The following is a 109,464-nucleotide window of genomic DNA, read 5'->3' on the forward strand; positions in this document are numbered from 1 at the left end:
TAAATTTACTGCCATCTGTCGACACACTTTAAAACTAAAAATGAAGATTTATAAAAATACGATAAAATGTATTTAAATATAGAAAATGATTTTTTTTATTTGCATTAATTATTTTTATGATTTTGACCCATGTTCTTTCACTGATATGCGTTAAAATTGTTAAATAACAAACGAAACCGTCAACGCCATCTATACGACAGTAGGCCAAAGCTAGTAGCGCCCTCTTAACGAGAATCAAATTTTCTTGATTTTCGAGGCACGTTTTTTCCTTAGACTGTATCCATCTATTACGGAGTTATATCTATCTTTGGTCATAATAAGGGACGAATTATGTAAAGGAGATTTGTATCCAATCACTTGCAAGTAGGTAAGACAAGTAGCTATCGTCGTTTCAAAACCTTTATAACTTGACTATTTGGATTTTAACCCTGCGGTGGCAGCATGGTCGCATTTTTATCGCCTGTCACTACACCTGTCACTTTCGCACTTACATACTTGTTAGAGAGCGACAGGTATGGTGATAGGCGATAAAAATGCGACCGTGCTCAGCCCGCTGGGATAGAGGACCTACAAATAGCTTGCGTATGGGAATTATGAGCTTTTGTCCATGATATACTTGTATACCTAATCACGAAAGTGTAGACTAGCCTCTAGTTAATATTTGTTAAATACCAATGTTCTCACAGACACGGAGGATCAATCGGGTTTACTGTATAATAATTACGTCAAAATCGGATTCATAATATTAAAAAAAAAACAATTATTTAGATCCTGACTTCGATAACTCCTAGTTTCATCATTTGTATTGTCATTTTCTTTTAGGACCACCAATCTAAATTATCACACTTTCAATCCGAATAAACTATCAAAAACTACGACCAATCTAGAGCCCTGTTTAGACGGATCAAGAACTTGCATGCAATATTCGATACACTGCTAACTACAGAGTACAATGAATTCAGTCGATCGACCAAATACTGCAATGTAATGAAAACCACATTCTTCTGGGGCTTAATACCCGTGCTTAATACGACCGCACTTTAAAATGTAAAGACCAGGCATGTGCACAACCAATTGCAAAAAAGTTTTCATTGTGGGCAACATTCGATGACATAAGAATAATAAATTACCTACAGATTATTAAAACTAGAGGCAAGAAGGTATAACCTGTATAACGGACAGTGACGGGTACAAGTACAAAATGCCACTGCTCCTGCCTTGTTTAAATAAAACGAATTCTGAACATAATTTTGATAAAATCTGATGGATCTTTTATATAAAAAACAAAATCAAACCAATAAAAAATCTAACCTGAGATCATTTCTTCAACTAGCCATTCTCACGAAAAGCTCACTGCTCACTTCAACGACAACCCAGCATCCTTTTGGATAATATCAATATATTCAACGACTCGGCAATCTCACTAAAGTTAGACCAAGAAAAGTTTGTAACGATTTTGATAGCATACGCAGTGCAACTATTATTCATACGTAAAAATTTCATAGAAGTTTGACGTTTAAAATAACACTTGCACTGCGTGTTCTATCAAAATCGTTACAGACTTTTCTTGGTATAACTAGTAACATGTGGATAAAAGTAACAAAACGATAATGACTTGATTTTGATGTTTTAACATTTAAGTGACAATTACATAATGACAAACTGCGTCAAATTATGTGTGAAAGCTGCTTATTTACGTAAAAGTCACGTAAGCGTGAAGCTTTTTTCAATATTTTCAGCGGTTTTTTTTAATGTATGAAACACAGCATGTAACGCTACGTAGCCTATAGGTACTAGACGTTTGTTGCATACGCCCTTTGGCTCAAATCAAAGAGGATATAATAGGATAGAGCGGCACTGTCATAGTAAATTTCGTAACCACAGTAAATTCAATGCCATCTATCGACACACTTTAAAACTAAAAATGAAGATTAAAAAAATACGATAAAATGTATTTAAATATGGATAAATGTTTTTTTTTTAATTGCATTAATTATTTTTATATGATTTTCACCCATGTTCTTTCACTGATATGCGTAAAAATTGTTAAATAACAAACGAAACCGTCAACGCCATCCATACGAGATTAGGCCAAAGGTAGTGGCGCCATCTGATCGAGAATCAAATTTTACATTACATTTAATCAAGTTTAAAAACGGAGTTATATTCTTAAAGTAATAATCTAAATGGATTTTTAACCTTCGTGTTTTTTTGACCCAGAGTCCCAGACAATAAAAAGTAGCACTCAAAAATATGAAATGTTGTCAATTCGAAGTATAGACTTTATATACTTATACATAGGTATATTTAAAGGCAAAAAACTAGTTACTGCGAACAACTGGCGTTATCCTAGGTAGGTAATAATATTTTAAGAGGATAATTATACATATTAGCTGAGCCCGTTCTCAGATTTGATAATTTTAGGTAAATATCTCCGTCGCGCTGACGGGGACGACTCCTAAAGTTAGTGCGATAAGGACAACTGCAGCTTGGGCGGAAAGTCATGCGTAAAAATCTCAGAAATAGAGGTTTCGTTCTCGACATCTTTCTCCTCCAAAACTGAACAAATCGTAACGAAATTTTGGGAACGGAATTAGAAATAAATTATCTGTGTCTGACCGTTTTGATTTTTGCGTTTATTGTTGCCGATTTTGTATGCTGGGCGTCTGTTTACGGCGCATTTAATTGGTAGTTTTTAGCGCTGTTTGAAGTAACCTAGTTCTTATAAAAACAAGAATATCAAAAAAAGGAAAATGTACAAAGGTAACTCATATAAAAAAATACTTTCCTCTGGCCGAAATCCAGAGGAAAATGTCGAGAACATTTATAAGAAAAAATGACAACGAATGTATCCTCTTAATCGTGAAAGCTTCTATATGAGGGTATTTCGATGTTGGTTCCTCTACGCAAAAACGTCTGAACGGATTTCCATGAAATTTGGCAAACACGTAATTTATAACTTACATAAGAATATAACATACTTTTAATCCCCTGAAATTTATCCCCTGTGGAGATACGTGCAATGGATAATGCCAATGATAGATATAACTCCGTAATAGATGGATTTATAAACAGTATTAAATCAGCTAGCAACAAAATAAAACCAATCCGGAAAAATAACAATAAACTAACAAAGGACACGTTGCAGTTGATAGAGGACCGAGAACACTACAAACATAACAGGGAACAATATAATACCATAGATAGACAGGTAAAAAGAAGTATCAGGCGCGATATACGGAATTTCAACACGAAACTCGTTGAAATAGCATTAACCACACATTCATCTCTTAGAACAGCCAAGCAAGGTATAAATAAAGTTAAACCCTGGATAACCAGCCTTCGAGATGAAAACGGGAAAAAATGCAGCAGTAGGGACCAAATTACAGACATATGCACTAAATATTATAAAAATCTTTATTCCTCTGACCCTTTATTATCACCATCCAATAATAGTAATTCCTGTCCAGATAATATACCCCCTATAACCGGTGGTGAAGTCAATGCTGCTCTCAAGAGCATGAAGTACCAGAAGAGCCCTGGGGACGACGGTGTCACAACCGAAGCACTTAAAACAGGAAAAACGACCTTGTTACCATATTTAACAAATTTTTTCAACTCAATTTTGTATAGCGGTAAAATACCTCCTAAATTATGCCACTCAAATATAGTACTTCTGCACAAGAAAGGCGATAAGTCTGATATAAACAATTATAGGCCCATTAGTCTTACCTCCCATATCTACAAACTGTTTATAAAGGTCATAGAAAATAGAATTGCCCCACTGCTAGATAAACATCAGCCACCCGAGCAAGCCGGTTTCCGGCCTAGTTTCTCCACAACCGACCACCTCCATACTTTAAATCAATTAATAGAAAAGTCCAACGAGTTCAGCGTGCCTCTATACCTTGGTTTTGTAGATTATAGCAAAGCATTCGACAGCGTCAAACACTCCGCTATATTTTCCGCCATGCAGAATCAGGGTGTAGACCCGACATACGTTGGACTCGTTGGAACAATTTATAATAACAGCACAGCCAACATTAAATTACACGCACCTGGTCCTATATTTAAAATAGAGAAAGGCGTTAAACAGGGCGACCCGCTGTCTCCTAAACTGTTCACCAGTTGCCTAGAGGAGATATTCAAAAAGCTGGCGGTCTCGTGGGAAGGATTGGGCATTGTCGTCGGTAATAAACGGTTAACTAACCTGCGTTTTGCCGACGACATCGTCCTTTTCTCCCACACGGCATCTCAACTACAACACATGCTACAAGATCTCAGCACAGCGAGCCTTGAGGTTGGACTCACAATGAACAGAGCGAAAACTCAGTTGATGACCAATGGAGCAAAACACAGGGTCACGGTAGATGGGCAGGATATACAGTATGTTGATGAGTACATTTATTTGGGCCAGATAGCCTCCTTCGAAAACAGGCAAACCATAGAGGTCAATAGACGTATTGACAACGCCTGGAAGAGCTTCTGGTCCATGAAGGCGCTATTGAAGGGCGACCTTCCCCTGTGTCTCAAGCGCAAACTCATCGACATGTGTATCCTGCCTATCCTAACCTACGGTGCTCAAACATGGTCATTAACTGAGGCGTTAAAGTCCAAACTCAAGGTTTGCCAGCGAGCGATGGAGCGCAGTATACTAGGTGTTCGCAGAACTGATAGAATCAGAAACACGGAACTGCGCTCCAGAACTCGAGTTGTAGATGTAGGTATCCAGACCGCTAAGCTTAAGTGGGACTGGGCTGGGCATGTCTGCCGCATGCACCCTGAAAGGTGGGCCAAAATGGTTACCGAGTGGGACCCACGGAACACCATAGATGGTGCTGGCCGGGGTGCAGGCAGGCCGAAAAGGAGATGGCGGGACGACTTAGACGCATTTTATCCAAATTGGCGGGACACTACAAACGACAGGGTCGAGTGGAGGAAACGAGGGGAGGCCTTTGCCCAGCAGTGGGACACTAAATTAGGCTAGTAAAAAAAAAAAAAAAAAAATAGATGGATACAGTCTAAGGAAAAAACGTGCCTCGAAAATCAAGAAAATTTTATTCTCGTTCAGAGGGCGCTACTAGTTTTGGCCTACAGTCGTATAGATGGCGTTGACGGTTTCGTTTGTTATTTAACAATTTTAACGCATATCAGTGAAAGAACATGGGTCAAAATCATCAAAATAATTAATGCAAATAAAAAAATCATTTATCTATATTTAAATACATTTTATCGTATTTTTACAAATCTTCAATTTTAGTTTTAAAGTGTGTCGACAGATGGCAGTGAATTTACTGGGGTTACAAAATTTACTATGACAGTACCGCTCTAGTATAAGTTACTCTATGAAAATGCATATTAGTGCGAGAATACTAAGAGGGAGGGGGCGAGATCAGTTTAACGACTTCTAGGCGGACAAAAACGTAAACAGTAAGAATTTAATATTTTAGGAAGTATTAACAGCCTTCAGATATAACACGAAGATAATACATTAACACCAGATATTATACGAGTAACGAAATCCGTTCCCACGCATTCGATAATGTCGCCTACTGCCACCTTCACAACTTAGTGTAATTCCAGCAATTAGGTACTTGCACTGCGACCTTACACAAATTTCATGCAAACAATACTACAAGAGGTAACCAAGAAAATAAACCGCAGAGTCAATTAGAAGGGACACTATAATGTGTGAAGACGTCAGTTATTCTCACGGGTACACTGGTAACCGAGTAAATGAGCAGTCTGTGCGAAGGGGAAACGAACTTTATTCGCTAACAAGGGTAACACATACCAACTAATACTACAAATTGATAATTAAAAGAACTACTTAAATATTAGTGATAGTGTATATATATATATGTAGTTTTAGTTTATAAATGAACAGGTATAGCATTTTAGAAAAAAATATTATATTGTGTACCTAAGCAAATTGAGTTATATTAAGGGTATTTGAAAATCGTTATTTAATAGAATAGAATAGAACATTTTTATTCAACATCATTTTTTGATTTTAAGTGCCATAGATAGAGCTAACAAAGTACAGATGTAGTGCATAATTGTTTTCCATCGTATTTTCTCGAAAACGTTCATATTTGTCAAGATACTTCAGTCAACGTCAGTACTTTTTGTACCGAGACTGACTGAAATAGCAAGACACGTTCGTACATTTCCGTAAAAATACGATGAAAAATAATTACGCACTACATCTGTACCTATACTTAAATCACTAAATTTTTCCATAGTCCTAAAGTGACATCAATAAAGAATGTTATATTTATGAAAACCAAAAATTCATGTTTTTGTTACCGTAAAATGGGGTGAGTAGGAACAAAACTGACATTCAAACCTCGATAACATTTTATTTTTACTTTATGCAAACTGAATGGTGTATATAATAAGTGTTCCGGACGTTTGTATTTTAGTTTTTTTTTTTTTTGGTAGTTTCATTTCATAACTTTGACGATAAACAGGAAATCCTACCTCACCCCGTAGTCCCTCGTAATTGGGGTGAGATTGGATTTCATACAAAGGTGATTTTGGAAGATTGTTGAATCGATTTTTTTTTATTATGAGTATTAAATTTAAATTGGTATACATTATTTTTGTAGCAGTAGCCTTAAAATCTCATCTCACCCCCCTTTCATCCCTTCTCTCCCCATTCATAGCCCAACTCTCCCCGCGAACCCTACTCACCATATTTTACGGTATCTAAACAACTAATATTATCGGTGTCCTAATCGGCCACTATATACCGCATCACAGTTATATTTTGATTGCAAACCTATGATAAAATAATAACAAATTCTAATATAATCCCGAAATCATTGCAAATCTATGTGTGTCCATACATATCTAGTAATTAAGGTGAAATCTATTATTTAAGAGTATATTCGATTATCATTAATTATCAGGTAATATCTGTTTAAGTGGCGCTTAATCATAGATACCGTCAGCCAGCAGCTCATTCATCGCTCGTTCCTCGCTGACACTACCGTCAGATATAACCGAGTGCTGTAAAAGTGCACAACCGTCAAATACCTATAACAGAGTGCTGTAAAAGTGTTTGTTTTCATGTTCGTGAGTGTGATAATGATACTTAAAATCTTCTGACAATGGTACGTTTTTAACCACATTGATAAAATCCTAAATTTATATAAAATATATTTTAAGGCATTCGTAGACTATGCCCGCATATTGTTATGATAAGGACACCTATGCAAACAAAACATGTTATTTATCTGTGTTTCTTGTTGTTACGCTTTGTAACATGAATATATGGTGTGTAGTACATAATATCATATTTATCATAATTTAACCAAAGAGCCAATTTCAATTTGTTATGTAAGTGTTTAGTGTTTTTTTTTTATTTCTAAATAATAGAAAACAACCCAAACCTTGAAACAACAAGTTATAATATGTTTAACCACTAAATAAAAAATAATATATTTGTCAAAATAATTATCATAAACTTTCTTCCTCACTTATCACGATAAAATAAAACTATGGTACACAGCCAGTTTAGTAATTATAATTAGGTATATCGATTTATTACAATGTTTTCTTTTCTTTCGTTGACTAGTAGACTTTGATATTAAAATACATTCATTCACAAAACGGAATCTAACGAGTTTTCGCTAGATCCGATTGTTTAATCGGCTTACAACTGATTTCTGATTAGATATGTGTTTATTCCCTTTTAACCGTCTACGGTTGTTAACCGTAACTTTAAACGCCAGAAATTTTTACTGTATCTAATTACAACCTGTAAGTAATTAAAATTAATAGTTACTAATTTAAATTACATTTTTATATTAAACCTTAAAATCTCTAAAGTGAAATGGGGCTGTTGAAATCCCGATATAAAAACTTTTTACAAAAAAAAGAAAACTGACTTCAAACGGATTAAATAAAATAGGTATCCTATTTAAGTATATGCGTAACATGTTGGCTCGCAGGTTTACACGTTGTACGGGGTGTGTCAAAATAACTCTTTTTAAGGCATTTTGTCAGTCTTTTTATGCGTGCAGCCTGTGGGTCAAGTGTACGCAGAGATCCCTCAATGCCTTACGCATTCAGTATAATAACGGTTTCAGGGTGTTGTTGGGGTTGCCTCAATTTTACAGTGCGTCGGGGATGTTTGCCGAAGCTCGCGTGGATGGCTTCCAAGGCATAATGCGCAAGAGAGTGGCCTCCCTGATGCGCCGTGTTAGGGACAACCCCAGCAGCCTTCTGAATACTGTTATGGTCAGTTTAGATTGTCCAATAGTTAAAAAGTGGAACGCCATGCACATGGACAGCAGGAGTGCTATTGGGCTGAGTTAGTTATTTAAGTAGTAGTTTTAGTTTAATTTAAGTTATTGTAATATACCTATACCTTATGATGTAATGTGTAAGTTATTGTAATATACCTATAACTGATGTTAGCAACGGATATGTATGACAACTCCCACACCTACCCCCTCAGTTGTCAGTCCGGTTAGTCGTTTCCACTACTACCTACATTCAAATACGTATGTGGGTACATATGTAAGGGAAGTTCCACATATAATCTGTGGTCTTCATCACCAGGTCCACTCCATCAAATTGTTAGTTTCGAGAGGAAATGATTGTCGCTTAAGAATACACTGAAAGAACTACATGTGCCTTTAAAAATTGAGGAACTCCCTCAATTCCTTTATTTTAAAGGTAGTGAAAAAACATACTTTTTTAACAGATTTAAGGTAGATAGTAATAGTACTAGATCTAATAGGGTCTGTAGTTTGCGTCGACGTACCTTGTGACGTGCGGGGGGTATCAACAATCAATCTCATCAGTAGATACCTACTTTTAGAAGAGTGCCAGAACATAACTAAGCCTAAAATAAAAATACGGAAGGTCAAGTGGAAAAAATAAATATCGAAAAAAAAAACATGTGATTACGGAACCCATGCTGCGCAGGTACTCGAACTTGGCCGTTTTTTTTTTGTGTAATCGAAACTCAACACTCTATAGTTACATTTGTATTTGCTACACCCTATTCAGGGTCCATGTGATACCATAAGAAATATGTAAATAAGTACTACTAATTTATATGAATTTCATGTTAACAATTTTTGTTTTGTACAATAAAGTGATTTACTACTACTACTACTACTACTCAAAAATTTACCATGAAAGCAAGAAATAAATGAATACTGAATAATAAATCAAGATCTTCCCGAATAAATAATTCCATACAAAAAAAAATTTCAAAACCTGTTTAATACATTGCATGGTTATTTACAATTTTGTAGTTTTTTGAGCATGGTCACAATAAATAAATAAATAAATATCATAGGGACATTCTTACAGAAATTGACTAAGTCCCACGGTAAGCTCAATAAGGCTTGTGATGTGGGTACCCAGACAACGATATATATAATATACAAATACTTAAATACATAGAAAACATCCATGACTAAGGAACAAACGTCTGTGCTCATCGCACAAACAAATGCTCTTACCGGTATTCCCAGGACCATCGGCTTCATAGGCAGGGTCACTACCGGTCGACCGAACAATAATCTTGTTCCCAGGGTGAAAGTTCCATGTCGCGGACCACAGGCTCCGTGGTGCTACAAGTGGGGGCACTCGAGCTGCTAGCCAGATATTCTATGAACAATGGACGAGCGACGAGCGTGCTGTCCTCGCTGCACGAGTTCAGAGTACAAGAGGCCGAGCAGGTTGGCGGCAAGCAGTGGAATTGGAAGTACTTGAGGGTAAGTTGAATTACCCACTTGATTGATTGATTTTGTTGAATTCATTGATTGAAAGCTGAAACTAAGCTTTCTTAGAAGAGATCTTTCTTTACAGGTAACACCTTGAATCTTAATTCAGTGAAAAATAATATCGTAAGAAGTGATTAAAATACACTCAATACTCTAGCGTAGGATTATTATTATTATACGGTGATAATGTAATGTAATGTACAACAATTTACAAACAGAATTAAAAATAAATAATAAATCACAAAATTCATAAAACAGCACATACCAAGTCAAATACATAGTCATAATGCGGGCATATAAGAAATTATTTAAAAATATCCCAGAAAGGAATAGGTATATTCAATAATATAAGCAGTTGAGCCTTTGGTAGCAGTAAAAACGTATTTTTCGAAAATCATTTTTATGTCACTAGCAGATACCTATACATAATAATAACACTAGATATAATAGGTAGTCGTCTTAATTAATATTACTCTATCAAAAATGTATTGAAATTGGAAAGTTCATAAGCAGGAATTGCCTTCTTATGTTTCTTATCGGACGACGATTATGAGTACTAACAAAGATGAAGTGCTTTAATAGTTTCATTGTCTTTGCACGTGCCATTCATGTTTAAGACATTTTTTCTCTGTAGGTACGTACTTGTTGTAAAAGAATAGCACAGAGGAAAAAATATAAGAAACTGTAAATGGACTCCTGTGCAAAACAGTGTAATAGAAAATTACACTAAGTTATACTTACCTATAAGTAATGAAAACGTAAGAAAGAATCAGACTTGGGCAATATGGTTGTGAACTATTTTGCCTCTTGCTAAAAGCCTCACAGACGCAACAGGACGTGAGGGTAATAATCAGGGACATGATCATTATTATCGATAAAAAATTTGATAAAGCAGCATTGATATCGATTATTTTAGAGCAGCTACAACAACTTAAAAAGATGGATGACTCACTTACCTATTCATGAAGCAGCTGGTTACTTAACAATACAATGCAATTCAATTTGTGTATACGAATATACATCGACTACTGGAGGCTCAAAGGGTTTAAGGGACAAAATGGCGAAAATGAGTTATGAATGCGGTCATACTCAGTTATTTTCTCTCTATCGAATGATGTCATCTACGTCGCGATAGATTGAAAATATTGTCCGTTAAGCCCTATGAAAAAAACTATGCTTGAACACATTTTTCCAACGCATTTTGCCGTATCCACCAATTAAAAAACACTATTGTGAGATATTTACGCGTAACTCCCAGCTTCGTGTACGATACGCCCTTATGCATCAGAAATTCCATTAAATCTGTACTACATATTTTGATGCCCGTTACGTCTATTTGCTGAAGATTTTCCTGTCCGAAATGTACGTTACGACCACAACTAGTAGCTATTTATACGACTGTCAGAGAATTCAATGTAAGAGATACGCCAGCCAATACGTATAATTTCGAGTTTTAGTTGTTGATATCTGTGTTTATGTGGGATGACCTTGTATTTTCCTTTTCAAACTTTCTATTAAGTACTTGCATAGGATTATAAAAATATTGGGATTTAGATTGAACTAATGGGTACTTTATAGTTTAAACTCCTAAAAATCACTGTCTAAACTAAACTAAATACAATTAATACAAAAAGGTTACCTAACTTACTAAAACCTGGACTTTTAAAGAATTACCCTCCACTTAAAATGAACACGCAATGCTTGATAATCTTGATATCTATTTTTTTTTCTATATACGTTGTGCTTCCCTCACATATTACATATCCATCATATATCCATATATGCTTCCATACATGCTATGCTTCTCATGATCTTTAGAATCTCACTAGTGATGACAACTACACACACAAACACACACATACATCACACACACACACACACACACACACACACACGCGCACGCACACGCACACACACACACACACACACACACACACACACACACACACACACACACACACACACACACACACATACATACATACACTCACACGCGCGCACATACACAAACACTTATTTCCAATGCTATTTGCTTTGTTTTTTTTTTCTTGTTGCAGCCTTTTTATTTAATTCTTTTTTTTTTTCATTTTCTTGTCATCTTTATACAATATTACATATATATATGTATATATATCTAGTACTGCGCAAATACATGTATACCTACTGCTAGATAAGATTAAATGTGATCCGGGAGAGGTGGTGCTTCCTGCCGTCATACAGTTTTTACTAGTACGGAGGAATCGTTTCCTGCTCTTATAAACAACATGATGTAAATTAAAATTGTACTTAAAGGAAATAAATAAATTGAAAAATTGAATTGAAATTGAAAAATTGAATTCTATAAAAATAACAAAATACCCAATATTAAAACAACGTAACAGATAAATCACCAAAATCTAATATAAAGGACTAACCTTATGTAAGTCATTTGCCTATTATGTTCGGATTTAAATGCAGAAATAAGTAGGCCCGAACGTACGCTTTTTTTACTACTCTGTTATGTCATAAATAATCTATGAAATAACAAGACTACTATTATTTATAAAAGTAACATTTATTACCTTATATGATATGATAAGAAATTCAAACATAAAAAAACGCTTAAATGCTTTATATTTTTATACTTACTAAAAGCAATGGTCATTTTATCAATAGATTACATTTTATTGGTATGGTTACCAACAATTACAAAAGTTTCAGTATCTAAACTAAATTTGGTTATCGATTTTTACATAGTGATGTACTTTTGATTGATTGATGAGATGAGATATATAAATTAATATAGACGGTAGGATAGCACTGATAGCAGTGATTTTGTTGAAGCAAAATAAAGGAATAAAAAATGCATTACTATACTAAAAATTATACTAAATAGTCATTAGATTTGTGACTAAACGACGATATTTTCCACAGTTTACAAAATAACAGAAATAAGAAAAAAAACTGAACAATTAATACATCTCTATAAGTTTATGGAAAAAAATACGTTCGTAGATCATAGTTAGTACCCAAAAAAAGTGTTTCTTAAATGCAAGTTACCAATATTGTAAGGAAATTGTTGGACTTACGCCCAATGGTACTGAAAATGTTTTATTTTATGTACATTGCTAATAAGGTATACATTTCAAATGGGGCGCAAGACACGCCTCACTTTAAAACACTCATGTGTTTTGGCGTAACGGACATCCTATTTTCGTAAATAAGCGTTGTTGTTGTTGTAAGTTCAACCAATCAGTTTTAAAAGATCTCAGAAAGCTATGAACAAGCTATCAACAGGCATCATTTTATTCAAAGAAATATGTTATCGACACACGATTAAAACTAAAAAAAATGTATAAAAATATCATAAAATGTCACAAATGGATTAATGATTTTTTCATTAAGTATTTATTATTTTTATATGATTTTGACCAATGTTCTTTCACTGATATGTGTTAAAATACTTAAATAACAAGCGAAACCGTCAATGCCATTTAGCCGAGAATAGGCCAAAGGTGTAGGCGCCATCTGTCCGAGAATTATTTTTTCTTGATTTCCGATGCACGTTTTTTCCTTAGACTATATTCATCATATACGGAGTTATATAGGTCTTTGGTACGAGTAATAACATCCTTATTATGAAGTTATAATTATAGGGACTTGTAAAGGCGGTATCAATATTTTCTCCACTGTTCTTCTAAGTACCCGCACTTTCTAATTATTTGTTAACATAAAAAAATGGCACTCTTTTTCTTGTTTCAGGATCAATTCGACCAAAAAGACTTAGAAGGTCTATATAGAAAATATGACGACAAATTAAGGGAATCGCTCATCTATATTTATATATCGTTGTTAGTGTTTTTTTCAACGACCCACATTGGTTTAGTAATTATTAGTACGTACTCAGAGGTAAGTGAATACTTGCAGTTCTTTAAAATAGGCCGAAGGAACATTCCGACGCAAGTACTAGAGAGAATCTGAAGTGGCTATTTAAAAGCGGTACAGTGTCATTAAAGAGAATTCTTATAATAATATGTAGATATGATTTTAATATCTTCACAGTATGATAACAGTTATGTTATTGCGTTAAAAACTTTAACAATATTATATTGATATTACATAACATTTTTTTTATGTTACAATTTATTTATTTTTAACAAATACACTAACTACCTTAAAAAACTAAAATCCGTTCTGAGCCATGCCGGGTCCAAAGGTCCCCAACACACTAGCAGCATTAGCCCGCTGTATGGCGATGGAGACCTGTTGGACAAGCCATGACTCAGAACGGGGGTCATTCCCTTTCTCCCCGAGTCGCTTGCCAAGCTTTCGGCAAAGCTCACGCGCCTCCCGCCCCCAGGGCCCGGCTGTCTCGACGACGACGGGCACAAAGTCGTAGGTAGCTTCCAAGGCAGAGTATTTCAGGCGGTTGCTTTTGGCGGCAGTCAGCACTAATATTTGTAATTTGTAACAAGAAATATTACCTAAATCAAAGCAAATAAAAAATGTTCAAACCCAACTGTGCCAGATTTCATTCGACTCTTCGTAATTTAGGTGTATTAATGTGTTAAGTAGAGACATACTCCTATGCGTTTTGTCACGTTATCATCACAATATAAGATGTCTATTAACAAGACAAGGGCCAAATGTTTCAACAACAGACATTCCTATACATGTTAATGATCAAACTTTGTTCGTTTGTTTAGCAGGTGTTATGGAAATCAACGTATTTATCTTTTGCAATGTACATATTACGGATTGCGGTGCCAATGCTGTTTTTGTGCAAATGCTTCTACAACCCGTTGAAGCAAAGGTGTTTCTGGATACCCATTTTTGTAACGTTTGTCATCACGCTTGACCTCGTGTTCACCGGTAAGGAATGTGATTAATTGTGGTCATTATAAGACATTTTAAGACTACATAGATGAAAGCAGAAATCAATCGTGAATCAGTTATCATTACGTTGTTTTATTCACCGATAACACCGAGTGTTTCACGATAAGCATAATATCAGGAAGTGTGAAAATTACTTTCATATCGCTTGGATGTGAGAAAAGAGCTCGTCTGAAAATTCATTTTATCTCCGAACGCGGCGGTTGTGAGAAAAACTAAAGATGGTGCTTATTTGTGGCGTTTCCAATAACGCTAAACCATTAATCAAAGAGACGCACCCTTCTTAGGTCTCATATATTCTGCAGAAATACAAAAACTCTTTTGTTTTTCTTTCTGCGCTTAAGGTAAAACTGTTTATCTGGCCTTGTTGTTTTATCGCTTTCATTGTGCAAAAAAAAGGTATTTTTGCTTTCTTAGTTAACGTTATGGTTAACAACACGACTTAAGTGGAAAAAAAAGTTTCCGTTTTAAAACACGAATTAACTAATCCTCTAAGTCACATGAAAATTTACCGATTGTGGAATTTAACTGTACCAGTACCGTTGTTTTGATTTCACAGACATTGCAGTACCAATATTTAGTTACTATGAGGGAATGACGCTACGACCTGCCTACTCCACGATGGCACTCCTCTCGATATACATCTTTCTCCCCATGAGGAACAACTTCCTCGCCATCCTCCTCGGTGTTCTAGTCAGCGTCATATACGTATTTATCTTCACCTTTATCACCTATATTGAGGATCCACGGATACAGGTAGTGGTAAGTTCATTTTCATTAAAAGTCATTATTTTATAAGTAATAAGTATAAGTACAAGCAATATACCTATTCTCAGCGACCATGACCCAGGATTTAATTAATCTTGCTGGTTTTATAAATTACCACGCCATGCGTACCTCAGGTTCGGTAAATAGGATATAATAGGATAGAGCGGTACTGTCATAGTAAATTTTGTATCCACAGTAAATTCACTGCCATCTATCGACACACGATTAAAACTAAAAATAAAAATATCAAAAAATGTATTTATATATGAATAAATGATTTTTTTTATTTGCAATATTTACAATATTTGCATTTAATATTTTTATATTATTTTGACCCATGTTCTTTCACTGATATGCGTTTAAATTGTTAAATAACAAACGAAACCGTCAACGCCATCTATAGGAGAGTAGGCCAAAGGTAGGGGCCCCATCTGATCGAGAATCAAATTTTCTTGATTTTCGAGGCACGTTTTTTCCTTAGACTGTATCCATCTATTACGGAGTTATATCTATCTTTAGGTTCGTTAAGGTACATTATTTATAGATTTATAGGTGAGCCGACCTTTTTGTGCTATTGTTTTTTACGTGAAAATGCCTATTAACGGCATTAAGAAATGATACAGACACATGACGCTAACTTAAACAAAATAAAGAAAATCTTTTATTTTCATATTTTGTATTCTAAACGGAACTCGTCAAACAATCTTTTCTAGATGCACATTCGTGGAGACTTTGCTAAAGTAGCAGCATGCTTGGGACATCTTGTAAGTTTATGTTTTAACATTGAGTGTGGCTGTTGATCTTTGTCACAAATATTTTGGCGAACATATATAACAATCACAGATTTACTTAATTTGTTTATTAATCCGATAAAAAATTATATACAAAGTTTTTTATAAACCACGATCAATCAAGAATCGATAACAACCAATGAAACATAATATTTATTATTATTTTATTTATATAATCCACTGGAATTTGAAACGACCGTAGAGTTTGCTGATTATTCATGACTTGCATATTTGTTAATAATATTTTGATAGTCTCTGTAAATAGTATCACATTAAAACCAGGTATCCCACTGTCAGACCGGAGACCATCATCGAGTACCTATTGATAAGCGAGTTTTAGTTTTCGCGGGCAAGTGATTTCTCTTAGAAAGTTTGCTCGCCAGCAGTGTAAACAGTAAACGATCCCAGATTAACTACCTATATCTTTATTGAAATCTACACCTTGCGCGAGAATAAAGTATTTTGCAAACAAATCTCTCTAACTCGAACAAACATTTGAGTAGAAAGTAGGAAAGGAAACAATAAGTTTTTGCTTAGAATAAATTTAAAAGTGGAAAAATTACTGCCTTGGGTGAGACTTGAACTCACGGCCTCTGGATAGATACTCCAGCGCTCTGCCCACTGAGCCACCAAGACCTCATGAATAGTCAGCAAATCTTCCCACTATATGGGTCTAGGGGACCCTAGCGACATCTACCGTAAGAGTGTTACACTTCTTAAACGGCCACCGGAGTTCCAAGTCATATTGGAAATTCACCAGTTACGATGTGCTACCCATTCTAAATTAATTTTTAACAAGCAGAAACGTCTGCGATCGATGCTATTAAGCTTAGAATAGAACTTGAACTCACGGCCTCTGGATCCAGAGGCCGTGAGTTCAAGTCTCACCCAAGGCAGTAATTTTTCCACTTTTAAATTTATTCTAAGCTTAATAGCATCGATCGCAGACGTTTCTGCTTGTTAAAAATTAATTTAAATAAGTTTTTGTCAAAAAAAACATACAAAATAAAATATTAAAATTATGAAAACGTCAGTTAATAAGTTTTATCTAATACAATCAAAACACAAAGCATTTGCGGACGAAACGGAATAAATTTGTAATTATTCACTTTCTGGTCATATCTCACTCTACAGCTTTCAACTACAGCTCACGGTGGGTCAAGTAGAAACTTTACACTCTCTTTGTTGATTAATTTGTTTGATACAAATCAATCGATCGATTAAATTGTACTCCGGTAATCAATACCTAATAGATATTAGATAGCCTATTAATAATGGGATTCCCCACGTTTTAGGTGGCTTCAGATACACTGTACCTTATCGGCGTGAACCTGATGGGCGTATACTTCAGGCTTATGAACGAGATAGTGACGAGGCGGTCGTTCCTCGACCGTCGGGCTTGCGTTGAGAGTACGCTACGGTTGAAATTCGTCAAAGATCAGGAAGTAAGTGCGAAATTAGTCTAGTAGAAATGAGCATGGAAAATCTTATATTAAATCTCTCATCCGCATTGAGCTAGTGCGAAACTCTCTCTCTGTAATCGCTCCCTCATGGCTGAGGATCGTGGTCATCGGTGGATGTGGATGCTCCACACTTTGTTTTTGTGATCTGCCTCCATCGGTGTCTGTTCATCGCGTCTCTGACGATCGAGCAAAAGTTGGTTGAGGATGGGGTCCCTTTTGCTTCATCTAGTTGAAGACCGTCCCCGCCTCGTTTGCACTCCAAGTTTCCAAAAATGATCAGCTTTTCAAGGCTTTCATCTCCCCTCCTCATTATGTGGCCGAAGTATGACAATAAGCGCTGCTGACAGACTGTGGATAGGCGAGTTCGGACACGAAGCTGTGAGAGGATCGATACATTGGTGCGCATGGCGGATCAGGGTAACCTCAACATACACCTCCAGCAACACATCTCAAATACATCGACCTTTTTCGGCCTAGTATCGTCCATGTTTCCACGCCATAAATATGGTGAATACTAGAGCGCGTACTAGCCGGGTCTTGGTGGTGATGGTTATACTCTCTTCTTCCAGATAACATTCAGTCGGGTCATCGCGTCCTTAACCATACCAATACGCGTTTTTATCTCCGGTACGCAGTCGCCATCATCGTAGATCAGTGCGCCCAAATAAACATAGTGGTCCACGATATCAACCCCTGGAATGATGTTAATTGCAAAACTATATATAACTTAAACCCATACAATAAACGTACAATAATACAAGGAGGTCTGTACCGAGCAATACCTACTACCTATGGAGGCTGGTGGATGTGGTGAAAAGGGAGCAAATACATGATGAGATCAAGCACTATGGACTTATACTTAAATGATACCTCAAGGGGCCCGCTGACTATCAGTCCGCCGGAAGATATAGGCCTGTCCGTTGTTCGGAACTGTCAAATTTTTGTTCTAACTGACAGGTCGATATCGTTCGGCGGACTGATAGTCAGTGGGCCCCTTTAGATTAGATTTGGGAATAATGTTTTTGAATACGCATTCCGAAATATCGTATAGTTATTATTTATTTTTAAACTATTACAATGTAGTGTTTGCCCAGGTATTGGCTGACGTATTTATAAATGGTGCTATGTATTTTCATGTCACTGTAAATGTTGTATTGACGTGTAAAAGATCCCTTGAGGATTAATTACAGAATACATGTTTGAATTTTGAAATATGAAGTTGAAATAACAAAAAAGTAGATAAGTTTGTCACAGTAGTTAGGCGATTGCGACTATAATATGGGTTCGATTTCGTAACGTTATGCGTTAGTTTCCAATACTTAACAATTTGCTTTCAAATATTTCAGGAGCGCCTCATGTTGAGCATCATTCCGGAGCACATAGTATCGAGAGTTCGTCAAGATATTCGTACCATGTTTCTTGGTATACAGTCTCATACTGTATGCTACACTATGAGATCATTCAAGTATGTTTTTTTATGTAGTACCTAAATTTGTATTGTAGTAACATCATGTCAACATTTAAAATTTAACAATCACAAATAAACTTTAAAAGAGACATAGGACAGCCATATGAATGCAAACGAAGTAGGTAACAAAATGGAGCATGACGCGATGACGCAGCCACGATCAGATAACTAGCTAACGACTATTAGCTTGATATCATATAAATAAATATTAAGTAAAAAAAAGGGCCAAGTGCGAGTCGGACTCGCGTTTCAAGGGTTCCGTACATTACACAATTTAAACAATGTATTTTTTATGTGAAATGTCTTTATAAAAAACCCTAAGTAATTAAGTCCGACTCACGCTTGACTGCACATTTCTAATAGGTTTTCCGGTGATGTAATAGGTAAAGATCTAGTTTGTGTATTTTTTTCAAAAATTTTGACCCAGTAGTTTTAGAGATAAATGGTCATTTTTTGGATATTTTCTTGAATAACTTCTAAACTGTTTATCTTAAAATTATAAAAAAAAAATATTTGAGATTTTCACAATGAGCTCTTTCATTTGATACGAGTATGTAACGCGATATAGTTTGACAAACTTTATTTTTTAATTTTCTCATTTACCACCCAAAAGTGGCCCCGTGTTTAAAATTAATTTGTTGACGTTACATGTCCATCTTTGGGTCACAAACTTACATATGTGTACCAAATTTCAACTTAATTGGTCCAGTAGTTTCGGAGAAAATAGGCTGTGACAGATGGACAGAAAGACAGACAGACAGACGCACGAGTGATCCTACAAGGGTTCCGTTTTTTCCTTTTGAGGTACGGAACCCTAAAAAAGCAGATTCTTCAGTAAAACAAATCTTATCAAAATTTAACCTGCAAGAAACTAATAAGTCAATACCGGAATTCCCCTCAATTACTTTCTAAATACGCCCTTCCTATAATCCGAGGTGAAAGATAACTAAATCATTCGCAAACAAACTGTAAATACATACATCGCCGATAAGTCCAATATTAGATTATCCATAAATTAAATTGATTCACTGACTTACATTATGAATAAGTAGTTACGATTTTTCTGGTACTTACATTAACTTTATCTTTTTACATTTATACGACCAATTGGTCGTTATTCGTACCTAAACCAAGCATTTGTAATCCCGTTTCTAGAAATAATTTAAATCAACAAAAATAAACTTTTTTATGATTTTTAAGATTGAATTAATTAATGATTGGTCACCGATAAGTCAAATCTCTATATTACCTTAAAGTGGCTTAAAGTGACTCACTACTGATCTATATGTGGTAACTAAAGAACATGTACCGTCAACTGGGGTGAATACGGATAACTGTGTACAATATTTGTATTGTATTATCGCGCTTCTGAAAGGTTTTATTATTTAAATGATATTACCAATAAGATGCCGCTAATGGCAAGAAACAAAAAAAAATGGACAAAGGAAGTCCATATGGTATTTTTTAAGCATTTTTATAACATTGCTCGTTATTTTATTCAGTACCGTATATAAAATCCTCACCCAGAAGAAATACATGTTATTTATACTCACAGCACCTGTTCCGCCCCGAGCTTGCTCGTCCGCCCAGAGTTATACCATTAATTGTTTTAAAATTTCAGCCAATTGTACGTGGAAGAGCACGATAACGTGAGCATTCTTTATGCGGATGTCGTAAATTACACCATGATATCGACCACGCTATCGCCAATGCGGATGGTGGAGCTTCTGAATGAGTTATTCGGCAGATTTGATGAAGCATCTGAGGTAAAATATTGTTTTTGGATATTGCCAATTCATCGTCGGATTTCAATAATAGTTACTTATCAATACCTACACCTAGTGCATAATTATTTTCCATCGTATTTTCTCGGAATAATACGAACGTGTCTTGCTGTTTCAGTCAGTCTCGGTACAAAAAATACTGAAGTACCATGACAAATAAGTACGAACGTTTCCGAGAAAGTACGATGGAAAACAATTATGCATTACATTTGTAACATAGACTGCATAGGTGCACCTAAATATCAAGCGACTTGAATACAATGTTGTTGTTAAGGTATATTTTGCACCATTCCATTTCAAGATAAAAATGTTATCGCATGATTGACGTTCCCTAAGTATAATGTAAAAATCAATTTTGAAAAATAAAGTATTATGATTTTATTATTCCCTAACTTATTCTAGGTTTCATGAAATAAAACTATGTAAACGGATTATATCGCGTATATTGAATTTATAATACATCCTATTCATTTATTCATTTATTTATTCTATAGCGGTAACCGAAGACAATTCTTTGACATTATCGACATCTAAAAGTATTAGACACGTTCGCTGATTAGATAGTATAGTGGCCTGGCCTTTTCTCGAAAAGTCTTCTAGAAATCGATTTTTGCTCATGGGCCATTTCACGCCAAGCGGGCAGCGAAAAAAGTGTCAGGTCATCATATAATTTGCTGATATTTGGAATAATTATACTACTCGATGTCCTGAATTTGTGTATATTTTTATTTTATTTTTATTCGGCACCATTTCCGGTTTAGAAACATTTAAAAAATGGAAGAAATCAGAGAAGAGTATTTTCAAAAGCTGATGCAGATGCAGATTTTTTTTATTTTTACTTCAAAATGTAGCTTGTAGTTCATAAAAAATACCTGAAAGGTAGGTTAGAAAGAAGTAGAAAGTTAAATTTACAAAAGATATTTAATATTAGATAAAATTAAAATAAGTTCATCAAGACCGTGGGTCCTTTTTAACTGAGCCGACACAGATTAGATTAGATTAGATTAGACAAAAATCGCGAAACAAATCCTTAGTAAAGGATCACTTCCCTTAGTGGCAGCAAGCAGCACTGGTAGTGGCCAGCTTCAGTGTTCCGGATCCGTGTCGGACTTCACTGTTCTGGATCTGGGCCCAGTGGGCCCGCACATGGGAAGGTCCGGAGTGCGCTGCAGCGTGCGTCGCGGGATTGGAGAGTCCCAATTTCAATCCCACACTTGGTCCCTAGGATATTGGAGATTTTAGAATATGCACTCAACAGTGACTGCGACTAGCGACCCTTATGCATGATTTTAGTGTTCACGGATGCGGCAGTCACAAAGATAAATATTAGTTTACAATATAAAATAAATTAAAGTAAAATTATTCCTATTAGTAACTTAAATTAAATATTCACAACACTTACCCGATCCGGGGAAACGCAGTAGACGCACAGTCACGTCACGTCAAGGTAGATACGAGTATTAGCGATATATAAATAGCGATAAAAAAATTAAGGATATTTAAAAGATTATTTGCAACAATCTCTCACAGAATATATATATATTCTTTCCTGGCAGATTACCGAACGAACACAAATATATGAGATGACAAGCGCGATAAAGTCGGCAGTACAATTTTTTACTTTTTTCTTTTAAACATACCACGTGGGGTACCAAATGAAAGGGCTTTGTTATTAGATCATTAATATATAACATACTGTAACATTTTTACTATTTGGTCTAACAAATTATTAGAAAACGTTCAAAAATTTCACAACCCAGAGTTGACTTTGAACTGCTCTAAATAGAAAATGACTGAATGGATTATTCCAAATTTTATACCAAATGACTCTAAATATCCTCTATATAATGTCTAAAAATAATTAACCGGATATATTGAAAAATAAATAAGTACATCAAGTTAAAAAGCAGTATAATTTTCTGTCACATTAAACTGCATCTAAGGGAAATTAAGGGTTTTGTGACATTACGAGGAAGATGTAAGTAGAATCTAATTTATTACTTTTCAGGAGTTTGATGTTCTTCGCATAAAGTTCTTAGGCGACTGCTACTACTGTGTTAGTGGCATCCCGAAGCCCACAACCCAACACGCCAAAAACTGCGTAGATTTAGGCCTCGATATGATTCACATCATTAAGGACGTTAGGTAAGTACTACCTACTACTACCTACCTACTAAATAACAGTTCATATATTATAGATTTCATTTTAACAGTTAGGGATTCTTTACTACATATTAATAAACTTTGAAGTTTAATTTATGTAGACCTACACCTGGGCATATTTTAATGTGAGAATGTAGTACATACTTTTTATAATCGGAGACACAATTTTGGTAGATTTCGATTTTGAAGATCGTTTCTGAGCGTGTATGTTATACAAGCAAGTGGTTTTCCTTTTTTCTAGATTTTGATTGGCGTTAACAATTATCGATCGTCACCTTGACTATAATGACTGCATTTTGAAATTTACTTATCACTTTGTAACTTTTTCTCGTTATTCAACTAATATTTCTAATAACAAAAGTAAGCTTATCTTATCTTATTGAAAATTATTTTTATACAAATATTTAAGTTCATTATCATTATATTATGATGTCAAATGACTAGTTATTTTTTAATAATTTGTTGCAACTCCTATATATCAACAATATTTGCAAATAAATAACATTTATTGAAATAATAAATTTCAGAGAGAAGCGATCATTGAACATCGACATGAGAATCGGGGTTCACTCTGGACGGATCCTAAGTGGATTAATAGGCATGAGAAAGTGGCAATTCGATATATGGTCCAAAGATGCTACTATAGCTAATAAGATGGAGTCTACGGGGAAAGCAGGGTAAGAAAATAACTACTTGTAGCTAGTAGAACACAATAGTCATGCCTCCCTTTTGTTTTAAAGCATAGTTCATATAGAATTGGTACGCACTAGAAAATTGATATTTTCTTAAGCAAACAATATAACAAAGTTATGAATGGTGAATTTCAAATAGTAATGTATTTATTTAGCTTTTAAATATGTATAAATAAAATCTCTGTTATGTAAATAATCACGAACTTTTTTCGTAATGGACCCCATCATGTTCTGCACAACACTTTTGTCGACATTCTTGGCGTATTGATCCCATGTAGATCGCAGCGAATTGATATCCTGGACAATTTGACTAGTCATGTTTAATTTTTTTTTATGATTGCCCAGTAGTTTTCGATAGATCGAAATTGGGGACAATTCGGAGGATTCATCTCGCGGGGTATGTAATCACCCTGATTATAAGTATACCATGCCAAAACTTTTTTTTTAGTAGTGGCAGCTGGCTAAATCAGGCCAAAATTTCACGGGACTGTTATCGATTTCTAATAAATGGCAAAACTCATTTCTCTAAGCACTCTTTAATATAGACTTCATTGTTGACGATGTAATAAAACTTTTCGTCTTAAGGCCGCAACTTCAAATTCCTTGTCATGTCATATATTTTTGCGAACTTGTCAAGTTTCACGAACTTATATTTTTCGGAAAGATCTCCTCTACTATCAGCCATATAAGACCGAACCAAGTAGTTGATTAATATCGACTTTTACATACGTCTCGTCGTCCAACAACAAGTAACCTTCGAATTTTGTCAAAACTCGGTCGCACAATAGTCGAGCTCGTGTTTTAACGTGTTGGTTCTATTTAACGGTCCAATTTGAATGTTTAATTGCTCGATAACTCTTAATAGCCACCTCTGAGGCGAATCATCTTTACAGTACTACAACGACATTCTATGAATTTTCGTGATAAATCGTAATCAGGCAGTCCTGGATTTAGTTTGACTGACCTTAGGACTTTTTTCCAAAAATCTTATTACTTGTATTATACCTCCGATTAGTTTGTATCTTCCTGTTGGCGGATAGAGTCTCCTTGCAACGTTTTATGACCCTACAACAAACACTAGTTTTTCGCATCTTAAGCGACTTTGCTGTCTTCGTCCCGGACCGATAAGAATTCGCGAGGTATTTGTGCACGATCAATCTCTTTTTCTCAAGTTCCACGGTCGAAAACTTTAAAATGCATAAAGCCAGCAAAATAATATTTACACCATGAATACTTTGAAGGTTGGTGATTGAACTGTAATTGTCAATTTTTTCCCGCCATGAAAAAAATAAAATAAATCCAACTAATTATGTGCCAATTCTATATGAACTAGGCTTTATAATATATCGTCAGGTGACAACCAAAACTCACTATTTACAAAAATAAACCTTATTTACGTATTAATATGGTTCACTATGGCTATTAACTTGTGGTAGCAATTAGTGAGTTTTGGTTGTCACCTGACGATATATTATGTACTTATTACCGTAAAACCCGTTGTTAATGAAAAACCTAGCTAGTTTTCTCTTAAAACGAGTTTTTACGAAAACATATATGTGTTAATTAAAATTACTTAAATATTTTGTCAAAAATATCACGGAGGAAGTCACTACTAATAACTAATGTACTAGGCAAGTGCCTATATCGTTTAACGTAAGGTTCGTAAGTATCGTTTTAACGGAAGGTTTTTACATTTCAGAAAAGTTCACGTGACTAAACAAACCCTGGAATTATTGATAGACTACGCTAGAGAATACATAATAGAACCTAACTTTGAATCTCAAAATGATCAGTTTATTATAGAAAATAAATTAGAAACATTTTTACTCTCGAGGCCAGACAGAGTAAGTTCTTCACTTCTTCATACTCGTCAACTAAATCTCAAAATCTATTTTACGACCTATGTAATTTTACTATATAGAATACAAGTATAGACGCCACGAGACCAGAAGGCTGGCCAGTATTTTGATCAACGCATTAGCATTGCCATTCAACGTGGCATTTCGGCCACAGCCTTCTGGGCACACTGCGCATCGGCAGTGACTTGGAGGACATGTTTTATTTATAGGGCCTTTATTTTAAGTTTATTTACTCGTATAGTTTGTATTATTATTTTGAAGCTTATTTATAGTTTATTGTTACTGTTTATTTAATTTTAATTAATTAATGTTATAATTGAATTAAGAAGGTATATATTTATTATACAACAAAATACAAGTTGTATTCACTGCCAGGGGGCGTGGCCTAGGAACAAACTTGTATGACGGTGAACGCACATGTGTGTTGGTGGCAGTGAATGTGTTAAAGTTATTTGTCATGTAAAATCATGAATTTTATTTTACTTTCATTATAAGCAATTAAGTAATTTGATGTTAAATAAATAGTACAACTACCTTGATGTATTTTTGAAACTAACTTATTTGCAGACTATTACAGAATACAAGCCGTACCGTAGAGCATCAGTTGGATTCAGCAAAATGATTAAAAAGAGAGTAAGTCAACATCTATTAATAAATAACCTAGTTTTAATTGCGTACCTACCTACTCGGCTGAAACTAAAATACATCTTGAATTTGTTTGTGTTTAAAGTGTTTAAACTGTTGTGTGGTACAGTGAAATAACTCGAAGGTAACTCGACGCTGTATTTCCAGTAGCGGTCGGAAAATAAAAACCAATCCAATTATCGGAGAACCACAACTTTTATGGATGAAAATTTGGTAGAATATCAACAGATGTTAAAAGCAGCCGACGCACAAATGGCAAAGGAAATCGAAGATATGACCAGTGGCAAGTAAGTAAAAAGAACACAGTATACCCTGTGATTACCTATGTGAAATTTATCTGCATTCTATAAACATACAGTACCGGTCAAAAGTTTAAGTTCACCCTTTGTTTTCGGTACAAATGAGCTAAATATATTTTTTTCCAGTTCGGATGTCGAAATTAGTTTCCAACTGATCCGTTATTGTTTCCAGTGATGTTTTTGATTAGTCAGACACAATTTACGTACATTTCTAAACAGCTCATTCCCTAAAATCTTATAGGCATGACGGGCTACAATTAGAACCACATCGAATTGCGTCGGTAGGGACACCCGACGTGTCCGAAGTGTGTGTGTATGAATTCATATTATCTGACTAAAAGAGTGTTTCAGTTTCTCAGTCTAAGGTAACCGACATAGCTCTTAGGATTGTACGTTTAAAGTGGCGAGGGAACATGGCTTAGCTCAGCATTTGCCGTCATGCCTATAAGATTTTAGGGAATGAGCTGTTTATAAAGGTACGTAAATTGTGTCCGACTAATCAAAAACATCTCTGGAAACAATAACGGATCAGTTGGAAACAAATTTCGACATCCGAACTGCAAAAATCTATCGCACACAAGTACTCATTTGTACCGAAAACAAGGGGTGAACTTAAACTTTTGACCGGTACAGTACATACAAAAATTACATTTTAGGGAGCATTTCAAAAAAGAATCAAAACTGAACAGATTTACGTTGATGTTCGAAAACTACAAACTTGAGAAGACATTTTTATTACTACCGGACCCACTTTTCAAGTATTACATCACATGCTGTCTCGTCATATCTTTACTGATAGCATTCGTAAATGCATTGACTACCGACTGGTATGTATACTTGATGTAGTGACGATTAACTATTAAGATGGTTACTGAAATAAATACTAGTCAATATAATTATGTTTCAGGTATTGCTGTTTTCTCTGGTACACATTTGTCGCCATCCTTTTTCTCATAGGGGGCCTTATAATCATGCAGCCGCTAACTTGGTTTCAATTTTTCTGGAACAAATATAAAGGACTGGAACAACCTCGGAATCGCTTCCTACGTAGGATATACGATATATCGGAGAGTATTACCAGATCAGCAAAACTAAGGACAGCAATATATTTGCTTATCAGTTTCTCGTTAGCTGCAACTTCTATGGTCAGTGTGATCGAATGCATAGAAGTTAAAACCGACGACCCTGATGTTCAAGCAGTCACCGTTTTGTCGAACTGTTATTCTTCGTGGGTAATATTTGTTATTATTTTCGATAATCGGTTCTTATTTGCGTATTGCAATAAAATGTTCTAAATGTAATGTTTGTCTTTCAGCACGTGACACAATGTTGGGGTTTAGCTTTACTACTAAACTTTTTGTTTAGCAGAGTATTTTTCATTTTTAAATGGATCGTGGCTGGTGGAATGACCATGTTTTACCTGTGGGTAGTGTGGGAAATGAAAACCTCATTTTTCGCAGAAGATGCTACATTTAATGTGGGATTGGATCCCCGGGTATCTCACACACTATCCGTCGTTTTTATAACCATCACATTATATTTCATAGATAGAACCACTGAGTATAGGAACAGACTAGATCACTTGTGGCAGTTGCAGCTTACAGAGGAACAACACGAAGCTGAGACTATGCTAAAGGTTAACAATATGCTTCTAGAAAACATATTGCCGGCACACGTAGGTTTGTATTAGACTAGATGTTAATACAATACGGTACCTGCATATAGTCGATATCAAATTCATTAATTCATATACTAATTAAATTTTCAGTTCAAGTATACTTGGATTTAAATAGATCTATAGACGAACTTTACTACGAAAAATATGATAACGTGGCGGTAATGTTTGCGTCTCTGACAGACTACAAACTGGGCATTGAAGAAAACTCAGACGATAAACTAATGTTAAGTATATTGGATGAAGTGATATCAGATTTCGATAGACTCCTTCTGACGGGCACATCAGTGTACAAAGTGGAAAAGATTAAAATGGCTGGATGGACGTACATGGCCGCCTGCGGTTTGGATCCTAACAGGAGAGAATCAATAGACGACTCTTATCATGACCGCCAACAGAATACTCCTTACAGCCGTGCGATAGTTATCACCATGGTCGAGTTTGCTGCTGCAATGATGATGCAATTACAAAATTTTAACCGTGGATCGTTCCAGTGTTTCGAAGGACTGAATCTGCGCATTGGTAAACATTTCATTGTGTGCATTTTCACTTTAACGTGTACTTCCCCCCCCCTCCCCCCCGTGTGTGTGTTGATGGTGTCCCTCGCGTTCAAAAATATATTACTGTGATAGGTACCTACGTATTTTTCATAATTTGAACAATATAGACATATAAAACGTATATATTAAGTTAATGATTGCGATAATAATTTAGTGCGTTAATACGCACAATGTAATTATTTTACATTTTTAAAGCAGCGCGGGTAGCAGTTTTTGAGGTGTCCCTCGGTATAGTATCGACATTTTACATGTGGCGACATTGATATTTTTACAATGAAACGTCCATAAAGAAAGATGACGTCCCTAATCTACAGGGTAGGGCAGATTAAGTGTCCTACTTAGTTTGTTATGCCATTTTACTTAAATATAGCGGAACGTTTTTTAACTATATTTTATTTTTTATTAATCGAGGATTTATGCGTGCTAAAACATATAGATATTAATGTAAGGTTCATATTTCGGAACATTAAGCGATTTAAAAAACAGGATTTTCAATAATCAGGCCCGAACCTGGTCGAAATCATCTGCTCGTGTCAAAAATAGCGTTCGTGAGCGTATTCGGCGAAATCTAGCCCAAGGTGCAAGTAAACTCGCTAAAGATATGAAAATACCCCGACGATCAATGAGACATGATCTTGGATTGAAGGCCTACAAAAAACAAAAAAATCACGGATGAACAGATACCCAGAAAAAAGCTAGAGTGAAAAAATGTAGGGGCTTGCTAGCTTGGCATGAGGGCGACGAAATTATTTTTTCCGACAAAGATATTTCAATTGCAAGATAGCCACAATCAACAAAATGATCGTGTTTACGGTGCCTCATGGGGGGATATTCCAGTACTCGTAGACAAATTAGCCGTAGAGCGGTTTCAAAGGCCGTCATGGTATGGGGTGCCATATCACCTAGGGGTAAACTACCACTGCTCTTCATTGATCAGGGAGTAAAAATTAACCAAGACTATTATATTCAGAACGCGTTGCAGTCATATGCTAGAAAATATCCGAAAGTTGTATGGGGATGACTATTATTGCTTTCAACAAGACAGTGGCCCCGTCTCACAAAGCTACACAAGACTGGTGTCGAACAAATTTGACAGATTTTATACCGTGGCAAGAATGGCCTACCAGACTTGAATCCGTTGGATTTTTCTATATGGGGATACATGCTCAGCAGGATAGGGAGCACACAGGGAATGAATTTAAATTCATTCTATCATCGGTTGGTCAATATATGGGACAATATACTAGATGAGGTAGTGCTAGCCGCGTGCAACTCATTCTATGGTAGAATGCGTAAATTTCTACAGGTTAAAGGAGAGCAATTTGAGCTAATGAATTAATTTTGTAAATATAGAGTATGCTTAAAATAAAAACAAGTTTAATATTAAAATTTGAAGTTTTGTTTTAATTTTATGGCTATTTTAAACTAGGACACTTAATCTGCCCAACCCTGTAGATTAAATTTTTTAATATTTTTTGTATTACAAATTTATAAAAAAAGAAAACCCTAGTTTTTCATTGTGTCAATAACATACTAAAAATCATAGAGAATGGAAAATATTTAGAGGTGGAAAAACATTTTCTTTTTTTGTTTGGACGAGTACGAGCTACTAAGAGAAGGGTTTTATAGGTGTTATGGTTTTAACTCGCTAGAGGAAGCAATGGCATATTCATTTCAGATGTATTTTAAATAAAATATAGAGTTTGCTGCTCTAATTCTGTAACTTCAGATTAATTTCGTATATATGAAATCGTATTGTTATCATCAAATTCTAACCTTTTATGCCGTTTTTATAGGTATCTCTAACGGAGAAGTTGCAGCTGGCGTAGTTGGTTCTAATAAACCATTGTACGATATTTGGGGACATGCAGTCAACATGGCTTCGCGGATGGATTCCACGGGTTTAACTGGCAAAATCCAAGTAAGAAATAAAGAATAAAGATTTCAAAAATATTGTATTATTACCTACAAATATATAAATTCTAATAATCAAACACTATTTTGTTCAACAGGTGACAGAAGAAACAGCAATTATTCTGGAAGAGTGTGGAATTGTAACGATGGTTCGCGGTGAGACATTTGTCAAGGGAGCTGGCTACATCAAAACGTTTTTCGTTCCACTTGACGAAAATTACGACTTAGTTAAAAGGGACTTGTGTACAGGTTACCGAAATCGACACTACAGTGCGCGCAATATCACCTCGTCAGAATCCGACTATGATCCTGATTTACCTGTTAATAATACTAGACAGCTGTCTGGTAATAGCGGTAGGCAGCTGTCAGTTAATAGCGAAAAACAGAATTCAGTCAATAGCGATGGTAACTTTGAAGTATCGTCGATCATCGAAGATATAGAAGACGAAAACGACACCGAAATTCTTACTAGCGTAACATCAAGTAATTCTATTAGTGATGATATCATATCAATGTACAGTGATACATATTCAGACTCCGAAAATGAAGTTATGGAAACTCGTTGTTGATATTTTGTAGTAATCTCGTGAAAAAACGTACTGTCTTACTTAATGTCTAAAGTCTATGATCCGAAAGGATCTACCACATGGAAAAAACGGGTCTTCGATTAGAAAACTAGAATGTCTCATGTCCCAACCAGTGATGGTGCCTTTTTTATATGATTAGTTGTAGACTAGCGCATAAGTAACAATAATGAAATTGTAAAAATAAAGTATTTATTATTAAGTTATAGATTTATTTTCTAATAATCAATATGCTTTAATAAGCTCTATTCTAGCGTATTATCCTAACTTTTAGTAAGTCTTTTTTAATAAAAAATACAAAATAAACATAAGTATTACACGATTTAAACGTAAAACTTAGATTCTCACGCGTATATTGCTATCATCTCTCAAACACTTGGAAACATTGTACAATACATCAATGCGATCCTTTCCTGGTTTCTTGTTGCATTCTTCTAGAGCCTTCCTGAGAACTGCTTGATGTTGTTTCGGTACAAACTTCAGGGCTTCATCCTCAATAAAGTATCCATTTTTCTTCACAACTTTAAGATCTTCAAGGGTGCAGTATAAAAACTTCAAGAATTTTTCATCTTTCGTTCTATCTTTACTTCTTAATCTTTCTAGTATATCTAAATTGAGTCCATGCTTGCTAGTACATTTGATAGCACTTTCAATTGCTTTTGCCGCCTTCTCTGATTCTAGTTGTATTACCTAAGAATAAAATTATATCAAAATTATTCAGGTAGTGCGATCAGTCTACTTATATAGTCTGTCAAGCATGTAAAAGAATCGATTTCTGGTTATAAACTTGACAAAACATCATGTAAATTAAACTAAACTAATTCTTGCCATCTAACTGCTTGACCGATTTCGATGCGGTTTTCAGTTTTTAATGTAAAATTTATGAAACTTAAATATTATATACATACTTGTATATAATATTAAATATAATGTAGTGTATTGTAATAGTATATTGTGTATTAAGGGCGGTAAACAAGAATTCACAAAGGAGTGTGAATTGAAGCCCGAAGCCGAAGGCAATGTTTTTCATTACACTTGCGAAAAAAAAACTGCCTCATTTCAGACGTAGGTCGAAATTTAGGATTTACGGACCGCATCGCCTAGCAAGTGTGATGAAAAAATACATTACAGCCCTAGGTCGAAATTAAGGATTTAGAGACCGCATTGCCTACGTGATTAAGTACGCCTAACACCCTTTACGGGCAAGTGTAATGAAAACACCTTTAGTTTCAATTTTTTTTCTGAGAGGTTACATTCAAAAGAAGAATTCAGCATTTTATTTTTTACTGGTTAGTTTTCTTAGAAAATATTTTATTTATATATTTTTTTGAGTTCACAGCAATGAGGATGGCCGCTTCTCTATACAAACGTAGTCCCCATTTTCCTTTTTGGATATTAACATTTTATGGAAAATACTTTTACATAATTTGATGTATATTAACTATAGCTATGCCCCGATTTTTTGATTATAGTAAAAAAAATTAGGTGCGAAAAACAGATTTCATGCAATTTTTTTAATGCTCTTAACTCTTATAATATAACTACGCCCCGGACTCGCACGGGTTACATAAAACCTTCCTCAAGAATTACTCTATTGACAGGTGAAAACCGCATCAAAATCCGTTGCGTAGTTTTAACGATCTAAGCATACATAGCGACAGACAGACAGCGGAAAGCAACTGTTTTATACTATGTAGTGATAATTAAAAATTCGAAAAAAATTGAGGTGCTTTTGAAAAAATCATATGTGCAGCTTATTTTTTTTTCATAATGAGTATGATTAAGTACTACCTCTTACTACACGTAATTTGAGGTGACATACATGCCATGGCATGGTACTATGCTTTTATCCGGATGAGTATTATTTTCAAGCTAAGGCGGCATACTAACTCACGAAAAACTTATTTTCCGAATTGTAAATAGAGAAAATTTACTTACCACTTCACAAGTACACTCCAAGGCAATAATCAAGCACAAGGCGGTTATGTAACGCATTTTAGATAGGTACACTGGTCGTAGATGGAAATGCAAGGTTGGTTGATGCAGCGACCTTTGAAACCTAAGTGAGGTCTAATCTATTCAAATCCTTTTTATATAGCCTACATGGGTTGAGGATAATTTAGTCAAGCTGTTCGTTAGGTTATATAAAAAGTTAGTAGAAGTTAAGTTAGGAAACTGATGTCATTCATAATTATAAATTTTTCCTTATTTTTTCCATTCAAGTACAGTAACTGCTTATTTTACGTTTCTGATTACGTCAGCCAAGCGTAACCTTCTTAGCATCTTAATTTGACTAACGAATATTAGATTAGGTTATACAATACCTGCTGAAGTCAAATACATGTATGTACGTGATGTATGTCTGTTTGTATGTATACTCGTAGCTTAATATTTATCTATATAGGTACTGTCTTAGTTACAATTTTATTTACATAAAAGACCCTGCACCCACTTAATAAATATATCTGGTTTAGCCCATTGCATTGGTTGTCTGATAGAGAATGCCTTAATAAGATTAAGTCCGCCATTTGTACTTTAATGTACTGTCATATTGTGCAATAAAGATTAAACAAATAAATAATCAATTTTATATTCTAACTTAATTAATTCGCACAATTCAGTTAGAGTGTGTATAGGAGGACTGAGATTTAAGAGGATAGTTGACGGCCGTTTCTCCATACAAACGTAGTTCCCATTTTCCTCCTTGGATATTGATATTTTGTAAATATTTTTAAGTACCCAATTTATTGTATATGAACCATAGCTATGCCCTTTTTACTTTCTAGTTTTTTATTATTTTTGTAAGTTACAAACGATTTACAAATTACATGCAAATTTTTAAAAGCTCTTAATTCATGTAATGAATAAAAAAATCGAAAAAAAAACACATGAAGGGTTATAGCTTTGGTTATTATACATCAAGTTGCGTAAAAATATTTTCTATCATGTTAATATTCAGAGAGAAAAACGGGGACTACGTTTGTATGGAAAAACGGTCACAGGACTTCGTCCCCTTTCAGTTTAATAAAGAAAACTTAAGCTTGAATTAAATTATTTATTTAAAAACAATCGATAAATAGCAACAAATAATGCATACAACAAAAAGAAATCCTATTAGATTGTGATAAATTACAATTAAATACAACAAGATGCTCTATCAGATATGAGATGATGAAATTATTAATAAGTCCTATGTTTTAAATTATATACCTACTTATAGGTACGTACGATGTAAATATGATCATTATTTTTGTTAAAACACAACATGAGTGGGAGTAGCGCGATGATAACACTTGAAAACTTCAAAAGCAGTGTCAGCGGAGTCTCTGCCTTTCTTTGCTCTACATTCTTCCAGAGCCTTCTTAACTCCCGTTTTATCCGCGCCCTGGGGCAACTTCGATAGAGCCACGTCGACGTTCAATCGTCCATCGCGGTCCAAAATCCCGGACTTTTGGAAGAAGCAAAGCATGAACTTCTTCAACGCCTCGTCATCCTTGAAATTCTGCTTCTTCGCTTCGGCCAGTACTTCGGGTTTGACCCCGGATTGTTTCATGCATTCTACGGTGTACTGTTGAACCTTGTCCTTTTGTGATTGTGATAGATGCACGTTCTGACAACATAAAAAATGGAATTTAGACAAAATAAAAACAGAGCTCTTCTAAAGTACCTATACATATTTTAATTAAATCTTAGTAAATAAATATGCCATGGTATTTGTCACTGTAAAAACCCGTTTTTGTGGAAACTCGTTTCCGATAGTCCTTGGTAAAGTATCAACTTCGATTTTTTACATCGACACTAGTTTTTGAAGTGTCTTTCTTGGTAAAAACTAGTTTTGTCTGAAAATTACCCGTTAGTTTTCACAAAGGCGTTTCGGAAAACCAGTTTTAACTAGAGCAAAGGTGTTTAAACCAAGACGTTACGGAAAACTAGTTTTAACAAGGGAACACAGGTTTTCGTTTAAAACGAGTTTATACGGTATTTTTGTTTTATACAAACTGTTGTTATTCCAAAAGCTTTATGCGACATTAATTTATGTGAAACGCTACAATTTATTAGGTGATGATCTTAATGTTACTCTGGCAACTGATAAGCCATAGAGCTATTTAAGACATGAATCCCAGAGACATATAGACAAAGATAACTTACATTAGCATAAGTCATCGCAGCAATCGCAGCTAATACCAGCAGGGTCTTCATCTTGGCGGAGTAGTGATGTTCCTAAGCAGCTGAACCAGTTACTGAATGAACTTACCACACAATAACCTCTTTTATATAGATCACGAAGGAAATCGAGTCGGGGTCTGTACATAGGTGCGAGGAAATACATATTATGGAAATCATTAATCCGCTATGTCAGGGTTGACATCTTTCCGGAGGTTCAATAAAATTATTTCTATTATCTACCAGTACAGTAGGTACTTAGGTACATTTATTTAGGTCACGTCCACTACAAGTATTGATCGATATAGTCAATCATATTTTTCCATTTTCTTTTTCTCACATATGTAATGGGATGGTATGGGAACAAAGATCAGATCTATTCCTGCTATTGAGAGTCGGACTTCTTAAAATTTTGCGACAGATATTTTTCTTTGTATTTTATTCTGGGAAATGGACCTGCTTGAGTTTTGTCCACAACCAGGTCTATGTCGGGCGGCCTCGGCTCCTGTTTCGTAACGGCAGGTTTTACGATATATATGCATAGTTTTTGTTACGCCTTACTTCAGCTCCGACCATTTTAGTATTGACTTCATATGATCACTATTAACGAACGATTACATTTTTGAATCGGGACAACTGTTTTGAGATCAACATAATATTATGTAGGTACCTAATCCCGCACATGAACGGAGAGTAGTCGGGATCACATCATTTATTTTACATAAACACGTCTTTAATTCTCAACATAATAAATGGATCAAAAGCGCCCCCTATAATCGACCTACGTGAATTGATCCAGTTAATAAAATATGTAACAGGTTCGTATATAAATTAACAATTTCTTGCAACGGAAGGTGGCCGGTTGGCAGTGACACGTCAAGAGTCAAGTTCTAGACTAAGTACATCGTAACCGGACAACTAGGTCACAGCGATTAGACTGTTTTTTACGCATAAATAATTTGAATGTGTTTTGCACGAAACTGCATTATCCTTCAAGAAAAGCTTACACAGTTAAATCAAATAAGACTTAATTACTGACACAATTTTCATGTAAAAATCGGCGCTTAGTCGTAGATTAAAATAACAATTCAGTGGAACGATGAAACCTTATAAAGGGCAGGGTGAAATAACTGTTGGTTCGATTCCATTGTTGTACTATTCAAAGGCATTCGCATACTCAAACATTACATATTAGCATAATTAGTTTTTAAAAACTGGCACTAATACTCAGTTATTTGCATGCAATCGGTCTAACCTTACTTTAAAATTTTAATACCTTCCTTTGTCATTTCGAATGACAAATTGCCATCATGATCGAGTTTACAGACTATCGTTAAGTAATAATGGGTACTGTAATATAACCATACATACTACAAAAACTATTTTTGTAAGTACCTAGGTAGGTACATACCTAAAATAGTTCCCTTGTACTGCTTAATTATAGAACTACTAGCGACCCGCCCCGGCTTCGCACGGGTGCAATGCTGATTTATATTATACCTATAAACCTTCCTCTTGAATCACTCTATCTATAAAAAAAACGCATCAAAATCCGTTGCGTAGTTTTAATAGGTCTAAGCATACATAGGAACAGACATACATCCAGACAGCAGGAAGCGACTTTGTTTTATACTATGTAGTGATACCATGGGGTCTCTATTGTTTGACATAATTATTGAAAGTCATAATGTAATAATTGTCATATTATCATTAGTCATAATTTGGTTTTTCTCAGAAACGCGTAACTTTTCAGGATTGCCATAAAACAAACCTAACCTATCTATAGGATAACCCGAAGGAAATCCTGAAAAGTTAACGGTTTCAGAATTATGACTAATGATAATATGACAATCATTACATTATGACTTTCAATAATTATGTCAAACAAAGGGACCCCGATACCATGATGTTGATAAATTCGTAACCAGTACCGATTGCAAAATGAAATGGCATCGATTCGACTAGGTTTTTGCCAATCGGGCGTCTCGAATGGTTGAAAGCAGGTTGATAGTATCATTAACATTTTCCGTGTCAATAAGGTTTCTTCACGGTCTCTACAATCAATCGGAATTAACTGTTATACAACGGAATAGCTTTCTAGGAAACTAACTAGACAAAAATGTTTTTAAACCTACTTAGTTGGCGTGATGCTTTCATCGCAATTCGCTACCCATGTGGGTTTATACCTATTAGGTCATATTGAGTCGAATATTTTGTATAACGCCGCGAGGAAAACAAATGAAGTAATTCTATTGGTTAAAAAAAAACACATCCCTCGCTACGCAATGCCCTCGCACATCCCTGGTAGAAATGCTGCCTGTTTGAGAGGACTGAAACATTAAATTAAATAAACCGGCCAACAGCATGTCGGGTCATGCTCAGTGTAGGGTTCCATAGTTACCCTTCCGTCACAATGTCACAATAGGCTAAACTGGAGCTTATAGTATAGAATAGAATTGTTGCTATTTATCGATTGTTTGTAAATAAAAACATGGCAAAACTATAAGGTTTCCTAGTTGACTACGGAACCCTAAAAATGTGTCTAAATATACCTAAGGTTAACTAATACTAGATTTTTTGCAACTAAGCGAAAATGATCGAAAAACATTGCGACTTTCAGCAGAAAGCGGATAAAAAAGGTTTTCCCTCACTGGCACAAAACCCTGCAGATTAAGTTCTACGGCTTCGGTAGCATGAGTGTCAGAGGCAGTAGGTACTGGCAGTGTCCGCCCACAGCGATAATAGGCCTACGACGTCAAAACGGCCAAGGAAGTCAGTGTTAGGTAACGGCGAATCAGCTGAAGACGGATTGCTTGCAAGAATTCAGGAAATTTAGTAGGTAAGTTTGTGTGTAATATAGCAAGTAAAGGAGTGCGAAAATAAAAATGAAATGAAAATATTTATTGATAACAATTGTTACGTCGTTTTTTTTTATTGGTTACATAAATCAAATTAATTATTAAAATTATCAATATTCAAATTAGTAACAAAATTATAATTATCAGTATATTAGTTATTATTAACATCTAACAGCTCTAGCCTGTATTAGTTATTAAAGCACTAGTGGCATGTCGAAAAAGTCACTATACTCATAAAACATCTTCTTAAGAAGCCACTTTTTTAATTTAGATTTGAAGCCTACAGTGGAAGTTGCATTTCTAATGCAATCGAGTAATCGATTGTAGACTGAAGGTCCGAGGCAATAGACCGACTTAGACGACTTCGCTTATGTGTGTCGCTCTGCTACCAGCCGGCCTCCGTGCTTGTTACTACGCAGCGGATATTTAGAGTTCGTACCCTTGCGTTTGAACTGATCTCGATTGATGTGTGTGAACATCGCTACCTGCTGTATTAGTATACAGGGTAGGGGTAGGATTTGGAACTCGAGAAATAGCTCCCGGGCTGGGGCGTCGTTCGGTTTACCTGCCATACCGCGGAGTGCTCGCTTTTGCATTGAGAAAACGCGATACCAGTCCGCGGCTCGGGCCCAAAGCTCCTGCAATATGCAGCCCTAACATAGAAGTGTTTTCACATGGGAGGTTAATTTTATAATCAGCTGACTGTTTATAATTCGATTAGCTACTTTGTTATAATAACGACCTTGGTAATTAAAGAAAATTAGACATATATAGCAGGGTATTAGAAATAATTAGCCCTTAACATGTGAAGGATAGATATAGATATTATTAGATACAAAAATTTAATTTTGGTAGGTAGTGTTTACATTAAGTACTAACCGCTACTAATAAAACAAAAAACCAGGCAGCCCCATGTGCAGAGCGTGCGTGGAAGAAGAGGAAACAACAAAACACATTCTCCTAGACTGCAAACAGGTAGAAGTATACAGGAGTAAATACCTAGGAACTAAGTGCACACTAAAAGAGGCAGTTGGCAACCTGAAAACATTGCTAGGCTTATGGAGGAGCTGGGGTGGTTAGAGTAGCGCTACCTCGTTTCACGCAAAATAGGCTCAATAGTTGTCGAGTTGCGGAAAATGCCCAGAAGCACTAACACTTTTTTTTGACGCAGGGTAAATACGTTTACGTATCTTACCCCTGGGCTGCGAAAGCCCGTTGGGGATGGGGTGGTATGTGGGACTCGCTCCTCCCGTAACTGCCTCTGATAACGGGCAGAGGCAGGGGAGGAGAATACCCACTAACTTCCCCTGCGGCGTTACCCTCTCTGCCGTTTTAGGGGAGCATCATGAGATCAGTAATATTCTACCACGATGCTCCCCCAGAAGCACTAACACTAACTAACCGCTACCAACAAATTTTCGAGTTTGTCAAAGGCGCAACTTGGTCTCGTGAAGTCGTAAGCTACCTATATTAAACTAGCGAAGCATGTATCAAGGTCAGAATCAGAATCAAACTGTCAAATTTAAAGTCAGACCTTACATTTTACCAATGTAGAATTACGTTAGCTACCATCAGGGTGCCACGTAACCTTTCGTCAATATTTTGAGTCGAATTCGGTCCCTAGATTTAGCACTTTTTTTTAAAGAAGTGATTATTTGTGAAGATGACTCATTGGGCTCAGATATTTTCTAATTAAAACTACAATTTTTACTTAGATAATTCCACGTGGACGACGTCCAATCTAAATTTATAACATTATAACTTAGATAAGACGTACCTCCTGTCGCCATCAGATATCGCAATTCCGGAGTATCCCCGACTCACTGGGGACTGAATCGCAATCAAGCAACAGTGTTTCACTGATATATCGGAGTCATGAGTCATGTGTCAGAGTTCATGTTTAGATATTTTTGAGCACCTCGCCCGTTCCGACATATTTGATGGTGACAATATGAAATTGCGTAGGTACTACGTGTGGGCGCTATTAGATGAGATTGACGCCATTTTTTTATCTGCCAATCTCGTCTGGATGGGCCTTAAAAAGAAGGACTCTTAAAAACAATACCGTACTCTCGTGTCGTTCTAGACTCGACAATATGGCAGAAGACTCAGCTGAACCCTCCTGCCAGCTCCGTAGACGCCGCTCCGCGGGCAACCCAAACTTGCCCCTGCACCTCGAGGTGGGGTACCAGGTGAACGAAGGGGGGCCCAGCCACGGAACTCCGTCTCCGACACCTGGGTGCATCAAGTTTGCTGCGAGCTCGAGGTCGCCCACGGCTTCTTCAGCCCTTTTAGAGTTTAGGAAGAAGCAGCAATCTTTTGATATACAGGTAAGATTTTTAAACGACATGCTTATTTCTTAGGTAAGTACCTACGCACCTACATTGCTTACGCACGAATCGCACGATACATGTTCAAGTAATACTTTCCTAATTTCTTTGATTTATCTCATATCAAAACAAATAATATTTGTACATATTATGTAGTGTCTTAGGTATAAGTAGTTTGAACAATACAGATATTAATATTGTCTTCGGTTACCGCGATAGTTACTCATGAAATAAAACTATGAAAACGGATTATATCGCGTATATTGAATTTATAATACATCCCGACGTTTCGAACTCTTTACAGCGTTCGTGGTCAACGGGTGACTGAGGAAAAATTACAAAATGCAAAAATACCCACATACTAAAATAATGAACAATCATAGACTACAAACTTTAAGGCTGGTTGTACATGCAAAATCGGTTCATAAGGCTAGTTATACACTATAATTATTTTTCAAGTAAAGATATATATATATACGCGATAAAAAAAAAACACAGATATTCTGAAAATATTTTGTAATATAATTTTTATTTTTAAATTGCGGACATAAACTGGTTATTACTTATCAAATTTACCTATCTAGTTGTTTTGTTGATAGATCGAGGAGTGTGAAGAGGAAGAGATAGTAATAGAGAGTGACGAAGAAACCGAACCGGGCACCCCAGCTCTCATGATCAATCGTGCCGTGACGCCCACTCCTATACAGGACTTCGCTGCCAACGTCGTTTACACTGAAGGTTAACATTTTCATTGCCAGACCTAAATTAAAGCGCTTAACACACCTTACGTAATTATCTAATTACGACAGAGACGCAGCTTTGCGTTGACACTTCTAAGTATTACTACGTCCCTGACGTAAGTTACTGAATACAACAAGGTGTGTGAAGCCAAAGAGTATACAGGATGATCAATCCAAATGGGTCAGTAGGGAGAAGTCAGTAACTATGAGAGATAGCGAAATATGTTCTTAGGAACCATGGCGTCGATTTTAGATTTAATAATAATGACATTCAAACTTCTTTTTTAACTCTCATACATAACCGGGAATTGAACCTGGTCAAAATATTCTTTATTGTAATCGAGCGAGTATTTGTTTGTATTATTGATCCTGAAATTTTAATAAAAAATTTGAAAAAATTGAATGCCATCATCATCTACCTCGCGTTGTCCCGGCATTTTGCCACGGCTTATGGGAGCCTGGGGTCCGCTTGGCAACCAATCCCAAGAATTGTCGTGGGCACTAGTTTGTACGAAAGCGACTGCCATCGACTTCTATTAAGGCGACTTATTTTAAGATTTTTACCCATATAAGGTTTAAAAACTTACCGCTGTTTAACAGTTGGTTAGTCTTCAAAGACTATATAGACGGATTCCTACGGAGAGTACCTAACCACAGTAACTGGACGCACACGTGGAAACTTTCTCGATTGCTTTAGAACTTTTGACGTTTGATTCACAGCACTCATTGGATTATAACATTTTAGTCACTGATCGTTTATAATTTATAACACATCCATATGTTGACACTGACACATAATTAACAAGTTGACGCAGAACACGAAAACTGCCTGACATAAGAGCATGGCATTAAAACTTCTGTTAACTACGAAGGTTACATTTTTTTCACATTTTGGCTAAGCCACAGAATAAATAATAGTACTAGGTACAGAAGATTCACTCTATAATGGCTCCTGTACACAATGGCCCAGTGTAGGCCAGTCCAAGGGACGCATTTATGCGTTAGAGGCTTAATAATAATAGCTGCATCCCTTAGACTGGCCTACGCTGGGCCATGGTGTACAGGAGCCATAACAAAACGCGTCTATTGCGACAGATATGACCGATAGGTGGCGCAAGCGCGAGCAGGCGTCAGGGAACGGCCCGCTAACCCTTATCCGGGTTTTATAAGGGTATTGCATAAGTCACCATCAAGCCCTTTGCCAGACGAAACCCTTCATTTTGCTTTTAAAAACCCTTATATTTGTGTACACACATTTGTGTAATCGGTAGCCCAAATACCCTTACAAAATCCTTATCACCCGGTCACCAACACCTTGCATATTGCTTATAAGGGTTAGCCTTACAAAGGGCTTCCCTTTTAGCATATAAGCGTGCTAATTTAAGTCGTCTACCTTGTTCATAAAGCACACATTGCTTCGAATCCGAGCGATCGTCGGCGGCGACGGCGGCGTTCTTTGACTAGGCACGTATTTTCTTTCCTTTTCATACACTAGCGTAGATATATACTAATCCTGTCTCTTTCACGCAAAGGGAAACCTTTATAAAAAGCGCTTAAAGATAAGGGTAACCCTTATTAAGGGCTAGCCTTATCTTTGGTTAGCTTAGGTAGGGGTATGAATGGGATTGCAGATCAAAAGGGAAAGTCTTTCAATGTGTTAGCCGTGTTTAAGGGACGCCCATTGAAAGGGTTTTATCGCGGAAAGGGTTGTCCGGTCCCTGGCAGGCGTCCGTTCCGTAGCGGTGCGTGGCGACTACTATGGCTAGACACCAAAATTGGTGTAGGCCGCATGTACATGTAGCGACGCGACGAAATCGCGGAGTAAGCCACGCCTGGCTAAACTAATAATACACGCGATACAAACTTTCTAAAGTGCACACTTCCTCTATAACTGTCAAGGCAAAAAAACAATTCATTTTTATCTTTCACAGGACCTCAAATAACGGACTTCCTGAAGGTCAAAACTATAGAACAGGACTGCCTCACAGACGTCTCAGACGCGGACTCGGACGCCGAAGGCGACGGCGAGGAATAAACGTGAATCCTTACCAAATATGTATTATTCTTCGTGTATATGAATATTATAATAAAATTATGTATGTTGATCTTATCGCAATAAATATAATGAGTTGTTGATAATTTACATTTACTTAAACATTATTTTTAGAGCCACTGTACCTGCTTTTATTAGAATTGTAACAAATCGTTGTTCAAATTCGCACGTCTACGAAACTCAGCAAAAAATAAAAATGAAATAATAACTGACCAAATCTTATATTATTATACCATATGAGATAAATGAAGTAATGCATGAATTTTTAAAAGTATTTTATTGCACTTTATATATTTATATAGTGACTACACTGACTACACAATACAACCTTATTGAGAGATGTGTATTGACATATTTTGTCCTTAATTTTTACCAGTAAATTTTAATTCAGCAATTTGAAAGTTAAACACAATTAGTTTTATGTCATTAGTTGTGGTTTGTGATACAATGAATTTAACATAATCCTTAGAAATTCAAATAATTCTATCAAAATAAATTACAATATTTGGTCTAATCTTGCGTGATGGCAGGCGTATTTTAGTAAACAATAAACCCATTTCGCAATTTTGTTCAAGTAATTAAAAGTTCTAAGAAATACAACTAAACTTCTAGCATATAATAATAATAATGGGTTAGACCTCGTTTCAGATCGAAAATTGGATACAGGTATTATTAATAGGTATATTTCATTGTATTAATGCACCAATAAAAATGAATACATATCGAAAAAATAAGAAACTGAACAAGAGTTAAAATCGCGAGTCTTTAGAATAAAATAAACTTAAACGGCAAAAAGTACTGCAAAAAGTCTATACAAAGACATTACGCGCTCATATTTAATCCTTATGACCATTAAGTACCTACTCAGGGCACATTCAGTCATATACACTGGGCAAGAGTCTTGTTCAATACTCTGTCTATATCACAGAATTATTATATACGCTAGATGAGGCAAATATCACGATTTGTATTGAAACCAAGCGTGCCGACTTTTTCATACAAAATTTACGCATAATATAATTTTAATTTTAAAATTATGTACCTGTGATTGGAAATATGTTTTTGCCTTTGGGTGCTCGCAATTTTTGGGCTATTGCAGTTAATTATCACGCAACGAGGCATTATTTTAACCCTTAAATGCATGATTTTTTGTATAACTTTTTAATAAATTGAAATAGATGTGTCATGCTGTATAGATTGAGGGAATAATATTTTGGATAGCTGCATATTGAGCCACGGACCATCAAATATACGATGCATATATACATCATTATGCATTTAAGGGTTAAGTTATCACGGACGTCCGGCTGCAACAACTGACGCGCGTGGACTGTCAAGAGCGACAGTCAACCCCGAGGATTTCTCGGGGTTCGGACATGCGAAGTAGATGCATTTGCGTCATTTATGGTATATTTAAATCTGTGGTCTATATTATAAAGATTTATTTATTATACAAGTTTAATAATGGGAAAATGTCTATGTACAGTAAAGTCGAACTCTGGTGGCGTCGTCGAGTCCCGCTTGTGACCGCCGGCTAGCAGCTTTAATACTACGAAATTTGTTTTTGCTACTTTTAGAAGATCAGTTATCTGTAACAAATATTTATTTGGGAAATTTATCTAAAACACAAGCTAGAACTAGGTTCAGTTAAAACTAATGAATCTTAATCAAATCTGTCTACATACAATGAATAATAAGCAAAAAGAACTTACTGTAAAATAGATTAATGATTGTTTCACCTTATGACACAATTTATACTTTGTAATAATTGTAGGTAATTCAAGGTCTTTAAATCGCAATTTGAGAGAAAAATATTACAATCATTGCTATGATCATCCGACGATCAAATAAGGTGTACTCGGGTCATTCCGAATGTCGAAAACTGTCGGATAATTTCGAAAAGAGATATTATGATGGAATTTTGGATGGTTTACGGAATTATCCTACATACGAAATTACCCGAATCACAATACGTAGGTAACAAAAATACATTCAAGTCTACGAGTATTTCCTTTAAAGCAACGAGCTTAACTTTGGACTTAATAAGTTTTCATATGCCTGAATTAAACTTCATACATAATTTCAAAATAAAAATATATATATTTGCAATGAAATGAAAATCTGTACCTACGTGTCTCATTCGTACTATCCGTATACCGTCCGATCTCAAGACGCATGGACCATTAGTTCAATAGACTATTAGCAAACCAATAAAATACAATATCAAGCAAAATTAAACAAGCTTACCTCTTGGTCTGGAGTTGTGATAGTTTCTAAAAGCGATCTAGCTTGCTGAAAGTGTTTACATCCCCCTAAATATAGTATCACAGGATTTTCGTATCTGAAACAAACAAAACAACAAATGATTAATTAAATACAACCTTAAGAGGGAAGAATAGCTACTGACAATAGGCACTTTATTCATACAATTTCCATTTCGGGAGAAAACGGTTTACTACCTAAACCGGTCCACTAACTTAATCTTAACAAATCACTTTGATTTTGATATCGATCGCTTCAGCATAATATATTCTAGGTTTATAGGTTTCGCTTTTAATTTTTTTTTTGTATTGCAAATTTTGAAAAAAGGAAAACCTATAAAACCTAGTTTTTTATTGTGTCAATAACATACCTACTAAAAATCATGGTGAATGGAAAATGTTTAAAGGTGGAAAAAGTTTTCTATTTTTGTATGGACGAGTACGAGCTATACTTCCCTCTTAAGCACTTAAAAGAACTAATATTGACTACGAATTTTTCCTGCGCATGTACCTTTTATTGTTATTTTGTACGTCTATTACTGCGGGTGTGGGGGTGGAGAGGTATTTACACTGAGATTGCTTGTAACATCTTACTGAGCCGGCTGCGTCACCTCTGTGAACTCGTGGTAGTTCGACTTGTGGTGGCGTGAGTACGGATAACGGTGCGAAGCGGTGCTTGTAACATATAGATCTTTACACTGAGAAAACATGTTGTAACAACTTACTGGGCCGGCTGCGTCATCTCCGTGAACTCGTGGTAGCGGACTTGTGGTGGCGTGAGTAGTTGAGTACGGACAACGGTGCGAAGCGGTGCTTGTAACATATAGATCATTACACTGAGATAACATGTGACAACTTACTGGTCCGACTGTGTCACCTCCGTGAACTTGCGGTAGTGGACTTGTGGTGGCGTGAGTACTAGCGGAAGCCGCTCGACCCTAATTTCAAAGGAATGCCGCAAATCGATGCACAGGTTAGCCGTTTGGCACACACATACTAGAGGCCAAAAATTTTTTTTTAACCCGCAGTTCCTAAAAAAAATTCACTGCGGGGGGTGGTAAAACATTTTTTTTGTATGAAAAAAAAAATATTTTTTCCAAAACCTATCGAGTGTGGTATCATACGAAAGAGCTTTTTGAGCCGATTCTAAAAATATATCACATCATTACATTTCGGGCATTTTTTTTAAATTAAAACAAAAAGAATTTTCGAAACATACCAAGTTTGGGCTCCTCCAGACACGATATGGCAGATTTTTTTTTACAATATACCACAAATGATACGTGGTATCCTCATGTCTAACCCCAAGAAAGCAATTTTGAAAATAATATCATTAGCAATTTTTTTTAATTTTTCAATTTTACAAAGTGACACAGTTCTACTTCAATACCTATTTCACGAGAATTATGGAACTATACTGCAGATACGGTACATATTAATCATAAAATGATACGTAATATCCATATATCCAACGGGAAATACCTCTTTAACCCTTTAACTGCGCCTTTTCATCAGTTTGTATAATTTGTTTAGTTATTGACACAAAATGTCAAGGTTGTATCCTCCAGCTACGATATACCTTACTGTTTTTTTTTTGTACAATATACCACAAATGATACGTAATATCTTGATATCGAACCCCAAGAAAGCAATTTTGAAAATAATATCATTAACAATTTTTTTTTTTTTCAATTTTACAGTGACACAGTTCTACTTCAATACCTATTTCACTAGACTTATGGAACTGTACTGCAGATACGGTACATATTAATCATAAAATGATACGTAATATCCATATATCGAACGGGAAATACCTCTTTAACCCTTTAACTGCGCCTTTTCATCGGTTGGTACAGTTTGTTTTGTTTTTGACACAAAATATCAAGATTGTATCCTTCAGATACGATATATGTACCTTACTGTTTTTTTTTGTACAATATACCATAAATATCTTGATATCTAACCCCAAGACAGCAATTTTGAAAATAATTTCTTAAAGATTTTTTTTTTAATATTTTTCATGTGTATAATTTTTCAATATTACAATATTGAGGAATTTAAAAAAAAATCTAAATGAAATTATTTTCCAAATTGCTTTCTTGGGGTTAGATAATAAGATATTACGTATCATTTGTGGTATATTGTACAAAGAAAAATCGATAGAGTATATCGTATCTGAAGGATACAATCTTGATATTTTGTGTCAAAAACCAAACAAACTATACCAACTGATGTCGTATCTGCAGTATAGTTCCATAAGTCTCGTGAAATAGGTATTGAAGTAGAACTGTGTCACTTTGTAAAATTGAAAAATTAAAAAAAAATTGTTAATGATATTATTTTCAAAGTTGCTTTCTTGGAGTTAGACATGAGGATATCACGTATCATTTGTGGTATATTGTACAAAAAAAATCTGCCATATCGTGTCTGGAGGAGCCCAAACTTGGTATATTTCGAAAATTCTTTTTGTTTTAATTAAAAAAAATGCCCGAAATGTAATGATGTGATATATTTTTAGAATCGCCTCAAAAAGCCCTTTCTTATGATACCACATACCATAGGTTTTGGAAAAAAAATATTTTTTTGCATACAAAAAAAAATAATGTTTTACCACTCCCCCCGCAGCGAAATATTTTTTAGGAACTGCGGGTCAAAAATTTTGTTTTAGCCTCTAGTATGTGTGTGCCAAACGGCTAACCTGTACATCGAGTTGCGGTATTTTTATACGAACGGGTTAGACTATACGGACAACGGTGCGAAGCGGTGCTTGTAACATATAGATCATTACACTGAGATAACATGTGACAACTTACTGGTCCGACTGTGTCACCTCCGTGAACTCGCGGTAGTGGACTTGTGGTGGCGTGAGTACGGACAACGGTGCGAAGCGGTGCTTGTAACATATAGATCATTACACTGAGATAACATGTGACAACTTACTGGGCCGGCTGCGTCATCTCCGTGAACTCGTGGTAGTGGACTTGCGGTGGCGTGGTGGTGCGAAGCGGTGCTTGTAACATATAGATCATTACATTGAGATAACATGTGACAACTTACTGGGCCGGCTGAGTCATCTCCGTGAACTAATGGTAGTGGACTTGCGGTGGCGTGAGTACGGACAACGGTGCGAAGCGGTGCTTGTAACATATAGATCATTACATTAAGATAACATGTGACAACTTACTGGGCCGGCTGCGTCATCTCCGTGAACTCATGGTAGTGGACTTGCGGTGGCGTGAGTACGGACAACGGTGCGAAGCGGTGCTTGTAACATATAGATCATTACATTGAGATAACATGTGATAACTTACTGGGCCGGCTGCGTCATCTCCGTGAACTCATGGTAATGGACTTGCGGTGGCGTGAGTACGGACAACGGTGCGAAGCGGTGCTTGTAACATATAGATCATTACATTGAAATAACATGTGACAACTTACTGGGCCGGCTGCGTCATCTCCGTGAACTCATGGTAGTGGAGTTGCGGTGGCGTGAGTACGGACAACGGTGCGAAGCGGTGCTTGTAACATATAGATCATTACATTGAGATAACATGTGACAACTTACTGGGCCGGCTGCGTCATCTCCGTGAACTCATGGTAGTGGACTTGCGGTGGCGTGAGTACGGACAACGGTGCGAAGCGGTGCTTGTAACGCACGGCTTCGTTGTCGAACTGCGATTGCGGCTGCCGGATTTTGCCTTGCAGTTTGAACGCTACTAAAGCCTGTCGAAAACGTAAGGTGTAAAAACATATAAATTTAAGGAAACAATCTTAACAAGTATTGACAGAAGTAATGAATGAATTTTGTCATCTTATTTCTTCAGTGTATTTCGACGACATAATTTCATGACTGTCCTTATCCTATATCATCATCATCATCATCATGATCATGTATTTGATAACGGACGCTTAATTCTGCACATACATAGCACAGTGACAGTTTTAATTCGGTAGTGTTGAACATAATCTAAACACATTGCCTATTAGCAGGAGAGTCCGTCAACGGTACGGTATATTTGCACTTGCAGCGACATTTTCCGGCCAAGTTATACTTGACATAGCGTTCGGTATGCAAACTTACCGTCCGATTGCATACGCTCTATGTTGACGCCGACCGTATACATAAGCCCCCTTATTCATAAAACTTTAACGACCTGATTTAGTTAAATTATGTTTTATCCCTTTCTTACAAATACACAAGTCAACATGAAAGATAAAGACAAACGATTCATTATTCACTAATTCAGGCCATTAACGCGTTTATGAATAACGCCAATAGTGGTTTAAACAATTGAATGGCGGTCGCTGTCAGCGTCAAGCGTGCACGCTCGGAGCGTGCGTTCCGTGGCACTCGGGTAACTGCAGAATAGATAGCGTACGTAAATAAATAAAGCATATACCTTATAATATCCCCCGCACATGTTCTGCATGACCTGGCACATGAGCGCCTCCCTGGCGTAGGGCCTGGTTCTCTTCTTCTTGCGCGCGCCCTTCTTGGCGTCGGCGCGCCGCCCCCCGCCCGCGCCCCCCTCCCCCGCCAGCCCCTCGGCGCGCCCGAGGGCGGACACCAGCCAGCCGTACAGAAACTCATACAGGTACCTGGAAGGGACCATGTCATTGGACATTTTTTCATAGTATATGTCACTAGGATTGGCTGTTTAATCGCTTCGACGGAAAAGTTACCTGTAGATACCATACAAAATGTATGAAAAGTCGCCCTGGGACTTAAAGGTTTTTAGCGTTGTCTATGCCTGAGACTCGAGGGGTTAATTGTCTTTAATAACCATCATGTGGTCTAGAGGTCGAGAAATATAAAATCCCGAAAAGTGTTCTTAATTAGCGTGGAAATATCAAATCTAATGTAATTAAAGCAGGATCGGCACTCTGCTAAAAACCCCAGTGTAGACACCGAGTCGCCTTAAAAGCGAGTAATGGGCGACGTGAAAGTAGATATAAGTCCGCTACATTTGAGAGCCTCGAGCCGATGCATCACTACAACGCAGGGATCGGAACCGGTTTTTTGCAAAAACATCGAAATAACCCTACATTGCGAAATATTTTGTACTCGATTTGTAGGACTCAGTTGTGTTTCTAAGTAACGACATCGCATTATTAGATTGCCCAATTAAAAATGAAATAATTAGCAAAGAACGAAAAAATACCGTTTTCGTTCCCATGCAAAAAATACCAGTATCCGATCCCTGCTACTGCGTCATTCGTCACTAGACTCACCAGAATATGTAGTGGTACTCGTGGACGCTGTAGAGTTCTAGTTCGAGTCCGGAGAGCAGGTAGGCGATCATGACGCGCAGCACGTGGTATAAGAGCCACGTGCCGAAGCACGCCCGCGGCGCTGTACCGGCTGCTCCGCTCACCACTGCGTCCACGCTTTCTGCCTGCAATTAATCATTTGCATCAAGAATTTTTTAAATCGCATTGTTAGTTGTTAATCCTTTGACCGCCACTGTCGGCCATAGCCGACAAACGTCACAGTATTAAATGAAAGGCTCAAGGAAATTAAAAGTTCGATACATTCTAATAAGTTTTATACCTACATAAAATTGTCGTGGCGGTCAAAGATCAAGTATAGGTATCTCATAAAAACTAATGAAGAAATATTCGTCATTGACAAATATTAGAAAGCGACATTAAAATGATTATTCGGGAAGCCCCATTTTGACAGATAAAATGTTTGGTTGTAACGTAAATAAAATAACGCTACATAAAGATGTCAGGGTGATTTTTGCTCAAGTGAAAGAGTTGATTCTTATTCGATCGTTATTAGATCAAATGTTCTCTTTCGACAGTTCGAGCATCCCGGACTCCGCATACCTTTATATTAACCAAAATGACTGTTACTCTGACACTAACCTCTTCTTGCAGCGCTGCGAATTCGTCTAACAGAAGGGCCAACTTGTCTCGCTGGCGCGCACGATTGTGTCCGCAGACCTGCAGTAACACTGCGAACGGACGGACGCAGCGAGCGAGGAAGTTCTCTACGAATTCGCGTGCCTGCAAAATACGAATGAACAAATTGGTATTCAGAATTGCATAAAGATAATCATGTTTGCGGCCTTGGTTTATTCAAAATACTCTCCAAGTGTGGTTTATTAATATGTATTATTTATTATCGACTGACTTAAGACATTGTATATGTCACTGAAATGGAAATGGGCAGGCCACACAGCAAGATACCAGGACAATAGATGGACACTGCAAACAACGAAGTGGCTTGGCCCCACTGGAAAAAGACGAGATGGTCGACAAAGGGCAAGATGGGTCGACGATGTTGTAAAAACAGCTAGTAAAAACTGGATGACCTCAGCTCAAGATAGACAGACATGGAATAAGATGGAGGAGGCTTTCTACCCTATAGGGGCCATACAATAATATATATATATGAACCTAGTATTTCAAATTTGTAACCAAGTGTATGGATAAATAAAAGCTATAATAATAATATGTAACTGCATGTCTTATCAATATTAAACACATAGCATGACAATAAAAATGTTGCTGTAGTTGGAGTCAAAGGAATGTCTCATTTCAAACATAGACAGAGAGAAAATAAAAAAAAAGATAGTATTCTTCGTCTTACACGAGTACTAGCACCCAGAAGAAAAGGATGAGTATAGTTTTTTTTGTTCTTATTTACTGACAATTTGGTTTGACCAACTATAGAATCGCTATTAGTCATGAAAGACCTATTAGGCTGAACATTGTATTGAGTTCGGGCGATTTTCCGCAACTCGACGACTGGCGCCTATTTTGCGTGAAGGCTGAACATTATTCTCAAATACCTGCGGTGTAGGTATAGGAGACTTGGGCGTCAACGCCGGCGGATTGACGAAGCTTCGAACAGACTCCCGTAGTATCTCGACGAAGGCGTGCGGCGGTCTCGGCTGGCCGGGCGGCGCGTTCATGGCGCTCTGGGCCATGCTGGCCGTGCTGGCGGGGGACGGGCTGAGGTACAGCAGCTGCAGCGCCGAGCGGGACAGGATGCAGGCGCGCTGCCGGCTGAACTCCATGAAGAAGTCCTGTCGGATAAAAGGATTTATTTATAGAGTGCAGCAACTAGCATTATCGAAAACCATAGAGTAACTTGTACATACTGTGCCTTAACAGTTTTTTGACAAGTTTTCACTATGACGTTGATGTATCAAGGCGGTTTGTCTACAGATGGCCTACCGCGAAACGCGAAAATCGAAATTTCGTTATCTGCCTCTCTATCGATCGAAGATGCAAGTGATAGAGAGGCAGAAACCGACTTTCCATTTTCGTGTTTCGCGGTAGGCCCTGTGATTTTGCTAGTGACGCCCTCTACGCAGTTTCGCGTAATATTCTCAATTGTTGCGTGATAATTTTAGCTAAGTATACGCTAAAGCAACAAGCGCTAAAGAACTCGGCATCAGACAGCGCCTATCAACCACAGTGGAGTCACGCATTTTGACCTTCTTCGGGCATGTATACCGTCGTGGCGTCGTCTATAGAGCGTCTCGTAGTGCAGGGAAAAGTTGAAGGCAACAAGCCACGTGGTAGATCACCAATGAGATAGACAGACCAGATCAAGGCCACAGCTAAGGAGCGGGAGGAGTCGACATGTGTATTTATAAAAAATTAAATGGATGTCATAAAAAAGTGACTAAGTTGTCCAGTTCTGCTTCTACCCGCGACTTCGTCTATGTATGATAACTTACGTGATATAAACTATCCTATATTACTCCCCGGCACTCAAACTATCTCCACACCAACACCTAAATCGATTCAGCGGTTTAAGCGTGAAGTGGTAGGTAACACACGAACTTATTCAAGTACTTTAGCACTTCAAGTATTAGTAGGGATTGGAGTAGCTTTAAATAAAGTACACTCGGCTTAGTAAACCGGGGTGTTACTTAGGGTCGGTTGCACCAAACTGTTTGTCATCGTTAAAGAGTTCGCAACATTTTATTGTATGGAAAGTTTCATAGTAAACCGCCGCGGCGCGCCGGGTGACGTTGATCAGTCTGTCAAGTGCGGATAGTGCAACTGGCACTTAGTGCCGCGGCGGTTTACTATGAAACTTTCCGTACAATACAATTTAGTACATACCAGTGCCGTGTGGAAGTTAGTACAGGAGGTGATCTTCCAGGCGCGCCGCAGCCTCGACACGAGCTCGTCGCAGTAAGCCAAGGCCTCGGCCCGCGGCTTGATGCGGGTGTAGCGCGGAAACGTGGGCGGGAGCAACCGCTGGTTTATCATCGGCTCGAACCCCATCGGGTTTGGAGAGTCCGCTGAAAAGAGGCGATGATTTTATCCCCCAAAAATGTTGCCGAGTTATGAAGTCAACTAACTTAAAAGTCGGGAATTTAATCATCCACAGAAGTAGACCGCAAGAAGAAATTAAGATTTAAAAAGTAAACCGCAAATAGGGGGTATTACTGCAATGTTCTGCCACCAGAATGCAGCAGTGGCCCCTTTAGTAAACCATAGAGTAACGTGTAACTTACACTCTATGGTTACTTGCCTTTTACAGTTTTTTGACAAGTTTTCAGAGATAATAAAATATGACATTTATGCATCAAGACGGTTTGTTTACAGAAGACCCACTGGGAAACGCGAATCCGAAATTTTGCTATCTGCCTCTTTATCGCTCGAATATGCAAGACTGACAGAGATGTTAGACAACGAAATTTCGATTTTCTTGTTTTGCGATAGACCCTCAGATTGTGGTAGTGGCGCCCCCTACGCAGAGGATCGCGTAATATTCCCTATTAACCTTTCGAGACCCGTCGGCTTTTGACATGTAAATTGGTTTTATGAATAAAATGATTATGATTATATGTACCCTATTATATGTCGCCATATTGTATGTTTTTGTATGTTGCCTTATTTGTCCGGGTCTCGAAACTCACAAAAGGTTAATATATTTATGAAGGGCATTATCTAGTTTCATTCACGAAGACGCGTGCTTTGGCTCGTATTTTCATGCTATTAAAGGTTAGATTTGACAAATCTGCGCGTCATCGTGAATGACACGTTCTATGTATATTTTTGATCTATGTCCAGTAATTACATTTTCAGATGTGATATTTTAAACAATTAAAATAGTGTCTATTTAAACCTTAAGCAAGCCTCCCGAGTAAAAGATTACGTCAAAAACAATAGGCTTGTGTATATTTTTTATTATATTCACAACTAAGCATGTTTTATATAAAGACCAAATGTCTTTATGGCACCAACTGTATAATAGCAATAAAACCGCAAATGAAAGACAAAGTCGGACGCAATAGTCCGTGCCACGTAACTAATACATATTACTTCGAATCGAACCACACCACCACCACAATTTTTTCTTGGTTAAAACTCACAATTCTCTACAGGCTGAGTCCCCAGCCCGGCCGTCTTGATGATGACCTTCATCATCTCGGAGCAGCCATTAAGCAGGGCCACGCAGTCGGCACCAGACTGAGGGTCTTTCTTGGTGATTAGGAGGAGGGCCTGGTAGAACATCCTGGTGAAGCGGATGCGGGCGGCTAGCGCGGTCCATACATTGTCCTGGAAATGTGGGTTTTCTTATACTTCGCATGCAAGCAATAACTTGGCCGTTTAACAATTTGGCATATTAAAGATAAAAAAAATTTTGTTATGTGTGGTCAAGGAATTAGATTTGGTTCTGTACCATTATGTTCCTTGTCACAGAGACAATAACATGACATCCCTAAAGAGAAGCTTTCATATTGATAGTCACTGTGACAAGGTATGAAATGAAATGACACATAAATCAAATTCAACATATAGTATTAAAAACATGGCTACAATGCAATTTAGATTATAATGAATAGGAAATTAGGACTCACCTCCTCACCAGAAGCTCTAGCCTTCTTATTAAGCTCCTCCTCCTGTTCTCGGAGCATGGCAATACATTTCTGCTCCGGCACCTCCAAGTTGGGATCAAAAGTGTTGCCAGTCTGCGGGTTTGAGCCCAGACGATAACCATAGCCCATTGGTTGGAAGTCCTCTTCTTCAAACACTTGGGCTCTGAAAAATTTAAGAATTATAGCTTATACATTACATTACTAGACATCAAACCTACTCGCAAAATATCAAGAGAATCGGTTAAATGCAACCTATAGAGAACAGCAAAACATTGTGTTTGGCTTCACTTGGCCAATTAAATGTGGCTTTCATGTACATAAGGACCCTTTTCTATTGGAAAGCCACAAATAGACACTAATTGATTTGACTTAAGTTACCCTATTTCAGGATACAATTTATATATAACTAGATTATTTTTTAAGATTTTGTTTTTGTAGGCTTGTAAAATGACGTGTATTCCAATTTAATTAACAAATATTTATTTATATATGAAATAAAAAATATCTTACATGTATTCATCATCCACCTAAAGAGTCATCAATTCAATGACAAATTTGCATATTTTCAAATAAGGTGTATTGTTCTTCTTTTACATAATAAATAATGTAAATAAATGGTTAACAATAAGTACAGTTATACTTACTTGTTAATACAATCTCTTATACAATCCAGCAGCTTATAAACAGCAATACAATACGCCTTTAGTGTCCTGTTATTGATTGAATGGGGCTGGTGCAAGTACAGGTTCGTGAAGACAGTCTGCGCCAGGGAATGACCTTCCAACCATGAGACAATGCAGGCCATCGTTGCATCCATTATTCCGATCAATTCACTTGGCTCTAGGTCGTCAATCTTCAGTTTCCCTGCCTGAAATCATAGAATAATAAATAAATAAAATAAAAAGCCTTGTTAATCCATAACTACTAAAAAAAACATTTACAATCTTAGAAAAATATTTAACCTTACATACTATAGTGTTAGGACCCCTGTCGGGTATAGGCCTCCTCCAACCTCTTCCACCGTTCTTGGTCTTGTGCCTCCAAAAGCCAGTTGTGAGAATCTTTTCAATATCGTCTGCCCAGCGCGCGCGCGGGCGCCCTGCTCCGAGCTTGCCTCCTGGGCCCAGCCAAGTAGTGGTTCACTTTGTCCATTTTATATCGGTCATCCTTGCAATGTGTCCGGCCCACTGCCATTTTTGTTTGAGTGAGTGCTCGAGAGTGTCAATCACTTTAGTTTTTGCTCTTATGTTTGTGTGGCGTATTTTATCGATCAGTTTGATTTTTTATATTTTTCTCTCTATTGCCCTTTGACAAACTCTAATTTTCTGTTTTATGTTGCTTGTATATTTCCATGTCTGACATCCGTAATTTAATGTGGGGAGGAGACAAGAATTGAGCACTTTTCGTTTCAGATATAGTGGAAGAGTGCTCAAAAGGAAATCATAGAATGCACATGCAAATTGATATGCAATATAATGATATATTAAGTCAACTTTTGTTTAGAAGGAGCTACACAGAATGACCATGGGGTCATACACACTACAAAAAACAATGTTTCGTCCCTAAAATTAAAGATAGTGGATCAAAACGCCTAAAACTGATCCCAACATAGATTTTTAAAAAAACTATGCACATTTGTTTCACAAATATTTATAATTTATGGACAAAGAAAAAACAAATTGTAACCTTAATCTCTTTGTGACCTGTAGAGGTAGTTCTGGTGAAGATTATTTTGACCTCAACATTATATAATCAAAGAGTACAACATATGAAGTACCTGAACAGCCTGCTGAAAGTTGAGTGGTTTAGGGTTGCCTCGGTTACAAAGCATCCCAGCATCCATCTTTGGGTCCATCATTTCAATTGCCGACATGGCTTCAAACAAGCCAAACAGGTGGCCATCATGTAAGAGTTCACCTAGTTGTAAATCTGTAACAAAGATTTAGATTTTTGGATGATAGTATGCTATTGCCAACAATAAGTTAAATTTTTCTTCAGGCCACTACAGAAATAAATAAATAAATAAATATTATAGCACATTCTTACACAGATTGACTAAGTCCCACGGTAAGCCTAAGGGGGCTTGTGTTATGGGTACTCAGGCAACAATATATATAATATATAAATACTTAAATACATAGAAAACACCCATGACTCAGGAACAAATATCTGTGCTCATCACACAAATAAATGCCCTTACCGGGATTCGAACCCAGAACCATCGCAAGAAATGCAACTCTATTTTGGTCAAAAGATTCAAACTTGGAACAATGGTTGCAGTTTGGAAGACACCAAACAATGTAGACAGCGGTCATGACACTGATGACAGTCTTAGCACTGTCAGCAACACTTGAATCATAGCATAGTTTGGACAGGGTTTAATATAGGTAGCTACATGAAAAATACTGCAGACATGTTAAGACAGTGAGCATGTAAGTCAGACATGTCTAAAAGCCATTAGGAAACAAACAACAATTTTTTATTGAAAATATTCTAATTTGCGTTATATCAAGTAGAAACACTACTATATAAATCACTACTCAAAAATTACTTTTTCTGTTGTATATGTCATCAATTTGAGTTTATTTCTAAAGCTGCTAAAATATGGAAATACCTTGTATATGTTTAAAGAAATCAGTGGTGACATCAACCCAGTTGTATGTGACTTCAGGCGCATCAGGCATAGACTCCATGGTCCTATTGGAAAGAAGGGTTATTACTATGGTATACAGTGTATTCAGGTGATATAGTTTCTTATCTGGAATTATAACAAGTGACATTTCGCAATAACCCATACAACATATATAAAAAAAATATAATAATTTTTTTTAGCAAGTATAACTAATAAGAAGAAAATTAATGTTAGAAGTGGATGATAATAATGTATGTTAGATAAAGTGTTTTGTATAAAAACACATACATAAAACACAATGGGTTCAACAAAGTGCAAATTTGATGAGATGAGATTCTTGAGACAATGTTATTGAAGGTTAACTTAGAGCAATAATGAATGAGATATGTCTCCACGAACAGGGGCGTGTTATAAACTTAAACAACATAATTATATATAAATCCAATACACACAAGACCAACATGAATAAAGGAACACTAAAATTCATGCATTTCTTACTAACCCAACACCATCGAAATAATCGTCACTGTCACCCATGTTATAATACTTATAATAAATTCATGTACTAAACTATGGTGAAGATAATTTACCATCAATTTCTATAAAACCGGGCGGGGAAAATCAATATATTAGTTTTCCGAGCCGAAATAAGATATTTTTACCGACGGCGAGCGCTATGGAATACATACATCTGATACATCAACCATACACAGATTATAAAATAGTGCACTTGTCAATCTTGTCATAAAGTGTCATTGAAATGTCACAATCGATTCATTACGAGTCGATTCGATGTGATCGATACGATTTAATAGATGTAATGTTGGCTATGCTGAGGTAGGCCCTCAGATTCAGGCTGGAATTTCATGGAAATTTCGTTATCTGCTTCTTTATCGCACAAATATGGAAGAGCGATAGAAAGACAAATAACGAAATTTCGATTATCGTTTTTTGCGGTAAGCCCTCGTTTTATATAGCAATCGAGACTATATAATTTAGCAATAAAAGACGTGTGCGACGGGCGTACCGGCCCGCGAGTTTGGTATATTAATATATATATAATATATATATATAATATAATATTCGATCGATTTTACTTGCGGATGGGTTTCTTTCGTTTGATATTAGCCGGTCCGGTACGCCCGTCTGTTAGGTCTTTTAAGCTTCACATAACTGCATAGAGGTAAAATAATATAGAAAGGAAATGGCCCCTCCCCCCCTTTGACCGAACGAGAGAGGAACGAGATACTCTTATGCAACTTATTGCATGATTTTTGTTTGACAGTACAAATAGGCGCGAAATTCAAAATTTGTATCCTTCGCGCCTAAATTACAAACATTTTCCTACATTCTAATACTTCTAATTTGCCGCCTTTTTGAACCAACAAAGCTGGCATACCAGACATTCACTGCCAGGGGGCGTGATTTTGTATGACGGTTAACACATATAATATGTGTTGCTGGCAGTGAAGGTGTTAATATGGAAAACAATTCTTGGTTCTTTCTATCGCAACCTTGCCAATACACTGTTGGAATTACATAGGCAATTGCTGTGCGTTGGAAGCAGGGTCTTCCACCTTGTGGCCTACAAGGAAATTATATAAGCAGGGATGTGCTGCCTTCTTTAATTCACCTTGAAGAATCTGCTACTCTGGGACCTATATAAATTGGAATTAATAACTTAATTAGGTCACATTGACACTAAGTTCTAAAAAAAAACCTGCTCTAAAAAAAACCTGTTCTGCGGGTTCTACGTGCTGTCTCTGTTTTGCCACCTACAGACTACGCTCACCAATGAAAATAAGAGCCACATTCGTTGGCACACGATATTCGTTACGGCATAACGGTACTCCATCAAATAACGATTAGATTGCATGTGTTAAAAAACAACGGAAAAATAAAATTGCTTTGTAAAACTTTAAATATATTTAACAAAGTTGACAATCGGGGCTTCAGTCGTTGGCGAGCTTTCGGTCACGGTGTCGAAGACATCACTGTTTATTTGTTCAGGTTCAGCAGTAGAGTTAGCTCCGTCGGAGGCCACTGGCTTAATTGTAGTAGCACTGCCAGGTTTGGACAGCATTACTCCCTTCAGTCCCATGTCCATGCAATCGAAATGAAGAATCTGATGACGAACATTTAAATAATTTTAGAAAAAAAACTCAGACAGTAGAATACCTAACCATTTAACAATTACATAGGTACCTGCACAAGTTTTCGAACTAAGAGAAAAAATATGTACAATAAAGTACAAAAAAACTATCCATAGGTAGGTTATTTACTTGTAAAATTAGGATTAGATACGAGTTGATAAGTCAGCCAACAAGTTAAATCAAGGCATAAGTATTTATCTATAATTGAAGACTCTTCATGGCGCACTAGCACAGATTATATAATACTTACCAAGACAGGAGCCTTGTCTATACGAGTGTCCATGTCCATGCAAACATGTACCCCTTGGTCTATGAGGGTGATGTCGAATAGGCGTATACACATGTCGACGAGGCCAGGCGGCAAGTACGGAACTGGGATGGGAACGCAGAATGGCGGAGCGTTTGCAGCTGGAAGTTTAATAAAACGCATTAGCTATCGTATTCAAATAGTTGGCTTAAAATGGCCAACTATTTGAATACGATTCGGTAAAACGCCCTCTATGTTACGTGTTGTCCTCCGAGTAGTTCTGACCTTTTTTCTCTAGATGGAGGGAGCTGTAGTAACTAATGTTGCTTAAAAAATAACTTGAATAGACGCAATAAACCCATAATGGCAATTATCCCGGTTGACCTTATTTTTATTTATTTTATTTTATATTTATTAATTCACCAACAATTGTTTACACTGTTAAATATAGGAATAGGTAGGTACAAACGTTTTGACTATTATCGCTAAGCGTAACAATTACTTAAAGGTATACACCATTTGAATAAAGTAGGAAAATTGCATCTACATACTCGTAACATACCGTTTACAATAATAATGCAGGCATTAACTATAACAGTGACGTATACTGTTTACAATAACAATGCAGACTTATAGAAATATTCAGTACTTATAGTATAAGTACTGAATACATAAGTCTTATACTGGATATTGCAAAATCCTATGGTGGATGGCAAAAAGTAAATTACATCCGCCAATCATCATAATCATCAGCTTCGTACGCCCCACTGATGGGGATAGATCTCCCCTTATTGTCCAAGTAGTTCCTACGCTTCCCCAATCGTTAATAAGATTTTTAGATAAGACTGTATTCGAAAACTCAATACTAACATATTGAGACTTCATTTTATAAATTGTATAAATTTTTACCTACCTGAGAATGAAGTCTTGTAAACAGTAGCGTTGTTCATTTGTACGTCCATTTCGATCATAGAATCCGATGGGTCAAATGTCAGTACTGCACAGGCTATCGATAAACAAGATAAATTATTAAGTGTTTGAAATACATAACAACAAACATAGATTATAAAAATTAATTAGAAAGAGGCTGTGAGTTCAAGTCTCACCCAAGTCAGTAATTTTTCCACTTTTAAATTTATTCTAAGTAAAGATTATGGTAAAAGTATAAATAAAACATTTGGCGTTAGATTCCAAGTCGGTACTTCATCAATATTCATCATCAATAATCCATAAAGGGGTGGCGACACGGTGATAAACCAAGCTACCAACGATTCAAGGTCACCCTTACCTTGGTCGGTGTACAATGAGTGATGGTTGGCAAACTCAACGGAAACAAGCAAGGAAACTTTATTGGCAACCGTGTAGCCACAACTTAAGGTTTAAAAGTTTGGACACAATTATGGTATTTTGCAAACTTTCAGAGCCATCTTCCACTGCATCAGTTATCAAGTAAAACATAAGCTTATATTTGCTATGAATAAAATGTTCTTACGCAGCATTAAGTATATCAGTTAGGTTAGTACTTAGTACCTATTTATATCTTAAAAACCTACTTATAACATAAACAGCTCAGAAAGATAATTCTTTGGGGTTTTAACTCACTTTTCCTGTCAAAGTTGAGGCTCTGAATCCTGATCCCGGTACAGCATGTACATCGAAGTTCCTTACACGAGCAGGGTCCTCCTGTGAACGGGAGTCGCAGCATCCAGCCAGGCTTGTACCACGGCCGGGGCATCATCCGCGTTATTGTCTAAAACAGTTTTATACTTATAAACATTGTCTCTGATATTAAACTGACCTCCATACAAAAAAAATGTTATGCGGCTTTTTTTTTAATACTGGTCTAACAGAAAAAAAAATGTAATGCGGACTTTTTGTTTTAAATAGCTGGCTGAATACCTACTTTTTTAATTAAAAAAAAACCTATTCTAGGAAACAAAACACGCGCGGCGCAACACATTCCGTTCCGTACCTATTTTATCCGCCCGGCATCTTTCACTTCATGCATACGTAACTATATTGTTATTAATTAATAAAATATATGTATAAATTGTTTTCACTAAAATTACCTTGTTCGTTTCTAAATCATAATACACGGAAAAATCCGTCACGTCCATGGCATCGTTGGAGAAGAAATGCTTCCCAGTTTTCTTTTGCTTCCATGACGATGCTAGAACATGTCAAAACACAACAGGGTAAGTTTTTGTTGAACATATAAACTTCTAGCAGAGCTATCTGATGCAACTTTTATCAAAATAAACTTATACTTTCAAAATTGCATTACTCTAAATTTTAAATAATAATAATTATAATAATAAAGCACATAATTGACTGTTGTCTTCAAGTATTTGTACTACATGCACATGACAAATATAAGAGAATAAGTGGGACAATGCGTTAATTATGTATTTGTGTCACCATTACTAAAATGTAGTGTAGTTACCTACCAAATGTTAAAAATGTAGTTGCGTAATATATTCACTGTCTATAAGTACTTTTTTATGTAAAACAAAATGAATTAGGTATGCGAAAAACTCGACGTACTCACCGGCAGCCAAACTCGCGAATCCCGCCAAAACCAAAATCACTACTGTTCTCATTTTAATAAAACTTGCTTATAACCGCCTCAAGGGACACCATTCAAATAACTAGACACATGTGTAATGTAGTATCGGCTAGGGTTCGATTTGCGTTTACTATGCGAGACGCCGCGTGCGCCTTGCGGTACTTTCTAGTGAAAACGTCCACGGGCCGATCGCAAAGAGCTGTCTTTAAATGCACGCTGATGCTCTCTCATAATACCTACCCATTATATGATCGTGTTTTCCAGTAAGATCAAGTTTAGTATTTGTAATATTTATTGATTAAAAAGTTATTGCTCAATAAAAACAGTTACAATGGAAGGACTTTATGCGATATGTTATGCCATTATCTACCAGTCAACCTAAATATTAACGCATATTCAAAATGAACTTGCAAATAAAAATATTTAAAGTACACAGTTACACAAAGAAAAAATGCGTCCCCAGGTCATGGGTAGGTATTCCTGTGCGAAATTGCTTTGACATTGGCTGGCTTCATCCGCTTTTCCACGTATCTAATTGCTAGAAGTATAATACAATTACTACAAATAAAATATATTCTATTCTATTCTATTCTATTCTATTCTATTCTATTCTATTCTATTCTATTAATAAGGTCTTCTGGTACGAACGTTCACACTTGGGCTCTACATAGAATAGGGGATATTACTGCAATGGTCTGCCACCAGAGTGCAGCACTAGCCTTTTTAATGAACCATAGAGTAACTTATACATACTGTACCTTTAACAGGTTTTTGACAAGTTTTCAGAGATAATAAAATATGACATTGATGCATCCAGGCGGTTTGTTTACAGAGGATCTACCGGGAAACGTGAATCCAAAATTTCGCTATCTGACTCTTTGTCACTCGTATATGCAAGAGTGACAGAGATGTTAGATAACGAAACTTCGATTTTCTTGTTTCGCGATAGACCCTCAGATTGTGGTAGTGGCGCCCCCTGCGCAGAGTTTCGCGTAATATTCCCTATTAAAGGAGAATAGAAAGAGAAAGGAAATTTCGAGTCTATTTTTTAGATGAAAACCACATCATGTTAATAATTATAAACATCTTAAATTTAGATAAGTACATCATTCCACGTTGGATTTTAATTTACATAATCTACTTGAGTAGGTAGAGTGCTATTATTTTTCTTTAACCCTTAAATGCATAGTGTAGGATGCAGCCTATATTATTACAATAGTTAAACTTCCGTTTTCCGTTTTTTACTTAAATTTACGCAGTATTTTAATTTATAAAAATTACATTCGTTTGAAGACGAAATGTCGGAAAACTTGGAAAAATCTAGAATTTGGTGATTTTTAGTATATGATTTCGAACATTTTTTTCGGGATTTCTAATTAATTCATATTTAAAAACTTTATCATAGGTATATCACAAAAAGTGTACCTTTCTGATGGAATGAAATTTTTCATATATCTCTTACTGACAATTATATATTTACATAAATATGATTTAGCCTATGCAACTTCTAACACTGATTTCGCAGTGAAAATCGAGGTTATAATTTTTTTAACCATTTTTCCCATAATCAGCAAACAATTACGCAACACATCAAAATGAATCAATGCACGTTTTTTTTTTTTCGGACAAAAAAAATGCATTTAAGGGTTAAAATAATAAACGTTTATAATGAAATAAATAGTTTATTATTACTTAAAAATCTTCAAAATAAATAAATAATTTTATTCAGCTTTTCTAAATATAAAAATTAATAAGTTCCTACAGCTATAAATATTATATTTTTTATACCTACATATACAAAATTAGAATGATCTATGATCACCAATAAGTGACTATTTTCTATCATCATCATCAAAGAAATCAAACAGTGACTTGACATTGTTCTCGTCGTACTCTTCAATGTCGTCGTCGCCAGAATCGACGACAGCATCCACTCCCCCTACAGGGTTGGGTATCGGGAGCCCCCCATTTTCCTCCGGCTTTACCATCGCCAGGCCGTTTGCGCCCATTCTGAAACGGTACAGTTTAATATTTAGATAGGTACGCAAAATTAATTTATACTGAGCAATGAAGTTTCCCTTATACCTATTTATTTAACTGACTTGACTTGAAAATAATAATAATAAAATTTAGTTGTCATTAAAGTGACAGATTTCAACTGCCTTTTTTGTATGACTTTTTATAATATTTTTAAATATTAATATGATTGTTTTTTATAATTTAGACTTAAGGAAGGATAGTATTGTTAATCATCAAAAATGGTTACAAAACGGACTTAATTTTGCGCAAACTTAATATAAAACTTTTTTAGCAATTGTAACCCCTAGCGACCTATACTCAGAATCTTAATATATGATAAAGTATTTACCTACAGGTGTTATTTGAATATTTAAAGATTTTAAAGTGGTCAAATAAATTACCTGTACACGTAATTACTCATTCTTAAACATACACTACTATAATGCACATACACTAGTACAATGCAACGTAATGAAGTTCGAGTGTGACTGATTTTGTCATTTTCAACTCTACTCACCTTAAACAATCAAATGCCATGTTGAAGAGTTCAAACTGTCGCCATTGACCCATCATTGCCAGGCAAAAGTGAAAGTTTCTTCCAGGGAAAAATACATTGTAAAATTTGGCGCATACTTTCAAGTTTGTAAGTCTCGGTGGATTTATACATATCGGTTTTGGGTTTTTTCCTGGAATATAAAAGTTGGTTGCATTTGTAACTTCACTGTACTTTTTGTTAAAAAACACTTTTGTTGTTTGTTTTGTGTTGTGTGTTTGTTTTTGGCCTTAGCATATCATTTTATGCAGGTACCTAATACATTCTATATATTTTGGGTCCATAAGTAAAATGCAATAGAAGAAATATTTCCTGTTGTTATACTCAGCTACAAAAAGAGGTACGCGATTTTGGTCGGTTGTATTTAATTTAAAATCTTTATTAATGTCCCGTCCGTTTAAAGACAAGTGAGCGTAATTTTGACAGTTTAGCCCGTGACTGTTATTGCACACAGGTCTAATAGGTATAAAGTAATTACATGTACGGTCACCTGCAATAATATGTTACACAACGAAAGCTGCAAAAATATCTGACACGATTTTATTTGTAGAGCCATAAGAGCGCGTCACATATTTTTGCGGCCTTCGAAGAGTAACATATTATTGCAGGCTATGTACATAATTCTGTAATATTCAAAATAGTTTACCTGACATAGAGTTTTCATAAAGTACCCTGTCGTTCATAGACATGGCTACATCGAAAGCGAAATCCCCAGGATGATAAGTGACCTTCATACAAGCTTTCTGGTTAAACAAATCCAACACCAATCCCGTACAACACTTGCACACGCCAAATGAACATGTGCATCTCCTCGAGGGTTCATCATCTTCTTCTTCTGGTGCAGATGTTGTGTTCTGGACTCCTGGACTCTGCCTAGCTCGTAACGTTAATTCTTTCATGCGTTTAGATTTTAATCGTTCTAAGAATATCAAGGCACTATTGGGAACTTCCAGGTCTTTCAAATCTTGGAAATGTAGAGCAGTTCGTGTTAGGTTTGTTTTTTCTTCGACTGTCACTGACAAAATAGAAAAACATCAATAGGTACAGTGAATATTAGAACTGAATAATATAAGCCATATAAATTATTAAAAATGTAACGTTTAATTGTAACATAAATAAGGCGCGAACTTTTGTTCTTGTTTCGTACTCAGTGTTTTGTAAACACAATTTAATTCCGAACACCTGTTTTATTGTAAAGAAAATACATTAGTTTAAGTTACCGTTTCCGTACGCTGGTGATAGAAACAAAGCAACTGACACTAAAAACACAATGAGGTTCTCCATGGCAGAAAGCTTTCGACGCGAGGCAGCGCGGGCGGTTCGCGAAGTAATAATCCACGCTTCAATTCGCCTGCATATTGGAACCGGTTAGTGGCGAGAAAATATCTCTAATGACTTTAAAGTATACCTAACTTATATATATTATTCTAGATAGTTGTTTTACAGAAGCATGCAATGATCTTTAAGTTACTATATAAAAAAGAATTATGTATTGAGATAAGAATAGGATAGATTAGTCTAGTAAGTATATATTTACTAGTGGTCTGTGGATATACCTATATATATGTTAAACTACTAAGCGAATTCTAATGGAAATATAAATAAAAAATGGCTCATATTTATTTATTTATTTACAATGTACAAATTAATAGATGGTTAGCTAAAACTTTTAAAGGAAACTAATAAATTATATCCAAAAATAAATAAATTTTAATTAATAGATTATATCCTTAACATTTGTAAGTAGGAATATTCATTTAAAAATAAATAACACCAACGCACTAATAACGCATAAATGCACTTAACTTAAATATAAATCAATAAATACTTAATTGTTCAAATAATTATATTAATTGTCTTCCATCAAATAAACCTCCAACCGCATCTCCTATATCATCTAGCGGTCCTCCATCGTCATCATCGTTATCAGAACCACCTCCAAAGATTCCTCCACCCCCACCAAATAATCCCCCTTCATCCCCTCCGCCAAAGATGCCACCAGCAACATTGGAGAGGAAGCCATCGCGGTCGTCGTCGTCATCGTTATTACCAAAAAGACTTACGGGAGCGGGACCTGATGATATTGGCTTTGGATTTAGTCCAGTTTGTAGGCCCTTTGTACCTAATCTGTAAAAAAATAAAGTCGTTAGATAACATAATGCCTCAAGGGACAAACAGAAAAATCCTGCTTTTGCATATAGGTGAACCGCCCACTTTCTAGCAAGTTTCAGTTAAGCTGAGAAACCTGGCCCATTTGCCAGAATAGGTACTTTACGCCTTAATCTTAATCTTTATAAATATATGATTATAATAAGGAATTTTGTATTAACTATAAGTGGAAACTCTTTTGGCCTATGTTCTTACTATATCTTTTACCTTATTGTATTATTATGTGCTGTATGTTTCCCAAATAAATAAATAAAAAAAAATGATTTAATCATTATTTTTCTGGTAAATTACCCGAAACATCTAAAGGAAGCGGAATATATTTGAAACCCAGCAATATCCGCAGTTATATCCAAACAAGCGAACGCGTTATTATTACGGATCCTAATATTTGAGAGTTCTGCGCAGATACGGACGAAAGGTGCTCTACCAGGATTGAAGCAAATTGGAGGTGGGTTGTCAGCTGCAAAAAAAAAGGTTTTTATTATTTAATAAAAATGTAAACTCACAAAAAATCTTATTACAATAAAAATTAAGATAAGTCTGAAGGTATAGGTACCTGAAACTCTTCGCCGAAGGACAGTCCGATTATTAACACTCATTCTGACATCAAATACAAAATCTTCAGGTACAAAGCTTATATTGCCACATGCCTTCATCCTAAATCTTTCCATAATAGTTCCCGTACAGCACCCGCATTGCCCCCGAACACATGAACAAGGGAATCTAAATACAGAACCGTTTACATTATCTGGCGTCACTGTCGTGGAAGCTTCTTCATCGAGTATAGGTGCCTCTGTTATGTTAGGTACAACTGCAGGGGTTGCAGTTACTACATCTTGGACCACTGGTTCACTGACTGCTTGCACTATATTTGGCTCTGTTACTTCTAAATCTTCTTCGTCTTCTTCCACGTCGTTTGTATCGTCAACTGCTACATGTATAGGTAGCACGACAGTCGCTTGTTGTCTTAAAACTGGCGTAGGATTTAATGCTTGCTTCCAAATGGTCTTTGGAATTTGAAAATGTATTACTTCGTATTTTCTATCATTAGTATAAATAATTTCGCCTGAAAATATTAACTGAAGTTACTAATATGATAAGTAACACATTTCTGTTGTTACCATAAAATTTAAACGTAGGTACTTACATATTCCTGTTTGATATAAGTTACTATAAATATATATTAGTGTGAGTAAATTTAATTTTATCATGGCTTTGCTTTACTATGCGGCTTGCCAATTTCACTTTCTATAAATGAGTGTCCTGGCAGGCTTACGGGTTTAAATTATATGTGAAGCGCGACGCCACAAAGTATTTAAGTGATGTGTGTGACTAAGAATTAAGAATACTCATTTTAAATGCACAGTCTACAAGCACAAGAAACAAGTTTTAAATATTTAATGCCGGAACAGGAGAAAGTTGGATGTCATTAAAAATATTTATGGAAACTTGAGAGTACAATGTTTTGGAGTTTGTTTTGCGTTTTCCTCAAGTTAATCAATCTTTAGATTTTGTAGTTCGAGAAATTGAATGATTAACGATGTAACGTAAAACTCACTGTGGTTACATATGTATGTAAAATTGCGAGTTGACAGATATATATGAGTATTGCGAATACGTACATAATTGTATCAATTTAGTATTTATTATTTTGCGATTTATAATTTCTACTTGATCTAGTTGTTTTGTGCACAAAAAGCAATCCATTATATACCTAGCTTGAGTTGGTTATACCCACTTTATCCTTTACACGCGCTTTTTCATATATTTTTGTTGGCATTTTTTATAGTATATATATATACAATACCGAGCTCATGTTAGTTATTTCATTCAATAACACTTAATCTAAGTATTTTCCGGCTTCCATGTTTGGATACGTAAGAGTTAAACTTTTTGAATCCAGCAAATGCAATAAATTTTGGACCATAAATGCTTCCCTGTTTTGCTTGTAGAGGTTTAGATGTACATATATGTTAATTACTTATACACTATATAAGCGTGCAGGCAGAATCATGTATGGGGCCTGGTATGGGGCCTAAAGTATTTACTTATGTTATTTCACAAATGTGTAATAAATAAATAAAAAATGCGCCCGATCCGGATGTTTGGCCAGCCTTGGCAAGTTTATGGATCGCAGTTATGCTTTAGAGGGAGGAAGCCTTTTTACAACCTCGTTCCACATCAATGCTGCGCGAAAATAGGTCCAACATGTATTTTGAGCTTTACTTGATGCCTAGTGACTGCTTCTAAATTAAACGTTTGGTTTCACTTTTAATGCTTAATTAAATCTTTCTTAATATCAGAAATATCAGATATCAGTAAATACGCAAATATGGTCCTAAATTCTTAATCCTGACGTGCATCAATGCATCCAAACCAGATCCAAACCTCAATAAGTCTATGTACAGTAAGTACAATGCAAAGTTCAAGGTTACAAATGATAAACCACACATTTACACAGCATGTTCTTTATTTTCAAATCAGTCAAAATAAATAATCATCACTTTCATGTTATAATGCTATTTACAGCGATTTAATAAGTTAAGAAAAATAAATAACCTTATATTTTAGGTACCTTATATCTAATTGTCTTTAACGTCATACTAGATCCCAATCACCTCGCATCATTTTGTTTTGCCTTCCTCTGGGCTTTTTCTTTTTTTGGTTATCATTTCCAGAAAAGCCTAATGTATGACTCAATTCATCTAGTCCAAAAATATCAACATAGTCTTTGTTACCTTTTTTACCATCTTTTACTTTTTGGCTTTCCTTTTCCTTATTATCGCGATTATGCTTCTTATTTTTTCCGAATAAACCAATTTCCTTTCCGACGGTCTCGCCGATTTCTGATAATCCGATAACATCTAAGTCCTTGTAGTCAAAATCGCTCCCCTTATTTTTTTTACCCAATAAACCAATTTCTTTCCCGACGGTATCGCCGATTTCAGATAATCCGATAACATCTAAGTCCTTGTAGTCAAAATCGTTCCCCTTATTTTTTTTAACAAATTTTAATCTTTTATGGAAATCATTCGGAACGCCTTGACCATTTTGAGACCGACTTTCATCAGCTGATTGAACCGGTTTCTCCGAAATACTTTCTTCTGAGTGAGAATCTAAATCGTGAACTATTTGCACCAAATCGTCGTTAACAGCATCGGCCTCAGAAGAGGGATGAAAAGCAACAGTAGTTGATGTTTTGGGAGTGATAGTTTCAATTTTCTCGTAATTTGTTTGTTCCCTGTTGGTAGTAATCATACTCGATACCTTAGAACTAGTAGGTAAAATAGGAGTTACAGGCATTACAGATAATTGTCCAGTTAGTTGTGCTAATGACATTTCAAGGCCAGGATCGCCAAACTGCGTTTCATCTTTAGTAGCTAAATTAGCTAATGTAGACATAGGTTTTTGTGTCACAATTACTACTGGTTCGAATATTTGTTCCTTTTCGTGGCTTTCTAATGGAATATTTTCTGTTGATGGAAGTCCTGCAGTAGTTATTTTAATGTTAGGTGTCGTTTCCGTGGACGAGATAGTTGAAGATATTTCAGTAACCGGTGTGACTTCCACAGTCGTAGAAGGCGGTCGTCTAGATGGGCGAGACGGACGCCTCGCTGGTTTGCGAGTAGGCCTTCTGCTCGCGGGGCGAACCCTCACAGTAGTAGTTCTAACGCTCGTCGTGGTTGTAGGCCTGGGGGTGGTAGTTCTCGTTGGCCTTCTGGTTGGTCTTCGAGATGGTCGAGGCCGCCTAGTGGTCGTAGTTGTTGAAGTAGGAGCTTGTTTCTTAATCTTATTCTTGTTTTTTGTCTTCTTGCCTCCAGATGAACCGCCAAATAGGTCGCCCAACAGGTCGTCACCTAGAAGGCTGAAGCCCGTGTAGTCTGCACCATCTACGTCATTAACAGCGTCAAGACCTGGAAGTTACGAAAGAGTTTTTCGGTTATAGACCGGCACTGTGGAAATCTTTCGCATATTTAAAAATAAAATAACATAATAGGTTTTCCTAATTTAGCTAGGTCTTATGAAAGTGTTACTAGTAATATTTCTAATAATATTTCTTCTTAGAATGGAATTCTCTTCTATCTCTGAAAAAGGTTCTTCGAGGTTTTTATTATTACGAGTATGGCAATTAGATAAGTCAGTAGATTACATCTCTGGTCTTTTCCTAATTTCTAATTAGCAGTTACATTAACTAGGTATTAACCTAGTAATACTAAAGTTAATTGGTCGCATTTCAGTATATTATTACTTACAGTGAATAGGCTTGATGTCAATTGTCAAGTATTTAAAATTTGTTAATGGTATCAGTCGATCCGGTTTGTTATGAGGATCAAATGTCTATATGGGACCTATATATGGCATTAAAGCAATACAAATGTCAGAATGAATGTCAAATGTCTTACTCTACGCTTGAATCGCTCCGTACTAAACGGTCCTACGTCACGATTGAGTTGAAGCCCTCTTTAAGTATAGAAAACAAGAAAATTGCTATTTTGGCGGTGACATGTTGCGTTAATGTATATATGGACTTACAATCTATTGTTTGATAATATGTATGAAACCGAATGGTGAAATCGCCATCATATATATCGGGGCGGAAAAAGGAAAAGAATAGAATAGAATAGAATAGAATAGAATTTTATCCGTAAGCACAAACAAACAAGACATTACATAATATAAAAGAAAACATAAAATAAGATTAAAGTGCCACGAAATGGCCCACAAGGTGCTCACTAATATCGGAATTATTTGAACACGCCTCTATTGTCAAGGCGCTAGAGTGCGTGTTCAGATATTTTAGGGCACCTCGGGCGCTCCAATATATCTGATGAAGACATTGACGACTGCACCATTTTTTTGGGTGTTAAAAAAACTTAAAATTTTAAACTTCCAGATCTTGTATTTTTTACCATTTCCGTATATTTTTTAGTGTACAATTGTGCTAAATTGCTCATCTTCTAATAACAATAACACGTATGATACACGATAGACAAGTCACTAATTGAAGGTATATGATGTATAAGTAAAACTTATTGTTGTAATCGAATTATTTGTTGTAGAAATCGTATATTACATTCTTATTAAAATGATGCTTACCATCGTCATCGTCATCATCATCGTCATCGTCTCCTACAAGTCCAAAGGCATCGTCGTCGTCATCATCGTCATCGTCATCGTCGTCATCATCAGCCTTCTCATCCTGAGGAATTAACGGTAGCGGGTCAGCCGCCTCTGACGTCACTCCTCTAGGGCCGAACTTAAAGCAGGAAACTCTCACGGCTGCTTCTACATTGTTCTTAGATTGAAGTTCTAGGCCTAAACAGGCCCTAAATTCTTCACCAGCACGGGCAATATTGTAAACTCTTCCGCAGAATTTTGTAATGCCCCCTGGCAGTGGCATGCATACTGGGGTGGGCTTGCGACCTGTTAACCAAAAAAATATTTTTAAGTAATCTTTCTGTGAAATTTAGATAGAGCCATCCTCGACAGCGCTCTCTAGCTATTATTTTGTTTTGTTTTAAATATAGCACAATCGTATTAAATCTCACCTCGAAATCCTTCCAAAGACATGAAATTTGGTATGTATGTTAATTAAAGGTCTCTTTTTCATGTCCACACTATTTGACATTTGGGGACCTCGAGGAATCGCAGCCATCTTGGAAAATGTTTACCATCCTGGAGAAATTTGCGTTTTACTCTAAATATACGTTCTCTATGAAAATATGGTGTAAGGCAACATTAAAGGTTAATAAATTCTACACGAAAAAGTCCTAGATATCTTTGCGGAAAAAATACATCTTGTTATAGAAAATAATAGCTGAATCCAGATTTAGCGCTTATACAGTTTCAGAGGGGATATTCTCTTAATATGAAACTTGGAGGAATATGAATTTCACTTTTGTCTATACATTTGTACACGTTCTACCCCAATATCAACATTTTACTCGACTGCGACTTAAACAGAAAGTATGGTTATGGTTTTAAATACTGAAAATCAGTACATTCTGTAGCTCAGGATACAGGACGGATTTTTTAAAATGACATATCGGTAGATTCGTCTTGACCTTTACAACCTGTTTACACCTGTTTTATTAAAGAAAAATCAATACAGCCTCCTTGAGATGACGCCGAATAGTAAATCATATTTTTAATTCTAGCGCCTTAACTATTGAGTGGATTTCAATAAAATAGACATCAGTAGATCCATAATTAGTACACGAGTGCTATTGCTATGCAATACAAATTTACTAAAATAAATGGAGGAAAAATGTTTAGGACTTAAAAATGTGACTGCAAAAACAGATTTTAGGTCTTAAATAGGGTTTAAGCAAGGCCTCCGCTGCAAATATTTAATTAGTGTTAGATTAGGTAATAATTAGTTTAGTTTAGTTTAGAATAGTAAAATTTAATATAGATTAGAATGTATAAATTAGATTAATATAATAATTATTCTTAATGTAATGGGTTGATACCTAAATAAATAACATTTTTATTTATTTATCTATTTATTTTCAACAATAGTGACAGTAATGAAATTTGACACCTACAATTTCAGGGATCCCTGTTTGCGTGTCATAAAATTGGAGCTTCGGGGACCACGCGGGGATCAAACGCCATCTTGAAAAGTATGTCTTTTTTCGTTTTTCTGTTTTTCTCGGAATATCTGGGTTTAATGTGAATACTGTGTATAGCGAAACAAAAGCTTATTAGGTTCTACACAAAAAGGGTATAAAACACCATATCCCTAAAACGGAGCTTTCTTCTAGAAATATGGCTCAGAAATCAAAAGGTTTTTTTTTTTTATTACAAAAAGGCAAGCACTTGACCGCAATCTCACCTGATGGTAAGTGCCGATGCAGTCTAGGATGGATCATGCTTACCTAAAAGATGTCTATTCACTCTTGATTTAAAAAGATCCAAGTTATAGTGGACTGGGAATATATTTGCAGGAAGTGAATTCCACTCCTTAGCCGTTCGCATGATAAAGCTGGATGCATAGCGCTTAGTACGAATCAGTGGCAGAGTAACGACGTAAGGGTGAAACGCAAGTCCGCGTCTAGTCCCACGGTGACAGAATGGAGATGGGGGGATTAAATTATGTAATCCCATCGCACACTCCCCGAAATGTATCCTGTAGAACACCGATAAACAAGCTACCTTTCTACGGTGTTCAAGGCTCTGCAGTCTAGCCTCTACTAATCCCGCATCTCCAATAAGCTTCCAATAAGGTTATACTTAATCATCTCCTACTAAAATTTTATTTTAAGACGGGTCAGATAAAAATACTTGTAAAAATTTTTTACCAATTTTTGGAACACAAAAACATTATCTACCCAACCACGAAAAAAAAAAGTGTGGAAACTTGTAAGCTTCCCTTGTAACTTGTAAGCCCTATTTCTAGAAAAAGCCTTCGTATTTGGGACATGGTGTTGTATAACTTTTTAGTGTGGAATTTAATAAGCTTTCGTTTCGCCATACACAGTATTCACATTAAACCCAGATATTCCGAGAAAAAAAGAAAAACCAAAAAATACTTATACTTTTCAAGATGGCGTTTGATCTCCATGGTCCCCGAAGTTCCAATTTTATGACACGCAAACCGGGATCCCTGAAATTGTAGGTGTCAAATTTCATTACTGTCACTATTGTTTAAACCCCATTTAAGACCTAAAATCTGTTTTTGTAGTCACATTTTTAAGTTTTACACATTTTTCCTCCATTTATTTTAGTAAATTTGTATTGCATAGCACTCGTAAACCAATTATGGATCTACTGATGTCTATTTGATTGAAATCCACTCAATAGTTTAGGCGCTAGAAGTAAAAATATGATTTACTATTCGGCGTCCTCTCAAGGCGGCTGTATTAATTTTTCTTCAATAAAACAGGTGTAAACAGGTTGTGAAGGGCAAGAGGAATCTACCGATATATCATTTTAAAAAATCCGTCCAGTATCCTGAGCTACAGGTTGTACTGATTTTCAGTATTTAAACCCATAACCCTACTTTCTGTTTAAGTCGCAGTCGAGTAAAATGTTGATATTGGAGTAGAACGTGTACAAATGTAGAGACAAAAGTGGAATTCATATTCATCCAAGTTTCATATTAAGAGAATATCCCCTGAAAGGGTATAAGCGCTAAATCTGGCTTCAGCTATTATTTTCTATAACAAGATGTATTTTTTCCGCAAAGTTATCTAGGACTTTTTTGTGTAGAATTTAATAAGCTTTAATGTTGCCTTACACCATATTTTCAAAGAGAACGTATATTTAGAGTAAAATGCAAATTTGTCCAGGATGGTACACATTTTCCAAGATGGCTGCGATTCCTCGAGGTCCCCAAATGTCAAATAGTGTGGACATGAAAAAGAGACCTTTAATTAACATACATACCAAATTTCATATCTTTGGAAGGATTTTGAGGTGAGACTTAATCCGATTGTACTAATATTTGTGGATAATAATGCAAATGATACCAAACGACGGGAATATAATATAAATATCCAATTAATTTTATTACCTGTTCCTATTGTTTGTTTTTGCTATGCCATCCATTTATTTATATGAATTCGTTTTATACACGTGTGAGGTGTAAAATGCAGTTACTTACCAGAGAGAGTTCGGTTGGTGATGACCTTCTTTCCGAAGCTCAGTGAAACCGACATTTTATCGCCATTAAGGTACCGTAGAGATGCACAACCTGTAAATATAATAAATTCAGTATTACCACTTTAAACATTAAGCTTTAGAGTATTAAATACAAATTATTTGTTAGTATTTTACAAATTGAACCTATTTCTCGAATTTAAAAATATCATTAAGATAACCCTCCTCCTAGAAGCCGTTTTGTGTTTAAGCTATTCAGTTAATCCAGTGCCTATTTTTGTGAATTTGTTTATATATACCTTTAAATATTTAAATAAACTCTGAATGTTTAGCAATATTACCTGGTCCATCTAAGTTGACAACGGGCAGCTGAAAGTCTCGGCAACAGTTGCAGTACGATTCTGAGCATTTGCAGTACTTGTTGATGTTATTGCTTGCGTCATCCTGTTTCTCATCGCTTCCGATGCGGACACTCTTTTTGCTATTCTTCGGTTTTTCTATAAAACAAAAATATTTTCGTTATCAATTTGCTTCCCGAGTCTTTAAAAAGTCTTTAGTTAGATCCCGTTATAAAAAAATTTAATCCTCTTTTTTATTCTCCAGTATTTAAATTTATAGTTTCGGCATAAAATGCAAGAACCTGGTTACGTGTTATTATAACGCAAGCACTTTTAGATTTTACGTGTTAACCAATTATAACCGTAAATTATTTAAAATGCTTTCGCAATACTTGTAAAATTTGCTAAACTCCACAAGTTCATCACTTACTTAAAATATTTGTCATTATTCTAGTTTTTAAGACGGGTTGCGTGTTTATAAAGTATAAACGACTCTTTAATTAATAATGCATACTGAAACGAAACGCATGCACGTTTACTTCAAAGCGTAACTATTGCGTTTATCGCTCACTAACAGCGATTGAAAGGCCTGTGATTTACAAATTGATTAGTGTTAAGTGCGAGTTGATACATTTGCTACTAAACGCAAGTAGTAGTTGTAGTAAGATATAGGTACAATAAACTTAATTGTCTTTCTTAGTACAAAAGTTTAGAAGGAATTAACGCAAACGCAGTTATTCGATTTTTTTACATTTTAACAAATAATAATAATCGAAACCTGAATTCTTTTATAATATATATAGCCGATTAAACAAATTTGTCAGTAAATAAACCTTCGCGCCTACATTTATTAAATTTGCCGCTCTTTTCTACTGACGTAAATTGCTTGACAGAGTATAACAACAGACTATTACCTCAAAAATGAATCACTATCATAATCGGCTTATTATATGTATACTTACTTATACTCTTAGATGCGGCGAAAGCCAAGAGTACGAATATGAGAAGAAGCTCGAACACCAGGGAGAGCCTCATTGTAAAGACTCAGTCCCCGTCTGAAAAGAATAATACTACAATTAGGTACATTTAAAAAATATATAATTATGCGAACATAATTTTTTGTAGGCATGCATTTTGTTTTGAGCTAATTTTTGATTACTTGATTTACAGTAAATTAAGATTTATAACAAAATATTACTATTTGTTAGTTTTAAATATATTAAAAAAAAACGATTATTTTTAACAAGGTTTATCCTGGGTGTCGAATCCTCCTTTTAAGTTTGACACTTGTGTTAGGAGGTATTCGCTCTTTCATACAAAGGTGAGAAAAACATTAAAAAAATAGGTTTGACAATTTTATAACTAAAACTAAAGATTACAAGAATTGATAGTTCTAATGGTTTTTTTTCCTGTCGGTGTAAGTGCATTAAGCGTTCACGGTTGTAATTGTAATATAATATATATACATATATACATATATATATATATATATATATGTATATATATATATGTATGTATGCATATACATATATAATGGTATATATGTGTATATGTATATATATATATATATATATATATACACATATACACATATATACCATTATATATGTATATGCATACATACATACATATGTACATTTTATAACAAAGTTCATTCAATAACAAGTAAAAAGTAGATTAATTAGAGGACATACAATGTATTTCACATAATAGCGTAATATAAATAGGTACATTTTTACAATTTACAATTTAAGTTACATAAGTTTAATTGGAAATGATTAATGTAATAGATGCCAATTTTTTCTCAATTTAGCATGAGAAATAAAAGAAAAAATAATAATAACTAGCAGAAAAATATTTCGAATGATAAATTCCGGTATTTTATACTATTAGTCATTTATATTATAGCAAAGCTTACAAGAAAAACTTTGGTTGTTTTCTTAAATTAAATAAAGATAATGCATGTATTACACGATAAGAAATACCTTTAAGGATGACTCACGTTAGACCGGGCCGTGACCGGGCCGGAGCTTGCGGCGCTTCGTTTTCTATGGAAAACATCACGTGATCACCTGTCATGTCATAGAAAAGTAAGCGCCGGAAGCTCCGGCCCGGTCACGGACCGGTCTAACGTGAGTCATCCTTTAGTTATATTTTTACAAAACTAACAGTAAAATATGAACAAATGGTACAAATGAAAATTAAGCCAAATCTTCTCCAATTGGACCATATGTATCTACCAATATGTATGCGAAGTGGCAATGAAGCTTAAATTCTGGATTTGTTTAAATTAGATCTGTTAAAGGGTTAAGTGGTATAAAATGGAAAGTAATATAATATGTAAAGTGGTGTAATATGTAGGTATAGTATAGGTCAGGTCATGAACAACATAATTTACATAATATTATATCCTCTTTCTGCATTTTTTTGCTAAACACATTTTTGGCTATTTTGTGCAAACATAGTTTCTCCAACTCCATCATACAAAAAGACATTTTGCCAGATACACGGAATATCTCCTATACTTAATCCACTTGATTTTGATTTCGAAGCAAATTAAAGGGTCACCTTTTCATGTTGAGAGCACCAGATCGGGGAAGTATATAGTTAGTTAAAACATAGATTTACTATTTTAATAGCTGCCCAAGTAGCACAAGCCATCTTTAGGTCGGTTAATTTCTTCAAGCTGTCACAAATTGCTGAATATTTACTGCAGCAATTATACCTCCAATAGAGGCCCATAATTATTCAAATTAGGGTGGTGTAAACAATAATAGTCTTTCTTAAGAAATTTATTTAACTTTGATGACTCAAAGGTCAGGTCTATGAGGTTTAATTTAATATTCAAAAAAATATGGTGCGGGTAGGGCTCAAGGGCCCTTTTACAAGGCAATAATAAATTAAAGTGACATCATAATAGTGACATGAAATACACATCGACATTTGTAAATACAACAGCCAGTTGGTAATAATAATTAAATACTGCATTGTAAGATAAGATAAGATAAGATAAGATAAGATAAGATAAGATAAGATAAGATAATATTTATTGAATTTATATTTATTTTATGTACACAGATGTTGGCAATAATACATTTAGGAAGCAACAGTTTGTCCATCACGGACGTACAATATACTTAAGACCAGTGTTGGCCGAACGTTAATGCCATTGACCATTAAAAATTACTATTACACGGAAAATACGTTAAATTTGGAATACGTAAATATTTAATGAATGGTAGTGTCAAGGCTGATGATGATGATTAGGTACGCAATATTTCCAGTTGAGCAATATTTTTTTTGTAAATTGGGCATTTTTCTTACGGTAATCTAAACAGCTGATAGAAAGGCGAATGCGTCATTGATTATGAGGATCTGATGCAACCCTAGTAACTCCGGGACGCGACCTAGATTGTGCTTTCACGAAACTTTTCGGTCATTAACACGTTAGTGATGCGTTTCTAGTTAGTAAAAGTTTACATTTTCTTTCTCCTCTAAAAGTTCTTTGGAAAATATTGTTGTCGCGTTACATTTTTATTTTAATCTACTTTTTGATACCACATAGCAATAAATTGTTATGATATCATAAATAAAATATTATTAATATAAACCCAGTGTGATTATTAAGTGTAACCGAATATTACGATTTCAATGTAAGTATTGGAAGTAGGTACCTATATGAATGAAGTAATCATGAAAATTAGAATAATTAAATCACAAACATGTAAACAAACTATAAAATAAAAATATAAGATAAATGCAACCCTGCATTCGTTTGTAATCGCGTGATATTTACGTAGGTACTCATATAAAAATGATGAACTTTCGATCCTGTAAAATTTGCCCTGTCGCGCGTTGAAGTCATTCATACTACGTTAGTAACAATAATAAAATAATTTAGTTCAGACCAATAAAACACATTTTTAGCAAATCAATGTAAATATGACGGGGCGAATTTTAAATTTAAACCAAAAAAATATATTCGTATTAATTTCAGTTAACGCATATCAGTCCTTCGTCGCTGGTAAATTTCGAGAAAACTCAGAGATCATTTGAAATAAGGGATCATGAGTTTTAGTATGACATATTTTTTTTATAAATAGGTACAAGTAGAAACTTAATTTTACACCTACTCACTATAGATGCATTTCAAAACAAAGTTAAATAATACAAAACTTAAAACTTACCCGGATCAAAAAGACTGATTAATGTTACAAATCAAATCCAATTAATTAAAATAAAGCCGCCTTTCCACTGTTAATGTCCACAATTAATTAATAATTCGAATATCACAATACTATTCTAAGAACGCAGAAGACACCGGCTTAACACCAGCACTGATTTGATATTACCGCCTCCAACTCGGACCCAGAGAAATGTGCAGTGACGTATAACACCCGCCGAGAAAGGAAAACTGGCAATCGTGCGTCCCTTTCACTCTCCAATTAATAGAATGGGATAGGCTATAATGAAGACTCACTTGGTTGCGTATGTAGAATTTAGTGTCAAGTCACATTGACTGTTGACGTGATTCAATGCAGGAAAAGATCTCGGCGCCCATATGACGTACATGGTGAAATGGTTCAAATGCGATGGTTGTTTTTATTGAGAAATCAATAATATCTAATATAGTGTATTGTATATGCAGTTGTTGTTCGCCTCGTTATCACATAATATAAGTTTAATATTAAACCGGTAGTGCCGCCGATTATACTAAACTATACTAACGATACATCCTATGTTAGCGTAGGAATATTCTACTATAATGAGGCAAGTCAGGCAAGAGGAGAATATGTACCTACTTAAAATAGAATATGGAATAATTTCTCTGTGGCTACTTAATTTCATATCATGCATGTAAAAACTTAATTACTATTTCAGTAAACCATAAGGAAACGGAAAAAATAACCTTGTCTGGACCGTTCATCGATTCACGCAACGCAATGCCGACAGCTGCTACGCATTGGCTGCGCACAAAAGCGGTTAATTTTTAATTAGTACGTCGTTATACAGGTATATCTTAAAAAATATTATATTTGCGTTTATTTGGGGATATAACGACCCCATCACCCACTGGTTTTTCCAGTGCAATCGGTCAACACAGGGCAGCTTGTGGCGAGTTATTGGGGAGTAGCGATCCCACGTCCCCTAGTGCTCCTGGGGAGTTCTATGACCCAACATTGGGTGGGTGGTACAGGGCCTTCTGCCACTGGCTTGTCTTAGCCGACCGTCCAGAGTAGAGCCGCAAGAGCCGTCTTCTCAAGGGTAGATGAGGAAACATAAGTGGCGAATTGGCTATACGTTTAAAGTCCAGTGACACCACTCTACCCACTCAGACCCAAGACAGATCGTCTTGGCGCCGAAGGATAAGGAGAGCCGACCCCACCTAATGTGGGATAAGGCAAAGGAAAAGAAGAAGACACCTCTCTACCCAGAGCCATCATAGATGTCGCTTTTTGTGGGGGCCCATCTTGTAGGGGCGATCCCCGTCTGCCAGATATAAGATTCCATACCATTTTATTAGACTGGCGTCCGGTTTTATATTCCATCCCATAGACCCATAGGCCAGTGTCAATTGCTTTCACCCAATAGCCAAGTTCCTTTTAGATTCCATCAACTCTCAATAGCCCATTGTTCCGTGATGGGTAAAGACCCTCAAATTCCGAGTGTAGGGATATAATGACTCCAGCACCGTCTTAATTTACTGGATTAATAATCAAGGCAGGGCAGCTTATAGCGAGCTGTTGGAGTATAGCGACTCCTTTAGGCACACCCGACCGGTTATACTGAGTTCTCTGCTTCTTGCTTGTCTTAACCGGTCGTCCGGGGTGCAGTCGCAAGAGCTACGTTCTCGAGGAATAGATTTGGAAACATTCTTATGGCGAGTTGGCTATATATGTATAAAGTCCAGTGACACCTCTCTACCCCCTGTCTTCTATACCGGTGTTACAGTTTATCATGCAGTATCTAATCTATTATTTTAACCCAATAGCCTAGAATTTGAGGATGCTGTCTCTGAGTACATCCCTTGACACGGTTAGGGGCAGTCCATGCCCTTACATGAAAAAGTGTTAAAAATTATCAATCATTATTAATTTGCCAATCCTGTCTATATGTTCACGCTTCAACCTGATTTATAGTGTAATAATGAATTATGCGTGTTTTTGTTACTTCTGTTGAAGAAACTATGAAATTTGTAACGCTTTGCCTGTTCAATTTTTTATAGTTGCAGGAAATGAAACATCGTTTACAATGTTGTTTAGAACGTACATAAGTATTGCCAATATATGACGCCTAACTTTCGTTGTAAATATTCGACAAAACTTGATATCGAGCAACCTAATAGACAGTTACGAAGTTGGTCCACTGTCTGAGCACTCTCGGCCAAATAGAATAGATAGTCTATACTATCTAACCCTCTAGGGTTATTGTCATAGTAAATTTTGTAGTCACAATAAATTTACTGCCATCTACCGACACAGGCTTAAAACCAAAAAAAATGTATAAAAATAAAAAATATTCATGGTGTTTCCTGTAACAGGAGCAATAAATTAAACTGGAGGCTGTACGCCTCAAACTGACCAACATTTGTTCAGCAACTTTTTAAAATTATGAAATTTTTAGATTTTACCTTTTTTATACTAATTAAATATTATCTTCAATGTACGCTGCCATCTGTGTGTTTGACATGCTTGTCACCCTTTAAACATAAAACAAATTTTGCAATACATTGCGTCTTAGAATAAACTTTAAAGTGTAATGAAAATCAAAACACAAGTTATTTTTAAAAGTTGCTGAAGTTGACCCATGTACTTTCACTGATATGTGTTCAAACGGTGTCGCCAATGCCATCTAGATGAGCATAGGCCAAAGGTGTGGCGCCATCTATTCGAGAATAACTTTTCCTTGAGTTCCGAGGCACTTATAGGATCACTCGTGCGAGTCGTGCGTCTGTCTGTCTGTCTGTCTGTTTGTTTGTCTGTCTGTCTGTCCGTCTGTCACAGCCTATTTTCTTCGAAACTACTTGACCAATTAAGTTGAAATTTGGTACACATATGTAAGTTTGTGAACCAAAGACGGACATGTAAAGTAAACAAATTAATTTTAAACATGGGGGCCACTTTTGGGGGGTAAATGAGAAAATTAAAAAATTAAAATTTTCAAACTACATCGTGTTACATATCAAATGAAAGAGGTCATTGTGAGAATCTCAAATATATTTTTTTTATAATTTTAGGATAAACAATTTAGAAGTTATTCAAGAAAATAGGCAAATCATGACCACCCCCCCCCCCCCTTTATCTTCGAAAGTACTGGGTCTAAAATTTTGAAAAAAATACACAAAGTAGATCTTTACCTATATATTACAGGAAAATCTATTAGAAATTGCAGTCAAGCGTGAGTCGGACTTAATTACTTAGTTTTTGATCCGACCCCTACGGGTTTTTTAAAGACATTTCACTCACGTTTCACATATAAAATACATTGTTTAAATTGTGTAATGTACGGAACCCTTGGAACGCGAGTCCGACTCGCACTTGGCCGGTTTTTTTACTTAGACTTTACTTATCTTATACGGAATTATATATATCTTTGTCTCGGCACTGTCCACAAAGACAAAAATAGCTGAGAAGAGGGTCACACTCACACCTATTTCAGTAATATAATAAATCTGGAAAGACAGAAACACTAGTGGGTCTAAAATTTTCCCTTTTTTAATTTTGACTGTGTAACAAGCGTTTATGAGCGAGAGTGACGCACAACAGGAAAGACGATAAAAGTCCAAAAATCATCGTAATAGTCGAATGTACAGGCGAATACATTTGCGTCGTGCAAATGATGCCATTGCATTGATTGTCCACACTAGTTACGATTTATTGTAGTTAGTTAGTAGTAGTTTAGTTAGTTAGTTATAATTGACGCGTTTAAGATAAGATACTTACGTCGGATGCCAAGGGTAACTTTAAATACAGTATTACGTTAAATGCTTCAATCCATATAGTAGCTAATCACAATCAGCCTCGAAAATTAACTATAATTAATTATTAATTAATATTGTCTTCGGTTACCGCGATAGTTACTCATGAAATAAAACGATGATAACGGATTATATCGCTCGTCCCCCGTCGCGTGTCACCCGTTGACCACGAACGCTGTAAAGGGTTCGAAACGTCGGGATGTATTATAAATTCAATATACGCGATATAATCCGTTTTCATAATTTTATTTCATAATTATATTTTTTTTCTTTACTTTATTTCTCAGTATAATAGCAATAATATCAGATTATACAGCAGGTAACCGACAGAAACGCTTGTACGAAATTACTGGCAATGCGGAGTTACGGTTCTCCACTGCCTGAAACTTCATAAATTAAGCAGCCCTAAAATAAATATTTACATAGACATCAATACAGATCAAGCTAGGTATAGCTGGCTATGGATTACTTTTATCGTAATTTCTAGAAGCTCCACTAACGACAGTTCGTTTATATTGAAAGTAGATAGAAGAAAAACTTTGTTGAATTTGATTATTCAGTTGGTAATAATGGTCTAATCTCACTAATAATGGTAGGTTAAGTAATTTAAACATATCAAATATATGAGATACCTAAACTCGTATTAGGGCGGGTGATAGGTATGTCTAATTTTATATGTTCAAGAGCTTTTATATTACAAAAACGTGAATTATATTTAAATGAAACGTAACGTCAATTTTCACAATAGATAACAATAACGATAATATTAACTCTATCCGGATCTTGTTATACAACTTTACCATAACCATGTCAAAATGTCGCGTATAGGACGGACGCCCAGCGCTGCGACGGTCACTTTCTACAAGAGAAAGTAGTCAGGATCGGCCGAGACTTGTTTTTATTTGTTCTACCAATTCCACTGGCTTGGAGAAATTGTTATTAGCAAATAGGTGTAAGTACACTGCTAACTATTACATTATCATGTAAAATATTACAGGTCATGCTAATATTAGAGGTGGTAATAAATATTGAAATGAAGAATAAACATTCAGTATTCTTGGAAGCGTGAAAATTAATTTGAGGATTTATTCCAAGAAAAGATATGTACACTAACATAAAGCACATCTAAACTTCTGAGCTTAAATTTATAGGTCTACTGTATAACTGAGGTTCAGCTACAGACTGGTTGGAGGAAAATATAATACATAACTTAAACTAGTTTTAACCCCAAAACTCAGCTACCTTCTACTAAAAAATCACCGCGTAACTTCTTTACCATGCGCCTAAGAAAAGTAGTATACCTGTAATTGTATGATTTTGGATCTGAAGCTTGAGCCAAATCTTGAATCAAATTTTTATTTTTCTTTTTTTTTTCTACGGATAAAGCTGATTGCTTGCCGATGAGAACTATAATTAGATTATAATTTTAATTTTATGGTCATGATCACAGATTTCTGTTTAAAACATCGTTGCCTACATTATTAAAATATAAATGTATTGTTTAATTAAATATTATTTTATATTCTACCAAGTTACGTTGTTGTAAGTAAGTACCCTACACACATTAGACACACTGTGTTCTGCTATCGCACAGGTGGCTAGGCTATATGTGGCCAGTGATCGGACGTTGACCTCGATGTGGGGCAGTGGGCCGTACTGCACTGGACGTGCAGCGGCATGCAGCTAGGAAACAATCGGGCCTTCTTCAAACTAATGGTATCTACGTGGTTAATTAAGGAGTCAGGAGAAAGCTGAGAGGAATAACCATTAAGAGAATGACTGAGTAAATGTTAGTATGAGGTGTGATCGCATAAAATTGCTCTAACATGTAAACAATTTTCTAAGTTTAATCTGATAAAAAATATTTTAAGTATTTATCCCCGGTTGATTAAATTAGCCCTGTTATATATAAAATATTCTTCTATTGAGGTGTGCAATAAAGAGTATTCGTGTTATATCGTATTTTATTGTAATATTCATTTTAGTTTCACTAATTTTTACCATAATAGGCTGTAAGTAAGGAATAATTACACAGATTTTGAAACAAACTTTATTTTTACTCCTGTTAACAGTTAAGATGTGCAGTTAATATGATGTATTGTGTAGGTATCGAAGTAGTTAATTTATTAATTATTAGATTAATAGAAAAGGAGCACCCTTATACGGATAATGTAGACTTTATAGCCCTTAACTTTGGGTATGCCCACTGGAGACGCGTGAACCTAACTGCTGTATTTTACTAAAGACTTAATCGATATATTTTATTTTTCTACGTTAACTCATACGTGTGACATAATAGTACCCCAAAATGGAATAATTTACATGCACATTATTAATTACGTAATTCTAAAGTTACCTACTCGTGGGTAACCAACCCAAACATTTACGTAAACGATGCATAATTCGACCGCTTTCTCGATGCATCTCACCAGTGCATGTCATTATATATTGCTTTATGCTTTATTTAAATTTCACCTTCTATTGTGAGGTGAAACGGGCTGGAGCGAGATCGGAGGAAAGCAGTGTTCGCTCGGCGTCGGCGACGACCGCCTCTTCCTATCCTGCCGCTCACGAAGCCTGCCTACTTACTGTGCGCAAGATTAAAAAAATCGTGTTCATAATTCCTGATTAGGTACATTAGTCGATATGTCGGTCAAAGTTACTCTCGCGCTGGTTCTAGCGATGGCCGCAGTGGCACACTCGGCGAGCTTTTTAGGTGAGTACTTTGTTTGATTAGTAAGTACTTGGCGTTCGCGACGCGTCAGCGGAATCGATACGATGAGTTAACTAAGTAGATGCTTAATGAGAAAGCGTGAAGTGAGATTTTGTATGCACATAGTTTAACGGAGTTTGTACTATTGAATAATGGTTTGATGACTTTGATTTCTTGTACGTGAGCCTATATGTATTATCCAATATCAACTTTTTTTGTAAACGTAGGTACGTTTTAAATGAACTATGTTTGGCAATTAATAATTCCTTCTATTTTCATTGAACACGCATATTGTCTGTTATAATATAACGTTTATTTTCTAGTTGACGTTCATGGCGTCCTTAGGTACCTACTGACTATGAATAACTATTTTGCGTTAATTTTCATGATACGTGGACATTACTGTCATACCAATTTTACGTAAATAATGTATTAATCGAGTACGAACCCACAGTAATCCAATTAGGTGAAAGAATTTCATGCTGATTGAAATTTCTGTTTTGTTTAAAATTATTGGGTATACCTAAATCACTATAACTTCGATTTTATATGATCATCCACATAGTCTGGCTATCAAAAGTTACACCTATGAAATGTATTCATGCGGCAAATCTATTTAACATATTACATATTCCTTATTTATAATGTAGTCTAATATCACATAATATGCAAGCAGTTACGTTATATATATTTTAGGATAGGTAGTAACAGTTATATAAATCGTTACAGTTGTTACACAACTAACAACACCATGACCAACATCATAGCACGCACAAAAAACAATTGCCCGGACTTTCATCAACCTTCATAATAGACTCAAAACGAAACCCAAGTACGAGTGAAAGTAGAAACTGCATGCGTGAAAGTGACCACTAAATATGCAAGTAATTTTGGACGTGTAAGAACTACGGATTGTACAATATTGAGAAATAGTTTGTTATGGATGCTTTATTTATGATTCTATTGATACTTTGAGTCGTGCTTCTACATGAGTTACGTGACTACAATTATTTATGGGCATTTTATTTTTCTACTCGTCGACTGTAATGGTTGAATTAAGATTTCGTATACCAAACCATAACTGCTTTCTTTTCATGTATGGGCTCCAACTCAACTATGTATAATATTAAATTCGATACGCTGTAGTCAACTATAAAAAAAATTGACCAATCACGTGCCGCCGCGCTCCCATAAAAAAGACTAAACGGGCAACAATGGTACTACATTTTTTGTAGTACAAATTTTTATTAATGATTTAGGTTTTATTATGATATAATCAAGCTTTTCAATCTCGTTCCTCACTTAGGCAACTCAGCAAGCTTCGTAAATACGGTACTCGACTGGAAAGCTCTATTATATCACGATTGTATAATAGTATTTTATACAATCGTGATATAATACGAGGCATGCTGAGTTGTTGAGCGTAAGACGTTTTTAAATACTACGTCGGTGGCAAACAAGGATACGGCCCGCCCGATGGTAAGCGGTCACCGTAGCCTATGGACACCTGCAACTCTCTAAACTCACTTCGTTTATTTAAGCGTCATTTAAGTAATTTAAGGGATTTATCTTAAACCAACGATTCTGACATATAAGATAACGTAAAAATTAAAAAAGGAAAGTGCTGTAGGTAAAATGTAGATAGGTAAATATTTCACGTTGAATATTATTTAAAACTCATTATCAATTTATAAACAGATTTCATAGACAAGGATATAGCGAAAAGGCTGATCGACACGCCTGAAGTCCGCAACGAGCAACCGAACCGCAACTGCATGTGCAAGGGACCAGCGTGCGTGTGCTGCGTCGACTTCAACATGACTCTCGTGGACTTGGGAGGACCAGGTACCTAGAGTTAGACCAAGATAACTCTGCAGCGATATTATAGCACAGAGCAGTGTTATATTAAACGTCATTTTATAGACATTTTTTAGTTATTTTGGTGTAACTCTACCTAATTAATTTAATTATATTTTAATTTTCCTGATTGTTCTGCCTTTTATCATTAGCTACGCTTAAAAGGTAATAAAGCTGTGCTAGTTAGTCCCAAGAAATAAAGACCAGTTTTTCATAACCCACTTCTACAGGAACTTTCACAACGGAAGGGAAACTAAACCTTGACTAAAGAGTAACTTGACTGCTAGAAATGGGGAATATTACGCGAAACTCTGCGTGGTGGCGCCACTACCACAATATGTGGGTCTATAGTGAAACAAGAAAATTGAAATTTCGTTATCTAACATCTCTGTCACTCTTGCATATTCGAGCGATAAAGAGGCAGATAGCGAAGTTTCGGATTCGCTTTTCCCGGTAGGTCCTCTGTAAACAAACCGTCTTGATGCAACAACGTCATATTTTATTATCTCTGAAAACTGTTAAAGGTACAGTATGTATAAGTTACTCTATGTTTACTAAAAAGGCTAGTGGTGCACTCTAGTGGCAGAACATTGCAGTAATATCCCCTATTCTTACATCACTCGATTCTAACAATCAGTCAGCAATTGGTAATTTCTCTCTAAACTGTATAGTAGGAAGTGATACGAGTATCTTTACCTAAATAAATAACCGGACAAGAGCGAGTCGGACTCGCGCCACAAGGGTTACGTAGTCAGAATCACAATTTTTTTTCTTAAGATCGGCTCACGCTTGGACTTCTTTTTTAATTTTTTTAATTTACCCCCAAAAATGGCCATTAAATTTAAAATTCACTTATTTTTATTACTCTACCGTCTTTGCGTCACCGACTTACGACAAATTTCGACGGTCCAGTAGTTTTGAAGCGAATTGAATGTGACAGACTGACTGACAGGACAGACACACGAGTCATCCTTTAAGGGTTCCGTTTTCTCCCTTTTGATGTACAGAACCCTAATTAATCGCTGTGAATAATGACTGTTTACATTCGAAGCTTTCTCTAACAGCATTTCTCCGAATGTTTTATTATTATTATTTTTACTTTAAGCTTCTTACTTACATCTTACATTGATATAATCCGATAATAATGATATCTGACATTACGCATACAGGCTGATTAAAGTGATACTTACAGGCAGATACTTAATCTTTCGTAGAAATGACAATGCCATTGCACTCAACACTCAATAAACAAAGTGACCCATTTTCGTTGCTTTTGAGCGTGCATTCAAAGTGGCACCTAATAGGGCCTTTACAGGGATCGCCGATCTGGATATTTATATTTCTCATTTGTAGCTTTCTTTTGATACAAAAAATCTAACCAAATAAAGCATCAAGTACCTAAGTAACTGGCAACAAAAGTGATTCAGAGTGAAGTCATTCAGAATGACATTAAAAACAAATGGCTTCACTTTTCTTGCCAGTTACTTACTTGCTTTATTTGGTTAGATTTTTGGTATCAAAAGAAAGCTACAAATCATTCTGGCAAGCTTTACATATTTCGCAATATTCCTCTTTTACCTAATTAATCTAATACGAAAGAGATGAACATAGTCGTATTTCGTCTTCATTCTTTAACTGATCGACGTTATTAATTTAAGTTTCTAAGCTCCATATTGTTATTCTTAGGCACCAACATAAAGCTAAGGAGTAATTTATCAACTTACAAGCTACTAACTTTAATCCTTTGTGAATTTCAGGGTGTGTCCACATGAAGTACGTGTCTCCAGAGGAAGGGTTTTCAGTCAACGTTTCTTATGGCAAAAATCTTATCCACAGCTCGAAAATTCAAGGTAAATTACGAAACATAAATTGATTATTAGTTTTCTTTTATTCTTGAACATTGGTTGCTTTTGATGAGATCGACGTGTGTTATTAGGTTAGTTGGAATACAAAAAAATTAAAATAGTATCCCTAACCATTTTTAAATGACTTAATAACGTCTCCTTTTTACACTTTTGTCTCTGTCCGATATTTTCCTGGGATCGTAACCATGCCGTGGTAACCATCGTCAATCGTTAACTCCAGTCGAAAAGTAAAAAAATATCGTAATGATAGATGTGAACAAATAGGCACGTGATCATTCCTATACATTCTTTTAGCGTTAACTATTATATTATAAATATTTATTTTTTATTTTTTCAGGAGCTAACCCCGCTCCAATCTGCTTGGAAGTGTTCGGCAAATTCGCCCAAGTCTGCGCGAAGTTCAGTGACCTGGCGCCTACCGCCGACGGTCTGCGGGGCTGCTTGGAACTAGAACCTCGTATATTAGGGGAGACCCAGCTAGAGTTTCCCATTGGTTGCTTCAAGTCTACTGCTGGAGGAATGGAGATGGAAGACCCACCAGCTGAGACCGAAGAGTAAGTTTTTGTGATTTGCTTGTTGATTTTTCGTGTCATGTCATCAATTACAACTTTATTAATGAAATTATGATGGCAATCTAGTACGGTTTGCGAGTAGGTATATGTTTATATATGACCAACTGTGTTCAATTAAAGGAAAAGTCAAAAGCTTTTGTTAAAGTTGAACATTCTATAATATGAAGCCCTTTAACCCTTTATAATATAAGGCATAAGGGTGCCAGGAATTATGCAAAATTAAAACTTGTCACTTTGAAATAAAGTTCAAAATCAAGTGGGAAATATATTCCCTCTGCTATATAAAGGCTTAAGAGACTTATTTATAATAGATACCAAATAAACGATGTCAGCGTCGCGTGTTCTAACAACTTAATTCACTAAGAGCAGCCGTAATCGCGAAATACTTTATTTAACCTTTTCGCCGCCATGACTTTATATAAAGTCAGTATATTTCGTGCCGAACACGCCACGACTTAATATTATGGAAGGTAGAGGTAAGGAAATGAATCTTCATGTATCTAAAAGTGACCGTAAAAAACAGTAAATAAGCGGCGCCACCATACACTGAAGTACCTAGACCATACACCAAGTATTTTATGTATGTAGATGTGCACCCGTGCGACCGTGACGGACAGAACATACGCAATGCGACAAAATTAAAAACATGTTTTAACATTCCTGACAACATACCAGAAACAACCTACGTAATTTGGTCGGCATATTTGCTGCCCCTCCCCTATTTCATCTCTACATTATTATACCTCTATGGTTCATGTCATAGAGTCTCCTTTAAATTACAATACTCTTTGGTCTCAGAGCCTACCTAGCGCCACCGGAGAGATTAGGAACTATTATTTACAGCTAAAAGCGGTCACTTTTGCAACAATTCTGCTATAATTCTGCCATAAGAGATTGGCATCCTTTCTATACCATCCATACTTGATATGTTAAGTATACGGATTGTTTACGTGCAATGGCGTTGATGACAAATTTGACATGACGTTGATGACACTTTATTACTTCATTGACGTGGCGGCGAAAAATTCAAATGGCTGTGGGTGGTGACATAATTTTTCATTAACATTTAACATGTGAATAATATTTACTTTAAAATATTTTTCATTTCCAGGACCACCGAAGAAAACACTGAAGAGAATACCGACGAAAACGGCGGTTTTGATGCTGAAACCTTCCTACTCGGTGTGTATCAAACCGCTGAGCAGGGCGTCGCCTTCCTTAGCAGCATCCTCGACCTACCCAACAAACTTAATGCCACCAGAACTACCACCACCTCCACCACCACTACTCAAAAACCAGAAGAAACCAGTCCTGCTGAGGCTTCTCAAAGAAGAGCCCCCAAGAACCTAAAACACCCCAACCAACTGTGATATCTAAATATAACAAACGACTGATCGTATTGTTTACATCAAACTAAATATGATCGCTCGGGTATTATTAAGAATGCATATCGACAACCCAGTCCTATTTTAATACTAAGTACAAAACAGCATTTTTATGTTCGCTTTTCGCACAAGGAAAAACGCTTCCTAACTGAGCAAGGTTTCCTATTTATTATTACTATTAGGTATTAAGAGTTTTATTAATAAAATAAATGTTGTAGTTTTCGTATCTTTGTATTTGTTTTGAAAAGGTTATTGATCCTATAATTATGTTTTCCCCTCACTAGCTCGGAAAGTTGTCTTTTATCCTTCAAAACAAGCGGGGAAAAACGCGTTTTATCCACTAGTGGGGAAAGTAATTTGACCTTGGATGGAGCGTGTTTAAGTAGCTTGACAGATAACAAAACGTATAACGCTCATGATAATGGTTCGTTCGATATTAATTATCATTAAATAAATGGTTCGAGAATCTAATAATAAAAAATACCAAATTTAGCTTTATTTAATGATTTTAAGTCATAAGCCTTAAAATACCATAAGAAACGTTTGTTTATGTACAATAATGTTAAAAATAATTCTGAACGCACAAGTTGAGTCGATGCAATTTCAAAACGCATCGTTGACATTTCATACGTCAGAAATGTCAAAATTGTCAACAAATTTTTTACTTAAAAACTTTTCTCACCGACTCGCGTATAAATACACAACTTCCAGAGTTTTCTGTTATAATATCGTAAAAAGATGAGTGATTCCAGTGATGAAGATGATCTAACGCCTGTGGATGTTGCACTTTCCTCGCTATAGTGAGGTGAAAAGTTTTGTGTTACACACGGGTACAAATGTATTTTACTTCTCGTGTGTTGAAACACTCGCGGGTAAAATACAACTTTGCACCCTTGTATAACAAATAACTATTTTATCCTCGAGAAAACGGGGGAGCAGCATTCGTTTCAACCTGTAGAACTGAAAAAAATAATTATATATTATTAATGATTACATACTAATCCCTTAAACGTATTATCTAGACCATTAACATTTAGAAACCAAAATGTTTATCAAAATACGTATAATGAGAGGGCGAATGGCGAAACTGACAGAGATGACAAATAGAACCAATAGAACCAATGTTTCATTTCTCAAAATTAATTATAAAACTGCAGCCATGTAGTTGATGCATTGTCTTCCAGTGAAACCTCCACTGACGACGGACTGCGAAGTAGTGTATGGCTCTTTCGTGGTCGCAGGAATGAGAGCTGCAGCCAGGCATGGATTCGCCGCCGTTCGGGTAGAAATCCACGTGATCTGTGAGCTAAATTGGATAGGTAACCGTTGACTCCGCAGTTAGTGTAGATGACTTCTGTGTAGACCTATATTAAAGTTTTTAAATATAAAATAATTACAAACCCCAAAAAAACGTCTAAAAGCCTAGATTAATACGGTACTTTCCTACTAGACGAATCTATAGATATATAGAATTTATAGTCGTCAAACAACTTTGTCAGTAGAAAACGGCGCGAAATTCAAATTTTCTATGGACGATCTTTGCGCCAATTTTTTTTTTCATCGGACGGAAAGGGCTTGACAGACTATATATCAAAACTGCACAAGTGACGTCACGCTCGAGTCATCAACTTTTTTTAGTTCTATCCGATCTATTATAGTTGGTCAAGCAAATTTTGTCAGTAAATAAGAACAAAAAAAACTATACTCATCCTTTTCTTTTGGGTGCTAGTACTAGTGTAAGACACAGATAGTATCACTCTCCCTGTCTATGTTTGAAATGAGACAAAACTATAAATATAAATTTTGTCAAAAAATAACTACTGTATGTTTTTCTAATAATTATCTGGTGGTTTATTTCGTACCTATTTTTGGTAAAATAATTTATTTTAAATACTTACAGGAAATATCCCTATTATATATAATGACATCTACTGGGACAGCGACGAGCATGTATAAAATACGCACCTTACCATTTTATGTCCGCAAAGTATGCGTGAAAACGCAGGTGTTTATTGAAACGCCTGATGGAACGCTACATGCAAAGTTTCATGATATTGATACCACTATCATAATGAGGTACGGCACATATTTTTTAACATGTTTATGCGACCAGCTGACGGTCTTTCCACCGCGATACAACCGGCTGACGATTTTTTATTTACAATAGCATCTAAACTATCATATGACAAAGTATCAAACGGGAGGCGATGACTATTTTTTTTTACGTCTCAGTGGCTGCAATTCCTCAACAAACCAACGGAGCGGCAGCTGACGTCCACGAGGGTTCATCATACGTAGCCGTTAACCACTATACGTGTTATAACCCGGGAGGCGATTAGTCATAGAAATCTGTTCCTGGCTCGCGGTCTATTCCTTTTAAATTCAAGGATTATTGACGTGGATTACGTTAACAAAAAGATAATCCGTTATCAAAGTTAAGCTTGAATTACATAGGATTAAAAAGTTACCTACCTATAGTGAGAATTGTGCATTAACAGTATTTTTATAGTAGGTTAGACCGAATTCATATTTGTATGAACGCAACGCACTGACAAATATAAATCGATTATTCAACAGAATTAAAGAATTGAATGAAGACATTTAACGGCTTCCTAGCCTAGTCGGTAGTAACCCTGCCTATGAAGAGGAGGTCCCGGGTTCAAATTCTGGTAAGGGGATTTATTACGAATGGGGCCGATACATTGGAGTCAAAATCGCATTCAGTTACACCAGCGCGCTCAGTCGTGTGGCGAATTGCGCAGTGGAAAGGCGTCCTAGATTATTTTATCTTTATCATAAACAGTAGCACTGCGAAACACGTAACAATTTCCGACGGGTTTATTGCAGTAAATCAATTATTATCAATGGGATTATGTGTTCTTAGAATGCATTGATAAATAGACGTTAAAACCTGTGGATTTTGGAGTGATACTGTCATTTTCGGCTTTAAACATAATGTACATCAAGTGCGCGTTGGTTTTGTGTGCTGCTGTGGCAGGTAGGGAAATAATATGATGACTTTTGTGAACACCAGAGTTTATAGTCATTTTTTTACATTAAAGTAAAATAAATCAAAAATATTACTCAAGTAGGAAGGGGTGGAAGGAAGAAATCAAGTAGAATCCCGGGCATTATTCCTGAGATTTGGACATGGGTGTTGTTTAAGAAGTTCAATGTCTCTAGAGGTAGATGTCGCTAGGCTGCGTCTTACAGCGTCTTACGTAGGCGAACAACTCGCGAAAGCAAAGCGAAGCGGCGCGACGCGGCGGCCCATACGGCGGCCAATGCGGCGGAACGCGAAGCGACGCGACGCGACTCAATGGCCTTGTCAGAACTGTCAGAAGTGGGCGCGTCTATTTTACACGTGCACGGGTTTGATGCTAGAAAGATATCGACCTTTTTCGTATTTAATACAGATTCTTGTATTGTGTGCTATTGTCGTGAATTTTAAGTTTAACGTTTAACGTTCTTAATAATTCAACCCCTAAGGGGGTTAAAAAGGGGATGTATGTAAGTTTATATGAAGTACAAGTTTTCGTTTAAGCTAGGAATATGAAACTTGATAAAAGGGCATTATATTAAAATAGACGAAATCTGATTGTGTTTGAAAAGTTTCTATTAATAAAGTTTGTATCGGAAGCCAACATTTTTTTTTTAAATAGTGGACTTGAAAATCTAAGTGTTGAGAGGGATTATATGGAGAACAATTTTTTTCAGTTAGGGGCTTGAAACTTCGTACTTTGTGAAAGACAAATTTTATGCGTTGTATAATTATTAACAAATAATTAACCGTCCCTACTGATATCTTTTGCTGCATAATGTTTTATGCTCATGTAAAATATATAACCACCAACATACAAATCCACGCGTACGAAGTCGCGGGCAACAGCTAGTATACTTATATAATCACGTTATGATTGTTAAATCTGTAAGTACGTAAAGCTATTGATAACTTGGTTTAATATTTTATTCGTCTTGTGGGGGTGGATTAAAAAAGAAACTTTCATCTGCTTGCATTTATTCCATTGTGTTTTCACTTTCAGCCGACGGATTTAACTTGGCACCCTTGGATGTTGAATTCCACCTCTACACCAGGTGTGTGAACAAAACAACATTTTAAACCTTTTCCCTTTTTTATGGTTCCGTACCCAAAGGGAAAAACAGGACCCTATTACTAAGACTCCGCTGTCCGTCTGTCTGTCTGTCACAAGGCTGTATCTCATGAACTGTGATAGCTAGACAGTTGAAATTTCACAGATGATGTATTTCTGTTGCCGCTACAACAACAAATACTAAAAAGTACGGAACCCTCGGTGCGCGAGTCCGACTCGCACTTGGCCGGGTTTTGTAACTTGCAATCATTTTCAATCCACAAACAAATAAAATTTACGTCACATAATAAACATAGGGTAGTTTTGATCGCGTTTTGATGTCTATCAGTCTTAGGTATCCTGGATCCAAATATTTCAATAATTCTCGAGTATGTAACAGCTTAATTCATAAAAATCCGCTCTATGGTAAACAGTATATAGTCGACGTTATAGCATTGAACTATTTTACTAACGTATAGAACGAACACAAAGAACCAATATTTTGCGCCATGAGTTGCTGCCGTTTTGGCATCAAACCATAGAAGCGGAGCGTGAATCTCACGACCTAAACGCGTAAGCACCATGAATTTTACGGCGCTTACGACGTTTTGGTCGCGTGGTACAGGTTGTTATTGCGACAATTTCATTGTTTGGTATGTCGTCTCTATTGTTATAATAACAGTGCGTTACAGTGACACGCTCCGGGGCCAAGAACAATTTGTGTCCCTATCCGTACACACATATAATAGAAAGTATTTGAATACAAACAAACCCTACATGTACACGCAGATACACAAAAACTGTGAATCTTCTCACAAGGCCGCTGTTACTCATATGAAATATACCACATCTTTTACTAGTCATGATTGTAGAAACTCGATGTCAGCATGAATTATGATTAAGTTTTTTCTCACTAGAGTTATTGCTCCAGTTTACAATTATTATTAAATTAAGCTTACATTTGACCTATCATTCCAGGTCAAACCCATATGTGAGCCAGCCTGTCACCCCGTCGTTCACTTCTTTTCTAACGACCAACTTCTCGCCTTCGCGCCGCACCTTCCTTACAATTCATAGCAATGGAGAAGGAGTCGCCGGAAACTTCAATGCCTTTGTAGTTGGAGGTCAGGACCCATACTCATAAACCTATCAACTATAGTAGGTATTAGAGTTTTGAATGATTCACAGTTAGTTTCACTAGACTTATATTGACCGGGATATAGACCGTGATTACCTTTTGTCTTATTTGTGAGCTCCCGATATTTCGACGCAGTTACATGCATCATGTTCACGGGTGACTGTCTACACAACTTTGACACCCACCCGCTATCTTCAGTCACCCGTGAACATGATGCATGTAGTCTGCGTCGAAATATCGGGAGCTCACAAATAATACAAAAGGTAATCACGGTCAATATAAGTCTATAGTAGGTATAACTACCAACATAGAAAAGAGAAGGTGTCATAGTTAACTTCGGTTCAGCATAGCATATACATTTACATATATACGCCCCACTTTTGTTAACTCATACTAATGGGTTTCGGTAGCGAAGACTATAGATTGCTCGTTCTTTCTAAACAATATGTTCATACATATATAGTGTCTAGAGATCCCGGAAATCAATTACCTTCTGGAGTTTTCCAAATCAATAACTCTGTAGGTATTTACAACTATCCTCAGATACGATAACTACATGCGATTGACTGATTACTATCTCTCACACCGTGAAGTTCATGTAGAAAATATCTTCTAAGGTTTACTCACCGCTGCGGACGTGAACGTGATCGCCGTCGACTGGAGCCGCGCCTCTTTGCTCTACACGTTAGGTCTCGCCAACGCGCCCCAGGCCGGAGAAATGATCGCAGACATCATCAACGTCCTCATCGTCAACTTTGGCTACTCCGCCGACTTGGTCACCATAGTTGGTGTTGGACTCGGGGGTCATCTCGCTGGTATCACCGCACGAGCTATCAGCGGAAATGTTGCTCATATTGTTGGTACGTTTTTTTTTTGACAGTATGAATGTTACGCCACGTTACCTACGCCTGGATTTTAACTTGAGCTACACTATAGGTATCATAGTATACTTTTATTCATTCAATTTCTTTTCGAATTAATCGGAGAACGTGGTTTTCTCATTAAAATAATTTTTAAAAAACAACGGCCAATATAACACCATAATTAGACACATAATAATGTAATTAATGTGTAAAATTTATGAAGTAATTGAATGGTCAGCTAAAAAAATATATTTTGATCAGCAAAACAATCAAACGGTCAGTAAGGGTTTGGTTAGATCAGTCTTTTGCTGACCAACAGATTTTTCTGCTGACCAAAACATCAATATCTTGCAGAACAGTTAAATCATATCTGTAATTAATTGTGTATGTAATTATACGTTTCAATAGGGTATATTACTGCAATTTTCTGCCACCAGAGTGCAGGACTAGCCTGTTTAGTAAACCATAGAGTAACTTACTGTACCTTTAACAGGTTTTTGACAAGTTTTCAGAGATAATAAAATATGACATTGATGCAGATGCACCAAGGCGGTGTGTTTACAGAGGATCTACCAGGAAACGCGAATCCGAAATTTCGCTATCTGCCTCTTTATCGCTCACATATGCAAGAGTGACAGAGATGTTAGATAAAGATTTTTTTTTTGTTTCACGATAATTTCAGATTGTGGTAGTGGCGCCCTGACGCCCCCTACGCAGAGTTTCGCGTAATATTCCCTATTGTTTTAACAGCTAATACCTACTTACCTACCTACCTACTACTGTTTTTTTTTGCGACAAAAAATGACTTTTTATTCATTTATTGAAGTGAAACTTATGCGACTTCCAACTGGCAGCGTTAAAGTCTAACGCTATGAAGTTAGCTGCATAGCTTGTATCGCGAGCGCGCAACGTATAACGCTATGAAGTTAGCTGCATAGCTTGTATTTAACGCTATGAAGTTAGCTGCGCGCGTTTAATAATCAACTTCAAGTTAAATTCAGAGTGAGTTGAAAGATTATAATTATTGAAGTGAAACTTCTTATGGGACTTCCAACTGACAGTTGCGTTTAACGTTTAACGCTACCATAGATAAAGTTTGTCTTAAAGAAACAATATGAGTTCACTAAAAATCAATTTCTACCCCTTCCTATTTTCATTTCCACATTACGAAGTTTCACTTCTTCCGCGCCGAGGGACTCCACGCACTGTTTTTTTTTATTTAATACATAAATACCTATTGGTTGACTTCGTTTTCCAGCGATCGATCCTTCTTTCCACGGCTGGACTCACCATCCCGATATTCTGACGGCTGAAGACGCTGGCGTAGTGGAGGTCCTCCACGCTACCGCCGGAATCCAGGGCTACGATTATCCTCTGGGTACCATCGACTTCTACCCCAACGGTGGAGTGTACCAGAATGGCTGTGGTGCCGACATTTCATGTGGTCACATTTTCGCATACGCATTCTACGCTGAGTCTGTTATCGCAGAGTTGAACTCAAATACTAACAACCAGTTTGTCGGTACTGCTTGCGAAAGCTATGAACAAGCCGTGGCAAATAGCTGCTCTGGCCCAAGAGATGCTATTTTCGGCGGCACTGCTGTCAAAACCAGGTAAGACTCTCTCTCTACATCCAAAAAATATATCCTAGCAAAACCTACTTCTACGGATATTGATCAGAATTTTAGGTGATCTAAGTGTTAAGTTAAGATTATAAAACCCGTTAATGAATGAATGAATGAATGAATGAATGAAATTATTTAATCCAGAAAATATTTTCATATGAGGTTAAAACATTTAAAACGAATTACATAATAATATATGATTAAATTAAATTAAGACGTACACAAACACAAAAATTTATATCTTTAAATAAGGACCTGCGTCTCGGGTCGCCCCGACACGACCCTTTTAAACGTTGATTATTAATGCTAATAATGATCACTTTAAAACCAGACTAGCTACACACTTGCTCAAAACGACGTTTTTATTCCACCGATTTTTGGCTCATAATCCTAGATATTAAACACGCGTGCTCTTTTTAGTGTATTATTCCACTCGTGCTTTTTCATTATATTATCCGACTGAGTTAAGAAGCTAACTGATTGCTAATAATATGCATGGAAAGGGAGCCTTCTTTAATTGGTCGGACTGGCGGGCACGGGCGCGCCCGACCGCCTGCGCAGTGCGCGGCCCGACCGACCCGCCCGCCGCGCCGCCCGCGGCCGGGGGAGCGAGGGCCGGCCGGCAGTACGAGTATGACAGATGAAACACACAATACTAACTGTTTTAACTATTAAAATTTGATTAATATGAAAGTTTTTTTTTTCTCGCAAGTGTGTTGAAAAACGTCGTATGAAACGCGTGTGCATTGGTCATTACACACATCGGCTTTCTTATTGCGCGCTCGCTTACAGCTCGCGCGCACAATATCGCCTCGTGTGTGATGACCAACTTAGCACACTTGTATCATAATGTACTATTACGATTGTTTCAGCGAATCTGGAATCTACACTTTCAACACCAACGCCGTTCAGCCGTTTGCCCAGGGTTAAAAGGTAATACAAAATAATGGCATAAAAGATACCTATTATCTGTAAATACATTAAATATTTGAAAGTAAACTAATTTTTATTTTTTTAAACCTATCTCGTCGAGATAATACAGAATGCTCTCTACATTTTATACCTACGAATCCATTAGCTACAAAAAAATTGTGTGGTTTTAGGAAACCACGATGCAATTAAACTTTTTTTCTGGTAGTTCGTAAAACCCGCGCGGCAAGAAGATGTTGATACAATTTTTCGCCAGTCTGCCTGTGACCACGAACGTAACGTCACGTTCGAAACGTCAGGCCATAAATAAACGCAAGTTGTATGCGATTAAGTCCCGTGTTAGTTTTAAATTTGTAGATTAACCCTTAAATGCATGATTTTTTGTATAACTTTTTAATAAATTGAAATAGATGTGTCATGTTGTATAGATTGAGGGAATAATATTTTGGATAGCTGCATATTGAGCCTCGGACCATCAAATATACGATGCATATATACATCATTATGCATTTAAGGGTTAAGCTTGTCTAGCACATGAACATTATGCGTAATGCCAGGTTGTGGCATTCTTTTCTCCGATTTGTCAAAGAGAATGACAAAGACATGATGTTTTCTAAATTCTCTTTGAATTTGTTCAGTTTCAGGACCGGATGAAAGACGAAAATTTGATTTGAAAGAGAAAATACTTTTCCAATGACTGTGAGAAATGTAAACAAGTTATAAATAAGTTTTTGGCAAAAATTTCATTTTTGGTACAAGCTTTTATCGCTGAATGTACTTTTTTTCCACAGGCAACTAATACTCGTCGAGACAATTCTAAAAACCCCAAACACAATTAGGTTGCGTTCTTTTATCACAAAGTTCCTATGGCCACCTCCTGTCTTCATCATCAGATCAGCTCGATGGTACCATAATATTGCCTTGTCACCCGACTTACATGCGTATGCAAATTTTCAGCTTTATCGGAAACCAGCTTTATCGCTTTGTGTGGTAGGGCACAGGACAGCGGATGTCATTCCAGATCTAGAGCAGAGCCCAACTGGGAGAGTACCTCCACCTTACAGAAAACCGCAGCCAAATAACACTAAACTCTACTCATAGTGTTGTGTTCCTGCCGGTGAGTAAGGTTGCCAGAGCTCAACGAGGGATAGGAGTGTTAGGGTCGGCAACGCGCATGTAACTCCTCTGGAGTTGCAGGCGTACATAGGCTACGGAGACTGAGACTGCTTAACATCAGGCGGGCCGTATGCTTGTTTGCCACCGACGTAGTATAAAAAAAACCGGGAAGATGGTTAAATTATTTACCTTAGATTCCATTACATAGTTACATACAGGTCGGTAAAAGCGTGTTAATGGTAATCGTCTACAAACCGTTTTCGGCCACGTTGCCGTTGGTGCGCTCTCAAAGCAAATAAAGTGAGTATTCTTCCTTGTCGTAACCTCATGGCTGAGGGACGTGACGAGTGTGGACACTCTTCACCAGTGCTCTTCAGGCCGCTCTGTCTTGGGCCCATAAAGTAAGTAATAAATAATAACTATTAAATTATCTAAGTTGTGTCGTTTGTAAAATCTAAAAACAATTTCAACCTCAAGTACTATTAATTGTTATTCTAAGAACTAGCTGTGATATTTAATACACTTTTTCATTCGGTCGATCCAGTTTCGAAACCACTTATTCCACTCCAAAATGGCCGTTTTGTCTACGACAACCGCCTCTTCTTGTGTTCGGTACCGTTAACCACGAAGACATTGCTTGATTATAGGGAAATTATAGAAATCATTAGGGCTTAAGTCAGGGCTGTACGGCGGCTGGTCGAGAATATCGACGTTTTGCTCTTGTAAAAAGGTAGGCGCTACTTTATAGCGGTCAAGCTATGACTAAATATGACTTAGTATAGAAGTTGCAACCACCAGCTCCACTCAGCGTACTGTGCGGTTTAAGAGGAATTTCCTTCCGTGGACGCTTCGGCTGTGGAATGAGCTCCCTGGTTTTCCCGAGGGGCTATGGGGTTCTTCAAAAAAGGAGCGTACAGGTTTTTAAAGGGTCGACAACGCGCATGTTATATCTCTGGTGTTACAGGCGTACATAGGCTACTGTTACTGCTCAGGCGAGGCCGTATGCTTGTTTGCCACCGGCGTGGTAAAAAAACGACAACTATGTTGTTACATTTTATAAATTGTAAATTTAAAAAAATTACAGTTCGACCGTTAAACAGCAGTTATCATTGTTCGGAAAAAGAAGTCGTGGAATGTATTGGGCTCCATACATTCCACGACTCTTCTCTTTCCGAACAGACTCTAACTGTAACAATAGGGCACTGGTAGCTTGAAAACGTACTCGTGTATTTACGTTAATGGTTATGTATTTACGTAAATGGTTAACCAGGGTTCAATCAATCAATCAATCTTTAAGTAGTATGGCTCCATCGATACTGTCGATGATTTCGCCAACGTCAAAGTGGGATCCACGTGGGATCGAATTAATATTTCTTGATTTTCTTCAGCCAGTGTACGGTAAATAAAATTATGGGCCTCTAGGGCTCTAGCCAGACACGGTTAGAGGTAGAAATACCAAATGCTCTTAGAGCACGACGTTGTTCGGTAGTTATTTTTGTTGTTGTCTCGTAAAACCGATAGCTGGATTTTACGAGAAGCACGTGGACTACCGGCCGTTGACTCCAAAATGGTTAAACACGCTTTGAGATTAATTCTCCATTCACTGCACACTACCAAATTATATTACTGTATAATAAAGCTATCGATAATACACTTTAAACAATTTTAATGAGCAAAAAACAAAGGAATTAATCACGAGGCTACTATCAAGATGGCGTTCGAACCGGAAGTCCTTAACCAGGGTTATTTATTATAATAAAAAAACTGATTTTGAAAAAAAAAAAAATTTATTGACGAGATTATTAAGTCAAAATCCTTAGAAAGGCCAAGAGGCGCCAGTCGTTAATCCGTATATTCCATTTCTGTAACAGAGCAAATATGGTAAAATTAGAAATGAAAATAACAAAAAGATAATTATTATTCTATTGAACGTTATTCATTCTGCTAAAACGGATTAAATATAGATATATAAAAAAGAACCACAAATATAAAATCTGCAAAACATTCATCTGCAAACACTCAAAAGTATTTTGAAATAGTTATTTTCGATACAAGGGCGAAAAAGAGGAAATTCGAAACGAGTGGCGATAAAATTAAAACACGACCGCAGGGAGTTTTTAAAATCGACACAAGCTGCGAAATACCTATTCGCACGTGTATCGAATAACGTTTTACAGTACATATGGCCCTTTAAACTTTCGACATATGCACAAAAAGTGCACTTTACGCACTAGTGCGAGAAAGTAGCACCATATGTACTGTAAAGGAACTTTCTGTCATTTTATTGTAATTATTGTTAATTTTAAAAAGAGAAGAGAAGAGAGTTACCAAGTATTACCAACAATATATTTTGATTAAAGTAACATTAAAAAAATGTACAAATGGGCTACACACACGGAAGTAGGTATAGTTTTTTACTTAGAAACAAAAACTTACCCTTGTTTTGAAAGATCACTGTTGCCCATTTTGAATGTGGCTCCCGAGCACTGGTTAATTTGAGCTTGGTTGATGTCGTCGCATAGACTTCCATTCAGATGGTTGTAACGGACAGTGGAGGCGAAGAGCTGGTGGGAACGGCTGTGGGAGCAGGTGCTAATCAAGCAGCCGGGCTGGGGGTTTCTGCCACCGTTAGGGTAGAAATCAGCGTCGCCGCTGGGGTTGAAGAGGCCGAGAATACCTCCGTCGGTGTGAATACATTCAACGTAGGTGCCAGCATTGCTACTTATGGCGTCATCGTTTCCTCTCCACAGTGGACCAGCAGGGTCTAGGCCTGCGGAAAAAATGTTTATTTCAGTGTCATGAATAGTGTAAATAGCGCCAAATTAACATTATTTTGAAGATTTATTCAAACATACCAGTCACTCGGGTTGCCAACCCGCCTGCCATGCGGCCAGCGACGGCGACGGCGTGAGCTCCCAGACTGTGGCCGACTAGGTGAACATTGTCCCAGTCTCCTCCAGCGGTATTGATCAGCCACACCAAGAAATTTCCAAGGTATTGCCCAACACTGGGAACACCAGCGGAGGCAGTAGAGTAGAGACTGCTAGCCAGAGCACTCCAATCCACAACGATGACGTTGGCATCAGAAACGGCCAAAAGGGCATCTGTGATTGTAGGGTTCATGGTACTGTTTCCATCACCGTTCCATCCATGGACAAGGACCATCAGCGGGCTACTGGCGACGTAGTTGGAAGACGAAATGGTGTCAGCATCCCCATGAACAATTACTTGCGGGTCAGTGGGATTCAATCTAAAAATATAAATTAAGTACAGCATATTAGTTGAGACCCCAATTAAATAATGGTATTTTTTTATATATTTCTATGCATATTTTAACTTCTTATAGGTACGATGCATTAAAATGATCGATGAAGTTTAAAAGTGTGATCTATTTCATAAGGACCTGGTGTAGAGCCAGTACTGATTGTTGGCGCCATTTCTGTTGCGCAAGAAAGCTTGATTAGCTGGTTCCTGCAGGTCTACTAGATGGGGTACTCCTTCGCCATCAGGCATCCAGATATAGCGGCTTTCGCCCTCGACATAGTGGCTGTTATCATCTGGCACCACAGGAGTAGCGCTTCCAGCGCACACTAAAAAACAGATAAATTATACATATATATAATAACAGAATAGTCAAACACAAATAAAATTCTATAGTAAGCTAAGGCCAGGTGGGGTAAGAGAAACATACTTAATCCCTAAATATCTTTAAGTTAATTTTACTTATGCCTCTGTATTTTATAGTATTAATTACCTATCATTTAATTTAGTTTTTAATATCTTTAAATATCTCTAACTCGTTATGTTCCGAACAAGTATTTTTCTTGTAGTTTCTACCCACCCCAACCCCACCTAACGTTATACGTAATTATATTTCGTTTTTTTAAGCATTAGAAAAACAATAGAAAAATAAGTCACAGCATATATGTATCAATTATTAGCATAGCATATCAGTGATCAATATTCTTTTGGTTTAATAAGTAATAGATTTTTTTTATTAAAAGCGTTTTTCAATAAAAAACATGTCATGATTATTAACCTTCTTCTAATGCTAAAAAAACGATGGGACTGTGCACGACGACAGCGCCACAGCGGTTGCATTGCAACTATGTCACAACTAGTTATTAAGCAAGAAGTAAGTAAATCGTACCTAATAATTTCAGTGAAAACTTACTGAACGGATTTTTATGCGGTTTTTACTTATGAATGAAATGATTCTTGAGGAAGATTAAGGCGGGTAATTTGTAAAGGTTTTCTGTATATTGGTTGGTTGGTTGGTTGGTTGGTTGGTATTGGTTGGTTGGTTGGTTGGGTGGTATTAAAAAAAATCACACTGGCTAAGAGCTCGAAGCTCGAAAACGCTGCCTAATCCGGCCGTTAGATATAACAACACAATATATGGTGGGATTGTCTCTCTGTCATTGATCTACAAAAAAGTTTATTTATTTATTTAATCTTTATTGCACAAAAGAAAATACAAATGTACAAAAGGCGGACTTAATGCTACAAGGCATTCTCTACCAGTCAACCTTCCACTTTACCAAAGTTTACGATGGTGTATGTCTATCTTTTAAGGATAACTTACTATACCCATTCCTATCTTCTACAAAAAGATTTCATAATAATATGTGGTATTTGCACAGCTAATTACACGGATACAGTATTAATAATTATGAAATTAAATACGTTAGTTATATTAAGCATTTCATACAGCTTACAATGGTCCCTTACACCATACAATTTAAATGAATATCTCAGGAGTAATCGTAAATTAAAATTCCATTATGAGCCATATAACTTGTATGAAATATTAAAGCCACTAACCCTCGTTAGTGCCTTTTTTTACCACCTTATGTGCTGCGATCGCGATGCACTTCGCACGGTGCCTATTAAGTAAAAGCGAAAAAAGACATATCTGAGACTATTGCTAGCAACAAATAAAAGGTAGGTATAAAAAATACTAACACGCTACAAGGGCGGATAACACCACCAACAGTTTCATGGTTATTGCTAATTTGCAACTTCGGTGTCATGTTATATTTTCAATCGTTTTATTCCATTTTATCAGAATAAGATATGACAGTTATCAATAAGTGTTTTTGGAATCGATGACAGCTACGTGTCCTTCTCTTAGCTGCAATATTGTTTCTAGGCTAGGATTCCGTACCTGTATTTTAAGTATAAATAAATATCTAATAACCAGCTCAAAGTGGTGTTTGGAGGTATACGTACCTAATCTTAGCGCCACTTGCACCATTCCACTAACCTGGGCATAAGCGGTTAAACTATTAACCCAGTGTCAAATTGTACTGGTAACCATGGTAACTCCAGATTTAACCGGTTAACCCCCGGATAGTGGAATGGCACAAGTGGGCCTTACTGGTTTTTATTCGAAATGTGCATGGCCGCTACTTGAATATAATATACGAAGAACCTTCCTCTAATCTAATCTTTCTCTCTGATCTCAGCTTTAGAAGACAAATAGAATATGAATACAAGAGAGCCGTCTTGGTTAGGTATGTGAGAAACAATTTGTAACGAAATGTACTCGTGCGAATCGCAATGGTAGGAAAAGGACGAAGGAACAAGAAGTATAGGAATCGGGCAGAAAATTACATGTCTGTGCTTTATAGCACACCTCAAAGATTAAAGAAACAGTACAGTACAAGTTATAAAGCATTATGGTATAGGGAAAACAATAGGTAGTCCTACCTATTGCTAAAAGGCGACTACTCCTCTAACTGCTATAATTATAAATACTCCAAACAAAGAAACACTTCATATTCCAAACCCATAGTTTAAAAAAACCAAACCAACGAAGCAAAAAGAAAAATAGTCGGCCAAGAGCATGTCGGGCCATGCTCAGTGTAGGGTTTCGTAGGTTAGTATTCTGTCAAAATAGGCCAAACGGGGGCTATTGCTAAGTATCATATGTACATTACAAGCATAAGGGAGTAGTAGCTTTCCAGCGCTTTGTACGTCTTTTTACTAAGAAAATAGTATATTTCGATGCTAGTGCGGAAAGTATGTCATTACTTCACGAGTACCGAGATATCGACGACTCGAGACTCGGGACGAGTGATGACATTTCCGCACGTGTATCGAACGACGTTTTTTAATACAGTTGCGAAAAAATAAGAAAAGCAACAAGTAAGGAATGGAATTCTAAATTCGAAAACATTGACATTATGAATAGGTGTTTTTCTAGCTTTTATTCGACTAGAATAGATTTTTATTGAACCCACTTCAATGAAAGTTTTTTTTTTCAAATGCATGTTCTATAAGACAGAAACAATTGTAAATATTAAAACATTGTACTATTATTACCTAAATATCATTATTTACGATTATTTGTGTATCGTATATTTATAAAAACAATATCGAATGTTGCCTTTGGAAACTTAAAACATTCTTGCAGTAAGAAAATATGCCTCTTCTTTGACAGGCGTTCCGTTCCATTCAGACAACTTATTAAGAACGGTTTTTCAACATTAAAAAATAAAC

The 109,464-nt window shown here is 36.3% G+C and overlaps 12 protein-coding genes across 16 annotated transcripts; 4 read left to right on the forward strand and 8 right to left on the reverse strand.

The window, feature by feature from the left end:
* The first annotated feature begins 7,027 nt into the window (after window positions 1–7,027).
* Window positions 7,028–31,391, forward strand: LOC134755976 (adenylate cyclase type 2-like). 3 transcript variants are annotated; one of them, XM_063692703.1, is made up of 19 exons: window positions 7,028–7,118; window positions 9,558–9,740; window positions 13,491–13,637; window positions 14,435–14,600; window positions 15,181–15,383; window positions 17,476–17,625; window positions 18,990–19,108; window positions 20,733–20,877; window positions 22,904–23,040; window positions 23,586–23,735; window positions 25,450–25,594; window positions 26,177–26,242; window positions 26,405–26,541; window positions 27,210–27,380; window positions 27,461–27,785; window positions 27,869–28,232; window positions 28,322–28,750; window positions 30,585–30,709; window positions 30,801–31,391. In XM_063692703.1, the coding sequence occupies exons 1-19, from the start codon at window positions 7,116–7,118 to the stop codon at window positions 31,269–31,271; spliced, it is 3,636 nt and encodes a 1,211-aa protein (XP_063548773.1). In that variant the 5' UTR covers window positions 7,028–7,115; the 3' UTR covers window positions 31,272–31,391. The 3 variants fall into 3 exon arrangements, with proteins under 3 accessions (XP_063548773.1, XP_063548774.1, XP_063548775.1); XM_063692704.1 differs by having other exon boundaries at window positions 14,438–14,600; XM_063692705.1 differs by lacking the exons at window positions 28,322–28,750; window positions 30,585–30,709; window positions 30,801–31,391 and having other exon boundaries at window positions 27,461–27,781; window positions 27,869–27,965.
* A 208-nt stretch (window positions 31,392–31,599) lies between these two features.
* Window positions 31,600–33,368, reverse strand: LOC134756294 (uncharacterized). Its single transcript, XM_063693125.1, has 2 exons — window positions 33,225–33,368; window positions 31,600–31,976 (listed from the first exon to the last, which is right to left on the reverse strand). The coding sequence occupies exons 1-2, from the start codon at window positions 33,279–33,281 to the stop codon at window positions 31,623–31,625; spliced, it is 411 nt and encodes a 136-aa protein (XP_063549195.1). The 5' UTR covers window positions 33,282–33,368; the 3' UTR covers window positions 31,600–31,622.
* Window positions 33,369–34,437: 1,069 nt separating this feature from the next.
* On the reverse strand, window positions 34,438–35,589 carry LOC134756026 (general odorant-binding protein 56d-like). Its single transcript, XM_063692798.1, has 2 exons — window positions 35,436–35,589; window positions 34,438–34,896 (listed from the first exon to the last, which is right to left on the reverse strand). Exons 1-2 carry the CDS (start codon window positions 35,484–35,486, stop codon window positions 34,540–34,542), a joined length of 408 nt encoding a protein of 135 aa, XP_063548868.1. The 5' UTR covers window positions 35,487–35,589; the 3' UTR covers window positions 34,438–34,539.
* A 2,536-nt stretch (window positions 35,590–38,125) lies between these two features.
* On the forward strand, window positions 38,126–43,521 carry LOC134756025 (uncharacterized). Its single transcript, XM_063692797.1, has 4 exons — window positions 38,126–38,285; window positions 40,395–40,638; window positions 41,238–41,376; window positions 43,310–43,521. Exons 2-4 carry the CDS (start codon window positions 40,405–40,407, stop codon window positions 43,411–43,413), a joined length of 477 nt encoding a protein of 158 aa, XP_063548867.1. The 5' UTR covers window positions 38,126–38,285; window positions 40,395–40,404; the 3' UTR covers window positions 43,414–43,521.
* Window positions 43,522–44,722: 1,201 nt separating this feature from the next.
* LOC134755984 (N-alpha-acetyltransferase 35, NatC auxiliary subunit) lies at window positions 44,723–58,883 on the reverse strand. 2 transcript variants are annotated; one of them, XM_063692729.1, is made up of 14 exons: window positions 58,769–58,883; window positions 58,161–58,243; window positions 57,324–57,475; window positions 56,191–56,414; window positions 55,529–55,709; window positions 55,040–55,226; window positions 53,781–53,962; window positions 52,493–52,729; window positions 51,564–51,704; window positions 50,925–51,088; window positions 50,093–50,291; window positions 49,258–49,415; window positions 45,679–45,772; window positions 44,723–45,020 (listed from the first exon to the last, which is right to left on the reverse strand). In XM_063692729.1, the coding sequence occupies exons 2-14, from the start codon at window positions 58,237–58,239 to the stop codon at window positions 44,880–44,882; spliced, it is 2,139 nt and encodes a 712-aa protein (XP_063548799.1). In that variant the 5' UTR covers window positions 58,240–58,243; window positions 58,769–58,883; the 3' UTR covers window positions 44,723–44,879. The 2 variants fall into 2 exon arrangements, with proteins under 2 accessions (XP_063548799.1, XP_063548798.1); XM_063692728.1 differs by having other exon boundaries at window positions 58,681–58,859.
* Window positions 58,884–60,085: 1,202 nt separating this feature from the next.
* LOC134756018 (uncharacterized) lies at window positions 60,086–63,386 on the reverse strand. Its single transcript, XM_063692790.1, has 6 exons — window positions 63,127–63,386; window positions 62,648–62,748; window positions 62,181–62,328; window positions 61,492–61,584; window positions 60,582–60,739; window positions 60,086–60,303 (listed from the first exon to the last, which is right to left on the reverse strand). Exons 1-6 carry the CDS (start codon window positions 63,176–63,178, stop codon window positions 60,097–60,099), a joined length of 759 nt encoding a protein of 252 aa, XP_063548860.1. The 5' UTR covers window positions 63,179–63,386; the 3' UTR covers window positions 60,086–60,096.
* A 1,577-nt stretch (window positions 63,387–64,963) lies between these two features.
* Window positions 64,964–67,099, reverse strand: LOC134756017 (uncharacterized). 2 transcript variants are annotated; one of them, XM_063692788.1, is made up of 4 exons: window positions 66,937–67,099; window positions 66,363–66,725; window positions 65,681–65,849; window positions 64,964–65,154 (listed from the first exon to the last, which is right to left on the reverse strand). In XM_063692788.1, exons 1-4 carry the CDS (start codon window positions 66,998–67,000, stop codon window positions 64,977–64,979), a joined length of 774 nt encoding a protein of 257 aa, XP_063548858.1. In that variant the 5' UTR covers window positions 67,001–67,099; the 3' UTR covers window positions 64,964–64,976. The 2 variants fall into 2 exon arrangements, with proteins under 2 accessions (XP_063548858.1, XP_063548857.1); XM_063692787.1 differs by having other exon boundaries at window positions 66,363–66,731.
* A 461-nt stretch (window positions 67,100–67,560) lies between these two features.
* Window positions 67,561–69,285, reverse strand: LOC134756224 (uncharacterized). The gene is made up of 4 exons (XM_063693052.1): window positions 69,033–69,285; window positions 68,442–68,951; window positions 68,177–68,345; window positions 67,561–67,843 (listed from the first exon to the last, which is right to left on the reverse strand). The coding sequence occupies exons 1-4, from the start codon at window positions 69,094–69,096 to the stop codon at window positions 67,561–67,563; spliced, it is 1,026 nt and encodes a 341-aa protein (XP_063549122.1). The 5' UTR covers window positions 69,097–69,285.
* Window positions 69,286–70,359: 1,074 nt separating this feature from the next.
* LOC134755989 (uncharacterized) lies at window positions 70,360–77,889 on the reverse strand. Its single transcript, XM_063692743.1, has 5 exons — window positions 77,790–77,889; window positions 76,831–76,986; window positions 76,494–76,583; window positions 72,983–73,309; window positions 70,360–71,799 (listed from the first exon to the last, which is right to left on the reverse strand). The coding sequence occupies exons 1-5, from the start codon at window positions 77,860–77,862 to the stop codon at window positions 70,484–70,486; spliced, it is 1,962 nt and encodes a 653-aa protein (XP_063548813.1). The 5' UTR covers window positions 77,863–77,889; the 3' UTR covers window positions 70,360–70,483.
* A 9,257-nt stretch (window positions 77,890–87,146) lies between these two features.
* On the forward strand, window positions 87,147–93,400 carry LOC134756295 (uncharacterized). The gene is made up of 5 exons (XM_063693126.1): window positions 87,147–87,521; window positions 89,217–89,363; window positions 91,133–91,225; window positions 91,578–91,794; window positions 92,924–93,400. The coding sequence occupies exons 1-5, from the start codon at window positions 87,452–87,454 to the stop codon at window positions 93,180–93,182; spliced, it is 786 nt and encodes a 261-aa protein (XP_063549196.1). The 5' UTR covers window positions 87,147–87,451; the 3' UTR covers window positions 93,183–93,400.
* Window positions 93,401–96,098: 2,698 nt separating this feature from the next.
* LOC134756297 (pancreatic triacylglycerol lipase-like) lies at window positions 96,099–101,844 on the forward strand. Its single transcript, XM_063693127.1, has 6 exons — window positions 96,099–96,195; window positions 97,241–97,292; window positions 98,267–98,412; window positions 99,044–99,286; window positions 100,548–100,902; window positions 101,787–101,844. The coding sequence occupies exons 1-6, from the start codon at window positions 96,153–96,155 to the stop codon at window positions 101,842–101,844; spliced, it is 897 nt and encodes a 298-aa protein (XP_063549197.1). The 5' UTR covers window positions 96,099–96,152.
* A 2,884-nt stretch (window positions 101,845–104,728) lies between these two features.
* On the reverse strand, window positions 104,729–108,005 carry LOC134756298 (pancreatic triacylglycerol lipase-like). Its single transcript, XM_063693128.1, has 5 exons — window positions 107,926–108,005; window positions 106,364–106,550; window positions 105,816–106,210; window positions 105,397–105,730; window positions 104,729–104,822 (listed from the first exon to the last, which is right to left on the reverse strand). The coding sequence occupies exons 1-5, from the start codon at window positions 107,960–107,962 to the stop codon at window positions 104,777–104,779; spliced, it is 999 nt and encodes a 332-aa protein (XP_063549198.1). The 5' UTR covers window positions 107,963–108,005; the 3' UTR covers window positions 104,729–104,776.
* Between the last annotated feature and the right edge of the window lie 1,459 nt (window positions 108,006–109,464).

This window comes from Cydia strobilella, chromosome 3 (assembly GCF_947568885.1).
Source record: "Cydia strobilella chromosome 3, ilCydStro3.1, whole genome shotgun sequence".
NCBI classification, from domain to species: domain Eukaryota; kingdom Metazoa; phylum Arthropoda; class Insecta; order Lepidoptera; family Tortricidae; genus Cydia; species Cydia strobilella.

Excerpts from the sequence above, each read along its gene's own strand:
- LOC134755976 (XM_063692703.1), top strand. Across the intron at positions 26,243-26,404 it reads GCAAAATGATTAAAAAGAGA|CGGTCGGAAAATAAAAACCA; the intron begins GTAAGTCAACAT and ends TATTTCCAGTAG. Across the intron at positions 28,751-30,584 it reads AGGACTGAATCTGCGCATTG|GTATCTCTAACGGAGAAGTT; the intron begins GTAAACATTTCA and ends CCGTTTTTATAG.
- LOC134756294 (XM_063693125.1), bottom strand. The coding sequence starts at position 33,281 with ATGCGTTACATAACCGCCTTGTGCTTGATTATTGCCTTGGAGTGTACT. Across the intron at positions 31,977-33,224 it reads TGGAGTGTACTTGTGAAGTG|GTAATACAACTAGAATCAGA; the intron begins GTAAGTAAATTT and ends TTTTATTCTTAG.
- LOC134756026 (XM_063692798.1), bottom strand. The coding sequence starts at position 35,486 with ATGAAGACCCTGCTGGTATTAGCTGCGATTGCTGCGATGACTTATGCT. Across the intron at positions 34,897-35,435 it reads CTGCGATGACTTATGCTAAT|AACGTGCATCTATCACAATC; the intron begins GTAAGTTATCTT and ends TTATGTTGTCAG.
- LOC134756025 (XM_063692797.1), top strand. The coding sequence starts at position 40,405 with ATGGCAGAAGACTCAGCTGAACCCTCCTGCCAGCTCCGTAGACGCCGC. Across the intron at positions 40,639-41,237 it reads AGCAATCTTTTGATATACAG|ATCGAGGAGTGTGAAGAGGA; the intron begins GTAAGATTTTTA and ends TTTTGTTGATAG. Across the intron at positions 41,377-43,309 it reads CAACGTCGTTTACACTGAAG|GACCTCAAATAACGGACTTC; the intron begins GTTAACATTTTC and ends TATCTTTCACAG.
- LOC134755984 (XM_063692728.1), bottom strand. The coding sequence starts at position 58,715 with ATGGGTGACAGTGACGATTATTTCGATGGTGTTGG. Across the intron at positions 57,476-58,160 it reads TTTCTTTAAACATATACAAG|ATTTACAACTAGGTGAACTC; the intron begins GTATTTCCATAT and ends TCTTTGTTACAG. Across the intron at positions 56,415-57,323 it reads ACTTTCAGCAGGCTGTTCAG|GCAGGGAAACTGAAGATTGA; the intron begins GTACTTCATATG and ends CTATGATTTCAG.
- LOC134756018 (XM_063692790.1), bottom strand. The coding sequence starts at position 63,178 with ATGAGAACAGTAGTGATTTTGGTTTTGGCGGGATTCGCGAGTTTGGCT. Across the intron at positions 60,740-61,491 it reads TTACAAGACTTCATTCTCAG|CTGCAAACGCTCCGCCATTC; the intron begins GTAGGTAAAAAT and ends TTAAACTTCCAG. Across the intron at positions 60,304-60,581 it reads TAGACAAGGCTCCTGTCTTG|ATTCTTCATTTCGATTGCAT; the intron begins GTAAGTATTATA and ends GTTCGTCATCAG.
- LOC134756017 (XM_063692787.1), bottom strand. The coding sequence starts at position 67,000 with ATGGAGAACCTCATTGTGTTTTTAGTGTCAGTTGCTTTGTTTCTATCA. Across the intron at positions 66,732-66,936 it reads ATCACCAGCGTACGGAAACG|TGACAGTCGAAGAAAAAACA; the intron begins GTAACTTAAACT and ends CTATTTTGTCAG. Across the intron at positions 65,155-65,680 it reads ATGGCATTTGATTGTTTAAG|AATGGGCGCAAACGGCCTGG; the intron begins GTGAGTAGAGTT and ends GTACCGTTTCAG.
- LOC134756224 (XM_063693052.1), bottom strand. The coding sequence starts at position 69,096 with ATGATAAAATTAAATTTACTCACACTAATATATATTTATAGTAACTTA. Across the intron at positions 68,952-69,032 it reads CTTATATCAAACAGGAATAT|GCGAAATTATTTATACTAAT; the intron begins GTAAGTACCTAC and ends TAATATTTTCAG. Across the intron at positions 68,346-68,441 it reads CCTTCGGCGAAGAGTTTCAG|CTGACAACCCACCTCCAATT; the intron begins GTACCTATACCT and ends TTTTTTTTGCAG.
- LOC134755989 (XM_063692743.1), bottom strand. The coding sequence starts at position 77,862 with ATGAGGCTCTCCCTGGTGTTCGAGCTTCTTCTCATATTCGTACTCTTG. Across the intron at positions 76,584-76,830 it reads TGTCAACTTAGATGGACCAG|GTTGTGCATCTCTACGGTAC; the intron begins GTAATATTGCTA and ends TTATATTTACAG. Across the intron at positions 71,800-72,982 it reads TGATGATGACGATGACGATG|GTCTTGACGCTGTTAATGAC; the intron begins GTAAGCATCATT and ends CGTAACTTCCAG.
- LOC134756295 (XM_063693126.1), top strand. The coding sequence starts at position 87,452 with ATGTCGGTCAAAGTTACTCTCGCGCTGGTTCTAGCGATGGCCGCAGTG. Across the intron at positions 87,522-89,216 it reads ACACTCGGCGAGCTTTTTAG|ATTTCATAGACAAGGATATA; the intron begins GTGAGTACTTTG and ends ATTTATAAACAG. Across the intron at positions 91,795-92,923 it reads CCACCAGCTGAGACCGAAGA|GACCACCGAAGAAAACACTG; the intron begins GTAAGTTTTTGT and ends TTTCATTTCCAG.
- LOC134756297 (XM_063693127.1), top strand. The coding sequence starts at position 96,153 with ATGTACATCAAGTGCGCGTTGGTTTTGTGTGCTGCTGTGGCAG. Across the intron at positions 96,196-97,240 it reads TTTGTGTGCTGCTGTGGCAG|CCGACGGATTTAACTTGGCA; the intron begins GTAGGGAAATAA and ends TTTCACTTTCAG. Across the intron at positions 100,903-101,786 it reads GGCACTGCTGTCAAAACCAG|CGAATCTGGAATCTACACTT; the intron begins GTAAGACTCTCT and ends CGATTGTTTCAG.
- LOC134756298 (XM_063693128.1), bottom strand. The coding sequence starts at position 107,962 with ATGAAACTGTTGGTGGTGTTATCCGCCCTTGTAGCGT. Across the intron at positions 106,211-106,363 it reads CAGTACTGGCTCTACACCAG|ATTGAATCCCACTGACCCGC; the intron begins GTCCTTATGAAA and ends TTATATTTTTAG. Across the intron at positions 105,731-105,815 it reads GTTGGCAACCCGAGTGACTG|GCCTAGACCCTGCTGGTCCA; the intron begins GTATGTTTGAAT and ends TTTTTTCCGCAG.